The sequence below is a fragment of the Nycticebus coucang genome, chromosome 22, assembly GCF_027406575.1.
Source record: "Nycticebus coucang isolate mNycCou1 chromosome 22, mNycCou1.pri, whole genome shotgun sequence".
NCBI classification, from domain to species: Eukaryota; Metazoa; Chordata; class Mammalia; order Primates; family Lorisidae; genus Nycticebus; species Nycticebus coucang.
In genome coordinates this window covers 32,474,175-32,589,737 of record NC_069801.1, presented here as the reverse complement: position 1 = coordinate 32,589,737, position 115,563 = coordinate 32,474,175, and the positions used below count along the sequence as shown (strand labels likewise).

At 42.6% G+C, this 115,563-nt stretch overlaps 3 protein-coding genes and 1 pseudogene across 3 annotated transcripts; all 4 read left to right on the top strand.

Annotated features, from left to right (window-relative positions):
- The first annotated feature begins 35,232 nt into the window (after positions 1-35,232).
- RHBDL2 (rhomboid like 2) lies at positions 35,233-94,048 on the top strand. The gene is made up of 9 exons (XM_053575616.1): positions 35,233-35,473; positions 41,440-41,508; positions 58,151-58,417; positions 62,087-62,235; positions 66,011-66,123; positions 81,703-81,803; positions 85,263-85,323; positions 92,663-92,724; positions 93,485-94,048. Exons 3-9 carry the CDS (start codon positions 58,172-58,174, stop codon positions 93,662-93,664), a joined length of 912 nt encoding a protein of 303 aa, XP_053431591.1. The 5' UTR covers positions 35,233-35,473; positions 41,440-41,508; positions 58,151-58,171; the 3' UTR covers positions 93,665-94,048.
- Positions 90,761-91,378, top strand: LOC128574774 (DNA-directed RNA polymerase III subunit RPC10-like; annotated as a pseudogene).
- A 6,284-nt stretch (positions 94,049-100,332) lies between the features above and the next one.
- On the top strand, positions 100,333-103,112 carry GJA9 (gap junction protein alpha 9). Its single transcript, XM_053575612.1, has one exon. The coding sequence runs from the start codon at positions 100,624-100,626 to the stop codon at positions 102,163-102,165; it is 1,542 nt and encodes a 513-aa protein (XP_053431587.1). The 5' UTR covers positions 100,333-100,623; the 3' UTR covers positions 102,166-103,112.
- Positions 103,113-103,291: 179 nt separating this feature from the next.
- MYCBP (MYC binding protein) lies at positions 103,292-111,876 on the top strand. The gene is made up of 5 exons (XM_053575618.1): positions 103,292-103,469; positions 103,666-103,738; positions 108,341-108,389; positions 109,182-109,311; positions 110,652-111,876. Exons 1-5 carry the CDS (start codon positions 103,386-103,388, stop codon positions 110,694-110,696), a joined length of 381 nt encoding a protein of 126 aa, XP_053431593.1. The 5' UTR covers positions 103,292-103,385; the 3' UTR covers positions 110,697-111,876.
- The last annotated feature ends 3,687 nt before the right edge of the window (positions 111,877-115,563 follow it).

The window sequence follows — 115,563 nt, the reverse complement described above, 5'->3', positions numbered from 1 at the left end:
GGAAGAGGAAAAATGAGGCATCAGCAAAGTAAAATAGTCAACATGGAATAAGTTGGCAGAACTAAGGCATTATCAATTACTACTAAATGTATCAGTAAATAAATGAAATTATCCCACTGAAAGACAGTTAAAAAAAACCCCAGCTATATACTGTATACAAGAAACAAATTTAGGCTGGGTGCCTTGGCTCTTGCTTGCAATCCTAGAATTCTGGGAGGTCCAAGTGGGTAGATTGCTTGAGCTCAGGAGTTCAAGACTAGCCTGAACAAGAACAAGACCCTGTCTCTTGTTCTGCACTCTTGCAAGTGCCTGTAGTCCCAGCTACTTGGGAAGCTGAGGCAAGAAAATCTCTTGAGCCCAAGAGTTTGAGGTTGCTGTGAGCTACAGTGATGCCATGGCGCTCTACCCAGGATGACAGAGTGAGGCGCTCTACCCAGGATGACAGAGTGAGACTCTGTCTCAAAAAAAAAAAGGGGGAGGGGGTCACGCTCATAGCTCAGTGGCTTGGGCACTTGCCGCCTACACCAAGGCTGGCGGATTTTAGCTGGCCTGGGCCTGCTAAAACAACAACTGGAACAACAACAACAAAAAATAGCCGGGTGGTGGGCGCCTATAGTCCCAGCCAGCTACTTGGGAGGCTGAGGCAAGAGAATCGCTTAAGCCCAAGAGTTTGAGGTTGCCGTGAGCTGTGATGCCCAGGGCGACAGCTTGAGGTTAACCCTAACCCTAACCCTAACCCTAACCCTAACTCTAAAATGAGACTCTGTCTGAAAAAAAAAGAAAAAGAAAAGAAATAAACAAATTAAAAATACGGTTATTAAAAAAAGTGAAAATTAAAGGGTGAGCAAGGCATACATCTCAGATGCAAATGAAGGGGAAGTAGGAGAAACAATGTGAATATCAGAAGGAATCTACAATGAAAGAACTAAACTGGATAAATGAGTAATAACCATAATTTAAGAAGTTTTAATAATCATAAGCTAAACAACATGGCAGCTAAATATACAAAGTAAAAACTATTAAAAAGGTAAGGAGAACTTGGTAGTAATTCAATCACACTGTGATGAAACAGGCTTTTTTTTTTGAGGCTGAGTCAAATTGTCACACTGGATAGAGTGCCTTGGTGTCATAGCTCATAGCAGCCTCCAACTCTTGAGTTCAAGCGATCCTCTTGCCTCAGTTTTTCCATTTTTAGTAGAGTCGGGGGGTCTCGATTTTTGCTCAGGCTGGTTTTGAACTTGTGATCTCAAGATATCCACCCACCTCAGCCTCCTAGAGTGCTGGGATTACAGGCATGAGCCACCACGCCTGGCCTTAGCAAACTTAGTACTGACTAATAGGGAAGACGATAGAGGAAATGAAGAATTGAATAAGCAAAGTTGATTTTTCTCTTTTTTTTGGAGACAGAGTCTCATTTTGTCATCCTTGGTAGAGAGTGCCATGGTAGAGAGTGCCATGGTGTCACAGCTCACAGCAACCTCTAACTCTTGGGCTCAAGCATTCTCTTGCCTCAGCCTCTCAAGTAGCTGGGACTACAGGTGCCCGCCACACGCCTGCCTAATTTTTAGAAATAAGGTCTCGCTCAGGCTCAGGCTGGTCTTGAACCTGTGAGCTCAAGCAATCCACCTGTCTTGGCCTTCCAGAGTCTTAGGATTACAGGTATGAGCCACCACACAGGGCCTTTTTTTTTTTTTGTAGAGACAGAGTCTCACTTTATGGCCCTTGGTAGAGTGCCGTGGCCTCACATAACTCACAGCAACCTCCAACTCCTGGGCTTAAGCTATTCTCTTGCCTCAGTCTCCCGAGTAGCTGGGACTACAGGTGCCCGCCACAACGCCCGGCTATATTTTGGTTGCAGTTTGGCCGGGGCTGGGTTTGAACCCGCCACCCTCAGTATATGGGGCCGGCGCCCTACCGACTGAGCCACAGGCGCCGCCCAACTCTTTTTTTTTTTTTTTTTTTTAAAGACAGAGTCTCATTTCATTGCCCTGGATAGAGTGCCGTGGTGTCATCATAGCTCACAGCAACCTCAAACTCTTGAGTTCAAGCTGTCCTCTTGCCTCAGCCTCCTGAGTAGCTGGAACTACAGGACCCCACCACGATGCCTGGCTAAATTTTCTATTTTTAGTAGAGACAGATCTCATTCTTCCTCAGGCTGGTCTCAAACTCCTGACCTCAAGCAATCCACCAGCCTTGGCCTCCCAGAGTGCTAGGATTATAGGCGTGAACCACTGACCCCAAGAAGCAAAGTTGATTTATATTTACTTATTATTATTATTATTTTTTTTAGACAGAGTCTCAAGCTGTCACCCTGTGTAGAGTGCCATGGTGTCATAGCTCACAGCAACCTCCAACTTGGGCTCAAGTGATCCTCTTGCCTCAGTTTTTCTATTTTTAGTAGAGATGGGAGTCTCGATTTTTTGCTCAGGATGGTTTCAAACTCGTAAGCTCGAGCAATCCACCCATCTCAGCCTTCCAGAGTGCTAGGATTACAGGCATGAGCCACCGTGCCCAGCCAAACAAAGTTGGTTTAATAGTCATTTGTGAAAACTAGCATTTATTGAATGAAGAATATCCTTTTTTTCTTTTTTTTGGTTAGAGGCAGTGTCTCACTTTGTTGCCCAAGCTGGAATGGCATGATTATAGCTCACTGTAGCCTTGAACTCCTGGGCTCAAGTGACCCTCCTGCTTCAACCTTATGAATACCTGGGACTAAAGATGCACGCCATCATGCCTGGCTAATTTTAAAATATTTTGTAAGGATGAGATCTTGCTATGTTGCCCAGACTGGTCTCAAAGTCTTGGCTTCAAGGGATCCTCCCACCTTTGCCTTCCAAAAGTGCTAGGATGAGCCACCTCTCCTAGTCATCCTTTTTATTTCCATAGGCACATGAATCATTTACAAAGTTAGATCATATACTTAGGTCACACACACACACAAAAAAACCATTAACACATTTTTACAAGACACATACTTTGATCATAGTTTAATAAAATTAGAAATATGTAATAAAAAGGTGACCAGAAAACCTTTGAATACCTGGAAATGAATAAATATATTCTTATATAATATTGACATCAAAGGTGAAATAAAAACTGAAGATGTATTATCTAAAAAGCAATGAAAGGCCAGGCGCAGTGGCTCAGGCCTGTAATCCTAGCACTCTGGGAGGCTGAGACAGGTAGATTGCCTGAGCTCTCAGGTTCGAGACCAGTCTGAGCAAGAGTGAGACTTCGTCTCTAAAAATAGCCGGGCATTGTGGTGGGCGCCTGTAGGTACTTGGGAGGCTGAGGCAAAAGAATCACTTAAGCCCAAGAGTTTGAGCTTGCTGTGAGCTGTGACACCATAGCACTCTACCAAGGGTGACATAGTGAAACTCTGTCTCAAAAAAGAAAAAAAAAAGTAAAAAGCATGAATAAATCTAAAAGCTGTTTTATATGAAAAGGATAATAAAGGAGATAAACTCCTTAAAAGTCTCACTAAGCAGAGAAGAGAGAAAAACAAAATATTTAAGATTAGGAATGAGAAAGGAGACAATCATAAATAAGGCAGAGATGAAAAGAATTATAGGAAAAGACTACTTTTAACTTGACAACACATTCGAAAAGTGAGCAGAAGTGGTAATTTTCAATTTAAAATTTAAATTTCTTTTTCTTTATAAACAGAAAAAGAAAACTAAAATAGAGCAACTATCACAAAAGAGATTTGAAAGGTGATTAAATATTTTCCATTGAATAAAAAGAACAGAACCCGATGGTTTTCCATGTTCCATTTAACCCACTTTGGCTGGGAATCCCAGCACTTAAGGACCCTGAGGGCGCAGAAGAGTTTGAGGCAAGGAGTTTGAGACCAGCCTGAGGAAAATGGTGAGATCCTGTCTCTAAAAAAAAAAATAAAAAATTTAGCCTGGCATCTTGGTTTGGGCCTGTAGGCCTAACTACTTGGGCGGCTGAAGTGGAAGGATGTTTTGAGCCTTGGAGTTCAGGCATGCAGTGAGCTATGATCATGCCACTGCACTCCAGCCTGGGCAACAGATTAAGACTGTTTAAAGAAAACAAACAAAAAGAACACACAGTTCAATAGTTATTTGATCTCCTAGTTCAGCCAAGCAAGATAGAGACCCCCTGTCTCTAAAAATAGCCGGAGGGTTGTGAGAGGCACCTATAGTCCCAACTACTTGGGAGGCTGAGGCAAGAGAATCTCTTGAGCCCAAGAGTTTGAGGTTGCTTTGAGCTATGATGATGCCAAGGCACTCTACCAAGGGTGACAAAGTGAGACTCTGTGTCAAAAAAAAAAATCATAAGTGCATATAATTAAGTGTAGTACCATATGTACTATCTCCTGGTGGTGGTGTAGTGAGCTCAAGTGTTGTGAGTATTCACTTAAAAAGCTGTGTGACACTAATCATCTCTGCATGAGCAGTTAAGCCTCTCCAGTAAATTGCATATTGCAATAAAAAGTGATCTCATGATTTTTGTGTTTTTTTGTGTGTGCATTTTTTATCATCTTTGGTTCACTACCATAAAATTGAGTAACACCACAAAACCCATACAAAGTACTACTAGTGATGCTGGAAGTGCTCCCGAGAAACAGAGTCATGACATTACAAGGAAAAGTTAAATTGCTTGATATGTACCATAGATTGAGGTCTACAGCTACAATTGCTCACCATTTCAAGATAAATGAATATAGTGTAAGGAGGACTGTTTAGAAAAAAAAAAAAAAGCAACTTCTTGCAGCTGTTGCTGCAGCTACCCTGGCAGGCACTAACACCTTGCACTTTTTGAAAATATCTTTTTTATCTCATCTTGAAAATGTAGCTTTTATGTGGGTGCAGGATTGCTATAACAAAGTCATACCTGTAGACTTTTTGCAAAATATCTTTTTTTTTATTTCATCTTGAAAATGAAGCTTTTATGTGGGTGCAGGATTGCTATAAAGAAGTCACATCTATAGTCTAAATATCTACATTCAAGAAAAAGTGAAGTCATTATATGACAACTTAAAGCAGAAGTAAGGTGAAGGAGCTAAACTAAAGAATTTAATGCGAGCAAAGGGTGGTTTAATTAATTTTAGACAGAGGAAGCTGGCAGAGGTGGCTCATGCCTGTAATCCTAGTATTCTGGGAGGCTGAGGTGGATAGATTGCTTGAGCTTAGGAGCTCAAGACCAGCTTGAACAAAAGTGAGACCAGTCTCTGCTAAAAATAGAAAAACTAACCTGGTGTTGTGGTGGGCACCTGTAGTTTCAGCTACTCAGGAGGCTGAGGCAAGAGGATCACTTGAGCCCAGGAATTTGAGGTTGCTGTAAGCTGTGACACGATGGCACTCAACCCCAGTGTGACAAAGAAAAAAGTTTTAGACAGAGGTTTGTTTTTTCTTAAATGTCAAGATAGCAGAAGCAGCTTCTATTGACCCAGAGGCAGTCAACGAGTTCCCAGACGCCATTAAAAGAAAGTCATTGAGAAAAAAGGTCTTTGCAATTGTGATTTGAGCAGAAAACAGGAGAGAGAGAAGGTTATTTTCCCTAGTAAGTTTTGAATAAAGACCAAAGCATCCTGTTCTGGAAAAAATTGCCATAAAGGACATTAACTAGTTAGAAAGAGAGGGGAGCACCAGGATTTAAGGCAGAAAGGGATAGGCACTGGTTGTGCAAGTGTAACACACTCCTTCTCGGCTTACTCCATGTGAAGATGACAAAACCCTTAAGATGATCCACTTCCACATAATGTTCAGGAAATATACTTTCCCTTTTCTTCCTTATGGTTTTCTCAATACCATTTTCTGTTCTGTGGCTTATTTCATTGTGAAAATACAGTATTCAGGAGTATCAACCCATGGCCCAAGGGCTACATGCAGCCCAGGATGGTTATGAATGTGGCTATGAAACTTAAAACATTATGAGATTTTTGGCGATTTTTTTTGTGGAACTTGATTGTGCAATTCTTCAGCACAACAGATGAAAACATACATCATGTCTCAATGTCATGTAAAATAAACATACATTTGCTCTCATGGTTTGTACACAGGTGTGGCTTCCAGTGTGTCATATTCTAAGTGAAGACAGTGGAATTAACACCATCAGACATTACATGTGCTCCTGGTGCCTTGGCGAGACAAGGATTATCAATAATATTTCAACCTACCATGGCAACATAAGGCATTTAATGTTATTTAGAAGTCAGACAGGCATTCTTATTAGATTACTAAGGGTACTTCCACACCTCAGCAGCACCTCACACATTTCTGTGGCGCTTTGCAATCTGCCCTCTGCCTCGCCCTGCACTGGCAGCCAAGATGTGGCAGGGGCCAAAGCTTGCTTTCTGTTTTCCTGTCAATTTTCATAATAAAAGTGAATGTCATCATTTTTTTCTTTTCTTTTTTAATTTTTTGAGACAGAGTCTCACTATGTCGCCCTCAGTAGAGTGCTGTGGGGTCACAGTTCAGCAACCTCAAACTCTTGGGCTTCAGGCGTCCTCAAACTTTTTAAACAGGGGGTCAGTTCACTGTCCCTCAGACTGTTGGAGGGCCAGACTATAGTTAAAAAAAAAACAAACAAACTATGAACAGATTCCTATGCACACTGCACATATCTTATTTTGAAGTAAAAAAACAAAACGGGAACAAATACAATCACACCGCCGCGTGTGGCCCCCAGGCCGCAGTTTGAAGACTCCTGGGCTTAAGCGATCCTCTTGCCTCAGCCTCCTTAGTAGCTGGGACTACAGGTGCCCACCACAATGCCCAGCTGTTTTTTTGTTGCAGTTGTCATTGTTGGTTAGCTGGCCTGGGCTGGGTTCGAACCTGCCAGCCTGGGTGTATGTGGCCATTGCCCTACATGCTGAGCTATGGGCTGAAATTCACAGTCTTGATGATTTGCATGATGTTATCCATTTTTAAAGCTTTAGGACATAAATTTTCTTGATGTACTGTACGATGATACTTTATCAAATATGAATTTGGGCAGCAACTATATTGTCTTCTATTAATTTTGTTTATTAATTTTTTGAGACATTTACTATGTGGCCCTGGGTAGAGTGCCTTGGTGTCATGAGAGCTCATAGCAACCTCATACTCTTGGGCTCAAGAGATCCTCTTGCCTCAGCCTCCCCTGTGGCTGGGACTACCGGCACTCAACACAGTGCCCAGATAGATTTTCTGTTTTTATTTTTCTATTTTATTTTTATTTCTTTTATTCCATAAAATCCTTATCTTTGTTTTCCATGATATTTTTTTTTTTTTTTTATTGTTTCAGGTTAATTTGAGGGCACAAAGAATTAGGTTACAATGTTTGTATTTTTTAGGTAGAGTCCCTCTTATAATTGTTTTCCTAATTATAATAATAATTAGGTTACAATGTTTGTATTTCTTAGGTAGAGTCCCTCTTATGATTGTATAAGAGGTGTGCCATACCCCCTAATATTGTGCCCTTTAAGTGGAGCACACCTTTCCCCTTCCTTCCTCCCCTTTCCCCGCTCCGTCCTTCCCCTGCCCCCCACCTTGAACAGATTTGAGTTTTTCTCTTCTGTAGGTGTGTATTAGATTGTCTACTGGCTTCATATTAGTATTGAGTACTTTGGGTTGTGATACTTTACCTAGAAGAATATGTTTCCATCCAAGTTAATACAAAAGATATAAAGTCTACATTTTTTTTAGTGGCTGAATAGTAAAAGGAATGGAGGGCTTCAATCAAATGCTGCTTTTCTATTTTTAGTAGAGACAGCATCCCTTGCTCAGGCTGATATGTAACTCCTGAGCTCAAGCAATTCATCTGCCTCGGCTCCCAGAGTGCTAGGATTACAGGCATGAGCCACCCCACTGGGCGGACAGAAATTGTTTTAAGGACTTAACGATTCATACAGATTCCATTGTAAAATCTAGTTATGTAGCAATATATTTTATTTTATTCTATTTTATTTGTTTATTTTATTTTTTATTTTTTTGAGACAGAGTTTCACTATGTTGCCCTCAGTTGAGTGCTATGGTGTTACAGCTCACAGCAATCTCAAACTCTTGTGCTTAAGCGATTTTCTTGCCTCAGCCTCCCAAGTAGCTGGGACTACAGGAACCTGCCACAGTGCCCGGCTATTTTTTTGTTGTAGTTGTCATTGTTGTTTAGCAGGCCTGGGCTGGGTTTGAATCCGCCAGTTCTGGTATATGTGGCTGATGCTCTAAACACTGAGCGTGGGTGCTGAGCCAACATGGTAGGATTTTTTTTTTTTTTGAGACAGAGCCTCAAGCTGTCGCCCTGGGTAGAGTGCTGTGATGTGGATTTTTTTTTTTTTTTTTTTGAGACAGAGTCTCACTATGTCACCGTGGGTAGAGTGCTGTGGTGTCACAACTCACAGCAATCTCAAACTCCTGGGCTTAAGTGATTCTCTTGCCTCAGCCTCCCAAGTAGCTGGGACTACAGGCACCCACCACAATGCCTGATTATTTTTTTGTTGTAGTTGTCATTGTTGGTTAGCTGGCCCAGGGTGTGTTCAAACCCACCAACTTCGGTGTATGTGGCTGGTGCTGTAATCACTGTGCTACTGGCACCAAGCCCATGGTAGGATTTTTTTTTTTGAGACAGAGCCTCAAGCTGTTGCCCTGGGTAGAGTGCTGTGGCATCATAGCTCACAGCAACCTCCAACTCGTGGGCTCAAGTGATTCTCCTGCCTCAGCCTCCCAAGTAGCTGAGGGCACCCGCCACAACCCCTGGCTATATTTTGGTGGCAGCCGTCGTTGTTTGGCGGGCCCAGGCTGGATTCAAACCTGCCAGCTCAGGTGTATGTGGCTGGCGCCTTAGCTGCTTGAGCCACAGGCGCTGAGCCCCATGGTAGGATTTTTAAGAGAAAACTAAGATATGCAGAATTTATGTAATTCATCCAAGACCACAAGGTAATAAGGAGTAGGGCCAGGATTCAAAAAGTCTGAGTCGAGGCCAGCTGCCGAGGCTCTCACCTGTAATCCTAGTACTCTGGGAGGCCAAGGCAGGTGGATTACTTGAGCTCAGGAGTTCAAGATCAGCCTGAGCAAGAGTGAGACCCCATCTCTAAAAATAGCAGGGTGTTGTGGCAGGTGCCCATAGTCCCAGCTAGTGGGGAGGCTGGGGCAAGAGAGTTGCTTGAGCCCAAGAGTTTGAGGTTGCTAGTTTTTCTACTTTTATTTTTTGCTAGTTTTTCTATTTTTAGTAGAGATTGGGTCTTGGTCTTGCTCAGCCTGGTCTCAAACTCTTGAGCTCAGGCAATCCACCTGCCTTGGCATCCCAGAGTGCTAGGATTTTACAGGGATGAGCCAATGCACTCAGCCTACTCTACTACTTTAGACCAGCGGTTCTCAACCTGTAGGTTGCAACCCCTTTTTTCCATTTGTAACAATGCGGCAATTAGAAAGGTTGAGAACCACTGCTTTAGACGGTGAATGAGTAGAAAGTCGGTAGAGGATGACAAGTAAAAGAGAGTTATAGCTAAATTACATGAGTGCCAAAGGAGCATGGGGCAAAGGAAGAATAAAGATGGAGCAGCATCTGCTCCCCTCTTCCCTGCCCCTTCCTTATAAACCATAGTTGTACCTACCAGAACAGGACCAGACTACAGAGGCCTCCCTTTCCTTCCTAGCTCTCAACATGGTATGGGAATGGTGGCTTTTCTTAGGCCACAGAGGTCACTTCATCTTCCTTTGACACAGGTTACAGAATCTGAGCTGCAGGTATTGTAGTACCTTGGATCTTCTTGCCATCTCTCCCTGAGCTGTTCCTGAGGCTCCTCTCTGCTGGTATAACTCTGATTTCCACTGCAGTTGGTGTAACTACTACCATTCCCAGAGACGGGAGACAGGGGAATAGTTACATCACCTACAATGGCAGAAAGAGCCATACCAGCAGAAATCAACACCAGGAGTGGGGATGCAGCAAACAGATAGTCAGAGGTTGTTAGGAAGTGAATGTGGCAACCACAGCAAGATGGTGAGCAGTGAGAATCTTTCTTCCATTAGTTATAGGCTACAGGACAGCACAGCCATTAGGAGTACAGTGGCCAAGTTCATGTGAATCTTGGCTTTGTTGCAGGACTTTGGGAAAGTTTACGCACTTCTTTCGGTCTCAGTTTCATCTATAAATGGGATGTGCTCATTTCTAATGGTTGCTGTAATGTAACAAATTTGGTAGCTTAAAACAACACAAATTTGGTTTTTCACAGTTCCAAAGTCCAGATGTCTGAAATCAGTTTCCCTGGGCCAAAATCAAGATGATGGCAGGGCTGTGCTCCGTTTGAAGGCTCTAGGGTAGAGTCTGTTCTTTGCTTCTTCCAGCTTTTGGCGCCTGATAGCATTCTTCAGCAACATCATCCAGTCTCTTCCTCTGTTGTCACATTGCTTTTTCCTCTTATTTCTGTTAAATCTCCTTCTGCCCCCACTCCCATGAGGATATATGTGAATGTGTTTAGGGCCCACCTGAATAATCCAGGATGAACCACCCTTCTCAATATCTTAACTTACTTACATCTTTGCCATTCTAACACCAACTTGCATACTGCAACAAAATTCTGGTGTTAACTACATAAAGTTAGCACAGAACCCACAAATTACAAGGCATGGTTTGCAACAAGACTGCCCTATGTCAGATGTCAGCTACACTTCAGGCATCCCTATACCACACTTCTAAACAACTGGCTTCAAGTTTTGGGGTTCGCACATCCCCTCAGGTTTGATGATTCACTAAAATGACTCGCAGGACTCAAGAAAGTGATGTACTTACAAGTACAGTTTTATTATAAAGGATACAAGTCAGGGCTAGTCAAACGAGGAGACGCATAGGATGAGATCTTGGAGGGTTACAAAAGCAGACCTTCTAGAAATGCCCTTTCTCTGTGGAATCAGGGCACGTCAACCTCATGGTGCATCAAGGTGTTCATCAATCAGGAAGTTCCACCAAGATTTATTTATTTATTTTTTAGAGACAGAGTCTCACTTTGTCACCCTCAATAGAGTGCTGTGGCATCTCAGCTCAACAGCAACCTCCAACTCTTGGAGGTTTTCTTGCCTCCAAGAGGAGGATTTTCTTGCCTCAGCCTCCCGAGTAGCTGGGACTGCAGGCGCCCGCCAAAACGCCCGGCTATTTTTTTTGTTGTTGCAGTTTGGCTGGGGCCGGGTTCTAACCCGCCTCCCTTGGTATATGGGGCTAGCACCCTACTCACTGAGCCACAGGTGCTGCCTCTCCACCAAGCTTTAGTGTTCAGAGTTTTTATTAGGGCTTCATTATGTAAGTATAATTGACTGAATCATTGGCCATTGCTGACTATCAATCATTGGTTGAACTCAACATCCTTTTCCCCTTTTCTTCCCCCAGAGTCAGGCTGATTTCACATGAGTGTGGTTTTGATAGGCATTTCTCTAATGATGAATGATATTGAGCATCTTTTCATGTGTTTATTGGCCATTTGTATGTCTTCTTTGGACAAATGTTTATTGAAATCCTTTGCCTAATTTTTAATTGACATATATGTCTTTGATTATTATTCTTCACATATCTGAACAAATCCCTGCTAGATGTATGATTTTCCAAATATATTCTCCCATTTTGTGGGTTGTCATTTGGTTTCTTGGTGGTATTACTTATAGAACATAATTTTCACTTTTGTACAACTTATCTTTTTTTTTTTGAGACAGAGTCTCAAGCTGTCACCCTGGGTAGAGGGCCGTGGTGTCACAGCTCATAGCAACCTCAGACTCTCTGGCTTAAGCGATTATCTTGCCTCAGCCTCCCAAGTAGCTGGGACTACAGGTGACTACCACAATGCGCAGCTATTTTTTGGTTGCAGTTGTTATTGTTGCTTAGCGGGCCTGGGCTGGGTTCGAACCAGCCACCCTAGGTGTATGTGGCTGGCATCTTGCCGATTGGGTTATGGATGCTGCTCCAAACTTATCTATTTTTTTCCCATAAAAATAGTTTTTTGCAAGTTTTCTAACATCTTTTTTTTTTTTTGGTCACTTGAGCTTTTGATTTTGTATCTAAAAAACCATTGTTGGCTGGGCACAGTGGCTGACATCTGTAATCCTAGCACTCTGGGAAGCTGATGTGGGAGGATCAGCTTGAGGTTAGGAGTAAGAGACCAGCCTGAACAAAGTGAGACCCTATCTATTAGATAATTGCCCCAAAGAAAGCCCCTCCCAACTTATGGCCTACCCCTAATGCCTCTTCTGGCCAGGGCAGTAACTCCTTATTGGTTATTCTACTCTCCCATCACCATTCTAAGACTTCCCCTAACCGAACCTATATAGCTCTCTCTCACACGCCTGCTCTCTCTCCCCCCCTCCTCTCTCTCTGTCTCTCTCTTTCCTCACTCCTCCTTGGTGTTGTCCTGCAACATCCCCCACTCACCAATAAAGACCTTTCCTACAAGCCTAGGTGGTCTATGAGATCTCTGCCGGTGAGTGCCCCCCCCTTTCATCTGGTGTCAGAAGTGGGATGTAATTAGGGAACACTCCCAAGGGTAGCTTCCACCTCTTCCACAGGATTTTAGCTCCTGGGAGCTCCCTATCCTCCTCTCACACTCCCAGGGCTCATCACCGCATTGGCTTGTGTCCATTCGCCAAAGCGCTCTAACCAGCACCCACCAGAGGCCTCATCCAGACTTGGTAAGTACCCCTATGGGAGTAAATTTTCCCTGATCACGGGCTGGGTTGCTTACATTCCTGGTGATTCACCCGTTTCTTGAGGCTTGAGTTCCCATTCCCCTTGACCTTGTGTGGCTTAGCGCAGAGCTTCCATGCCTTCGCACGAAAATTCCTGGTGCCAGGTCTCAAGCTCTCCATGGCCTCAAGGGGCAGACACTGCTGTAGTGCATAGTGTTGAACGGCCTAGACTTCTCATTTTCTCGGCCAGCAACAAAGTAATGAAGACTTTCGTTTTTTTGTCCTGGTCCTCTGTGATTCTACTCATGCTTTATTTCTGGGAGGAATCGACATGAGTGCAAGCCATGCTAGCCCACCTAACTCCCCCTGGAGTGCTCCTTACGCCACCTGGTAAAATTAAGAAACTCTCTACCCATGGGCGGCGCCTGTGACTCAGTCGGTAAGGTGCCGGTCCCATTTACCGAGAGTGGTGGGTTCAAACCTGGCCCCGGCCAAACTGCAACCAAAAAATAGCCGGGCGTTGTGGCGGGTGCCTGTAGTCCCAGCTACTCGGGAGGCTGAGGCAAGAGAATTGCTTGAGCCCAGGAGTTGGAGGTTGCTGTGAGCTGTGTGAGGCCACGGCACTCTACTGAGGGCCATAAAGTGAGACTCTGTCTCTACAAAAAAAAAAAAAAAGAACCTCTCTACCCACGTTTAACCACTTTATTTAATTTTTCTTTAATTCAAAACTTATATAACTATTGTAAGCGCCTTGGCAAATGGAGCGAGGTCCTCTACGTTCAGAACTTCTTATATCTTAAAACCAAGCCTAATTTATGTTCGGATAATTCCAAAACTCTCATAACAAAAGACTCTCCTACTCTATCTCCCTAAACCAAACCTATTTGACCCGGCAAATAAACCTCCACCATGCAGAGGAGTGGCCATTGGTTCCTAATCAGGAGTAATTTTTGTTCTGGCCCGCCATATTTGACTCCTCCCTCGGCCACACAGTTATCTCCACCCTCTGTCCCTCCTACTTCCCCGTCAACCAATCTGAGCTCATCTCCAACTCCTCCCCTCCAACTGGCACTCAGTTCTTCCTTATGGTCTCTCAGTCCACTTCCGACTGCTCCAAGAAACTCTTCCTGACTTCTTTATTCCTTTCTCCGTCCAGCTCCTCCATATAATAATCCTACAGTACCACCGTATAACAATGTATTACTATATCCTATCAACTTACCTAGCGTAATGTTTTTATTATTTTAACCAATACCCTAACCTCTAATGAGTGCAAACGAGTGTGGGAGAGAGCGAAATAGGCAGCAAATCAATTTCATATCTCAAACAATAAGCATCCTACAGATGACACTACAGTCCCTAACTCCCAGCCAGATTAGAATTATAATAATAATACTAAGAAAAAAATAAAAATATTTTTATCACCAACATTCTTTGCGGACTTAAAGCTTCTGCCAAAAAATTATCAATTATAATAAATTACAAGAAATCATACAAGTCTAAAAATCCTTCCGCTTTCCTCCAATGCCTTACCAAGGCTTTTATTAAATATACTAACTTAAATCCTGAAACAATAGATGGGAAAAACATTCTCATAACTTATTCCTTTAACCAAAATTACCCCGACATGAAACTTAAGCTAAAGCACTTGGAGCATGGACCCCTGACACCCCATGCTGTAATTTTAAACATAGCCTTTAAAGTTTACATGGGACGAGATGATATTTTCCGAAGGGAAAATAAAAAATCTCAAACCTCAAATTATCAAATACTAGCTCAAAACATCACAGTATCTCTAAGGCCATCATTCCTAACCTACCTAAGTAATCAGGGGCAAAAGACGGCTTCTTGACTCAACTACCTGAATCATACTACGAATGCGATGGAGAAGGCCACTGGGTAATACATTGCCCAATCCCAAACCTCCGCTACGGCCATTCCCTCTCTGCAGAAAAAGGGTCACTGAAAGGCTGACTGCCCCTTGGCTCAGAGAGGACATGGGGCCAGCCAACCTACAGCACCTACAAGCAGACTTGGGAGTTGCCTCTTCTGAAGACTAAAGGGACCCTGGCTTCTCTCACCCAATGAAGATTACCTCTACGGAGCCAAGAGTAACCCTGATGGTGGCGGGTAGGATGATCGCCTTTCTATTAAACACAGAAACTAGCATCTCAGTTCTTAAAGAGTTCAGCAGTCCTACCTCCCTGTCGCCCACCTCTATTGTTGGAGTAAAGGGTTTTTCCCACTGTCTACATCAAACTCCTTTTTACTCTGCATAATTGACAATTTCTCATTTATACATTCCTTTTTAATATTACCTTCCAGTTCCCCTTCTGGAACGTGACATACTTTCCAAATTAAGTACCACCCTAAATTTTGATCTTAAATTGATAAATGCTGACCCATCTCCCTCTACCTCACCCTGTTTCGTCCTTTCTCAAGCTATAAAAGACTTGTTGCCCTAGCCCATTCCACCAGAGCAAGTAAATCCTAAAATTTAGGATACTAAAACCCCCCTCAATTGCCTCCTACTCTCCAATTCTTATTAAACTAAAAGACCCCTCTATTTTTCCTTTCAACATCAATATCTACTTCCCAATGTAATCTCCTGGAACTCTGACCTATTATACAAAATCTCCAAAAGTAAGTTGAACTTCTTCTTCTTTTTTTTTTGTAGAGACAGAGTCTCACTTTATGGCCCTCAGTAGAGTGCCATGGCCTCACACAGCTCACAGCAACCTCCAACTCCTGGGCTTAAGCGATTCTCTTGCCTCAGCCTCCCGAGTAGCTGGGACTATAGGCGCCCGCCACAACACCCGGCTATTTTTTGGTTGCAGTTTGGCCAGGGCCAGGTTTGAACCCACCACCCTCGGTATATGGGGTCGGCGCCTTACCAACTGAGCCACAGGCGCCACCTGTAAGTCCCAACTTACTTAAACTATACTCCCCCAGGAATTTCGTAACAGTCCCCACTTATTTGGCCAAACATTAGCACGAGACCTTCAATACTATAACCCCCCTCCTTCAACCTTAATTCAATATGTTGGTAACCTCCTACTCTATAATCCTACCTTACGTGACTTTAAGCAAAACACCTATTCCCTCCTTAATTTCCTTGCAAATAGGAGATATCAGATTGCTCCCTCAAAAGTTCAATTATTCCAACAGAAAATCACGTACCTTAATATCCTTTTATCCCCAAACTTCAAAACTATTACCATAGACAAAAAAAGAAAGAAAAAAAAAGCCTTCTTCACAACTTTCCTCTACTGACCACAAAACAAGAACTCCTCTCCTTTTTAGGATTAGCTGGATACCTCAGAACATGGATTCCCAACTTTTCTCTCCTAACTGCTCCTTTATATAATACGACTTGAAATAACCCTCACAAGCCTCTCCTAACCTCCATTTCCACTTCTTTTAAATCTCTACAGTGTGCTTTATTAAAAGCTCCACCCCTCCACCTTTCTAATCTTTCTCACCACTTCCTCCTATATATATTACAAAAAAACATATATTTTCTCTCGATGTACTTAAACATCAACTAGGCCCCACCTTTACTCCAATTACTTAGCTCTCAAAACAGATCACACTATTCAAAGTTGAACCCTTTAGCTCAAGACATTGGCAGCCACAATCACTCTAATATAAGAATCAAAAAACCTCACTTTTAATTCCCCTACTACTGTCTCATCCCCTCATTCTCTATCTAATCTTTTAACATACAGAAATCTTCAAACCCTCCCACCATGCCACATTCTTAACTTTCAAACTTCTCTTATCTGATCCATCATTATCTTTTAACACATATCCACACTAAATCCTACATCCCACTTACCTACTCCCTCTGACTTGTCACCCACTCATGATTACCTTCAAACACTAGACACTCTTCTCCCTTACCTCTCCAACATACAAGAAAGACCTCTGAGGGCGGCGCCTGTGGCTCAACGGGTAGGGCGCCGGTCCCATATGCCGGAGGTAGTGGGTTCAAGCCCAGCCCCGGCCAAAAAAAAAAAAGAAAGACCTCTGAACATCAATCTAACCACTCACCTTTATCAAAGGGTAATAACCGAGCCGACCGTGCAGCATGTACAGCTACTCTCCAACGCTCATCTCCTAACACCTCCTCTCACCTCCTACTTATTTCTACTCCTATTACTACTACAGTAGAAGACACAAATCAACCTCCCACTCATGACCTCCTCATCTATCTCCACAAGTTATTTCACCCCAACTCTCAAACTTTACTACAATTTCTTAAAACTTTCTTTCCGCTCTCACAAATAGATTCAGAGTTTCTGAATCAACTTACATCATCCTATGAAATCTATCAGCACTCTGACCCACAAACAAAGTCTCGCCTCCCACACTTTCCAACTCACCAGGCTAGGAAACTTCTTCCTGGAACAGACTGGCAACTTGATTTTACACACATACCTAAAATCAAACATTATAAATACCTCTTAGTATTAATAAATACCTTCTCAGGTTAGATTAAAGCCTTTCCTACTACAAACAAACCACTGTTGCCTCTATCATACTCCAGGACATTATTCCCGACTTTGGAATCCCCTGTTCTTTACAGTCTGACAATGAACTTGAATTCACCTCCACCATTTCTCAAACCTTAACCAAAGCCTTAGCTATCCCCTGACATTTCCATATTCCTTTCCATCCTCAATCTTCAGGGAAGGTCGAAAGGTCTAACAGATCCCTAAAATCTATATTAACCAAACTTTCCCTTAAGCTTCACTTAAACTGAATCACTCTTCTACCCCTGGCACTTCTACGCCTACATTCCCTTCCAAAAAAACCCTCCAACCTCCCTCCTTTTGAATTAATGTTTGGTAGACCCATTCTTCCTCCAGGACTTACACCCTCAGATAGGCCATTATCTCCCTCCATCTTATCCTCTCTTCTTCAGTATATCCGATCCCTTTTATAGAAACAAACAGACACGCTTCTTCCTATCCCAACACCTTCATTACCCACCTCCTTTCACCCAGGAGATCAAGTTCTAGTAGCTCCTTCTAATCATCCCAAAAAACCACTTGAGCCAAAATGCCAAGGACGTCATAGAGTAATTTTATCAACACCCACTGCAGTAAAATTAGCCTCATTTCCTGGATGGTTTCATATATCTCGCATTAAGCCTTTCCTTAATCCAACTATTACTACAGGTCAACAGATGACACCTAAAAATCTTCCCTCATACTCAGCTCAAGAAATAGGACCCCTAAAGCTTAAACTCACTTGGATTCAGAGGTCCAGGAATCCGAAATTCATCTTTCACCTAAGGTCTAAAAGATACGTCTCATAAAATTTCAATTACCTCCCTTAATGCTCACCAATAGACATCTTCATAGTAATAATAACTATACTCCTAATATTACTCTTTAAGATTAATCCAATCACAATTACTCCACTATAATCACAAAACAAAATACTCTCTATCCCTTTACTCCATATTCATAAAGTATTCTCTTACCTTCCTAAAATGCCTCTCATAATTTTCTTATTCCTAATAACTTCTCCTAATACTTACAGGTCTCAATTACAAAACCCTCAACTTCTCTCACTCTCTGGCCACTGAGAAAAAAACATGACAATTACATATCAACTTGTGGTCTAACACCTAAAAATCATATCACACCTCTATTAACAAAACATTGATTAAGAAATCAAATCACTCTAATATATTATTTAATGTCACCTTATATAAATTATTTAAAGATAATTCATATACCTCTAAATGCAGAATACAAATGCCTGCATACAGTAACTAAGAAAATGCCATGAAGGCTATGTTGAACAGTTTGATGAGAATATTTCAGATTGTATATGAAACCCGCACATTGTACCCCTTGATTGCACTAATGTACACAGCTATGATTTAACAATAAAAATAAATAAATTTTAAAAAAGTAAATAAAATCTTACAAAAAAATAATTCACATACCTTAATCTCTTTAGACAAACATTGTTATCTAAACTACACCCTCAAATATATACTTACAGTACTCAAAATCCTAACTCAAAATATAAAAAAGGATGTGCCTATTGAGACTGTGAATCCATAGCCCCCTGGAAGGTCACTGACACCTATATACAACTATTAACAACTACTTCTCCACGCCCTTGGCCATACTTTTATGAACTCACCATAGCAATATTAAAACAAAAATTTATCTCCTCTCCTTTAACAGATATTATCAAAATCATTAAAACTTATTCTCAAATTTTAAAAGAAGAAATTAGCCAAAATCAAATCCAAAATTTCAATCTCTTCGCCCTCACACCCCAACTAAATCTTAATCTAACCTATAATTCCATCTTATGAACATACTCACTTTTAAAACATCACCCTAAATATAAACTGGACTACTAAATTAGATTAAATCTTCAAGGTCTCTTACACACTAAACTTCAAACCACCCCAGTCATATTCCTAACATTTTATCTCTCAACCTTTCAAACCCCACATCTCTTAATTTAACAACTTACACACATAAAACTAAACCTTTTATACCCTCATTCAATCAAGTCATCCAGTCATCCCCTCTTTACTTCAACTTTACCGGCACCACTCCCCTATCGGGCCTAAACCCATCAAAGTGCTCTAATATAGTCACTTTCCCTTTCAAACCAAAAAAGAAGTTACACAGAAAGTGCCATCTTTCCTTCCAGTTTCTCTGCAGGAAAAAATTATACCGAATTCCCCCTATCCACATTCAAAGTCTCTGTTCCGTAGTTATATTACTACCTGATTTTAAAATTATTGCAGGAGATGAACCTGTTCCAGTGCCTCCTCTTTCTCTCTATCCAACAACACGTATGAAACGGGCTGCCCAAGTTGCCATACTTCCCTTACTGGCAGCGGTAGGAATCACGGCTAACATAGACACAGGCACAGCTAACATTTCCTACTCAATAACTCATTTTATTCAAACTCAACTCTCAAAGTTATCTCAACAGGTACTCAATTAGTACTCCAAACCTACAAGAGAAACTGTTCTTCGTGAATGAACTATACTACTCTGAACCACAAGACTTTCCTAAACACCACTTCTAAACAACCACAGCTCAAAGAACAGTCTGAAAAGCAAAAACTTACATCCTCCCAATGGAAAAAAAATCATAATCGTCCTCTAGTTGGCCAATTGAAACTATGAGCCCCTCTCAGCAGGAAGGAACTACAGAAGAGAGAACTCTATGTCCCCTATCCCAAGGCCAACTCCCTATTTTTAATAAATCAAGAAGGGAGGAATGTTAGATAATTGCCCCAAAGAAAGCCCCTCCCAACTTATGGCCTACCCCTAATGCCTCTTCCGGCCAGGGCAGTAACTCCTTATTGGCTATTCTATCCTCCCATCACCATTCTAAGACTTCCCCTAACCGAACCTACATAGCTTGCTCTTGCACGTGTGCTCTCTCTCTCTTCTCTCTCTGTCTCTCTCGGTCTTCATCTCTCCCCCCCTTTCCTCTCTCTCTCTTTTCTTCCCCCTCTCTCTTTCTTTCCTTACTCCTTCTTGGTGTTGTCCTGCAACATCCCCCCCTCACCAATAAAGACCTTTCGTACAAGCCTTGGTGGTCTATGAGATCTCTGCCGGTCGAGTGCCCCCCCCTTTCACTATCTCTACAAAAAAATGGAAAAATTAGCTGGGTATGGTGGTCCATGCCTGTAGTCCCAGCTACTCCAGAGCCTGAGAAAGGAAGATCGCTTGAGTCCAGGAGTTTGAGGTTGCAGTGAGGTAGGCTGATGCCACAGCATGCTAGTTTGGGCAACAGATTGAGACTCTGTCTCAAAAATAAAAACAAATAAATGAAAAAAAACTATTATATAACCCAAGGTCATGAAAATATATTCCTACATTTTCTTCTAGGAGTTTTACAATTTTAGTTCTTCCATTTAAGTCAATGATCAATTTTGAGTTAATTTTTGTATGTGGTGTCAGGTAGAGGGTCCAACTTCATTCTTTTGTATGTGGATATTCCACGGCCCCTGCACCATTTGTTGAAATCAATTACATTTTGAATCAGGTGTTCAATAGGCTCAGAATGTTGGATACAGGCAGAAGAGCTTTTCACCACATTTCACAATGGTTCTGAATTTTAAAATTTTCTTTAAAATTTTAACTGGGAAATCGAAACAGAATTTTTCACTTCTCGTTGTAGGTGACATAACACAATTGATTAACTCTATCTTTCATACGTTGACAATGCCATGAAATTGTTCTAATCAAGTCCTCCAAGTCTCGCCCTTCAGGGGCACATCATCCAGAAGCCAAACAATCATGGTTAATTAATAGCTACAGACATCAGACCATGAGAATTCCAACAAATTGCCAATCAGGGTTGTTGGCTGCAACAATAGCAGCCAAAAGTGGATTACTTAGGCAGAAGAGGAATGTATCAGAAGGAGATTACATAGCTTATTGAATGGAAGGGAAGAAGGGTGAAACAGCATTGGAAAATGAACAGGAAGCCATTTGTCTAGCCAAAAGAAGCTAGACAGCCTGGATCATATCTTACCATGGGAAAAGCATGACCACAACATCTCCACTGAACACTTGTTGACATCATTGCTGCAGCTCTTAATCATCTCAATGTGAATCTTTATAAGACACTCCACTATGAAACTAATTTATGGCTTTCATATGAAAGCTATAACCCAATTATAACCTAAAAATATGAGGAAGGGGGAGAAGGAGGGGAGGGGAGGGGAGAGGATGTAGAGAGGGAAGGTGATTGGTGGATCACACCTACTGTGCATCTTACAAGGGTACATGTGAAACTTACTAAATGTAGAATATAAATGTCTTAACACAATAACTAAGAAAATGCCAGGAGGGCTATGTTAACCAGTGTGATGAAAATATGTCAAATGGTCTATAAAACCAGTGTATGGTGTCCCATGATTGCATTCATGTACACAGCTATGATTTAATTTAAAAAAAAAAAAAAAGCCAAGCCTTGGTTATTGGTAATGGCCTAGGTTACAGGACAGGGAAGGAGAATACTTGTTTCCTTTCAAATTCTGTAATACTACTGGGCTTCTGCATCTCACTGAGATTCAGAAGAAGAACTTCCCTAAAAATAAAAAGGGATTCCTGGCACTGTAATCCTGGCATTTTAGGAGGCTGAGGACTGTTTGAGGCCAGGAGTTTGAGACCAGCCAGAGCAAGAGTGAGACTCTCTCTACAAAAAACAAATAGAGGGGCGGCACCTGTGGCTCAAAGGAATAGGGCGCCAGCTCCATATCCTGGAGGTGGTGAGTTCAAACCCAGCCCCGGCCAAAAACTGCAAAAACAAATAGAAAGAATTAGCCAGGTATGGTGGCACACACCTGTAACAGCTATGCAGGAAGCTGAGACTGGAGGATCTCTTGAACTCAGGCGTTTGAGTTTGCATTGAGGTATAAAGATGCCACTGCACTCCATCCTCTAGTCCCAGCAACTTTTAGCCCCTGTCACAAAAAAAAAAAAAAGGAAAAATATAAAAATGAAGGGTAATCTGACTTCACTATGGAGGTGCATCTGTAGCTACCAGCAGTTCTGAACTCAATCACTAACCACAATTTATTTATTTATTTTTATTTTTTTTAGACAGAGTCTCAATATGTCAACCTCAGTAGAGTGATGTGGTGTCACGGCTCATAGCAACCTCAAACTCTTGGGCGTAAGCCATTCTCTTGCCTCAGCCTCCCAAGCAGCTGGGATTACAGGTGCCTGCTACCATGCCCAGCTATTTTTTTACTGCAGTTGTCATTGCTGTTTAGCAGGCCCAGGCCGGATTCAAACCTGCCAGCCTGGGTGTATGTGGATGGCACCCTAACCACTGAGCTATGGGTGCTGAGCCAAATCACAATTTTTTTAACCAGAAAGGAAAAGAGAAGCTTCTCTCAACTCTGCTTTGAAAGGTCCCAGGGAAAATGTTGATTAACCTGCCTTGACTTATGCTCTCATTCCTGAGTCCCTGGGAGATCACAGGTCTATGATCAGAAAAGAGGAAGGAGTCTGGAAGGACAAAAAACAAAGGGAATGCCTTAGGGAATACATGCAGAGTAAATTGCAGAAATAGCTTAGAGAATTTTGGCAGAATCTAAGAGGGAATATAGGAGCTTGAATTCTAAAAGTCCACTATCAATGAGTGGCAATGGAGTTAGATCTGGCATATTTATTTGCTTTGAGGAGTCTCAGTGGAGTTGCAAAGTATAAGAGATTAATTAAGGCTGGGACCTTGGCACAAGACAAATTCAAACCCAACCAAGAACTTGGAAAGATGTAGAGAAAGGAATTCTAAAGCCATAAAAACTGTGCATATGCATAATACAAATGGTTACAGATTATAGATATGCAAACTATTCACAGTAGAAACTTTCCAGAAATGGACTTGAGGGACACTTTCACTTTTTACTTTCTGTATGTTTGTGCTATGTAAATATTTTATAATATTTTACAACTAAAGAAAATAAAGATTTTCTGAAAACAAAGTCTCTGTGAAAAAGAAATGGATTTCTGGCTTGGCCTCCATAGCGCGTACATGGAGGCTGGTGGGTTCCAACACGGCCCGGGCCAGCTAAACAGCAATGACATCTGCTACAAAAAATAGCCAGGTGTTGTGGTGGGTGCCTATAGTCCCAGCTACTTGGGAGGCTGAGGCAAGAGAATCGCTTAAGCCCAAGAGTTGGAGGTTGCTGTGAGCTGTGATGTCACAGCATTCTACCCAGGGTGACAGTGAGACTCTCTCTCCAAAAAAAAAAAGAATTTTTCATTGTTGTCAGACTGTCCTGGTGTTCTCTAGGACTCTTGTCTCTCACTGGCTATTGGAAGTATAATAGATTAGGACTGGGTGAGACAGCTCACACCTGTAATCCCATCCCGTACTTTGGTAGGTGGGAGGATCCCTTGAGGCCAGGAGTTCAAGACCTGCCTGGGCAAGAGTGAGATTCTGACTCTACAAAAAATTAAAAAAATTTAGTTAGGTGTGATGGAATGTACCTGCAGTTCCAGTTATTCAGGACTGAGGTGGGAGGATCCCCTTTAGCCCAGGAGTTTGAGGTTATAGTGAGGTATAATGATACCACTGCCCTCTAGCCAGGAGACAGAAGAAGACCCTGCCCGGCCCCGCCAAAAAAAAAAGAAAAAAAGAAAAAAATAGAGTGGTGTAAATAGTGTGCATTTTATGTTCCATATAAGTAAAGAAAAGGTAGGGATACACAGACACATCTGTATAGTTTATTTTGGAAGAATAAACAAGGCTGGGGGCAGTGGCTCATGCCTGTAATCCTAGCACTCTGGGAGGCCCGGGTGGGTGGAGTGCTTGAGCTCACAGGTTCAAGACCAGCCTGAGCAAGAGTGAGACTCTGTCTCTAAAAATAGCTGGGCATTTTGGCTAGCACCTATAGTCCCAGCTACTTGGGAGGCTGAGGCAACAGAATCTCTTGAGCCCAGGAATTTGAGGTTGCTGTGAGCTGTGCTGCCACAGCACTCTACTGAGGGCGACAAAGTGACACACTTGTCTCAAAACAAAAATAAAAAAACAAAAACAAACAAAAAATATGATAAAAGTCAATGATTCTTGGGGAGAAAACTGGGGGATTAGAGAAGAGATAAATTTACTTTTCATTTTATACTGTTGCTAGTTGTTTGAATCTTTTATCACGTAATGTTTTTTATAAATGATTTTTTGACCCAGGTAGGTGGATCATTTGAGCTCAGGAGTTCAAGACCACCCTGAGCAAAAATAAGACTCTGTCTCTACTACTAATAGAAAAACTAGCCTGGCATTGTGGTGGGCACTGTAGTCCCAGCTACTCAGGATGGCGTCTGTGGCTCAGTCGGTAAGGCGCCAGCCCCATATACCGAGGGTGGCGGGTTCAAACCCCGCCCCGGCTCCAAAAGAGGATTGCTTGAGCCTCAGAACTTGAGGTTGCAGTTAACTATGATGATACTACGGCACTGAGGGCACCAAAGTGAGACTCTGTCTCAAAAAAAATAAAAAATAAAAAAAAAAAATGAAAAACATGATTTTTAACTATTTTTTTTTGTTTTGTAGAGACAGAGTCTCACTTTATGGCCCTCGGTAGAGTGCTGTGGCCTCACACAGCTCACAGCAACCTCCAACTCCTGGGCTTAAGTGATTCTCTTGCCTCAGCCTCCCGAGTAGCTGGGACTACAGGCGCCCGCCACAATGCCCGGCTATTTTTTGGTTGCAGTTCAGCCGGGGCAGGGTTTGAACCCGCCACCCTCAGTATATGGGGCTGGCGCCTTACCGACTGAGCCACAGACGCCACCCCTGAGTTTTAACTATTAAAAATAACTTTTTTTTTTTTTTTTTAGAGACAAAGTCTCACTCTGTCACCCTTGGTAGGGTGCCGTGGTGTCACACAGCTCACAGCAACCTCCAACTCCTGGGCTTAGGCGATTCTCTTGCCTCAGTCTCCCGAGTAGCTGGGACTACAGGCGCCCACCACAACACCCGGCTATTTTTTTGTTGCAATTTGGCTGGGGCTGGGTTTGAACCCACCACCCTCGGCATATGGGGCTGGCACCCTACCCACTGAGCCACAGGTGCCGCCCTAAAAATAACTTTTAAGAACATCAGTATTCAGAGATGAAAGAAAGGTGAATGGTAAGAGCTGAGGCAGACAGGGTAGATGGCCTGCTTACCGTCTACTCCAATGCCCCAGGTATGCTTCCAGGCAGTGCAGAGGCTGGAAGATCAAATTACACTTTCTAGATTTCCTTGAATGTGTTTTAAGTTCTCAAATCAGATAAATGCCTATGGGGCTTGAATCAGAACTGAGGTAAAGTGGAGAAGAAAATGAAGTGGAATGTGAGGCAGTGGCCTCTGGTTCTCCAGATCCCACCGAAGGTAGGGTGCTCCTGAAGCCAATGGTTGGAAGAGTGGCTTCCCAATTTTCTGTTTTTCCAATGTGGCAGAGGCAACAGTTTTTGTTGTTGTTGTTTTGAGACAGAGTTTTACTTTGTCGCTTTTGTAGAGTGCTGTAGCATCTTAGCGCACAGCAACCTCAGACTCTTGGGCTCAAGTGATCATCTTGCCTCAGCCTCCCCAGTAGCTCCCACCACAATACCCGGCTATTTTTAGAAGGGGGGGGTCTTGCTCTTGTTCAGGCTGGTCTTGAACTCCTGAGCTCACCAAGTCCACCCACCTTGGCCTCCCAGAGTGTTAGGATTATAGGCATGAGCCACTGGGCCTAGCCCATGAGGCAACACTTTTCTTTTCTTTCCTTTTTTTTTTTCTTTTTGAGACAGAGTCTCTCTGTGTTGTCTCAGGCTAGAGTGGTGTGATGTCATAGCTCACAGCAACCTCAACCTTCTGGGTTTAAGCCATCCTCTTGCCAGAGACTCGCAAGTAGCTGGGACTACAGGTGTGCACCATCGTGGCTGGTTAGTTTTTCTATTTTTAGTAGAGGCAGAGGTCTTGCGCTTGCTCGGGCTGGTCTCAAACTCTTTTTTATTTTTTTGAGACAGAGGTTTCACTGTCGCCCTTGGTAGAATGCCGTGGTGTCATAGCTCACAGCAACCTCCAACTCTTGGGCTTAAGTGATTCTCTTGCCTCAGCCTCCCAAGTAGGTGGGACTACTAGTGCCCACCACAACGCCCGGATATTTTTTTGTTGCAGTTGTCATTGTTGTTTACCTGGCCTGGGCCGAGTTTGAGCCCAACATCCTCGATGTATGTGGCTGGAGCCGTAACCACTGTGCTACGGGAGCTGAGCCTGGTCTCAAACTCTTGAGTCAAGCAATTCATCTTCCTTGGCCTCCCACAGTGCTAGGATTACAGGTCTGAGCCACTGTGCCTGGTCAGATTAAGTTTCCAACACGTTTTGGGGGGAACACATTCAAACTATAGCACATATCATATGTATGACTGTAGAACAAAAACAAGATGATGTTGTCATGGGCTGACGTCAACCAACTCTCACTCAATAACCAGATCTAAGTACAAATGGATATATTGAAGTATTAATCCCAGTACCTCAGAATGTGACTATATTCGGAGATAGGGTCTTTAAAGAGGCAATTAAGTTAAAACGAGTTCATTAGAATGGGTCCTAATTTGATATGACTAGTTACCTTACAAGAAGAGGAAATTTAGACACAGACACATGCAGTCACATGCATACACACACAGGAAGAAGTTGGTCTTCTGTAAGCCAAGGAGGGAAACCACAGAAGAAAATATCCCTGCCAACACCTTGATCTTGGTCTTTTAGCCTTCATATTGGTGAGAAAATAAATTTCTATTGTTTAAATGACTCTGGTCAGTGGTACTTTGTTATGGCAACCTTAGCAAGTGAATACAGACCTCAACAAAAACTGTCGTTTACAAAACAAGGCACTCTGAGAGGCTGAGGTGGGTGGATTGCTTGAACTCACCAGTTCAAGACCAGCCTGAGCAAGAGTGAGACCCCATCTCTACTAAAAATATAAACAAACAAAGGAACAAAAAAACCCCAACTGAGGCAGAACCCAAGAGTTTGAGTTTGGGGTGAGCTATGATGACGCCATGGCACTCTAGCCAGAGTGACAGCTTGAGAATCTGTCTCAAAATAAATAAATAAAGAAATAAAATTAAATAATAAATAGAAAAAGGAGAAAAAATGTACAATGTGCAGATATACTCCATGCTCTGCTGGTTAGAGGGAGTATAATAAAGCTGGCAAACTATATAGACATGGTTTCCTGACCAGGGTCACCGTGGTTACAACTCTATAGGATATCATTCACATGATAGTCATGGTGCCTCCTGTGGTTGTGATCTAAATAACCCGTGCAGCCCCAGGTAGCAGCAGTTCCTTCCAGTTGGTGGGTGAATTTCTTGGTTAGGGAATCTGGTCATCCTGGGTTATGACCAGCAGGAGATTCTCCTTGTACAGGGTTCCTTAGAGCTACTCCTTGAGAAGACTGGAGAGAGACATTCTTAGGGAACTGTCCCACCTTAGCATCATTCCTCCTGCTGGGACTTGAGACTGCAGGTTGCCTGAGGGGTTGCACAATGGATGACCCCCATGTTTTTCATCCTGGAAGTACAATTCTCTTAAGCCATTGTTTTTCAACCTTTTAAACTCACAGCACATTTAAATTATATTGATTTAAAAAAGAGTAAAAAAATATATTTACTGTGCTTTGAACTTCTTTCAAAAACAATTTAATGATCTTTAAAAATTTTCATGGCAGCTGGGCACGGTGGCTCATGCTTGTAATCCCAGCACTACAGAGGCCGAGGAGGGTAGATTGCCTGAACTCAGGGGTTCAAGACCAGCCTGAGCTAGACCAAGACCCCAGTCTCTAAAAAAATAGCTGGGCATTGTGGTGGGTGCCTATAATCCCAGTTACTCAAGAGGCTGAGGCAAGAGAATCACTTGAATCCAGGAGGCTGAGGTTGTTGTGAGCTATGATGCCACAGCACTCTACTAGGGGTGACAAAGTGAGACTCTGTCTCAAAAAAAAGAAAGAAAGAAAAAGAAAATCACTGCTTTAAACAAGTTGAGTGTCTTTTTTTTTTTTAAACAAAGTCTCATTTTGTCACCCTTGGTAGAGTGCTGTGGCGTTATGTCACAGCTCACAGCAGCCTCAAACTCTTGGGCTCACACGATTCTCTTGCCTCAGACTCCCAAGTAGCTGGGATTACAGGCACTCACCACAATGCCTGACTACTTTTTTAGAGACTAGGTCTTGCTTTTGCTCAGGCTGGTTTCGAACTCCTGAGCTCAGGCAATCCACCAGCCTTGACCTTCCAAGTGCTGCGAATACAGGCATGAGCCACCTTGCCTGGCCCAGCTGACTGCCTTTTAATTTAATTTTAGGTAATTCTGTTATCAGCAATTGTTTTGTTACCTATTACTACAAAAATGCTTCTAAAATGCAGTGACTTAAAACCACCACATGGGACATCCAAAGATGAAGATGGCTGGCTCACTCACCTGACTGGGAGTGGGTGCTGGCAGGTGGCTGGGAGCTTAGCTGGGGCCGTTGACCCCAGTGATGCTTCACATGTCCTCAACACATGGCATGGTCTTTTCTCTCATGGCAGCTGGCTTCTAAGAGGGAGTGTTCCAAGAACACAATAGCAAATGCTGCATCTCTCTTGAGACCCACCGTCAAAGTTATACAACATCAATACCCTCATATTCTTTTAGTGGAAGCAAGTCACAGGCCAGCCCTGTGACTGGGGAGAGAAAAAAGAATCATCTCTCAATGGAAACAGTGGCAAAGAAGCTGAATCCATCTTTAATTTGCCATGGCATCCAATGCTTCTTTTGTAAACATGATCTGGAAATTCTAAATAATACTCGCGCTCAGCAGAGGGAACATCTGGTACCAGATTACCAGATTTCAAAGCTATGCTCTACCACCCATCAGCTAAAACTACTTAATGTCTATGTACTTTAAGATGAATGAATTAATGTATATGTAGAACACTTTGTACAGTGCCTGGAACAAAATATAATTCTATATAGATGTTTGCTAATGTTAAGGAGAAAACTAAATGACCTTTAGTTGGAATAAGCATCAGTTAAATAGGTCAATGGTCTGGAGCAAGAAATTGTTCCTCTTTTTGAAGGTGAGATTTATTAACTTTCAAATCCATTCAGACAAGAGGAAAATCTATGAAAAAAAAGCAAATAAGTGGGTTCAGTGCCTGTAGCTCAGCAGCTAGGGTGCCAGCCACATACACTGGTGGGTTCAAATCCAGCCCAGGCCTGCCGAACAAAGACAACTACAACCAAAAAATAGCTGGGCATTGTGGCGGGCTCCTACAGTCCCAGCTACTTGGGAGGCTGAGGCAAGAGAATCACTTAAGCCCCAAGAGTTCAAGGTTGCTGTGAGCTATGACACCACGACATCTACCCAGGGTGACAGAGTGAGACTGTCTCAAAAAAAAAAAAAAATAAATTCACTGCAATTGAACTTGACCTACATTCTTTTTTTAAACACAAAATTCAGAGCCTCCTGGAAGGAAAGATTATGAGCCTTAATTTATTTGGGAACATTAAGATGCTGATAAGTTTTAAATCCTGGGTGGCTTCTTCTGTGTTCTATTTCGTATGTAACTTGTGTGCAGTGACTCTAGTAGAGTTCCTTTTTGTTGTTGTTTGGTTTGGGTTTTGCTTCTTCAACCACAAGCTTGAAAGACATGGTTCACATTTGCCCAAATGTAGACTAGACAGAACCCACCTAGGCGCTGTGGCTCTTGCATGTAATTCTAGCAGTTTGGGAGACTGAGCTGGGAGGATTACTTGAGGTCCAGACTTTTTTTTTTTGAGACAGAGTCTCACTTATTAAACTTCAGTAGAGTGCTGTGGCATCACAGGTCACAGCAACCCCCAACTCTTGGACTTAAGAGATTCTCTTGCCTCAGCCTCCCAAGTAGCTGGGACTACAGGCACCTGCCACAATGCCCAGCTATTTTTTGTTGCAGTTGTCATTGTTGTTTAGCTGGCTCGGGCCGAGTTTGAACCTGCCACCCTTGGTGTATGTGGCTGGTGCCATAACCACTGTGCTACGGGCGCTGAGCTTCTGTAGATATTTTTCATCATGAGTGTAAGCTTTCTCCAGTCTTGGAAGCTGAACAGCTGTTGGTGGCATCGGCCTCAGGTCTCACCCATGTTGTGCTGATCTTACTAACATAGCACTCAGGACAGGACCTGGTTTCCCTCATTTCTCACTCCTCAAGGGCCCCTCTTCTCACCTCCTGGTTGATCTGTCCTGGCATCTCTCTCTGAGCCTTTATTTTGCTTTGGTCACTTTTCTGTCCTCTCAACTGATTTTTCTTTTCTTTTCCGCAGTTGACAATTTCCTTTGATCTTTCACCCAACTTCTCTCCTCTAACACCTAGCAGGTAACTGTGAACTTGATACCCACTTCAGCTAGAAAAGGGGGTGGGGTGCAGCTCCTGCAGCTGTTAGGTATGAGCTCCCTATAAAAAGCCTCAGCTGCCTGTCTCTGTGCCCCAGGGCACTGCCCAGCCTCCCCCTCCAGCCTGCCACTCTGTCCCCCGCAGTACCTGACTCCCCGCTCCCTCCCCACAGTGCACCCATACGCTTGCTTTCAGTTCCGGCCTTCCCTCTTACTTTCCCTTGCTTCATCCTCTGCCCCTTGTTGGTGTTAAAGGAAACCAGAAATATGCCACCCTAAAATAAACTTCTTTGACATATTTTGAGATGGCTATTCAGATGGCTGCAGACAGGAATAGCCCTGGAAAGCTGTCTTTTGTGGAGGTGATTTACACCTGTGGAGAAAAATCTACATGAGGCCCCCTCTCCTGTGCCATCTGGGAAAGACGAACTCAGCCACAGGCCTCTGTTCTTCCTGAGGGGAGCTCTGAGATTACCTGAGATTTGTTTTTTTTTCTGAGACTGTCTCAAGCTGTCACCCTGGGTAGAGTGCTGTGGCGTCACAGCAACCTCCAACTCTTGGGATTAAGTGATTCTCTTGCCTCAGACTCCCAAGTAGCTGGGACTACAGGCGCCCGCCACAACGCTGGCTATTTTTTGGTTGGAGTTGTCATTGTTGTTTGGCAGGCCCAGGCTAGGTTTGAACCTGCCAACTCCAGTGTATGTGGCTGGCGCCCTAGCTGCTTGAGCGGCTTGAGTTGTAGGTGCCGAGCCTACCTGAGATATTTTCATCTGCTAGCAAGACAGTCTTTGCTTGGCAGATTTCCTCTCTTCGCATGCCCACAACCTATGCCATCATCTCGCCCAGAGTCCGGGTCCTGAGTTCTTTGGGCTCATCCATTTCCTCTGAAAATCATTAACTCTTACAATTCCACTGGTGTGGTGGCTCATGCCTGCAATCCTAGCACTTTAGGAGGCCGAGGCAGGAGGATCACTTGAGATCAGGAGTTTGAGAACGGACTAACCAAGAGCAGGACTCTGTCTCTACTAAAAATAGAAAAATTAGCCAGCCATTGTGGTGGGTGCATACAGTCCCAGCTACTAGGGAGGCTGAGGCAGGACAACTGCTTGAGCGCAGGAGTTTGAGGTTGCAGTGAGTTATGATGGTGCATGGCACTGAGTGACAGAGTGAGACTCTGTCTAAAAAAGAAACCCAGAAATCAAGAAAACAAAAAAATCTCCTGCAATCCCCATCTCCTCTTTCCCCAATGAAGAAGGTAATTCAGTGCCAACCATCTGCCCTTCTTTGGGTTCCTATTCTCTATGACTCCCGTGCACATGTGTGCAGGTAATAAATCTGTTGTATTTTTCTATTTTGTTATAGAGGTCCTGGCTGTGACCCTTTTTAACAGGAAGGGAAGGGCTCACCCCTTTTTGCCCCTGCAGTATGCCCTAGAGTGCTTTTAGATCCTCTCTTTTTCTTTCTCTAATTTCTCTCCCTCATCTAGTCCCACAGCTTCAGTTGCCATTTTTGTGTGACTCCTAAATCTCTTTTTTCTAGCTGTTTGTGTGTGCCTGGGAGCACTGACCCCTGTGTACTACACTGACCTTGCCCTCTTTCTCTAGTCGAGCTTAGCCAAGGAGAGGAATCAGGAAATAGGAAGGAGGGAGAAGACAGTGGTGCGTATTTTTTCCCCTGTTCATTTTCTGCGCTGGTGGCAGCTGCTTCCCTGTACAGCTGCAGCTCTGTCTGGGCCCCTTGTCTGCAGCACCAGCTCCCACTGCTTTCCATGAATACTATTTCTTCTTCTTGCCCTTTCAAGCTGTGAACTTAAATGTGATCTTAAGACCCTTGGCTGACTGAATGAACCTGGTCTTGGCCAGGGGGACCCCAGAAATATTCCAAAGATGAATTGCTGGTCATGAGAAGGCATGCTGGACATAAATCCTGGGGCTTGTCTATAATTAAGACTTTTTTTGTTTGTTTTTTTGAGACAGAGTCTCACTGTGTTATCCTTGGTAGAGTGCCTTGGCATCATAGCTCGCAGCAACCTCAAACTCTTGGGCTTAAGTGATTCTCTTGCCTCAGCCTCCCATGCAGCTGGGACTACAGGTGCCTACCACAACACCTGGCTATTTTTAGAGATGAGGTCTTGCTCTGGCTCAGGCTGGTCTCAAACTCATGAGCTCAGGCAATCCATCTACGTCGGCATGAGTCACTGAGCCCGGCCCATAAGACTTCTTTTTTTTTTTGTAAGAATTATTTATTGATATAACATATTATTTACATTGAGTTCAAAATTATTTTTCTTCACTATGGTGGGTGGCATTCACTGACTACCTCTTATAGATCAGGCATGTCACATATGTTATAAATAATCCTTAAAATTACATTGTGGAGCAGGTAGTAATAATCACGGTCTCTGTTTATGGAATGTTCGCAAAGTATCAGGCACTGTGCTAAAAGTTTTACATAAAGTACTGTTGACTAAAAGCAAAAAACTAGTACAAATAGAGAGTTCATTTGCGTCAAGTTCCAGGACTGCAACCCAGAGATGGTTAATAGACTTATTTATCTTTTTTTTTTTTTTTTTTTTTTGAGATAGAGTCCTACTCTGTTGTTCTGGCTAAAGTGTCATGGCATTGTCATAGCTCACAGCAACCTCAAACTTCTAGGTTCAAGCAATCCTCTTGCCTCAGCCTCTCCAATAGTTGGAACTAAAGGCACCTGCCACACCCCTGGCTGAGTTTTCTATTTTTAGTAGAGATGAGGTCTCCCTCTTGCTCAGGCTAGTCCCAAACTCCTAAGCTCAAACAATCCTCTTGCCTCAGCCACTCAAGAGTGTTAGGATTACAGGCCTGAGCCACCACACATGGCTGAGACCTCTTTATCTTAACTTAAAACTCTTACAAGCTTTTAGACGTTCATTTCTGTAACCAATCACAAATCAGAGAATCTTTAAAACCACCTACAATGCCATGTAGAAAGCCAAAGAATCTTTAAAACCATGTAATGCCCTGCTTAAAGATATCCTGCCTTTTGGGGCCAAACCAATGGCTTCTTTTATGTTTCTTGGATATTTGTAAAATTTTCTTTCATTTTTTTTTTTATTGTTGAGGATCCATTGAGGATTCATTCATTCATCCAGAACCAGGTTACACTGATTGCATTTACTAGGTGTTAAAATTTTCTTCACATCTAGCTGAATATGCCTCCTTCTTCCCACTGGTACTCTGGTACAAAACTCACATCTTTCCCTGGAGTAACAACTCCCTGGACATCTCTACATGTGCCCCAGTCTCAACAAGTCCAGAATAGAATTCATTTTTCCCTAAATTTCTTTTCCTCCTGATTTCCCCATCTTGCTTGTGGGCGTCCGTCAACCTAATTAGATACTCAGCTTAAAAACCTCAGATTTATCCAAGGCTCTTCCCTTTCTCATTAAGTCCCATCAGTGCTGCCCCCTTAACATCTCTTGAATCTGTCCCTTCACTCTGGCACCCGGGCCAGTGCTCTGATAAAGCCACATTACTGATTACATCGACTCTTGCAGCAGCCTGACCAATCTTCTTGCCCACTTCAACCGCTCTTTACATTGCAGGCCCCTGTGCTCTATTTTAAAAGCAATCCGAGACTTTGTGTTCTTTGTTTAAGACCTATCTGTGAGCTGCGTATAGTGGTTCTGGCCTGTAATCCTAGCACTCTGGGAGGCCGAGGTGGGTGGATCGCTTGAGGTTAGGAATTTAAGACCAGCCGGAGCAAGAGTGAGACCCCATCTCTACTAAAAGTAGCAAACTAGCTGGGCTTTGTGGTAGGCGCCTGTAGTCCCAGCTGCTTGGGAGGCCGAGGCAAGAGGATCGCTTGAATCCAGGAGTTTGAGGTTGTTGTGAGCTAGGCTGATACCACAGCACTCTATCCAGGATGACAGAGTGAGATTCTCTCTCTTAAAATAAAATAAAATAAAATAAAACCTTTTTGTGGTTTTATAAAATAAAATAAAATAAAACCTTACCCACATAGGGTAAAGTTCAAGTCCTTTAACATGTCACACAGGCCCTTCCTGATCTGACACTCCTCACTCACAATTCTGAACTTCTAGTAGTTCTGGCCAAATCCTGTTCCTTTGTGTCAGCTTGTGCTCCCCTCCCCCCTTTACAACTTTGGAGAATTCCTGTTCATCCTTTAAAACCCATCTTGTAAGTCATTTCCTTTAAGAGCTTTCCTGGACCCGTTCCACACAGGGAGAGTCTTCTCTGGTCCCTGCTGCCCCCAATCTTGGGCAGACATCTACTGTAGTAGGAGAGTGGGAGGGCAGAGACCATGTTAACCCACCTCTTCATTCTCAGGGCCTGGCACAAGGCCAGTTATTGTGCTGAACTGGCAATCCTATTTCACCAGGGACCAAGGTATAACCACTTTGGTGGAAAGAGCCCAGTAGGCTTGTGAGTAAAGCTGAAGGTCATCAAGTCACCCCACCCTAGTGCCAAGTACCAGGCCTGGCTCCAGGCCTGGCTCCATGCCACAGCACAATCAAATCCAGAGTGACAGAGACCACCCTGCTGAGGCCTCTCCCCAGAGAGCTGAGAGTGGGGGGCAGGGAACCCGGACATGAAGCAGGAGGGTAGGACTTGGAGGAATGGAGTTCAGAGCCTTGGAGAAAGAGCAGAGAGTCTGTCACAGGCTCCCTGGCTCAGAGCCAGCAATGGCGTGGGAGGACTCATTCATCCAGGGCCAGCCCAGGAGCAAGATTGCCAAGTAGGTTGTCCGGGCTGGCTGGCAGGCCAAGAGCTGGGAGGGGATTTCCTTGGGCTCCCTCCCCTGGGGCCAGGCAGGTTAGGAACCTGTCTGGACAATTTTAGATTGGGGAGAGTTGGAGGAGTGTCTGGTAGGGCGGGAGCTTCAGGGCAGCAGGCAGCCCCTTGGCGCAGGACGCCTGGAACACGGGCACCAGTCTGTGCTGCCTGGGACACCCCTGCTTCAACCTCCCCAGGTAAGATGTGGACACTGGGAGCGGGTGGAGGGAGTCCAGGGTCAGCAGGAAGCATCTGGTAATAGATGTGGGAGGTCTGGGGCTGGCACGGGAAGGAGGCAGGAGTGTAGGGTGCTCCTTGGTAACTTCCTGGAGTGGCCATTTTTGTGTCCTGCAACTATGATTCATTCAGGGGCTGTCTCCTACAGCTTTCTGCCCTGGTCAATCACTGGCGTTCTCTCCCTCCCTCACATTCTCCTGGGCACTCCTATACCACCCACCCCCAGGTACTTTCTAACTCGACCAAGTCAGTTCCTAGCCCACCTGCTTTGCCCACCCAGGCACTGGAGACCACAACTGGGAGCCAGTCTCTGCTGCTTCCTGAAAGGCGGCTCCCTCAGGGTTGTTTCCTCCTTCCTGGTATGAGTATCAGAGGGATTTTACTCATTCATCCAATTATTATTCATTTGTTCATTTATCATTGTTGAAGCATGTACCTGAGTTAGGGGGCAGATCTGCACAATTTCTTCCTCTCTTAGGAATAAGAAAACTGAAGTTTATTCCACAAGCATTTAATGATCATCTACAAGCTGGTAGGCAGCATAGCATAGTGGAAAATTATTTTGGAGTCACAGACTTGGATTCATATCCCACATCTCCTGTTTAATTCTTGAGCCTTAGTTTCCTCATCTATAAAATGGGGTCACACTGTGTTGCCCAAGCTGGCTATTCACAGGTTCGAAAGCACACTGCAACTCAAACTCCTGGGCTCATGTGAGCTGCCTGCCTCAAGCCTCCCGAGGGACTATAGGTGTCTAACAGGTGCGTGCTATCTTGCCTGGCTTAAAGTGGCCTTTTTTTTTTTTTTTTTTTTGAGACAGAGTCTCACTTTGTCACCCTTTATAAAGTGCTGTCGCATCATAGCTCACAGCCACTTCAACCTCTTGGGCTCAAGCAATCCTCTTGTCTCAGCCTCCCAAGTAGCTGAGACTACAAGCGTCTGCCACAATGCCCAGCTATTTTTAGAGACAGAGTCTCATTCTGACTCAGGCTGGTTGTGGACTTCTGAGCTCAGGCAATCCGCCTGCCTCAGCCTCCCAGAGTGTTAGGATTACAGGCATAAGCCACTGTGCCCAGCCTAAAGTGTCATTTTTGGGAAAATGACAAGAAACAATGTAAGCAAGTCAAGCACCAAGCTGGGTGCCAGGCTCATAGTGGGATCTCACTAAACACCTGCACTCTTCCCTTCCTCTTTGGCCCCCTTCTTGCCAAGCCCCTCCCTAGCTGGCACCTCCCTCACTTTAGGCTTGTAAAGATATATAAGGCAATCCTGGCCTTGAAAGCACTTAGGCAGACTTGTGGACACAGAGCTGGGTGGTGAAGGGGACATGGGGAAGAGAGAGGGAGGGCAGGAGGAAGTGGAAAAGGGCTGAATAGAAAAGGCCCGCCTTCTGGTTTGAGGTTAAAAACACTGGACCAAGGCTGAGTCCAGACTCTCCTGTTGTGTTTCTGAATTTGGACAATCAACACTGAACAAGTAGTGGGAAGTACTATTTTCCAAAACCAACTCCACGTGGCCTCAGGCTAAGGGTTTTTAAATGTATAGGGCTGGACACTGTGACCTGTAATGCTAGCACTCTGAGAGGCTGAGGTGGAAGGATTCCTTGAGCTCAGGAGTTGAAGACCAGCCTGAGCAAGAACCAACCCTGTCCCTACTATAATTAGAAAGACTAGTGGGGCTGTGGCGGGCACCTGTAGTCCCAGCTACTTGGAAGGCTGAGGTAAGAAGATCGCTTGAGCCCACGAGTTTGAGGTTGCTGTGAGCTGTGATGCTATTGCATTCCACCTAGGGGTGACAGAAAAAGATAAAAATAAAAAATGCATCAGCTCATTCAATCATAATTCTATTCCTATTATTATTGTCCTCATTTTTTTTTTTTTTTTAGAGACAGAGTCTCACTTTTCTTTTCTTTCTTTTTTTTTTTTTTGGAGACAGAGCCTCAAGCTGTCGCCCTGGGTAGAGTGCTGTGGCTTCACAGCTCACAGCAACCTCCAACTCCTGGGCTCAAGCAATTCTCCTGCCTCTGCCTCCCAGGTGGCTGGGACTATAGGTGCCCGCCACAATGCCCGGCTATTTTTTGGTTGCAGTTTGGCCAGAGCCGGGTTCGAACCTGCCACCTTTGGTATATGGGGCTGGTGCCCTACTCACTGAGCCACTGAGCCACCCTACTTACTGCGCTGCCCTATTGTCCTCATTTTTATAGATGAGAAAATGGAGATACAGCAGGTTAAGGGATTTGTCTAAGGTCACACGGCTAATGAGCAATGCATCCAGAATTTAAATCTAGGTCAGACTCTAAACTCCTTGCTTTTTGCTGGACTCCTTGATGTCTTTCAAGTTTCTCTGTCCTGAAAAGGCCAAGATCATCATTCTCCCCACTACCCAGACCTTCTCTGTTTGTCCCATGAGATGGGAAGGTTTTAAGAGGGTAGGGATCATGGCTGTTAGTTCATAATTCTAAAAACAGCACCTGTACCTCCTAGTACAAAAATGTTTGGTGACTCCTTCGTGAGTGAATGAATTTCACTAGTATTTATTGATGTATTCCATGGACTGGGTAATAGAGATTTGAAATGAATAAAACAGAAGGTTTGGCCTCAGGATGCTCACAGCCTTGTAGAGGGGAGAGTTGTCATACAAAGAAGACAGTGATACCCTAGACATGAGCTAAGGTTGCTGATGGGACTAAGAGAGGCATTTTATTCCACCACGTCTTCTTTGCTGTCTCCATGTTTTTTGAGTACTAGCAAAATGCCAGTCACAAGGCAGATGATCAGCAAGGCTTTGCAGAGGAGGTGGAAAGGACAGAGGTTTTGTTTTGTTTCTTGAGACACAGCCTCACTCTGCTGCCCTGGGTAGAGTACCATACCAGGGGTCCTCAAACTTTTTAAACAGGGGGTTAGTTCACTGTCCCTCAGACCGTTGGAGGGCTGGACTATAGTTAAAAAAAACAAAACAAAACTATGAACAAATTCCTATGCACACTGCACATACCTTATTTTGAAGTAAAAAAACAAAACAAAAACAAATACAATCACACCGCCTCATGTGGCCCGCGGGCCGTAGTTTGAGGACCCTTGCAGCTCCCAGGAAGCTCAAACTCTTGGGTTCAAGCAATCCCTTGCCTCATCCTCCCAAGTAGCTGGAACTACAGGTGGCTGCTATAATGCCTGGCTAAGGTTTCTATTTTTAGTAGAGATGCGGTCTTGCTCTTATGCAGGCTGGTCTTGAAATCCTGAGTGATCCTCCTGCTTCAGCCTCCCCCAGATCTAGGATTACGGGCGTGAGCCACCTTGCCTGGCAAAGGACAGAGTTTTAAAGGAGGTGTTAGACCTCCTTGTGATGACAATTTAGGGAGGAAAGTGGTTTTAGTGGAGGGAGGAGCTCGTGAAAATCTAGAGAATAGGAGCTGGAACTGCTGGGGATTCAGTGTGGCTGGAAGGTAGGGTGCATTTGGGGGAAGGGAATGAAATGAATGTGGATAAATAGGGTTCAGGTCACGAGGCCCTTGTGTGTCTTGTTAAGGAACCTATACTTGATACCAAGGGCATCCACTGAAGTGTGGCTGGTACATAGGGCCCTAGCTAGGGGTCCCCATCTAGCTGAAGAAATGAGCCTTCCTTAAAGGACTTCATGATGGATTATTCATGAAGGGCCTCTTGAGTTGCCCTGTGCCCTGGTTACTGGTACTTTGCTCCAGCTGTACACTGGGTCATAGCTAGGCTGTTTCTCCTAATGAAAGTTTCGAATTTTTTTTTCTTTTTTGAGACAGAGTCCCACTATGTCACCTTCAGTGGAGTGCTATGGTGTCATAGCTCACAGTAACCTCAAACTGTTAGGCTTAAGCAATTCTCTTGCCTCAGCCTCCTGAGTAGCTGGGACTACAGGCACCCGCCACAACACCCAGCTCTTCTTTGTTGCAATTGTCATTGTTGTTTTAACTGGCCTGGTCTGGGTTCAAACCCACCAACTTCGGCGTATGTGGCTGGTACTGTAACCACCGTGCTACAGGCGCCGAGCCAAAGTTTTGAAATTTTGAGTGAATGGGAGAGTGAGGCGGGAGGGACAAGGCAGCCTGAGCAGCATTTAAAAAAAATGTTTTGCAGCACTTGGGAGGCTGAGGCGGGTGGATTGCCTGAGCTCATGGTTCAAGTCCAGCCTGAGCCAGAGTGAGACCCTCCTCACCCCGTCTCTAAAAAATAGCTGGCATTGTGGTGGGCACCTTTAGTCCCAGCTACTTGGAAGCTTGAGACAAGAGGATCACTTGAACTCATGAATTTGAGGTTGCTGTGAGCTAAGATGCCATGGCACTCGACCAAGGGTGACCAAGTGAGACTCTGTCTCCAAAAAAAAAAAAAAAAGTTTTGAAATTTATGAATATTTTACATTTGTATAAATTAGAGCAAATTTAACCATATTCTGCTTGCTAACTTGCTATCTCTTATGCTTTCTTTTTCTTCATTTTTTATTTCTTATTTATTTATTTGTTTATTTTGAGACAGAGTCTCACTCTGTTGCCCTGGGTTTGAATGCTATGGCAATATCATAGCTCACAACAACCTCAGACTCCTGGGTTCTATCGATCTTCCTGCCTCTGTCTCTTGAGTAGCTGGGACAACAGGCTCCCGCCACAGCCCAGCTAGTTTTTCTATCTTTAGTAGAGACGAGGTTCTGCTCTTGCTTAGGGTGTTCTCAAATAATCTACATGCCTCATCCTTTCAGCATGCTGAGATTACAGGCACAAGCCACTGTACTGGGCCTCTTTTTTATTTTTATTTTATTTTATTTTTTGTAGAGACAGAGTCTCACTTTATGGCCCTCGGTAGAGTGCCGTGGCCTCACACAGCTCACAGCAACCTCCAACTCCTGGGCTTAAGCGATTCTCTTGCCTCAGCCTCCCGAGCAGCTGGGACTACAGGCGCCCGCCACAACGCTCGGCTATTTTTTGGTTGCAGTTTGGCCAGGCCGGGTTTGAACCCGCCACCCTCAGTATATGGGGCCGGCGCCTTACCGACTGAGCCACAGGTGCCGCCCTATTTTTATTTTTTGAGACAGAGTCTCACCCTGTTCTCCTGGGGTTGAGTGCTATGGCATCATCATAGTTCACTCACCCTGTTCTCCTAGGGTTGAGTGCTATGGCATCATCATAGTTCACAACAACCTCAAACTCTCGAGCTCAAGGGATCCTCTTGCCTCAGCCTCTCAAGTAGCTGGGACTACAGGTGCCCGCCACCATGCCCAGCTAGTTTTTTTCTATTTTTAGTAGTGATGGGGGTCTCATTTTTTTTTTTTTTTTTTTTTTGTAGAGACAGAGTCTCACTTTATGGCCCTCGGTAGAGTGCCGTGGCATCACACAGCCTCCCAAGTAGCTGAGACTACAGGCGCCCGCCAAAATGCCCAGCTATTTTTTTGTTGCAGTTTAGCCAGGGCCGGGTTTGAACCCGCCACCCTCGGTATATGGGGCTGGCGCCTTACTGACTGAGCCACAGGCGTCGCCCGTGATAGGGTCTCATTATTGATCAGGCTGGTCTTGCTCCTGAGGTCAAGCCATCCTCCTGCCTTAGCCTCCCAGAGAGCTAGGATTACAGGCGTGAGCCAGTGCACCAAGCCTGTGCTTTTTTCTTTTCTTTTTGTTAACATATATTAATTTATTATTATTTTTTCAGAATGTTTCAGAATATTAGGGGACCCTTGTGCTTTTTTTGCATCAGACAGATAGAGGTGGAGTTGTAGACGGGGTACCAGGAATTATACCTCACTGTGAACATGCCCAGTGAGGGGGTGTCAAATCTCCCAGAGGGTGTCCTGGGGTGGGCACAGACAGTATTAAAGGAATCAGTTTCCAGACCCTCACTTCCACTGGTGCTCGATCTTGCCTAAATTATTTCCCTTCTTTCACACCTCTGTTCATCCTGTGTCTTTCTAGGTTGTGTTCCCCAAAAGGATGGTTGGAGAATGCTCTGATCTTGAGAGATAGCAAGCAAAGAGAAATCAGGTAAGATGAACTGAAGGGGACTGGGCCTCTATATGGATTCACAATATTTATTTATTTATTTAATTTTATTTTTTTTCTTGAGACAGAGTCTCACTTTATCGCCCCCGGTAGAGTGCTATGGTGTCACAACTCACAGCAACCTCCAACTCCTGGGCTTAGGCAATTCTCTTGCCTCAGCCTCCCAGGTAGCTGGGACTACACGTGCCTGCCACAACGCCTGGTTATTTTTTGTTGTGGTTTGGTTGGGACCGGGTTTGAACCCACCACCCTAGTATATGGGGCTGGCACCCTACCCACTGAGCCACAGGCACTGCCCCACAGTATTTATTTTATTTAAAAATACTTGTTAGGGCTGAGTGTGGTGGCTCATGTGTGTAATCCCAGCACTTTGGGAGGGTGAAGTGGGAGGATCACTTGAGGCCAACTGTTTGAGACCAGCCTGGGCAACATATCAAGATCTTGTCACTACAAAAACTAAAAAAAAAAAAAAAAAAAAATTAACCAGGTGAGGTGGTGAGCTCCTGTAGTCCTTGCTATTGGGGAAGCCAAGATGGAAGTATTGCTTGAGGCCAGGAGTTGAAGACCAGCTTGGGCAATGTAGTCAGACCCCGTCTTAACAAAAAATGATAATAAAAAAATTAGCTGTGTGTGGTGGCATGTGCGTGCAGTCCTAGATACTGGGGAGGCTGAGGCAGGAGAAGGGAAATTGCTTGAACCCACAAGTTCTAGGTTACATGAGCAACGATTATGCCACTGCATTTCAGTTTGGGTGACAGAGTGAAAACTTGTCCCTAAAAATAAATAATAAAATAAAAAAAATAAAAATACTTGTTTAATGCTAATTATGTGCCCAATACTATTCTAAGGATTTTACAAATCATAAACTAATTTAACACTCATACCAAATACAATAAAGCAGATACGTACCTATCCCCCTTTTACAGATGAGGTTTCCAAATCACCAAGAGGTTTAATAATTTTGGGCAAGGTCACAGAGGTATTAAGTGGTAGAATCTGAATTTGAACTCAGATGCCTTTGAATTCTTCTAGACCTTGTACTCTTAGGCATTATGCTACCCTACATTGAACTTGGGTGCTGTAGCTCTTTATCTAAGCACTGTAAAATTAAAATTGAGTCATGAGCCAATTGTTGTGGGGATGCAAATTAACACATGCATAGAACTTTTTAAAAACGAAGATGGATTTTCTTATTGGCAGCAAATCAGTCTGACTTGGCTGATTGGTTTGACAGTGAGGACTGGCTTTGCTAAGTGGATTATATGGTAGACATTTTCCATCAACTGAACAAGCTAAATCTGTAGCTCCAAGGTTTGGGTGAAAATATATTTAAAGCACGTCTGTATCAAAGACTATGCCAGGAAATTTGGTCTCGGAATCAATTTTAACTTGTAAAAAATAATTTCAGTTATTAACTTAAAGATGTGAGAGAGGAGACATAGCTTCTTCGAAATTCTTTTAGGGGTTTATGAACAACAACAACAACAAAAATGTGAAGACTCGTGATGTACGGTACATGTAAATATCACCGGCCGTGTGTTTCCTATTGGGGATGAGATTACTGATTAGGTGAAGGTAAGCAGGGGCAGAACTCCCGAACCTTTCTGACTCCTGTAATATCAGAGCTCTTTCCATTATTTCTGCCTTCCTGTCTTCCTTCCTTCTTCATTCATTTGATGGTTCATTCAGCAAACACTGAGCCCCTGTTCTCTGCTAGGCACTATGGTAGCTGTTGAGGTCAGAAGGAATATAAAATAAACATTTCCTACTTTTCTGGAGCTTGTGGTCTAGTAGAAAGAGACAGAAAATAAACAAACTAGATATTTTTAGGTAGTGGTAAGTGCTGGGAACAAATAAGCAAGGAAATGTGGTAGATTATAAGGGTGTGGGAGAAGGCGTGGGCGGGGAAGACATCCCTGGGCCAAAGTGGTGACGAAGGAGCCAGCCTCCTGTGTATATGTTGGAGTTGGGGTCGGGGAAGACCAGGTAGAAGGATCAACATGTGCAGAAACCTGGAGGTAGGAGAGAGAGTTTGGTGTGTTCCAGGAACAGAAAGAAGTCCCCGAGGCTGCAGCACAGAGTCGTTGAGGGAGAGCAGTAGAAGCTGAATTCCACAGAGGGCAGGAGCTAGGTCACACAGGATCTTCTTAGCAGATGTGATAAGGATCTTGTACTTATTCCAAAGATAATGGGAAACCATTGCAGGACTTTAAACAGAGAGTTGATGTATTCTGACTTGAGGTTTTGTTTTGTTTTGGAGGGAGGCGAGAGTGGAAACAGAGCTGGGGACCAGTTTGGGAGGTTATTTGGGGTGAGACCTCTGTGATCTACTCTATGGAAGGACACAAAGATGAGCAGGATTAATGGAAAGGAGGAATGGTGTGAGATGTTATTTTTGTCTTCTGCAGATGAGGTGTGTTGGTAGCTATTGATGTTTAATAAGACACTCCAAAATTTATTGACTCAAAAGGACATTTTATTTTGTCATGATTCTGTGGGTCAGGAATTGGGGAGGGTTCAGCTAAGCAGTTCTCCAGCTCCATGTAATAGTATCAGCTGGGCTCATTAAGTTGGCTGTATATATATATTTTTTGGAGACAGAGTCTCACTATGTCACCCTGTAGAGCACTGTAGTATCACAGCTTACAGCAGCCTCAAACTCTTGGGCTTAAGCGATTCTCTTGCCTCAGCCTCTCAAGTAGCTGGGACTACAGGTGCCTGAAACAACATGAGGCTATTTGTTTTTTTGTTGTTGTTGCAGTTGTCATTGTTGTTTAGCTGGCCCAGGCGGGGTTCTAACATGCCACCCTCGGTGCATGTGGCTGGCACTGTAACCACTGTGCTACAGGTGCCGAGCCTCAGTTGGCTGGATCTGGCTGGTGGATGATCTAGGCTGGAAGGTCAAGAAAGTTTCTGAGAGGTCAAAGACAGAAAATAAAGGATTATTCTGAAACATGAAATGAAAAGAAACGGAGTCCAGGTTCTATGTGGGCTCTATTCCCACCGGGGTGCGGATGAGCTGTGTTCTAGAAGGAAGTCAGCATGTGGGTTAAGGTGGATGGAAATTTAAAGGGTCAGGGGCGGTGCCTATGGCTCAAAGGGGTAGGTGCTGGCCCCATGTGCTGGAGGTGGTGGGTTCAAACCCAGCCCTGGCCAAAAACTACAAAAAAAGAAAAAAAAAAGAAAAGAAAAGAAAAGAAATTTAAAGGGTCGGAAGGGTGGGGATTGGCACATTCCCTTTTTCCTGGGTGCGACATTCTATTTGGGTGGGTTGGTTCTATTTGGGCAGGTCCCTCCATTTGATTCTATCAGTTTCATTCACAGGTCTGGCGCCTTGGAGGTCTTCTACATGGCCTCTCTCTCCATGTGGGTTCCTCATAGCATGGTGGCCTCCAGATAGTCAACCTTCTCATACGATGTCAGGCTTCAAAGAGGGAACATTCCCAAAGGAGCCAAAGTGAGGGCTGCATATCTCTAAAGTGCTGACCTTGGAAAGTACCCGGCACTACTATTGCCACGTCATGTAGGTCAAAACCAGTCACGGGGCTGGCCCAGATGTAAGGAGAAGGGAAACAAACTCTGTCTCTCAGAGGGAGGAATGGCAAATTATACACTCCATCTTTAGTCTACCACACTAGGCTTCTGGAAACTGAATAGCCATAACCACCCTGATGGTGTTGACCCACTTTTCAATCTAAATCACAGTATACTATGTCAGGACAATTTATAGGTCTTCATTGCCTCCTGAATAGAAGGGCTTGGAACAGAAGGTGGTTTCTTTCCCCTGTGTGTTTCCAGAGCCTAACACACATAAGGCATTCAGGGAATGCTTACATACGAATGCACACATCACATTAGTATTCACTGGTTATAAAACATGTTTGTTTTTTTTAATAACCAGAAGAATCCCCCAGGGGAGCTATTAAAAATTCATGCAGATTCCTGGGCAAAACCTGAGCTCAGATCCTCTGCATTTAAATCTCTAGGGCAGAAATTTTTAGTTTTGGCTGCACATTAAAAGACATCAGTGTTAGGACCCCCACCCCTTTTTAAAAATTTCAGATTTGGGCAGTGCCTGTGGCTCAAAGGGGTAGGGCACTGGCCCCATATGCTGGAGGTGGCGGGTTCAAACCCAGCCTCAGCCAAAAGCTACAAAATTTTTTTTTTTCAGATTAATATGTGGGTACAAATAATTAGGTTACATTATTTTCATTTGTTGGGGAAAGTCCAAATTGTAGTTGAGCCCTTTACCCAGGCAGTGTGCCATATACTCCAAAATTGTATCTATTAGGTGGAATTTACCAAATTTCCTCCCTCCTCTTCCCTGCCCTTCTCCCCACTCCCTCACATTAACTTTTTAATCTCCTTAGGTGATTCTGATGTGTGGCTGGGGTAAAGAACCACTGCCCTAGGATTAGAACCAGCATTGTTGGTTCACCAATCATCTGAATCACCCAGATGATTCTGTTGGAGGTGGTCCATAATAGGGTAACCAACTGTCCTTGGCTTGCCCTCATTTTAGCACTAAAGTCTTACATCCCAAGAAACTCCTAGTCCTGGACAAACTAGGACAGTTGGTCATTATCAATTTCAACAGTCATTTTTCAATGACTATTGAAAAAATACTCTCAATGAGGCAGTGAAAACCTTTTTGGAAAAATACCCACAAATATCTAATGAAAGCAATGATTTTGACTCCTTGCATAAGGGACTGAGCCAACTCTCCTTTGATTAAGGAGGAAGTGGCTCAGGGTCAGAGTTTCCTTCAGCTCTAGGCTCTGGGGTACTGGGTCTGTTAATTCACTTCAACAGTGTGTTTGTCAGGGGCAGTGCCCATAACACAGTGGTTATGGTGCTGACCACATGCACAGAGAGTGGCAGGTTCAAACCCAGCCTGGGCCAGCTAAACATCAATGACAACTGCAACAAAAAAATAGCTGGGTGTTGTGGTGGGCGCCTGTAGTCCCAGCTACTTGGGAGGCTGAGGCAAGAGAATCGTTTAAGCCCCAAAGAGTTTGAGGTTGCTGTGAGCTGTGACGCCACAGCACTCTACCGAGGGCAACATAATAAGAAGCTGTCTCAAAAAAACAAAACAAAAACAAAAAACAAAACAAAACACACAGCATGTTTGTCTTTGGGAATTCTTTCAGGCTATATTCCTTAGTATATACAACACAGCTTTGGGTAACAGAGACCCTGTCTCACCCCCCCCCCAAAAGATCCAGAATAGAGTTCCTATGTCTTCTACTAGAGTATACGTTATCACTATTATAATACGGTGCATAGGTATACATAATATGTTAAATGGCTCTGTGGGGAGGCAATTTTGGCATAGTGGACAGGCCCAGGATCTAGTCTCAGATTACTGAGTTTGTGCCCTGGTTCTGTTGGCACTAGGTATGAGATCAGGGATGCCCCTTTTGCCTTAATTGTTCATCTGTGAAATGGGAACAATAATGGTGTCTTCTTCACAGGGCATATAGGACGATCTACCAAAATAATATAAGTGAAAGTCATTCTATAGATTGGAAAGGGTGGGGTATTGTGACTGGTGTTCGATGGGAAGGAACCAGAGAAACTATTCTGCTGAGAGGCCCCCTATCCTGAACCACAGCCCATCTGTGAGGTTCCAAGGAAGAAGATTTCTATACAGTGGGCCACGGTGAGACCTAGGAAACACGGTGCCCTTACCTTAACTGTCCCCAGTATTGAGGACAAACGTGCTTTGCTTTAGGAAAAAGGAAAACTTCTGGAAATGAGGGTTTGTGAAGGTATTTTTTGTTTTCAGAATCTTTCGCCTATTTATTCCAAGTGTGTCCTCAGAGATGCAGCAAAAAAAGAAAACAACCACAACCACAAACCCATCATATTGAAAAGCCAGTTCTTAATTTTTGTAGCTAAAAAAGCATCCTTTCAGTCTATAACCACAAAGGGCTTGCTGCAGACTTCTGGAACTGGGCATAATGACGGTCTGCATTATGTGATAAAGGAGGCTGTTAATCTCTCTGGCCCAGAAGCCCAATCTCCGGTCTCTCTGAGTATCCAGGTTGCCTAGCAACACCACCAATGCTCCCCCCACCCCCCCCCACTGGGCCCAGCTGGGCAGCAATTGGCCTCACCCAGCACAGCCTGCCGCCCAGCCTCCCCTGGGCTCCTCGGCCACATCAAGGCTGGACTTGGTCCTGCAGGGGCCGGCCTGGTACCGATGAATGGGTGGGGCCAGCTGTTTAAAAAAAGCATTCAGATATTCAACACTGACTTGTTTGGATGCAGCTAGGAAAGCAGCGCAAGCTAATGACGAAAAGTTTCTTCAAGGAGTTGTTCCAAGAGTGTTGGCCTTGTGAGTGTCCTCCTGGGTAAGGAGCAAAAGGGAAGGTGAACCTGAGGATTCTCTGGGTTCTCAGAGGCAAGTCCTTTCCTGTCCTGGATACTTGCCTCCATCTGGACTCCTTGTGGGAGCGATGGAGATGGTGGGAATTCCCAGATTTATCTTCCCCCAGGCGTAACAACCTGCCAATTCTTCTGTAGCTTCCGTTTGGGAATTTCCAGGGTTTGGGTTTGCTGTGGGCAGCTGGAGGAAGCAGAGGGACATAAGGGGGTGGAAAGGATGGATGAAGATAACCCAAAAGAAGACAAACATTTCTGTAATGCTTGGTGCTTAGAAATCACAGGGGCAGCGGAACACACAGGGGTTTTGGTGTCAGGCACCTGGGGCTTTTCTCCCAGCCCTCTCTTCACCAGCTATAGGACCTTGAACAAGTTACTCTGGGAGCCTGAGTTTCTTTGTCCATATAATGGGGATGTTATTAGCCTATCTTGGAAAGTTGTTATGAAAATTAACAAAGAGCATGCTCACGGAGTGCTTAGCATGGAAGCTGGAGCACAGTAAGTGTACTTATTATGATAGATCGTATTTTACTTGATTCTTTTTTTTTTCTTTTTTTGGTGGTGAGCACAGTTAATTCCACTTCATGCAGACATGGACCCTCATGCTCATGGAGTTTAAAAATAATAACTTGAGCCACATGTTATCTGTCCTGTTTCCCCACTTCCCTGAAAGGTTCTTGGCTGAGTAGGGTTGAGGTCCCAGGGTCCAGAATCCTCCATCCTGGCTCAGTGTCAGTGCTCAGTGGTTGGAGTGCTAGCCACATACACCAGGGCTGACAGGTTCGAACCTGACCCGGGCCTGCTAAACAATAGTGATGACAACTACAACAAAAAAATAGCCGGGCTTTGTGACGGACACTTGTAGTTCCAGCTACTTGGGAGGCTGAGGCAGGAGAATCGCTTAAGCCCAAGAGTTTGAGGTCGCTGTGGGCTTGATGCCATGGCACTCTACTGAGGACGACCAAGTGAGACTCTGTCTCAAAACAAACAAACAAACAAAATCCTCTGTCCTATGAAAAGAAACCAGTGTTGGCCCAGGTAGGTGGGAGGTGTGGGCCCATTCAATTCTTTTTTTTGAGGCAGAGTTTCACTTTGTCTCTCTGGGTAGAGTGCTGTGCCATCACAGCTCACAGCAACCTCAAACTCTTGGTATTAAGCCATCCTCTTGCCTCAGCCTCCAGAGTAGCTGGGACTACTACTTTGTGCCTGCCACAAAGCCCGGCTATTGTTTTTTTTAGAGATGGGGTCTTGCTCTTGCTGAGGCTGGTCTTGAACTCCTGAGCTCAGGCAATCCACTTGCCTGGGCCTCCCGAGTGCTGGGATTACAGGCCTGAGCCACTGTGCCCGGCTCCCATTTAATTCTTAAAACAATTCTGTAAGATACGCAGGGTAGGAGTGAGCTCTATTTGACAGCTGAGGAAACTGAGACCCAGTGAAATTAAATGTGGATGCTGGCTTTATGCTCGAGTCTTTACAGTGCCAAATATAATGAATGGCACTCCTTGTAGGCAGGTGACAAGCCTTTTTTTGGTTGAATTACAACATGGTGACTCCACAGTTCTCTTCTGACAACTCACTGATGGTGGAATGATAACTGGCAGGGTGCAGATGTGCAGAGGAAAAGGTTGGTAGGAGGTGTTTTTCTTTTTTTTATTTTTATTTTTATTTTTTTGTAGAGACAGAGTTTCACTTTATTGCCCTCGGTAGAGTGTCGTGGCGTCACAAGCTCACAGCAACCTCCAACTCCTGGGCTTAGGCGATTCTCCTGCCTCAGCCTCGCGAGTAGCTGGGACTACAGGCGCCCGCCACAACACCCGGCTATTTTTTTATTGCAGTTTGGCCGGGGCAGGGCTTGAACCCGCCACCCTTGGCATATGGGGCCGGCGCCCTACTCACTGAGCCACAGGCGCCGCCCAGGAGGTGCTTTTCTTTCTTTCTTTTTTTTTTTTTTGTCGAGACAGAGTTCTATTCTATGCCCTGAGCAGAGTGTGAAGGCATTGTACCTCACTGCAACCTCAACTCCGGCTGTGGGCATCTGGCTGCCTCAGCTTCCAAAGCCACTAGGATTATAGGCGCTTGCTGAGGCGCCTGGCTGGGTTTTTCATTTTTTTAAGAGTTGGGGTCTCACTCTCACTCAGACAAGCCTTGAACTCCTGAGCTCAAGCAATCCTCCCGCCTCAGCCTCCCACAAGGCTGGGATTACAGGTGTGATCCTGGCAGGAGGTGCTTTTCAACATAAAGTGATAGGAAGATTTAGTCTATGTGGTGTGGTGAGAATTCTTCTCTCCCTCCCTTCCTTCCTTCATCTTTTAAAATAACTTTATTTTGGAATAATTTTAGATTTATAGAAAAGCTGTACAGCTAGAGCAGAGAGTTTCCATACACCCTTTACTCAGATGCAAGTTTTTTTTTTTGTTTGTTTTTTTAACACTTCCTATGTGTCAGAACGGTTCTGGGCACAAAGAATATGGCAGTGGAACGGTCTCTGCCCTCGGGTCACAGAGCATGTGAACTGGACCAAAGCTTGGAGATCCTTAGGTTGTGCTTCTCAGAGGTGCTGCTGCCTCTCCGCCATTTGGTCTCCTTGTCAGAGAGCTCCTAACCCTGCTCAATTAGGATCTTAGGGAGCAAGGCCTGGGAATCTATATGAATACCAATGTTGAGAAACAGATGCCTCCAGGATGCTACAGCATAGCCAGTTAGGATAATTCCTGGTATGATGAAGACGCTCACTGTCAGGTGAGAGAACTGTGGCTCAGAGCTGGGAAGGGACCTGCCTCTGGTCACATAGCCAGGAAGTGGCAGTCTAGACCAGCAGACAGACTCCCTGGTTTTGTGCCCCTTCCCTGTGTCTCCCAAAGCATTATGAGAAATGAGGGTTTTTTTTTGAGACAGAGTCTCACTTTGTCACCCTTGATGACATAGCTTACAGTAACCCCAAACTCTTGGGCTCAAGTGATTCTCTTGTCTCAGCCTCCCGAGTAGCTGGGACTACAGGTGCCTGCCACAACACCCAGCTATTTTTAGAGACAGGATCTTGCTCTAGCTTAGACTGGTCTTGAACCTGTAAGCTCAGGCGATCCACCCACCTCAGCCTCCCAGAGTTCTGGGATTACACGTGTGAGCCACCACATCCAGCCTTGAGAAATGAGTTTAACTTGCGACAGAAAGACTCCAGAGAAAATTCAGAAGCATTTCTTGGCTTTTTAGGTGTATCTGTCAGGTTCCTGGTCACAAGGTATGAAAACTGATTCTGGCTTATTCAACCAGGCAGTGAATTTCACTGAAAGCACATTGGGTAGGTTACAGAATCACTGGGTGCTGCAGAAATAAAGCTTGGGAAATGAACAGAAACCAAGGGAGACCAGGCATGTAGAGCTACACCAAGATCCCATCACAGGGGCAGGTAGGGGAGGGCAGCCCCAGTGGGCCGCCGCATGCTTTGGGCTACGGCCTTTGTCACAGATACAGCTGGAGTCAGCCGCTGGATGCCACACTGACACCAGTGGCAAGGCTGCCTGGACACCAGATACTGCTGCCAACACTGCAACCACGCCAAAGAATGTTCCCCATCCCCAGCTGTGTCCTCAAAAACCCTAAGCAAATTACAGCTGATTGGGTAAGCAAAGGTCACATTCCTGAGCCCTAGCTGTCTAGAGACCTGGAAATGGGAGTTTGGGGCATTTTTAGCGTCTGGAGTGGGAGATGTTCCCTGCTGCCTGCCAAGAGGAGATGAGGAATTCCCCAAGAAAACTGACACATGATCACAACGCGAGTGTCAAAAGAATACACCAGTGACATTTGCAGATTCAACACTTACAATTTTGATATTTTATTAGCTACCCTCAAAGGCCCATTGTGAAGAAATGAGAATTCAGTGATTGGGTTGCCTGTCAGGAAGCCAGGGCTCTACCTGGACATCTCACGTGACTTTATTACTCTCGACTAGTTCTAGCTTTTATGTAATTTGCAAGCAGTGATTAAAATCTTTGTTTTGGCTTGGCGCCTGTAGCTTAGTGGTTAGGGCACCAGCCACATACACTGGAGCTGGTGGGTTAGAATCCAGCCCGGGCCTGCCAAACGACAATGACAACTACAACCAAAAAATAGCCGGGTGTTGTGGTGGGTGCCTGTAGTTCCAGCTTGGGAGGCTGAGGCAAGAGAATCGCTTAAGCCCAAGAGTTTGAGGTTGCTGTGAGCTGTGATGCCCAGGGCAACAGCTTGGGACTCTGTCTCAAAAAAAAAAATCTTGGTTTTTTATTTGAGGAGTAGAAAAGACCCTTAAAATAAAGAAGGTGATGGTGCTGGTGATAGAAAGGAAGAGAAAGTGAAGAGGCCTGCGAAAGTCACTTTGTGTGTGTGTGTGTGTGCCAAAAATAGGAGCTATGGATAAATTGGCATGGAATGTCAAGTTCAGGGGTATCTAAGACCTCTGATATCAATAGAGTCACAATGGGTTTACAGAGACACAAGGAAAAGAGCTTCAGGAAGTTGTTTTAGTGAGAGTCAGCCAGCACAGAGGCTACTCTTCAAGAGAGATTAAATGTTAACTAAAAGATAAATAGAGACACAATTAACCAACCAAGTTTTCTTTTTCTTTCCTTCTTTGGGACATCAGGTGCAAATTATTGACTATGGTTAATCTTCTCAAATAACTAATGTTATAAATAACTATATTTATGTATTTATAGAATCATTTAAGGACTGAAGAGGAATCATTTAGAATTTTCTGGCTACAGTTTACAACATAATTTTGGGAGATATCATGTGGTATATAGTGGATTAAGACATCTGAAAAGTCTTTGGAAAGAACCCTTGCCAATGTGAAAGGTCTCCCGTGTAATCTCTACTTCTACAGATTTTTTTTTTTTTTTAAAGTAATCAACCGTTCTGGGTGAATGAGCACAGTCCTGCCCTGGCCAGTCTTTGGCCAACACACTGGCTCTGTGATTCATCACACAAGCAATGCTTCTACCAGGCAAGGCAAAGAAGCAGGGAGTTCTTTCTGTTATCTTCCTCTTAAGAATGCTCGTCAAATGTAAAGGGAAGGTTTTGGTGTGCGCGAGGGACAAGTCCATTTTTAACCATCCTTCTAATGATCTTCCTCAGTTGTTCCCTACTGCGGGGTGAGAATGTTTCCCAGCAGCACCGCTCAGTTTTGATCTAAGTATGTTGTGGCCTTTCAACAGAGTTGGCAGCAACTTGCTGCAGATAAGCGGTAGGCTTGGGCTGGGCATGGTGGCTCATGCCTGTAATCCCAGCACTCTGGGAGGCTGAGGCAGGTGAATTGCTTGAGCTCACAAGTTTGAGACCAGCCTGAGCAAAAGCAAGACCCTGTCTCTGCTTAAAATAGAAAACAAACAAACAAAAAACTGAGGCAAGAGGATAGCTTGAGCCCAAGAGTTGGAGGTTGCTGTGAACTATGATGCCCCAGCCCTATACCCAGGGTGACAGCTTGAGACTCTGTCTAAAAAAAAACGGTAGGCTTGCTCAGTAAGAGCAGAGTCAGTGTAGTAAAAATCCACTCTGAGTGTAAGCAAGAGTGATCAAGTAAATAATATCTGTGGATGCTTTTATATCTCTGTGAGACTATAATGTGTTGTAATCACTGCCAATTGTTTTGTTTTGAAACTCTTGCTCTATTCAATTGGGTCTCTAAAAATTCATTTTTTGTTTTTTTTTGAGACGGAGTCTCACTATGTCGCCCTTGGTAGAGTGCCGTGGCGTCACAGCTCACAGCACCCTCAAACTCTTGGGCTTAAGCGATTCTTTTGCCTCAGCCTCCCAACTAGCTGGGACTACAGGTGCCCACCACAATGCCCTGGTATTTTTTGGTTGTAGTGGTCATTGTTGTTTGGCAGGCCCAGGCTGGATTTGAACGTGCCAGATTTGGTCTGTGTGGCTGGTGCCCTAGCTGTTGAGCTATAGATACTGAGCACCCCCCACCCCCACTTTTTTTTTGAGTCAGAGTCTTATTCTGTTGCCCAGGCTAGAGTGCCATGCTGTTAGCCTAGCTCACAGCAGCTTCAAACTTTTGGGCTCAATTGATCCTCTTGCCTCAACCTCCCTAGTAGCTGGGACTATAGGCACCCACCACAGTGCTCGGCTAGTTTTTCTTGAACTCCTGAGCTCAGGCAATCCACCAGCCTCAGCCTCCCAGAACGCTAGGATTACAGGTGTGAGCCACCACACCTGACCACAAAAATTCTAAAGCTTACTTCCAGACATTGTATCCCAGTATTGAACTACAGAGTTTTTATACAAGCCACACTCAAGCAAGGACAAAATTAATGATAATATAACCTTAGATTAGACTTGCTTTGTGAAGCCCTGGGAAGGGAAGCCTTTCACCTAGGAGCAGAAGTGTTGGTAAGCAGATTTCAGCACAGTGTAAGAATGTGAACTGTCAGGAAATATAAGAATCCCATTGGAGTACATTAGGTTGCTTATAATTTTTCACTGCTGTAAGTAGTTCCACAGGAACATCTTTGTAATGTAGCCTGTGTGCTTGCTCGATAGATTTTTAGGATAGATTTCTAGAAGTGGGATGGTTCTATTGAAAGGTGTGTGCTTTTTGTATTTTATAGACACTGCCCAATTGCCTTCCAAAAGGCTGCATCAGGCTTGGTGCCCATAGCACAGTGATTACAGCGCCAGCCACATACACCGAGGCTGGCAGGTTTGAGCTGGGCCCGGGCCTGCTAAACAACAATGAGAACTGCAACAAAGAAAATAGCTAGGCGTTGTGGCAGGCGCCTGTAATCCCAACTACTTGGAAGGCTGAGGCAAGAGAATCGCTTAAGCCCAAGAGTTTGATGTTGCTGTGAGCTGTGATGTCATGGCATTCTACCTAGAGCAACATAGTGAGACTCTGTCTCAAAAAAAAAAAAAGGTTGTGTCAGTTCACACCTGACACGTGGCACTCATTTCCACACAGCCTCCTAAGTATGGGATACTGTAAGTCATCATCACTGTTGCTAATCTGATCAGTAGTATCCAAGGTGGTAAACTGCACTCAGAAATTCGGGAGTGACACAGAAGATAAACTGGAGAGACTGGAAGGAGGTCTGTGGGCAGCACTGCCTAGGTGCTTCAGATGAGATGACAGAGCTAGCCCCCTGTCCTCAGGGATCAGGGCAAACAGACAGGTGCGGGAGTCGGAGTGTGATGGACTGAAAAGAGAATTCAAAACAAAATGCGGCACTTCACTGCCGATGTGCTCATCTGTGGCTAGAGTCTAAAGTGGCTGGAGCTACCTGCCTACTGCACATGCCCAGACAGAAAGCAGACACGCGACCTTCACAAGGGAAGGAGAGTGTTTTGTGGACCATTTTGGGTTTTTTGTATGTGTGGCAGTTTTAAGTTAATAATTGTTAAAATGAATACTTTTTTTTTTGAGACAGGGTCTTGCTCTGTTGCCTGGGCAACAGTCCTCATTGTCCACTGCAGCCTTGAACTTGTGGGCTCAAGTGATACTCCTGCCTTAGCCTTCTGAGTAGCTGGGACTATAGGAGTAGTCACGCCTGCTAAATTTTTATTTATTTATTTATTTATTTTTATTATTTTATTTGTTTGAGACAGAGTTTCTTTTTTTTTTTTTTTTTTTGGTTTTTGGCCGGGGCTAGGTTTGAACCCGCCACCTCCGGCATATGGGACCGGCACCCTACTCCTTGAGCCACAGGTGCCGCCCTGAGACAGAGTTTCATTCAGTTGGCTGGGGTTGAGGGCTGTGGCATCACAGCTCACAGAAACCTCAGACTCTTGGGTTCAAGTGATCCTCTTGTCTCAGCCTCCTGAGTAGCGGGGATAATAGGTATGTACCATTATACTTGGCTAATTTTTCTATTTTTAGTAGAGATAGGATCTTGCTCTTGCTCAGGTTGGTCTCAAACTCCTGAGCTCAAGTAATCTACTCACCTTGGCCTCCCAGAGTGCCAGGAGTATAGGTGTGAGCCACCACGTCCAGCCATGAAGTTGTATTTTAAATGTTTTAATATTTGCAGTTTATAGCAGCTGATCTTAAATCCATATTGTAGTTTCATCAATTTTGAGAAAAAAAATCAATATTCAAGGACAATGAATAAAATAGTTATGTCTATGAACTTAATGTCTGACCATGGAGGGGAGGCTGGACTGGTGAGTGGGGAGCAGAAGATGCGGGAGAGGGAAGAAGCCTTGGTTTTCAGAAGAGTCGCTGGGGAAAAGAAAAAAAAGTAAAAGGAGAAGTCTCATCTTCAGCTTATTGAATTTAACCTATTGCAATGTGAAAACTTGTGCAGTGAGTTTCATTTGAAAATAAATCGAATTTGGGCGCTCCTGTGGTTCAGTGGGTAGGGTGCTGGCCCCATATACCGAGGGTAGCAGGTTCAAAGCTGGCCCCAAACAGCAACAAAAAATAGCCGGGCGTTGTGGTGGGCACCTGTAGTCCCAGCTACTCAGGAGGCTGAGGCAAGAAAATGGCCTAAGCCCAGGAGTTGGAGGCTGCTGTGAGCTGTGATGTCACAGTACTCTATAGAGGGTGACGCCACAGCACTGTACAGAGGGTGACGAAGTGAGACTCTGTCTCTAAAAAAAAAAATAAATTGAATTTGATCTGATTCCTAGTAACTTGCAGGGTGAAAGTAGGCCTAGACTCAGCTTTAGCCCTCCCTTCTACTCATCCGTCCAGCTATGATGGACACATAGTAGCCACTAATAATAATTACGGAGTGTTTACTGTGTGCCACGTAGTCTTGGAAGTGCTTTACATACATTATCTCATACAATCTTCCCAGCAGTGCTATGGCGTAAGTGGGATTATTATCCCTTCCTAAAATGGAATCTGAGTGTTTCTGAATGAGTTAAGCATAGAATTACCATATGTCTCAGCAATTCCACTCCGAGGTATATGCCCCAAAGAATAGAAAACAGATGTTCAAACAAAAACTTGTATGGGGATATTCACAGAAGCTCATTCATAATAGACACAAGGTAGAAACAACACAAATGTCCATCGTATCTATGCCACTCAATATTATTGGAATATCTATGCAAGCCAGTATTATTCAGCCATTATAAGGAAAGAAATTCTCACCCTTGTTACAACATGGACAAAACTTGAAGGAAAGAAGCCAGGCACAAAAGGCCACCTATTGTACAGAACATACATACACCTTACATCACTCCATTTACATGAAATATCCAGAACAGGTAAATCCACAGAGACAGAAAGGAGATTGGCGGTTTGCCAGGGGCTGGGGTGAGTTGTGTGGCAGGGAGGGGATGGAGATTAACTGCTTAATGGGTTTGAGGTTTTTGTTTGTGGTGAAGAAAAATGTTTTGGAACTAGAAAGTGGTGATGGTTGCACAATGTTGTAAATGTCCTCAATGCCACTGAATGGTACAGCTTACATGGATTAAATGGTAAATTTCACATTAATGTTCACCATGATTTAGGAAATATGTAATTGAGGGTTGGAGAATTTAAGTAACTTACCTAGGGCTACCTTACAGCTGATATGTGGTAGAGCTATTTTTTCTTTTTCAGACAGTCTCACTCTGTCCTCCTGGATAGAGTACCCTGGTAACCTCAAACTCTTGGGTTTGAGAAATCCTCTTCCCTCAGCCTCCCAATTAGCTGGGACTAAAGAGGAGTGCTATTATGCTTGCCTAGTTTTTCTATTTTTAGTAGAGACAGGGTCTTGCTCTTACTCAGGCTGGTCTCCAGCTCCTGAGCTCAGGCAATCCACTTGCCTTGGCCTCCCAGAGTGCTAGGATTACAGGTGTGAGCCACCACACCTAGCCTACAGCTGTGTTTTTATCCAAGTCATCTGGCTCTGTAGTTCATGTTTCTTAAAATAACTACAGTGACAACTTTATTTTGAACCATTTAGGAATTTTTTTTTTTGAGACGGAGTTTCACTTTGTCCCCCCAGGTAGAGTGCTGTGGCATCACAGCTCACAGCAACCTCAAACAGGTGCCCAGCACAATAACTCGCCTATTTTTTCTGTTTTAGTAGAGACAGGGGTCTCACTCTTGCTCAGGCTGGTCTTGAACTTGTGAGCTCCAGTAATCCACCCGCCTCGGTCTCCCAGAGTGCTAGGATTACAGGTGTGAGCCACTGTGCCCCACTTCAGCTACCTTCTATTAACACATAGGAAAGGCCTGGGAAACCAACAGTTATGCCAGATGGTCCAGGAAAGACCCATGGCCTGGAGACCATAGGGTCACCTGTCTACTGGTTCATGTCCCTCTCAGGTGGAGGGAGGACCCAGGACAATGGCTGCTGCTCATGATCTGGAGATGGAGAGTATGAATCTGAATATGGGGAGAGAGAGGAAAGAAGAGCTGGAAGAAGAGGAGAAAACGAGAGAGGACTGGAGAAGTAAAGATTCTGCCAAGAATAAAAAGGTCCACAGGTTTGTCTCCAAGTGGATGCTTCCCGAAGAGTCCCGGATAACATACTTGGAGAGAGCCAACTGCTGCCCCCCACCGGTGTTCATCATCTCCATCAGCCTGGCTGAAGTGAGTACAGTTAAGTGGTGGGCACTGGTGTGTGTGGCACTGGGGGGTTGCAAATAAACTGGGGGTTAGATCTAGGTATAGAGAAGAGACTGAGAACACATAAGAAGTGAGCTCGGCGGGGATGGGGGAGGCCATTTACTGACGTGCACTTCAGTCTTCTCCAGCACTGCCTCCACAGGCTTTTCTTGTGCCCCTGGTCACTCTCAACCCAGGGTTGAGTTTCATTTATCAGACAAGCCCCTGCCCAACGTGGCTGTGGTTTTAGTGGCTTCCTTTCATTTTAGCTGGTGGGATCTTTTCAAAGCCAAATAATCTTGGGGTTACAAATGGGCTTTATCTTAGGAACCAATTTAGACTGTTGGGAAGGTCTGTCTAGGCTGTGTGTTAGAAGAGTTAAAGGCTGCCTCTGAATTTCAGTATGAAAAAAAGGGGATCCTCAATGATGTCTGCTTTGGGCAGCGTGTGGTGTGTTTTCAGACTCTGATCTAGTCAGGCTTCCGGAAGAGAATCAGGGCTCTGAGAGGTGAGGTGACTTGCCTAAGGTCACATCTTAGTGACTGGACCAGGATGGGGTTCTTCCTGGGCTTTATGACACTCAGCCTTTTTTTCCACATTGGGTGTCTCGGGAGGGGACTAGCAGAGCATGGGTACCTGTGTGGTGTGACTCTGGGGCATGGGGAAGTCCCTAATTAACCTTCTTAATTTCCATTCATCCCTCAGCCTCCTTATCAGGGACTGTATTAGTGGGGTTTCTCCAGAAAAAGAGAATCAATAGGGCATGTGTGGGAGATGGGGGGAGAAATAGAGATATTAAGGTTTGTTTTATATTAAGATATTGAATTGGTTCAAACAATTATGGAGGCTTGGCAAGTCCAAAACCTGTAGGGCGGCTGGAGGCCCATGAAAGAGTTGCAGTTTGAGCCCTGGTGCTGGCAGAATTCCCTTTTCCTAATGGAGGACAGTCCTTTTTTCTAGTAAGGCCTTCAACTGATTACATGAGGCTCACCCCATTATGGAGAGAAATCTGCTTTACTTAAGTCTACCAATCTCATCTAAAAAATACCCTCACAGAAACATCTAGAATAATGTTGAGCAAATTCCTGGGTACCATAGTTGCCACATAAAATTAACCTGTCATAGGACCAAGCCTCTTAGGGCTCAGATAAGAGATATAAGCATACCAGGAGATGCTTTTGTTAAGACCTTTTTGATAGAAGAAACAGTTTTTTTATTTTTATTTTTATTTTTTTTGAGATGGAGTCCCTCGGTATGTCACCCTTGGTAGAGTGCCATGGCATCACAGCCCACAGCAACCTTAAACTCTTGGGCTTAAGAAGCAATTCTCTTGCCTCAGCTATCCAAGTAGATGGGACTACAGGCGCCCGCCACAATGCCCGGCTATTTTTTTTTTTTCATAGTTGTCATCATTGTTGTTTAGCAGGCCCAGGTCGGGCTCAAACCCACCAGCCTCAGTGTATGTGGCCAGCACCTTCCACTGTGCTATGGGCACTGAGGTTGTTTTTGTTTTTGAGACGGTCTCTCTATTGCTTTGGGTAGAGTGCCATGGCGTCATCATCACTCACAGCAACCTCAAACTCCTGGGCTCAAGTGATCCTCTTGCCTCAGCCTCCTGAGTAGCTGGGACTACAGATGCCCACAACAATGCCCAGTTAGTTTTTCTTTCTTTCTTTCTTTTTTTTTTTTTTGCAGTTTTTGGCCAGGGCTGGGTTTGAACTCGCCACCTCCAGCATACGAAGCTGGAGCCAGAGCTCCTTTGAGCCACAGGCCCCGTTTTTCTATTTTTTAGTAGAGACAAGGTCTTGCTCTTGCTCAGGCTGGTCTCCAACTCCTTAACTCAAACAATCCACCTGCCTTTGCCTCCTAGAGTGTTAGGATTACAGGCATGAGCTACCATGCCCAGCCAGAAACAGTTCTAAATTTTCTCAAGGGATTTTATTGTAAGATCATCTGTAAATCGGGAAGTCATGAGGATGTGGATTATTCCTGCTTCTCTGTGATATCCTTTTAGCCTATGGGTTGACTGGTGTGCCCTTGTTCCAATCAACTCTTTCTGTGTGCGTGTGTACTGAAGAAGAATGGGATAAAGTCACATAGCACAAGCCGCGACTGCCCAGACAGTGAGTGCTAGGGAGAGGACAGCTTTCCACAGAAGGGTTGTGGAGCAGGTGCTGAGAGATCTGCCTCTCACAGAAAGACGGATTTACTTATTACATTTTTCTTAAATGACCTTTTTATTTAGGAATAATTTTAGCATTATAGAAAAGTTGCAAAGATAGCACAGAGAATTCCTGTATATGCCTCCTTCGCCCAATTTCCCCTATTGTTAGTATTGAACATTCCCGTAGTTATTTGTCAAAAAAAGGGAAACCAGTGCTGGCATATTACTACTAATTGAACTCCAGACTTTATTTGGAGTTTGCCAGTTTCTCCATTAGTGTCTTTTCTCAGTTTCTTTTTTCTTTTCTTTTCCTTTCTTTCTTTCTTTCTTTCTTTCTTTCTTTCTTTCTTTCTTTCTTTCTTTCTTTCTTTCTTTCTTTCTTTCTTTCTTTCTTTCTTTCTTTCTTTCTTTCTTTCTATTTTTTTTTTTTTTTGAGACAGAGTCTTAGTTTGTTGCCCTTGGTAGAGTGCTGTGGCATCACAGCTCACAGCATCAAACTCTTGATTCTCTTGCCTCAGCCTCCTAAGTAGCTGGGACTATAGGCGCCCGCCACAGTGCCCCGCCTTTTTTTTTTTTTTTTTAAGAGATGAGGTCTCAGTCTGGCTTTGGTTGGTGTGGCACCTGTGAGCTCAGGCAACCCACCTGCCTCCGTCTCGCAGAGTGCTAGGATTACAGGCATGGGCCACCACACCTGGCCTTTTTTTTGTTTCTCTGGTACCCTCCAATCCAGGGTATTACACTGCACTTGGCCTTAGCTGTGTGTCTCCCAGGCTCCTTGGATCTGTGACAGTTTCTCAGTTTTTCTTTTTCATGACTTTGATAGTCTTGTGGAAGACTAACCAGGCATCCCATAGACTGTCCCCTAGGCTGGGATTTGTCTGATTTTTTTTTATGACTAGCCTGCAGTCATGGGTTTGGGGGAAGAATGCCACAGAGGTGAAGTGCCCTTCCCATCACATGGCATGACATCGCTGGGACATTGCTCTTCATCACTTGGTTAAGGCAGTGTTTGCCACATCTCTTTTATTTACTTTTTCCTTTCCCTACTCTACTCTTTGGAAGCCAGCATTAACTTACTTTCATATTAAGTTAGAAATGAAAGATCAAATGGCGGGGGTGGGCAGATGAGGGGAGTGGGTATTTAAGAGGGGGAGGGTGATAGAGAACGTCACGCCAGAGAGTGGGGTGTCTAAGACCAGGGAAAAGGGAGTTCAGGAAGAATCTTCTCTACAATGTGGCTTAGTGCTGCTCCTAACCATTGGAGGAAGTAAGATGTGACCACAGTGGTGAGGGGGTAAGGGACCACAGTGGGGGAAGTGACTACGGAAGGGAAGGTGGAGAATTTAATCCTGTCATTTTCTGAGCCTGTGCTATGGTGTGAGCCACTTGAGAGTGGAACCATTTGGAACAAAGCCACTGCCCACGGGCTAGAGTGGGGCCACTCTCTGGAGAAGGTATGGTTAACACTCAGGTCCGTTCCTCCCTGTCAGCTGGCAGTGTTTGTTTATTATGCTGTATGGAAGCCTCAGAAACAGTGGATCACCCTCGACACTGGCATCTTGGAGAGTCCCTTTATCTACTGTCCCGACAAGAGGGAGGAAGTCTGGAGGTTTATCTCATACATGCTGGTACATGCTGGGTAAGGAATGACAGTTGAGTCACCGATGTCAGAGGTGATTATAAGTCACTGTAACCTTTAACTTGTTTGGTGCTTTGTTATTGCTCAGGCACTTTTATGTCCATTACCATGTTTGAGCATCATGGCAACCTTATGAGGCTGGTATTACTCCTGCTGTGTTAGGGTTGAGGCTTGGAGGATGTGGTCACTTCCTCTAAGTCACAAAGCTAGGTTGCAGAGCTAGGACCTCAACCCACCAGTGCTAACTCTAAGGCCAGTGTACTTTCCCTTGCATTGTACACATAACTGCCTAATATTGGTATTTATATAGATATATTAATGAGAAGAGACCCAGTCACTACCAAACCAAAAGTATGTTTCCCTAGTTATCTGATGTTGTTAAATGTTCCCTTTGGGTTATGAAATGGTAGAGCTGAATCAGCAGTCCCCTCTCCCCAGTCACACAGTTAAATTAATTCATGAACATATTAATGAGTAGGTAATACTGTTTTCCATCTGGAATACTGGCAATAGGAGATAGTTTTATTTATAGTTTTAAAAATGCTGATAGCCTTTCTGTCTCTCTCTCTCTCTCTTCCTTTCTTTTAGACAGTCTCTCTCTATTGCTTGGACTAGAGACTAGAGTGTAATGGCATCATCATAGCTCATTGCAAACTTCAACTCCTGGCTCAAGTGATCCTCTTGCCTCAACCTCCCAAGTAGCTGGGAATACAAGTGCGAGCTACCACATCTGATTAACTTTTCTATTTTTTGTAGCGATAAGGTCTCATTCTTGCTCAAGCTGGTCTCAAATTCCTGACAGCAAATGATCATCCAACTACCAAAACCCCCGAGAATCATCCTATACAATCCTAAGACATCACTGGGCCATTTCTCTTCAGCGCTTGGTTAAGGCAGTGATTGCCAGGTCTCTTTCATTGTCCTCTGGGGAGGCTAAGGATTACAAGCTTGAGCCACTTCCCAGCCTAAATGCTGATGGCCTTTCAGGACCTCACTTAGCATCTGTGATCCACAATGCCCACTGCAGGTGGTGAGAAGCTCATTGCTGGCCCCACCTCTCTGGTGGGCACTTGTGGTTTCAGCAGAGGCCAACGATGTCTGCATAATCTACTCATATGTAGACTTGAAAGGATGACTCTTAGCCAGTGGCTAAATAGGCATTCCTGGTGGGATAGCTCAGAGGCTTGACAAGTCAGGGACAAAATCGGCAGCTGCTCAGTTTCTATAGAGACTTCCACACTTTGGTTTTCCATTTAACAGGTATGTTCTGAGCAAACATGGCTCCTGCATACAAGGACTTTAAATTATAAGGAGGAATAGCCAGTTAAATAGTAATGTATGACAGTACAGTATTATAGTATACACTAGTTACTTAACCTGTTTGTGCCTGAGCTTCCTCATCTATAAAATGGAGTGGTAATACCCACCTCATAAAATCGTTGTGATTAAATGAGACTATTATTTTCATAGTTAATGCTTCATAGGTAGTAAGGCACTGAAAAAGAATTTGCAAGGCTGTGTGTGACATGCTACAGGTGGGGTTATAGTAGTTAGGGATGCTCTTGGATACAAGTAACAACAACAAAAAAATCTAACAGGGGCTTAAATGAATAGAGGTTATTTTTTTCCTCTGTAAGAATCCGAGAGGTAGGGGGTTGATTCATCAGTTTAAGGAAGCCAGGACTCTTGGCCCTGTGCTGGCATCTCTGCTATTCCCTTGGCCATTCTCTCATGGTTGCAAGTTGGCTGCTGTAACTCCACATTCAAAGCAAAAAGAAGGGGAAGAGGTGGTCCTGGGTACTGCTACATCCATCTCTTTTGTCAAGATAAAAGCTATCTTATCAGTCTTCTAAAAGTGCTCTTATTTGCATCTCACTGGCCAGAACCTTGTGCCATGGCTATCCCTGGCTCAGAGGGGTCCCAAAAGACAATACTAGTGCTTCCAGCCTCGCTAGAGGAGGGAGACGAGGGATCAGGGAAACAGGTGCTGGCTTAGAATAGTGATATAGACAGAGGGAGTCATGGATGACTTAGATTCAAGTTGGACTTTGAAGGGTGGATAAAATTTGGCTGGGAACAATTAGTATTTCTATTTGGAGTATATGACAGGATCTCATCTTTGTGCCACTTCTAGTCTTGCTGTTGACAGCAGAAAGGATTGTATAGGATGATTCTCGGGGGGTTTGGTTGTATTGGTCACCTAGTCCTCAAGGTGTTTTCAGAGGTCAGGATGGCTTTCTTTGACCTTCTTATTTAAATTCAGGAGAAGGTAATTTTAATTCACTTTATGTCTGAGGTCTCCACACTAGTATCACTGTCTGTACTGGAATACTCTGTGCTGAATCACATATCACCTCTCATATGTCTTTGAAGCTGCCTTGGATAGTGATGGTCAAGGCTAGGTGTACATACCTCCTTAAAGGTAAGTAAAGAATCTGTTTGGTGGGGTATCCCCAGAGGGCCTCTTTATCATCTGCTGGGTATTTGTTAAGCAAAAACACAATCCCTAAAACTAATATGAAAGCTGCCATGTGGCGGAAGATCCAATACCTGTTTTATTTTTGAACTTTCTGGTTAAATCTGAAATTTTCTCAAAAAAAAAAAAAGGCATTATGCTACAACAGAAACTAAATTAAGGATTACTCTACTGTGGGCATTTTAAAAATTATTTTCAGAGATTCTGCAGAGATGCTTGTGGAGTTTGATAAGCAAGATAACACAAATTTCATTTAAAATTTAAAAGTTGTAATGAAAACATCTGCACTCAAGTATGTTAATACCAAATTATAGTACATGGGAGATACCAACTTTAGCTGGTGTTAATATGTAAACTTTTTAATGTAGAACTGAGAATTAAGTTTCTCTTGTTGTCTCTGTTTTATTAAAGAATATCCTGGCTTGGCGTCCGTAGGGCACTGGCCACATTCACCAAGGCTGACGGGTTCGAGCCCTGCCCTGGCCTGCTAAACAACAATGACAACTGCAACCCCAAAATAGCCAAGTTGGGGGCAGCACCTGTGGCTCAAAGGAGTAGGGTGCCGGCCCCACATATAAGAGGTGGTGGGTTCAAACCCGGCCCCAGACAAAAACTGCAAAAAAAAAAAATAGCTGGGCGTTGTGGTGGATGCCTATAGTCCCAGCTACTTGGGAGGCTCAGGCAAGAGAATTGTTTAAGCCCAAGAGTTAGAGGTTGCTGTGAGCTGTGACGCCACAGCATTCTACCCAGGGTGACATAGTGAGTGAGACTCTGTCTCAAAAGAAAAAAAGAATATCCTGAGATTGCAAGACAAGGTGTTTAAAAATCTATTGAAATTTAAGTTCAATATGAGTGAGTGAGAATTTTCACAAAATTGTGCAATGGAAACAAAATCAGACAGTGAGGCTGACATTATGATGGTAATTGTCATCCAAACTCCTAGTTTCAAGGTGATGTTTTTTAAATCTGCCTCACTGATCTCTGTTCAATGTTATAAGCAATTGTTACAAACTAGAATAAAAATAAATTTATACTTTTTTTTCATGTCAAGCAGTAAAATTTACTTTATACCTTAAAAGGTACATAAAATGCCCTTTTACCTGTTTTGAATATTGAAGCTCCATGCAAGATTTTATTAAAAAAAAAGAAAAAAGAGGTTTCTGCTAAAAAACCTCAGAAAATGGAATTCTAGTTAATCCAGTCCTTAATTTAAAACAATACATCAGAGTCTGTTAGTCTACCAAGGAAATGAGTGCTTGATTTAATCATAATATTTGACAACTGTGTTTGTCTCTGCAGAGTTCAGCACATCTTGGGGAATCTTTTCATGCAGCTCATTTTGGGTATTCCCTTGGAAATGGTCCACAAAGGCCTCCGAGTGGGGCTAGTGTATCTGGCAGGAGTGATTGCAGGTTAGTGTTCTGAGGGTAACACAGAACTAATATTTTGGGCTCTTAGGATTGTAAGCAAAAGTAATAAACATTTACAGTGGATTTATTGCATTCTCTATTTTTTTCTTCTTTTGTTTTTTTTTTTTTTAGAAACTGGGTCTAACTCTGTTGCCTGGGCTGGAGTGCAGTGGCATGATCACAGATCAAAGCAACCTCAAACTCTTGGGCTTAAGTGATCCTCCTGCCTCAGCCTCCCCAGTACTAGCTATGACTGTAGGTGCACACTATTAGCCCATGCTGGGCTAATTTTTTAAAAAAGTTTTTGTGTACAGATGGGGTCTTCTTACATTGGCCAGGCTGGTCTTTAACTCCTGATCTCAAGCAATCATCCTGCCTCAGCCTCTGAAAGTACTAGGATTATAGGTGTGAGCCACCATACCTAGTCTATTGCATTCCTAAAATGTGCTTGCGAACACACTAAGCAGTAGAGATACTTTAATCAGAGATAATATAAGCACATAAAGACAAATTATTCTGCCTATTCTCAGGTATCTTGCACAGAAGCTGCAAATGTTTCAGTGTACGGGGGCATGTATTGGGTAAAGGCTTAAAGCTAGATCTCGAAAGCCCTTATGTGTCAGTCTAATGATTTTGAGAAGTAGCATGATCAGATTTTCATGTAAGAAAGACAACTTTAGAAGAACATAGAGAATAAAGGAGTTCAAAGACTGAGTAGGGACTAGCATTATATGGGAATGATTACTAAGATTGGTTGTGCCTAAAATGATTTATTATGGTGTGGGAAGGAAATATTAGAATTCCATCCATCCATTTGCTTATTTATTGGAAACATTTTTTAAAAAACCAAAGCTTTTTATGGTGTGGTGACTTACATCTGCAATCCTAGCATTCTGGGAGGCTGAGGTGGGTAGATTGCCTGAGCTCACGAGTTGGAGACCAGCCTGAGCCACAGCGAGACCCCATTTCTAAAAATAGCTGGGCGTTGTGGTGGGTGACCATAGTCCCAGCTACTTGGAAGGCTAGGCAAAAGGATCACTTTAGCCCAAGAGTTTGAGGTTGCTGTGAGCTGTGACGCCCGGCACTCTACTGAGGGCAACATAGCTTCTTGAGTAGATAGGACTACAGGCACCCACCACAATGCCTAGCTATTTTTAGAGACAAGGTCTTTCTCTTGCTCGGGCTAGTCTCAAACTCTTGAGCTCAAGTGATCCCTCCTGCCTTGGTCTCCCAGAGTGCTAGGATTACAGGTGTGAGCCATTGCACCCAGCCTCATATTTCATTTTTAAAGAAAATTCCAGAATGTTTTCTAGAATATCTGTTCCATTTTACATTCCTCCTAGTAATGTATAAGTGATTCAGATTCAGTTTCTCTATGTCTTCACCAGCATTTGGTCTTGCACTGTTTTTTATTTCACCTGTGCTCATAAGTGTATAGTGATACATCATCATGGCCTTAATTTGCATTTCCCTAAGGCAGGGAGGGACATTCTAAGATGCTTTGTTGAATATCTTTTCATGTGCTTATTTGCCACTATCTATCTACCTTCTTTAGTGAAATGTCTGTTCATATTTTTTGCCCATTTTATAATTGGACTTTATTTTTACTATTGAGTTTTGAGAGTTCGTTGAAATTTACAAATATTTCCCCCCACTCTATAGTTTATCTGTTCATCCTCTTAAGTCTTTCACAGAGCACAAAATTTTAATTTTGATGAAGTCCATTTATCAATTTTTTCTTTTATGAATTGTGCTTTTGGGGCTATATCTAAAAACTCTTCAGTGAGCTCTAAGTGCTGAAGGTTTTCTCCTGTGATATCTTCTAAAAGCTATGGCTTTACACTTTACATTTAAACATGTGATACATTTTGAGTTAGTTAATTTTTATATTAAGTGTAAAGTTCAGATTGAGATTCTGTTTGCTTGTTTGTCTATGAATATCCAATTATGCCAGAACAATTTTTTGAAAAGACTGTTCCTCCTTCATTGAATTTGCTTTTGCACCTTTGTATAAAATTGTTTCCCTGTAGTTGTGTGGGGGCTATTCTGGATTCTTTTCATTCCCTTGATCCTTATACCATACCACACAGTCTTCATTATTGTAGCTATACAATAAGTCTTGAAATCAGTGGCAGTGATTCCTCTCATTTTATTTTCATTTTCAAAATCATTTTAGCTTCTCCAATTCCTTTGCCTACCCATAAATAAATTTTATAATAATCTTGTCTATATCTGTAGAAATTCTTGGTGAGATTTTGATAGGAGTTGCTTTGCATCCTTTCATCAATTTGTTGAGAACTGACATCTTTACTATGTTGTGTCTTTTAATTCATGAGCACAGTATGCCTTTTATTTAGATCTCCTAAATGGTATTCTATTTTAAATTTTAGCATCTATATAGTCATTGCTAGTATATAGAAATACAATTGTTTTGGGCGGCGCCTGTGGCTCAGCGGGTAGGGCGCTGGCCCCATATGCCGAGGGTGGTGGGTTCAAATCTGGCCCCTGCCAAACTGCAACAACAACGAAAAATAGCTGGGCGTTGTGGCGGGCGCATGTAGTCCCAGCTACTCGGGAGGCTGAGGCAAGAAAATCGCCTAAGCCCAGGACTTGGAGGTTGCTGTGAGCTGTGTGACGCCACGGCACTCTACCGAGGGCGATAAAGTGAGACTCTGTCTCTACAAAAAAAAAAAAGAAATACAATTGTTTTTTTCTTTTAGACATGGGGTTTTGGTATGTTGTCCAGGCTAGAGTCAAACTCCTGGGCTCTGGCGATCCTCCTGCCTCAGCCTCCTGAGTAGCTGGGACTACAGGTGTGCACCACCCAACCTGGCTGATTTTTATATGTTGGTCTTATTATATAATCTTGCAACTTTGCTGAACTTGCTTATTAACTCTAGGGTTCTAAGGGTTTTTTTTAGGTTTTTTATTTTGTTTTAGATTCCCTAGGGTTTACCAAGTCATTAGCAAATTTTCACATCACCTTCAAATGGGGGTTTTATTTCTTCCTTTCCAAACTGTGTGGCTTTTGTTCCCTTTTCTTGCCTTCTTGTGCTGGCTAGCATTTCCGCACTATGTTGGATAAGAGTGGGGAGAACGGATCTCCTTGCCTTGTTTCTGATGTTAGTCTTTCGCCACTAAGTATATAATGTAAGGGTTTTTGTAGATGCTGTTTATCAATCCATTTATTTCTAAAAATGAGAAAAATCAAGCATAACTACTATGTAATACACAGATTGACACAGGACCCTCTTTCACCTTTTTGTGTCACTTAAATTTGTGCAGTTTCCTGGGGGACGGTGGCAGTTCCACAACACACAGGCACCACAAGCCCTCATTGGCTTGTTTCTTTTCTTTTTCTTTTTCTTTTTTTTTGAGACAGAGTCTCACTATGTCATGCTTAGTAGAGTGCTGTGGTGTCAATGCCCAGCAGCTATTTTTTGGTTGCAGTTGTCATTGTTGTTTAGCAGGCCTGGGCTGGGTTTGAACCTGCCAGCCTCGGTGTACGTGGCCAGCACCCTACTTATTGAGCTACGGGCACTGAGCCATGGCTTGTTCCTTTTTGTGTAATAGGATTTGTTGCAGTTTTTGTGTGCCTGCTTAAATAAATAAGGTAATCTTTACAAGAAATAAGGGACATCCTCAGTAAGGGAGTTATCACAAAAATCTTTTGTACCTCCCAGAGATTTGCTGATCATTTTATGGCAAATTACTTAGAAGAGTTGTTCACTTAAATTTTTTATGCATTTTTCTTTTACAAAATATTTTTCTTTTATAAGGGTGTTGAATTTGCTAACTATTTCTGTGATAACAAAAAGTTATCAGCAGTATGCTACCTAACAGATGTTGTTGAGAAAAACAAAGACAAAATATGTCCCTTTGAGAACATGATAACATTTTTTCTCTCAAGGAATAAGACAATAGCCAGGTGCCGTGGCTCATACCTGTAATCCCAGAACTCTGGGAGGTCAAGGCAGGTGGATTGCTTGAGCTCAGGAATTTGAGACCAGCCTGAGCCAGAGTGAGACCCTGTCTCTAAAAATAGCTTGGTGTTGTGGCTGGCACCTATAGTCCTAGCTACTTGGGAGGCTAAGGCAAGAAGATCACTTGAGCTCAAGAGTTTGAGGTTGCTATGAGTTGTGACACCTTTCCACCTACTGAGGGTGACAAAGTGAGACTGTCTCAAAAAAAAAAAAAAAGAAGAAGAAGTGAGAAAATAACTGCTTTTCCAAAAGTACTCATGCTATGGAAAGGGCGTTTTCAAAACTGGAATTGGAAATTGTTCCATCATTATATGATTTTGCTCCTGAAAATAATGCAATATGTCTTATAATATTCACATTTAAAAAGCTGGGAAGGCCGTACACAGTGGTTCATGCCTATAATCCTAGCACTCTGGGAGGCGGAGGCAGGAGGATGGCTTGAGCTCAGGAGTTTGAAACCAGTTTGAGACCATAAGCCAGACCCTGTCTCTACAAAAAACAGAAAAATTAGCCAGGCACTGTGGTGCCTATAGTCCCAGCTACTTGGGAAGCTGAGGCAGAGGACTGCTTGAGCCCAGGAATATGAACTATGATGATGCCACTGCACTCTAGCCCAGGCAACAAAGTAAGACTCTGTTTGAAAAACAAAAAAAAAAAAAAAGGAAGCTAGGAAACTAATTTTTAATCTGTTTAAAAGTTTTTCGGTGAAGGGTTTTAGTGAGTTTTAAACTTTATTGTAGTACTTTCTGATAGTTTGTGAGAACAAATGACTGTAATTGGGAAAGGTGGGAATTAATAGCCAAATTACAACAAAAATTTTGCTTGGTCAATGATGTTCTTCCATTTGATACCACATATTGTTTAAAAATTTTATGTGTGGCTATGACAGCCATTAAGAGTGAATTTTCTATAGAAAATAACTAAATTTAGGATTACATCTTTATATTTCTGTGTCATGATTTTCAAAAATAGCAAAGCTTACTTAATGACACTGCTCATTGAAAGGTTTTTAAAAATATTATTAATGAGGTAAAAATAATTGTTTTTGAGACAGGATCTCACTCCATTGCCCAGGATAGAGTACAGTGGTGCTGTCCTAGCTCACTGCAACCTCAAACTCCTGGCTTCAGCCTCCTAAGTAGGTGGGACTACAGGAGCAAAACCCCATGCCCAGCTAATTAAAAAATAACTTTTTTTTTTTGGTAAAGACCAGGTCTCACCATGTTGCCCAGGCTGGTCTCACATTGCTAGCTTCAAGAGATCCTCCTGCCTCAGCCTCCCAAAGTGCTGGAATTATAGGCATGAGCCACTGTGCCTGGATAAAAATAATTTAAAATTCACAGCTATGATTCAATAAAAAAAAATTAAAAATTATTATTTAATCAATAGGTCTCATCCTTTAAAGATTGTACCATATGTTTCCAGGGAACATAATTCAACCAATGAATTATGTGCTTTATTGATCAAAAATTTGCCAGCATCTCAGAGCTGAGGGGTCCCTTGAGGACCTGTGATCTTGCAGGGCCAGTAGCTGTGGGTATGGGGAGCAGGAAGCAGTCAGCAGACATGTTAAAGAGATAGAATTGGCGAGGCTCAGAGAAGCAGCCCCCCATCCTACTTCCCTCCTGCCTTTTTTGGGTCCTGTTTTTCTGCTGTTTCTTGTTTGTGCACACATTTGCTTTTTCCTGTCCTTGAAAACCTTTTTCAGTGGTCAGGCCTTGCCTGACTTCAGCATTTACAGCTCTGTTTCCCTCCCAACTCAATTTCAACCTATGGACTCAGCCTTGCCCCAGTTTCAGAGCAGAGAACGTGACTAACCTGTTCCCCTCCTCTGCTTGTTTTTGTAATAGCTTCTTGGTGGGTTATCTCTGCCATTCGGGTCTATCCTTCACACCACTGCCTAGGTCACCTTCCTCAAACACAGCTTAGAACATACATATTATATCCTTCCTAACAAATTTACAATGGCCAAAAGAAAGGCAAAGTGTGCCCGGATGCTCTTCATTACCCTCTACTATCTGACCTCATTGCTTTTCTTTTCCCTTTTTTTTTGAGATAGGGTCTTGCTTTGTTTCCCAGGCTAGAATGCAAAAGTGCCATCATAGCTCATTGCAGCCTCCAACTCCTGGGCTCAAGTGATCCTCCTGTTTCAGCCTCCTGAGTAGCTGGGACTAGAGACGTGCACCACCATGCCTGGCTAATTTTTCTATTTTTGACTTTAATAGAATTGGAGTTCTCATTATTCCTTAAATGAGAGGAATTCCTGCCATAATGCCCAGCTAATTTCTCTATTTTTTAGTAGAGAAAAGGGTCTCATTCTTGCTCAGGCTGATTTCAAAGTCCTGAGCTCCAGGGATCCTCCTGCTTCAGCCTCCCAGAGGGCTAGAGTTACAGGCCAGAGCTACTGTGCCCAGCCAGAGTAATACTCTATTACTTGGCTTCTTTTACTCAATATAATTATTTTGAGATTTATCCATGTTGTTATGTGTATCAGCAGTTGATTCTATTTACACTATTTGTTTATCTATTCTGTTGGTGGATGTTTGGGTTATTTCCAGTTTGAGGCTATTGGAAGTGAAGCTGCTGTAAACACTTGTGTACAAGTCTGTCTGTGGACAAAATTTCTTGGTAAATATCTAGGAATGGAATAGCTTGATCCAATGGTAGGATATGTTTAACTTTTATGAAACTGACAAACTTTTTTTTTTCTTTTTTGCAGTTTTTGGCTAGGGCTGGGTTTGAACCCACCACCTCCAGCATATGGGGCCAGTGCCCTACTCCGTTGAGCCACAGGAGCCACCCAGACTGCAAACTTTTTTTTAACAGCTTCACTGCGATACAATTCACATACCATAAAATTCACCCATTTAAAGTGTGCAATTCAATAGAATGCTTTTTTTTTTTTTGGTTAATATCATTTATTATCTTTTAGCCTCTGGTGAATATGTAGTGATATCACTTCTCTCATTCCTGATGTTGGCATTTTGTATCTTTTCTCTTTTTTCCTGATTAGTTTGATTAGAGGTTTATCATGTTTATTGATTTTCTCTAAGAATATTGATTTTTTCTATTGATTTTCTGTTTTTTATTTCATTGATTTTTACTCTGATCTTTGGTTTCATTGATTTTTTTCCTATTGATTTTTTCCTATTGATTGTCTGTTTTTATTTCATTGATTTCTGCTCTATTATTTCCTTTCTTCTATTTACTTTGTGTTTCATTTGCTATTTCTGGTTTCTTAAGGTGGACAGTTAAGGTCACTGACTTTGGAACTTTCTTCTTTTTTGCGCAGTTTTTGGCCGGGGCTGGGTTTGAACCCGCCACTTTCGGCATACGGGACTGGCACTCTACCCCTTTGAGCCACAGGCGCCGCCTGAAACTTTCTTCTTTTTTAACATAAGCGTTTAATGACTACATTTCCCCCGAAGTATTGCTTTAGCAGGATCCCTCAAATCGTGACATCTTGTGTGATTCATTTTCATTTAGTTCGAAATACAGTAGTTACTCCTTATCCATGGTTTTGCTTTCCATTGTTTCAGTTACCTGTGGTCTAGAAAGATCCAAAAATGTTATGGAAAATTCCAGAAATAAATAATTCATAAGTTTAAAACTGTGAACTCTTCTGAGTACATAATGATGAAATCTCATGCCATCCCGCTGTCCTGCCCAGGATGTGAATCGTCCCTTTGTCAGGCATATCTCTGTTGTATACCACACCCACCTGTTGGTCACTTAGTAGCCGTCTTGATTATCACATCAAAAAACAGAGTATACGGGCAGCGCCTGTGGCTCAGTAAGCAGGGCGCCGGCCCCATGTACTGAGGGTGGCGGGTTCAGGCCCAGCCCCAGCCAAACTGCAACAAAAAAATAGCCGGGCGTTGTGGGGGGCGCCTGTAGTCCCAGCTGCTCGGGAGGCTGAGGCAGGAGAATCGCCTAAGCCCAGGAGTTGGAGGTTGCTGTGAGCTGTGTGACGCCACGGCACTCTACCGAGGGCCATAAAGTGAAACTCTGTCTCTACAAAAAAAAAAAAAAAAAAAAAAATTTAACTCAAAAACGGAGTAAAGAAAAAAAAAAACAGAGTATACATAGGCTTTGATAATATGTATGGTTTCAGGTATCCACTGGGGATCCTGGAATATATTCCTGCTGATAGGAGGGGACTTACTGTACTTGCTAATTTCCCTTTTGATTTCTTCTTTGATAGATGGGTAGGTTAAAGTGTGTCATTTAGCTTCCAAATGTTTGTAGATTTTTCAAAGAGATGTTCTGTTGTTGATGTCTAGTTTAATTTAATTGTGGTTCGAGAACAAACTTTGTATGACTTGAATCCTTTTAAATGTATTAAGATTTGTTTTATAATCCAGAATATGGCCTATATTGATAAGTGCTTCTATGTGTATTTGAAAAGAATGTGTGTTCTGCTTTTATTGGGTAGAGTATTGTGTGAACATCAATTCAGTCAATTTGGTTGATGATGTTGTTAGTCTTCATATCCTTATGATTTGCTGTCTACTTTCTCTATAAATTATAAAAAGGGGATATTGAGGCTCGGTGTCTATAGCTCAGAGGTTAGGGCACCAGCCATATACACCAGAGCTGATGGGTTTGAATCCAGCCTGGGCCTGCCAAACAACAATGACAATTACAATCAAAAAATAGCCCGGCGTAGCTCAGTGCCTATGGCTCAAGCGGCTAAGGCACTAGCCACATACACCTGAGCTGGTGGGTTCGAATCCAGCCCGGGCCCGCCAAACAACAATGACGGTTGCAACCAAAAAAAAAATAGCCTGGCGTTGTGGCAGGTGCCTGTAGTCCCAGCTACTTGGGAGGCTGAGACAAGAGAATCGCTTAAGCCCAAGAGTTTGAGGTTGCTGTGAGCTGCGATGCGACAGCACTCTAACAAGGGCGATGTAGTGAGACTCTGTCTCAAAAAAAAAAAAAAGAAGAGGGGATATTGAATCTATAAATGTAATCATGAACCTGTCTGTTTTTCTTGTGGTTCTATAAGTTTTTGCTTCTTTTTTTTTTTGAGACAGAGTCTCAAGCTGTTGCCCTGGGTAGAGTGCCGTGACGTCACAGCTCACAGCAACCTCCAACTCTTGGGCTCAAGCAATTCTCTTGCCTCAGTTTTTTGTGTTTTTTTTTTTTTTTGTAGAGACAGAGTCTCACTTTATGGCCCTCGGTAGAGTGCCGTGGCCTCACACAGCTCACAGCAACCTCCAACTCCTGGGCTTAAGCGATTCTCTTGCCTCAGCCTCCCGAGTAGCTGGGACTACAGGCGCCCGCCACAACGCCCGGCTATTTTTTGGTTGCAGTTTGGCCGGGGCCGGGTTTGAACCCGCCACCCTCAGTATATGGGGCCGGCGCCTTACCGACTGAGCCACAGGCGCCGCCCAGTTTTTTGTGTTTTTAGTAGAGACGGGGTCTTGTTCTGGCTCAGGCCAGTCTCAAACCTGTGAGCTCAAGCAATCCACCCTCCCAGATGTGAGCCACCTCACTGGCCTGTTTTTGAGATAAGGTTATACTATGTTGCTGGCCTAGAGGGCAGTGATGTTATGATACTCACTGTAACCTCAAACTCCTGAGCTCATGTGATTGATTCTCTGGCTTGGCCTCATGAGTAGCTGGGACTACAAGTGTGTGTCACTGTGCTCATCTGACTTTTCTTTTTTTTTTTTGAGACAGAGTCTCAAACTGTTGTCCTGGGTAGAGTGCCATAGCATCATAGCTCATAGCAATCTCAAACTCTTGGGGTCAAGCAATCCTCTTGCCTCAGTTATTTTTTTTTTTTTTGTAGAGACAGAGTCTCACTGTACGGCCCGCGGTAGAGTGCCGTGGCGTTACACGGCTCACAGCAACCTCTAACTCTTGGGCTTACGCGATTCTCTTGCCTCAGCCTCCCGAGCAGCTGGGACTACAGGCGCCCGCCACAACGCCCGGCTATTTTTTTGTTGCAATTTGGCCGGGGCTGGGTTTGAACCCGCCACCCTCGGCATATGGGGCCGGTACCCTACTCACTGAGCCACAGGCGCCGCCCTTTTTTTTCTATTTTTAGTAGAGATGGGAGTCTTGCTTTTGCTCAGGCTGGTCTCAAACTCATGAGCTCAATCTATCCACTTGCCGCAGCCTCTCAGAGTGCTAGGATTATAGGTGTGAGCCACTGTGTCAGGCCTTTCTTTTCTTTTCTTTCTTTCTTTTTTTTTTTACCACTACAGGCGCCCACCACAACACCAAGCTATTTTTTTTTTTTTTTTTTTTGGTTGTAGTTGTCATTGTTGTTTGGCTGGCCCGGGCCGGGTTCGAACCCACCAGCTCCGTTATATGTGGTTGGTGCCTTAGCCACTGAGCTGCAGGTGTCAAGCCCTTTTCCATTTTCTGTACAGGCAGCATCTTGTCATGTTGTTCAGGCTGACAGATCAACACCCTGTTTCTAGGGGGAAAAAAGCATGTTTCTGGTAGGCATTGTGTGGGTAGGTGAGTCTTACTTTTTTATCCAGTCTCACAGTTGCTACCTTTTAATTTGGGTGTTTGGACCATTTGCATTTGATGTGATTACTGACATGGTTAGGTTTGAACTTACTATCCTACTAGACATATGTGTTCCATCTGTTCTGTGTTCCTTATTCATCTGTGTTTTTCCCTTTTTGTCTTCCTTTGGATTGTGTATTTTTATTGTTCTATTTTACCTCCTTAGTTGGTTTATGAGCTGTAATACTTTGTTTTGACATTTTAGTGTTGTGTATGTCTAACCCTTTGACAGCGGAGAGCTGAGAAGCAAAATGTTCCAGCTGAGGCTTGTATTGATAGCAACAACCATCGGAATACACAGCACTCTGCTGGATGCTCTTTGTTTCCTAATCAAAATAATTCACCCATGTTGGTTTTAGTTTCCACTATTCATACAAATTATTTCAGGCACAGCTGTAAAAACTATTGAGAACAAAGCATAGGATGCTTATAGGCTCAAGTCAGGTAACATAACAGAAACATATGTCAAGTTTTTGTTTGCAAAATGAAAAACGCCTATAGGCATCACTTCCAACAAACGCACATCTTGTTTGAACGCCTATAGGCATTGATCCCAGTCAAAAAGTTAACTCACCACCATCTCCCTTCAGGTAATATTATAATTATTTCACATATAGTATAATAACCTTATAATGATACACTTCTATTTTGCCTCTTGGTCCTGTTGTTACCATATGTTTTACTTTTACATGTTATAAATCCCACATTACGTTGATATTATTTTTGTTTATATAGTTAATTATCTTCTAAAGAGATTTAAATAATAAGAAAAATATCTTTTTTATTTTTTTAGAGACAGAATCGCACCCTATGACCCTTAGTAGAGTTCTGTGGTCTCACACAGCTCACAGCAACCTCCAACTCCAGGGTTCAGGTGATTCTCCTGCCTCAGCCTCCCAAGTAGCTGGGACTACACGTGCCCGCCACAACACCCGGCTATTTTTTTGTTGCAATTTGGCCAGGGCTGGGTTTGAACCCGCCACCCTCGGTATATGGGGCCAGTGCCCTACCCACTGAGCCACGTGTGCTGCCCAATATAAAAATCTTATATATTTCCTCATGTTCTCACCATTTCCAATGCTCTTCTTTTCTTTGTATATTTCCACATTTCCATCTGATATCCTTTTCATTTTCCTGAGGATTTTCTCTAACATTTTTTGTTGAATGGGTCTGCAGGTCATCAATTTTTTTTATCCCTTTTGCATCTGAAAAAAAAAAAATCTTTATTTTGCTTTCATATTTAAAAGATATTTTAACTAGGTATAATTCAAGCTTATGCTGGGCACTGTGGCTCAAGCCTGTAATTTTAGCACTCTGAGAGGCTGAGGTGGGTAGATTGCCTGAGCTCAGGAGTTTGAGACTAGCCTGAGCAGGAACGGAACCCTATCTCCAAAAATAGCCAGGTGTTTTGGCAGGTGCCTGTAGTCTCAGCTACTAGGGAGGCTGAGGCAAGAGCATAGCATAAGTCCAAGAGGTTGCTATGAGCTAAGATGCCACAGCATTCTACCAGGGTGACAAAGTAAGACTCTGTCTCAAAAAAAAAAAAAAAAAAGAATTCAAGCTTAAGTAGAGATAGGTAAGATATAAAACAGACTCAATTTAAACTTGTAAAGATGAGAACTGTAATGTCTAAAATGAAAAAAAATACTATGAGTATTTTTCTTGCTATATTTTATGTTCCCCTACTGTTTTCTCACTTGTATTGTTTTCAGTGAGAAATCTGTTATCATCCTTATTATTGTTCCTCAGTGTGAAACATGTCTTTTTACTCTGGCTGCTTTTAAGATTCTTATGGATCTTGAGCAATTTGATTTTGTTGTACCTTGGTATACAATTCTTCACATTTCTTATGCTTGGAGTGCTGGGGGTGTTTTTTTTATTTGTGAGTTTATAGCTTTCATCAAACTTTGGAAAAAATTCATTCATAATTTCTTTACATATTTTTTTCTGTACTTGCATTCTTTCCTTTTCATTGGAGACTCCAATTTTGTATTTATTAGGCTGTTTGAAACTGTCCAGAGCTCACTGGTGCTGTATTTATTTTAAAAAATATTCTCTGTGTATTTTATTTTGGATAGTTTTTATTAGGTTCACTTATCTTTTCTTCTGCAATGAATAATCTACCATTAAACCCATTTGGTTTATTTTTTCATTTTAGACATTGTAGTTCTCATCTTTACAAGTTTAATTTGAGTTCTGTTTTATATCTTACCTGTCTTTACTTGACTTTTGAACATATAGAGAACAGGTGTAATAATTATTTAATGCCTTTGTCTGTTACTATACATTTACCACCTGAGTCGGTTCTGGGTAGGTGTTTGATTATTCTCTTTATTATAGGTCCTATTTTTCTACTTCTTTGCATGCCTGATAATTTTTTTTCTTTTTCAAAAACTGGTGCCATATTAGCCTGATAATTTTTTATTGGATGCTAGACATTTTACTTAACTGGATAAAGGATATTTTTGTATTATAAATACAATGTTCTTTCCTATAAATATTCTTTAGATTTGTTCTGTAACTCTGTTAATTTACCTGGAAACAGTTTGATCTTTTCTGGTAAGATGCTAGTTATTCCCACTACTGGTGCAGGAACCTTTTCTGTGCTCTAATCAATGCCCCATGAATTATGAAGTTTAGAAAGTTACTTAGCCTCCCTAAAGCTGTGCGAACGGTAATCTCCCCACCTTAGTTTTTGTGGTTCTTTCCTTGGCTCAGGTAATTTTTTTACATGCTCCTTTCTGGAGTTTTCTCTATGTGCAATTCTCTGCCCTCTGGTACCCTGTCTTGCAAAATCTAGTGGTCCAGGAGTATCTGAACTCTAAACTCCATCTTGTTGACTTGAAGTTTGCTGGGATCTGCCTGGGTTCCCTCATCATGCAGTCTGCTATCTTGCGTAAGACACTATCTAAGCAATCAGACAACTCATCTATTTCCTGTCTCTCAAAGTTCACCTTTTTTTGTTGTCCAATGTGCAGTATCTTGAAGATCATTTTTTTTTTTTTTTTTTGTAGAGACAGAGTTTCACTTTATTGCACTCCGTAGAGTACTGTGGTGGCACACGGCTCACAGCAACCTCCAACTCCTGGGCTTAGGCGATTCTCCTGCCTCAGCCTCCTGAGTAGCTGGGATTACAGGTGCCCACCACAACGCCCGGCTATTTTTTTTTTTTTTTTTGGTTGCAGTTGGGTAGGGGCTGGGTTTGAACCCGCCACCCTTGGCATATGGGGCCGGCGCCCTGCTCACTGAGCCACAGGCACGGCCCTGAAGATCATTGTTTCATATAATATATTTTATCCAGTGCTATGGGATTTTTCGTATGGGAAGGTAAATCCCATTTTTGTTACTCCATTATGGGCAGAAATAGACATTTCTATCTGTATTTTAAAAATAAGTTCCTAGGGCGGTGCCTGTGGCTCAACAGAGTAGGGCACCGGCCCCATATGCCGGAGGTGATGGGTTCAAACCCAGCCCTGGCCAAAAACTACAAAATAAATAAATAAATAAATAAATTCTTCATATGATTATGATACAACAACTCAAGCCCTAGTCTCCAGGTAACAGTTGTAGTCCTATCAGACTATTTCCCACTGATCTACATTCATCCATATAACTCTGATTCTATGTCTTTGCTTTTTCAATTCCTTAACTCTTGAATACCTTCTTTTCCTTTGTTTACCTTATCCAAATCTTAAAGATTCTTCAAAGTTTAATCAGCATGCTATTAAACTTTGCTATCTCCTCCTCCTCAGAGCAGGAGGGTCTCCACTCTTTTGCAGAGAAAGTCACTCCTTCCTAAGTGCTTCTATAGCAAATGTATTATGTTTTAGTCATAGTAGTGGTTATATTCTCCATTTTATAATACTTATTTGCTCAACTTTTTGTAAGATTTCTAAGAATACACACTTTGTCCTCCTTGCACAAAGTGGGGTTTTCTTTGTTGGTTTTTTTTTTTTTTGAGACAGGAGTTTTACTTTGTTGCCCTCGGTAGAGTGCTGTAGCATCACAGCTCGCAGCAACCTTAAACTCTTGGGCTTAGTGATTCTCTTGCCTCAGCCTCCCAAGTAGCTGGGACTACAGGTGCCCGCCACAATGCCCAGCTATTTTTCTGTTGCAGTTGTCATTGTTGCTTAGCTGGCCTGGGCTGGTTTCGAATCGGCCAGCCTCAATGTATGTGGCTGGCACTGTGCAATCTTCTTGCCTGGGCCTTCCAAGTAGTGGGGACTAGAGGTGCCTGCCACAATGTCTGGCTAGTTTTTCTATTTTTAGTTGAGATGGGGTCTTGCTCTTTCTCAGGCTGAACTTGAACTCCTGAGCTCAAGCAATCCACCTGCTTGGCCTCCCAGAGTGCTAGAATTACAGGCATGAGCCACAGTGCCCAGCCCACAAAGTAGGTATTTTATCATATTGTAATCTAAGGAAGGAAGGCCTTGAAAGGAAGAAAACAAGTAACAACGGAACTAACCTTACAGAGAGAACATCATAGCGTTTGTATATGGTGGTTTGTAATCTTGCTTGGGGAATCTGATTGAGTGGTATGTTGAGGAGGATTAGGAGGCCACATTGTGGCTCATGGAGAAGAGTAGCCATTATATAATAACATGTTGGAATGTGTTTTGTTAGCTTTGACTAACACATTGGATATTTTGAAATAACTAACAAGTATATACTACATGTCAGGCAGTACGCTAAGCATGATATTGCTATTGATTTATTTACTTCTGATAATGCATTGAGGTAAGTTCTATTAATAGTTCTATTTTGTAGGTAGGGAAACTGAGGCATAAAGAGGTTAAATAGCTTCCTCAAGTCACACAGCTGGTAATTTTGGCTCCAAAGCCTGTGCTCTTGTTATTGTTAAATTGCTTTCTAGTGAACATTTAATGTTTTAGACAAATTGTGACAGTTAGCCTACACAGCTATATTTCTACAATATGAAAGTGATAAAATAAATTTAGTGTTTGTTAACATGATAATGGACCAAACCTCCCAAACCTTTATCTTAGATTGGAAAAAGTTTTCTTTCATATTCCTACAGTCATGTCTGATTCTTTGTGTTTTATTTCTTTAGGATCCCTTGCCAGCTCCATATTTGACCCACTCAGATCTCTTGTGGGTGCTTCAGGAGGCGTCTATGCTCTGATGGGAGGCTATTTTATGAATGTTCTAGTGGTAAGACCTTTGGGGATGAAATATACAGGCCTTTTACTTAAAAAGAGAAAATAAACAGGCTTGGCACCTGTAGCTCAGTAGTTAGGGTGCCGGCCACATATACCAGGGCTGGTGGGTTTGAATCTGGCCTGCGCCTGCTAACCAACAATGACAACGACAACAACAACAACAACAACAAAAAATAGCCAGGTGTTGTGGTGGGCACCTGTAGTCCCAGCTACTTGGGAGGCTGAGGCAAGAGAATCGCTTAAGCCCAAGAGTTTGAGATTGTTGTGAGCTATGATGCCATAGCACTATACCAAGGGTGACATAGTGAAACTCTGTCTTCAAAAAAAAAAAAAGAGAATATAAACAGTAACTTATTTAGCTTGGGAAATTGTCATTTATCAATATTTGCTGAAAGCCAGGCATGTTGGGGTGCAACTGTAGTCTCAGCCACTTGGGAGGCTGAGGAGGAGGATCACTTGAGGTCAGTAGTTTGAGGCTGCAGTACAGTATGATTGTTCCTGTGAATAGCCACTGTACTCCAGCCTGAGCAACACAGTGAGATGCTGTGTCTTTTGTTTTTGAGACAGAGTCTCACTATTTCGCCCTTGGTAGAGTGCTGTGGTGTCACAGCTCACAGCAACTTCAAACTCTTGGGCTTAAGTGATTCTCTTGCCTCAGCCTCCCAAGTAGCTGGGAGCCCACCACAATGCCTTTATTTTTTTGTTGCTGTTGTTTAGCTGCCCTGGGTCGGGTTCAAACCTGCCACTGTTGGTGTATGTGGCTGGCACTGTAACCACTGTACTACGGGCACCGAGCTGAGATGCTCTTAAAAAATAAAACTTTAGAGGCAAGAGAATCGCTTAAGCCCAGGAGTTGGAGGTTGCTGTGAGCTGTGTGAGGCCACGGCACTCTACCGAGGGCCATAAAGTGAGACTCTGTCTCTACAAAAAAAAAAAAAAAAAAAAAAAAAAAAATAAAACTTTATTGAGCATTTATTTTCTTTCTTAGAATTGTATGCCCACCAGAATTTTCATTTCATATGTTTTATTTTCTGATCTTAAAAGTAACGAGCATTAAATAAATTTTTAAATAAAACTCCAGATATTCAAGGTCCCCAATATAGCCTATGTTAATAGTTTGGTGGTGGGAGTAGGTAGGAGAGGTTGATGATAGTTTTTTATATATATATCCTTTCAGACCTTTTTATACATGTATTCAAAATCCTACCAACACTAACATTACAAGAACAGAAACACTCTTATATTGTTCTGCATTTTAGCACAGGGTATCCTGACCATCTACCTATGTCAGGGCACAGAGAGCCCCCTCGGGTGCTCCTTAGACTCCTCCATGTAGCTGCATCATGAGTTATTTAATGACTCTCTCATTGAAGGGATGACCTTGCTTTTCACATTTATAAATAACATTGTAAGAGATGCTATTTTTTTAACATTTTTTTCCTTTGTGTGATTTTTTTGTTTGTTTGTTTTGGGTGGGATAGATTTCTGGAGGTGGAGGTACTGGATAAAGTCTTTAAGTTGGTTGGAAGTGGTGGCTCACACTTGTAGTCTCAGCACTTTAGGAGGCCAAGGCAGGAAAATCACCTCAGGCCAGGAGTTCAAGGCCAACCTGAACAACATAGTAAGAACCCATCTCTACAAAATATAAAAAAATTAGCTGGGTGTGGGGCATGTGCTTGAAGTCCTAGCTTCTTGGAAGGCTAAGCCAGGGGAATTGCTCAAGCCCAGGTGTTGGAGGTTGCAATGAGCTGTGATCATGCCCTTGTCCTCACTGTATTTAAGACAGAGTAAAACCCTGACTAAAATTAAAAAAGGGCTTTAAATTTTTATATATATATGCCAAATTGTCCTCTAAAGGTGGCATTTCATTTTACACTCCCATGATAGTATGTGAGAATGTCAACCACTTTTTGAAACAGGCTAAAATCCCGACTAGTTTTTAACCCTTTAACCTTTTAGGCATACTTCTAAAAATACTGTAGCAAGAAAAATAACAAGCAATTATAAAATTCTTCCAAACATAGGAGTTACTTAGAAAAATGGTTTTTAAACTTTGCATGGTAACCTGTGAAGGGAAATAAATTTGGTTGAAAGGATTGCTGCCAAAAATTAAGCAAAATTTACAAAAATCAGTGTGTATCTGTATCACATGTAATAAGGGTAAATACGAGTTGATTTATGTGTGTACAGGGTTATTATGCAAATTATTTCTTATGCACACAGGAATTTGAAAATAATTGATGTAGAATAAATATGCCTATTTCAGCATTTTTACTCCTTGGGAAGAGAGTTTATAATTTGAAAAAGAAGGGAGAAGTAACGTAATAAGTTAGAAATGTCTGACCCAGCAGTTCTCTAGTGACACACAGCAATATACTGCAAGCTGGACTGAAATTTTTCAAAGCTAAAACCAAATAATGGCTTCAAGGTAATACTTAAAATTTTAGTTAAGTCTTTGTTAACTACTAGTGGGAAAGATGATGAAGAGGTATCAAATGAATATTTAAAAAGCTTAGAAATATTTCATCAGACTTGGTTTGACAGCTTTTATTAATCTCCTTATTTATCTATATTTATTTTTCTTTTCTTTTTTTTTTGAGACAGAGTCTTACTGTCACCCTCGGTAGAGTGCTGTGGCGTCACAGGTCAAAGCAACCACCAACTCTTGGGCTTAAGAGAGTCTCTTGCCTCAGCCTCCCGAGTAGCAGGGACTACAGGTGCCCACCACCGTGCCCGGCTAGTTTTTGGTTGCAGTTGTCATTGTTGTTTAGCAGGCCCAGGCCAGGCTCAAACCCACCAGCTTCAGTGCATGTGGCTAGCGCCCTACTCACTGAGCTATAGGTGCCAAGCCTATTTATTTTTCTTTTAAAGACAGGGTCTTGCTCTGTTGCTCAAGCTGGAGTGCAGTGGCATAATCATAGCTCACTGCAACCTCTAAATCCTGAACTCAAGACCATCCTCCTTCCTCAGCTTCCCAAGTAGGTAGGACTATAGTCACATGCCTGGCTAATTTTTAAATTTTTTTTTTATAGAGACAAGATCTCAGCTATGTTGTCCAGGCTGGTCTTGGCCTCAAGTGATCTTCCCACCTTGGCCTTCTGAAGTGCTGGAATTACAATCATGAGCTACCATGCGCAGCTTTATCTGTTTATTTATTGACATATTAAGTGTTGATTTTATATTATTTATATTTAGATTATTTCCATGTAATAAATTGTTGTCTAGTTTATACCGGGAAATTAAATATCATGTTTCATTTTGTTCTCCAAAGTGTACCAGCATCATACTTTCCAAATACATCTGGAAGCTTGGCTCTTACACTCATGCTTTGGTTTGTAAATCCTGTACACTCAAACATTATGTTAAATGAAAAGCAGTTGAAGAGGGAATAGTAACGGGGTTTCACTTGCCAATAGATAGCTTATATGATTATTATTTATCTCTTTGCAAGAATTTTCGAGAAATGATTCCTGCCTTTGGAATTTTCAGACTACTGATCATCATCCTTATAAGTAAGTATGTTTTGGGAACACTGTTTACATTGTTGAAGTAAAAATAAAATATAGAGACAAATCTCTAAATTAAATATTTTATTTGGAATCACTGAATTGAAATTCAGGGCATAAACAGACTTGGGTGGTCTTTGATATTTTCAAAGAAGGAAGAAAAGGCTGGGAGCTTTATTAGCAAGAGAAATGTTCCGTGTTGTTTTGAAAGAAAACCTATCAGCACTAGTGAAGCCTCTGAGACGCAGCAAGCTTTAAGTAGGATTAGTCTTTTTTTTTAATTTAATTTTTTTTTTTATTGTTAGATCATAGCTGTGTACATTAGTGCGATCAAGGGGTACAATGTGCTGGTTTCATATACAAGTAGGACTAGTCTTAAAGTTGTGGCAGGTTGTTTCAGCAGCTCTTAGATAAAACTGGTCTTAAGGTTATAACAGGTAGTTTCAGCAGCTGGGCTTGTACAGAATTCAATTCTTGGAGCAATGCTTTGTGACCCGAATTCTTTTGTCTCCTGGTCTCTCAACTCTGATTTATTTGGTTATGACAAGAATGATCCATTTCACATATCAACTGTCACAATACCTTCAGTTTTATTGGTTCAGCCCTTGGAAGGTCTTTCCACCTTTCCCAAACACTAACATGGAGGATGGCTGCCAGCCTAGTGTCAGAAAAATTGCCCACTTCATCTCCTTAGGAAGACAGAGGTAAAAGGAGGAATTTTCACAGACCTTCATGGGTTGTTCGAGATGGTTTTGCTTTTTGTGTCCTTCTGAAGTGAGGGAAGCCAAGGGAATAGAGCTCTAGGTCCTCCCTCTACTACAGCCACAGCATCTTCACTTATGTTTTCTATACTAGACTTTCTCTGTCATATATTGGAATTTATGTATTTTTTTTTCCTGCAAAGGGAAAACTTGGAAACCCCTGATATGATCTATCTTCTTCCTCAATTACTGAGTTTTCAGAAGAAGAAGACAATACTGATATAACTGTGGCATATAAACACGGAGTGTTGATTGAGGAATGAGAGAAGAAGGTCTGGGAACTGAGGGGCCCACACTAGTGTGCTTACGAAATCTCGGGAATTCTAGCATTACAAGCTAAAGGAGTTCAGGAAGAATGCTCAATCTGGAGAGAGGGGTGGAAGTTTAGCTGAGTCTGAATGTCAGGGATGACAGCAGGCCATACAAGGTAAAAGAAAACAAGAGCAAAGGTGGGACAGTGTTTAATAAGGACCTGCTCCAGTTGAAGCTGTCCCCACACAAGGGCTGTGGGGAGAAGGTCAGACTTCAAAGCCAAGACAGAGGTGATAAAGCCTAAGATTCTGGCTGTCCACATAGGAAGAAAAAATGACTTTGCTAATTGGTATCAAGAGTTCAAATCATCCATGTTATGGGAACAGGCTATTTCTGTGAAAGAGCCTAAATTTAGTTTATGAACAGTTTAACCGTATAAACACCAGTATTTCATCCTGAGACAAAAAGCTCACTTGTTTATAGCTTATAGCACACTTATGCTTTCTCCTCCCTCCCCGCAAGAAACCCAAACCAGAAGGGAAAACTGTCAGCAGAGCAAGGAGGGCGAGTATCCGGGAGACAGCACTGCACCTTGGAGCAGAGCTGCCTCCGATTTAAGTCACCACCAGGACCAAGGGATCAATCATTTGACAAACAGTGTTGTGGTACAAGTTACCTGGCTCTCTAGTCAATCTGCTTCTTTGAGATAATTATCAATGGCTTTTGTAAAATAAGCCCTATCCAGTGATTTTTAACCAGTGTGCCATGAAAAATTTTAAAGATCAATAATTAAATTATTTTTGAAAGAAGTTAAAAGCACAGTAAGTATATTCTTTATTTTTTATTTATTTTTTTTTTTTTGTAGAGACAGAGTCTCACTTTATGGCCCTCGGTAGAGTGCCGTGGCCTCACACAGCTCACAGCAACCTCCAACTCCTGGGCTTAAGCGATTCTCTTGCCTCAGCCTCCCGAGTAGCTGGGACCACAGGCGCCCGCCACAACGCCCGGCTATTTTTTGGTTGCAGTTTGGCCGGGGCTGGGTTTGAACCCGCCACCCTCGGTATATGGGGCCGGCGCCCTACCGACTGAGCCACAGGCGCCGCCCTATTCTTTATTTTTTTAATTTTTAAAGTATATTCTTTATTTTTACTCTTTTGGATCAATATAATTTAAGTGTGCCATAGAGTTTAACTATAGGTTCAAGTGTGCTGTGAGATAAAAAAGGTTGAAAACCACTGCCCTATACTCGGAATACTCTTCAGTGTTGGAGTAAAACCCTTCCCTTATGCACGGGGTATCTCAAAAGATAGTCTGAGTAATATTTCATTCTTGAGGTAAATAATAAAATCATTGATGTGCTTTCAATATATCCTACAAACAAATATCTTACTGAGAGGCAGGACACGCTAGGGTTAACTTTGCTCAATTTCTGGCACATGTCATTACTAAAAATTCTTTGGACTGGTTCTTTCTTTCTTTTTTTTTGAGACAGAGTCTCACTCTGTTACCCCAGGTAGAGTGCTGTGGTGTCACAGCTCACAGCAACCTCAAACTCCTGGGCTTAAGCGATCCTCTTGCTTCAACCTCCTAAGTAGCTGGAACTATAGGCAGGCTCCACCACAGCTGGTTAATTTTGTCTATTTTTAGTAGAGACAGAGTGTCATTCTTACTCAGGCTGGTCTCCAACTCCTGAGCTCAAGCAATCCACCTGCCTCAGTCTCCCAGAGTGCTAAGATTATAAGTGTGAGCCACCTTGCTTGGCCTCGAATGCATTTTTATTTGAAACACATTTCCTTTGAAACACATATAAAGTTTAGTTTTAAATGGCAAATATTCCTCTTATTTTTGAAGGATGTTGGCCTTAATGATCTTTCTTCATTATGCATTGTTTGAGGGACGTATTTTCTTTCTTTTTCTTTTCTTTTTTTTTTTTTTGGTAGAGTGCTGTGGCATCTTAGCTCACAGCAATCTAAAACTCTTAGGCTCAAGCAGTTCTCTTACTTCAGTCTCCCAAGGAGCTGGGACTACAGGCACCCGTGACAACGCCCAGCTAATTTTAGAGATGTGGTCTCACTCTGGCTCAGGCTGGTCTCGAACCTGTGAGCTCAGTCAATCCACCTGCCTTGGCCTCCCAGAGTGCTAAGATTCAGGTATGAGCCACCTTGCCCAGCCTGAGGGATGTATTTCTTTTCTTTTCTTTCTTTTTTTTTTTGTGAGACAGAGTCTCAAGCTGTCACCCTGGGTAGAGTGCCGTGGCATCACAGCTCATAGCAACCTCCAACTCCTGGGCTTAAGCAATTCTCTTGCCTCAGCCTCCCAAGTAGCTGGGACTACAGGCAACTGCCACAGCACCTGGCTATTTTTTGTTGTTGTTGTTGCCATTGTTGTTTTAGCTGGCCTGGGCCAGGTTTGAACCTGCCAGTCTCAGTATATGTGGCCAGCGCCCTACCCACTGAGCTATGGGCACCACCAAGGGGGATGTATTTTCTAACTAAGCAACAGAGCTTTTCTTTGGGAAAAGTTAAAGAAATCTCATATTTTCATCCTTTACAAAATCCATGTAATGGCAACTCTTTGGAATCAGGGCTTCTTTTGGGGTGGGGAAGATATGTCTCAGTTTAGAGGCTGCAGCAACCCAGAAGCAAACTCCCCTAAAGAAGCAGAAAGAAGAAAAAGCCAGGCGAGATGTAGGAAGGGGAAAGATAAACCAGATAGTCACATGCTAACTTTCACATAGATTTTTTTTTTGAGAGGAGGCCTCTGATTATGGAAGACCAGACCAAAGTAATAGTTTCCAGGGAAGTCTGCCATTGTTTGCCAGTGGTTTTCTCATACTTTCACAGTCTTCTCTGTGTGTTATTTATACTGGAACAGGAAACACAATTGATTGAAAATATGATACAGCCTCATTTATCCAGCACTTTGTGTAATAGTCAATTACAATGAAATTAATATTGAGCACTTCCTCGACCTCAATTTCTGCCCAGTGACTTCAACATCAATACAATATTGAAAGAGGAACTAACCAGAACTCATGGTCCTGATGCTATTTTCCCAAAGGCAAGGACTAGGTCTTTCCATCTCCTGGGACACAGTAGCTCACTAAGTAGAGCACAGGGAATTGAGAGATGGGTGTGGAATGTGATATCTCGAAGAGATGTTTCTAAGCATCCTACATGTAGAGCAGAGTTTTTCTAGGCCAAAAAATTGGAAGATTCTTTTGCGGCACAGATCTGGCTTAAAGAATGTCTAAGTTTCACAGTTCTATTGGAGAAGGTCCTTTCATGGCCTGTCTTCAGTAGTCCTGATGGTAAAGAGAGGGAATTGGCATGATGGATGAGAGTGGAGCCTCAGTGTCTTGGTTTCTTTCTTTTTACTTTGTCTTTCTTTCTTTCTGTTTGAGACAGAGTCTTAATCTGTCACCCTGAGTAGAGTGCCATGGTGTCATAGCTCACAGCAACCTCAAATTCTTGGGTTCAAGTAATCCTCTTGCCTCAGTCCCAAGTAGCTGAAACTATAAGCGCCTGCCACAATGCTGGGCTGTTTTTAAAGACAGGATCTCGCCCTAGCTCAGGTTGGTCTTGAACTCCTAAGGTCAGGCATTCTACCCACCTTGGCCTCCCAAAGTGTTAGGATTACTGGCATAAGCCACCGGGACAGATCTTTGTTCCTGTACATAGAAAACGCCACCGTCGTTCCTCATTTGGATTGCCACAATGGTGTTCTTCTACCTGGTCTCCCTGTTCTGGTTCCTGCTCCCCTATGGGAGTATCCAGAGTGATTTTTTTTTTTTTGAGACAGTCTCATTATGTTGCCCTCCATAGAGTACTATGGCATCACAGCTCACAGTAACCTCAAACTCTTGGGCTTAAGCGATTCTCTTGCCTCAGCTTCCCAAGTAGCTGGGACTACAGGTGCCTGCCACAATGCCCAGCATTTTTTTTTTGTTGCTATTGCAGTTGTCATTGTTGTTTAGCTGGCCCAGGCTGGGCTTGAACTTGCCACCCTCGGTGTATGTGGCTGGCGCTTTAACCACTGTGCTATGGGCATCAAGCCCTGAGTGATCTTTTTAAAACAGACATCAAATCATGTCATTCCTGTGCTCAAAAGCTTTCAAAGTCTTATCACTCCATGTCAAGTGCTCACAATGGCCCATGAGGCCCCTACGCGACCTGTGCCCTGCTACTTCCCCAATCTTACCACTTACTTCATTCCTAACCGTAGTCCAGAGTCACCTGAAGGTCTTGCTAAAACACAGAACGCCGTGTTTTCTACCTAAGCATTAGTTAGAAATGCTGAGCCCTTCCCTCAGGGTTTCTAGTTCAGTAGACCTAGGGTGGGTCTAAGAATTTTAGTTTCCAGTAGGTTCCCAGATGCTGCTGGCCTTTGAAAACCGTTGTTCCGGAATCCTGAGGGGTGTAGAGGCTACGATGCTGCTGTTCTGCCCGGGCTGCGGGAATGGGCTGATCGTGGAGGAGGGACAGCGTTCCTACCGCTTCGCCTGCAACACCTGCCCCTACGTGCACAACATCACCCGCAAGTGACAAATCGAAAGTATCCAAAGCTGAAAGAAGTGGATGATGTACTTGGAGGAGCAGCTGCCTGGGAGAATGTTGACTCTACTGCAGAGCCGTGTCCCAAATGTGAACATCCTCGTGCTTACTTCATGCAGCTTCAGACCCGCTCTGCAGATGAGCCAATGACCACCTTCTACAAGTGCTGCAATGCTCAGTGTGGACACCGCTGGAGGGACTAGGGCCAGGGTGGCCCGGCTGCCTGAGGGTCTGCTTAACCTGTCCCTCAGTGTGCATTCTCAGCTGGGAGTATGAATTTTGTGTCCTGAGGGTCTTCACTTGGTCTGACAGAAAACTAACCCTTTTCAGTGTCAAGAAAAGTAGCCTATTTGCCCATCAGAATGAATGGATGAAGTTATTAATGTCCAGGGAGTTTTTGTGTGTGGAGGAGACTGATAACTAAGTATTCTCTGTTTAAGGTCCTGTTTAGTCATCTTTTACATTTATTGGGCAGTTGACATTCCCTTACCACCAACTGATGCTGTTAAATATTTATGTTTGTACAACTTAGTACGTTAAATGTCTCTAAATATTTAATTGTTAATTATAAACTTAATCAGGATTTATTCTGATTATTCATTAAAATGTAAAGTCTAAAAAAAAAAAAGAAAACCGTTGTTCCAGCAAGATCAATTGCCTTAGTGTTCATCAAATGCACCAGGCACATTCCTGCCTGAAGGGACTTGCACATGCTCTTTTGCCTGGAAGAAATATCAGCTTGGCTTACTCCTTTATTTCTTTCCAATGTCATATTCTCAAAGAGATCCTTCCTGACCTTCCCATTAAAAAGAAAAAATCATGGCCGGGCATAGTGGCTCATGCCTGTAATCCCAGCACTCTAGGAGGCTGAGGTGGTGGATTGCTTGAGCTTGCGAGGAGTTTGAGGTTGCTGTGAGCTACAGTGATGCCATAGCACTCTACCTAGGGTGACAGAGTGAGACTTGGTTCCCCCCAAAAGAAAACCACATCCTACACCAGGCACTGTTAGTTCTTTTTCCTCTCTTCGTATTTTCTCCAGAGCACTCAGCACCATTTGACATAACGTATGTTTTACTTACTCATCTCTGTGTCCCCACTGGACTGTTAGCTCCATGAGGAATGCTGTCTGATCCGTCCATGGCTGTATTTCACCACCTAGAATCATGCCTGGCACATAGAAGATGATCAATGAATACCTGGATGAACATATCAAATGGGATAATAATAGTATCTCCTTCACAGGGTTGGCATGAAGATCAATTAGTGACATATGTAGAGCTCTTTTTTTTTTTATTATGAAATCATAGCTGTATACATTACTGCAATCATGGGGCACCATACACTGGTTTTATAGACCATTTGACATATTTTCATCACACTGGTTAACATAGCCTTCCTGGCATTTTCTTAGTTATTGTGTTAAGACATTTATATTCTACATTTACTAAGTTTCACATGTACCCTTGTAAGATGCACCATAGGTGTAATCCCACCAATCACCCTCCCTCTGCCCATCCTCCGCCCTCCCTTCCCTCCCTCTCCCTCATATTTTTAGGTTATAACTGGGTTATAGCTTTCATATGAAAGCCATAAATTAGTTTCATAGTAGGGCTGAGTACATTGGATACTTTTTCTTCCATTCATATGTAGAGCTCTTGGAGTAGCACCTGGCACAGGCTAAGTCTCAATAAATGTTAGCTGTTATTATTATGGGAACCAAAAACATTTGGTGCATTATTGTTGAGATCCTGGGCTTCATTGGGGTGTTTTTCCTTCTAGTTCTGTCAGACATGGGATTTGCTCTCTACAGAAGGTTCTTTGCCCCTGCAAATGGGTCTCCGGTGAGTTTGTTTTCTTCTTCTTTTAATTTACCCATCAAAAAGGGTCATTAAATGGGGGAGTTGGCACTCTGTGATTTAGGGCAGTCAAACTTTCATTTGAAGTTAAGAAAATTCCTGAGGAAATCATATCATTTAACTCCCTCATATCTCTGATCAAGAGACTCAACTTCACTGCACCTGCCATGTTACCAGCTATTCTATAAGAGGCGAGAAGCCCTGTTCACAGAGAAGAAAAAGCTGACTGGGAAACAGCAGTGAAAATTTGGGTCCATATGCATTCATAACAAAAACTGACAAAGACTTCCAGTTTTGCTGGGATTAGTCCTTGAATTTGGTAGTTTCTGTTTGAGTATGTGTGTGTATGTTACTACTTGCATTTTAATTCCAACATCCCATTTATGTGGGATCAGATGATGTTTCTATAGAAATTCCTTATGGCAACTCAACTCCTATTCTCTTGGTTGCAATAATACGGAACAATCCCAAATGCAATAATGATCAAAGAAGAACGAGAAACCATGGCTCTGCCTTGTGTACTCAGAGAATGGGTGAAAATGACTTTTAGCTTTGCACGTTCTAGAACATCTCTTTCTGAGCACTTGGAGTTTTGTGTCTCTTTTGCTTAACCCCTAGTTCTCCAGACTTGTAGGACTCTTGTTTAACTTGTGATGGTTTCTGTGTTTGACTAAGAGAGGTGCAACCTAAATACGCAATTAGCATTTTCTTCATTTATTTCCACTTTCTCCCTTTTTCTCCAAAGGTGTCTTTTGCAGCTCACATTGCTGGTGGATTTGCTGGAATGTCCATAGGTTACACCGTGTTTAGCTGCTTTGATAAAGCTCTCCTGAAAGACCCAAGGTTTTGGATCGCAATTGCTGCTTACCTGGCTTGTGTCTTGTTTGCTGTGTTTTTCAACATTTTCTTATCTCCAGCCAACTGAGCTGCCCCTAAAACAAGTCAATTAATAAAAAGAGCCACGTGGAGGGGAAAAAATGGAAAACCTCTACGAAGAAACAGAGAAGACCTAGAAAAGTTTAATAATTTTATAAAGAGGAAAATACAGCACTCAACTGATTAGTTGTAAGGACTGTTTACAAAAAGAACTTAGGATGTAAAGAAGTAGCTTCCAAATGTAAAGAGGAAGATGAGAAGGAGAGAAAAGAGAAGGGCAGTAAAAACCAGAGATTAGGTCTTCCTAGGCATGGTACACATGTATGTATCCCATAAAAAAGACTTGGGTCTCCTTGGAGGAAATATACTTTGTAGATTGCTTGATAAAACCCTGAATACTATACTATGCTGATAATAAAAACTTTTCATACCAGTGTCAGACTCTTGATAATCATTAAAATATAGCGCTGTTTGAGTAGCTAGAGCACTACCCTTTGAGATGTTTTATATTCTTTACTGCTAATCTTTTCAATAATCCACAAAGGGAGATATAACTCTGTATCTTAGAGATTAGAGGTGAATATCTGTAAACTCTTTCTAAAAATCAAGTACTTGTCTGAGGGGGGCAGAATTTAAACCCAAGTAATGACCTGAGAACCCATTCTCTTCCCTACTGGTCTAACAACACTGTGTTCCCCAAATTCTGAAAGAGTATCATAGGATGGGAACAGATATCTATGTGGATAACACCATGAATGGTTGAAATACAGAATAAGACGGAGAATTTTTTGAATGGCTAGTTTAAGATTCTTTTCCTTTTCTTTTGTTTGAGACGGTCTCCCTCTGTCACCCTGAATAGAGTGCCATGGCATCATAGATCACAGCAACCTCAAACTCTTGGCTCAAGAGATCCTCTTGCCTCAACCTCCCAAGTGGCTGGGGCTACAGGCGCCCACCATAATGCCCGGCTAGTGTTTTTTTTTTCGATTTTTAGTAGAGATAAGGTCTCGCTCTTGCTCAGGCTGGTCTCAAACTTCTGAGCTCAAGCCATCCACCTGCCTCAGCCTTCCAGAGTGCTAGGATTACAGCTGTGAGCCACGGTGCCCAGCCTTAGTTTAACATTCTAACAGTGCATCTAAGATCCTAACAACTGCAAGTGGCTTTCTCCTGCACACTATGTACCTTGACTCTTTGCATTCTCATCTGTGATCAGATTCTCATCCTTCATTCGGTTAGTGGCTGCCCTAGAAGTGGGTAGGATGTATTTATAATCGGTGAAGTGTCATGTCTGAAAGCTGAAAAGTCTGTGTCCTTTTCCTATACAGAAGCCGGGTTGCAATTTGTTTTGTTTTCTGAAATGGTAGTTTTGGGTCACCTGAACACAGGAAATAGAATTTTTCATCAACATATTTCATTTATTAAACATCCCATCTAAACATGTTAATGTATTTTGAAAGGACACATATACATAATTAGACACAATGAGCAAAGCTAGTGTAGTATTTTGAGAAAAACTGACCTGGGTTTGTTAAAAAAAAAAAATTAAGTATGAGCATGAGAATATGAGTATGTTCTCGGTTAAACAAAGATTCAAACAGGAACTTACAAGACAAAAGATCCTTTTCCCCTAGCTAGGACCCCTGTCAGAGGTCATGGCAGTAGGGTGTGTACCCTTCCCGGCTTTCTTCTAGGTGGGATGAGCAGAAAGGGAGATGGACTTTAGTTGACAACGGACTCATCCATTGCATTGAGTGACATAGAATCTGCTCTACCCCCACAAAGGGACAACCTCAGAGAACAAGCTAAAGGTGTCCATGGAAAAACTCCTCGGAGGCATGATTTGCTTCTCAGATTTACCTAAACTAAGTGAAGACTGTGTTACTCCATCGACATTTAAATTGTTGCTGACTCTATACAATTACCAACGATGCTATGTGAACATCCTGGCAGATGCAGTGTACCTTTGAGTATGTTTGGTGAATGAATATTTCATGCACCCAGAAGCAGAAATGTTAATTTTGATAGATTTAAACTGCCTTTCAAATAGCTGTATCTGTTTATATTTTTACCTATAGTATATGAGAGTAACAGTTTCCCTCTACTTTTCCAAAAGAAGGTATTATAAATCTTGACAATTTTGCATTTTGATAGTTAAAAAATAATACTACGTGTAAATTTGTATTTCTCTGACTACTGAGATTGAGCATTTTTCACATTAATTAAATTTACATGTTACTCATGTGTAATTTATATAATACATCGTATAGAAACATAAATCTATGTGTGTATATAAACACATACATAAAATTTTCCCTGATGAAACGTTTGCATTTAATCCACAGAGTAGCTATTATTTGGCAAAGAGGCTCACAGAAGAAATATCTATCATAGCCATCCCACCAGGTCATTTGTTCTGATGATACATTTAATGATCTAAAGTACAATGTAATTGTTAGTAACAGAAAACTAGACAGAGAAACAGGATTTATCTAACTATGAAATTGGACATGACCCATTGATTACTAAGGCTGATGACTAAGAAATTATTACCTAATAAGAAGGACTTTTTGGTGCTAGAGACATGGCTCACTTTACCAAAACAATGACATTTTAATGGGTTCCATCAATAGCAAAAATTACAGTTAAAAAAGCACACATACACACACACAAAAAAAGCACACAAATATCTCCCAGTATTTTAAATTTGACAACTCTGAATTATAGAACAATCATTTACTCAGCTTAATTTGGGGCTCATCAGTTTAGTCTTGTAGACTGCATTGTGTTATTAGGAATATTAGAAACCTTATCCAATAAAGCAGCTACTAGGTACATATAGCTCTTTATTTATTTTTTGAGACAGAGTCTCAAGCTGTCACCCTGGGTACAGAGCTATGGTGTCACAGCTCACAGCAACCTCAAACTCTTGGGTTTAAGCGATTGTCTTGCCTTAGCCTCCCAAGCAGCTGGGACCTCAGGCACCTGCCACAATGCCCAGCCATTTTTTTTTGTTGTTGTTGCAGTTGTCATTGTTGTTGCAGCAGGCCTGGGCCAGGTTCGAACCCACCAACCTTGGTGTATGTGGCTGGTGCCCTACCCACTGAACTACGGGTGCTGCCCACGTGTAGTTCTTTAAATTTTTTTTTTGAGACAGTCTCACTCTGTCACCAGCAACCTCAAATCCTTGGGCTTGAGCAATCCTCTTGCCTCAGCCTCCCAAGTAGCTGAGACTACAGGCACCCATCATTGTACTCCATTAGCTTTTCTATTTTTAGTAGAGATGGGGGGTCTCACTCGTGCTCAGGCTGGTCTCAAACTCGGGAGCTCAAGCAATCCACCTGCCTCATCACCCTTCCAGACTGCTAAGATTACAGGTGTGAACCACTGTGCCTGGCCTAAATTTTTATTAAAATGAGATAAAATTAAAAATTCAATTGCTCTGATACACAAACCATATTGCAAGTACTCGACAGCTACATGTAGCACATGGCTACCTTATTGGACAGCACAGATAGAGAATATTTCCATTGTTGCAGAAAGTTCTATTGGACAGCGCTGTAGCAGAAGGATGGGCACAAAAGGAAATGGATTTTAGTTGATGGCTAACTCACTGCACTGAGCTGCACCGACTCTGCTCTACAAATACAGAGAATAAGCTGGAGATGGCCATAGTGTAACTTCTAAGCATGATTTGCTCCTTAGATTTACCTGAGCTTTGAAAGGTTTGTGTCAATTTCTCTGTTTTAGCTAAATAAGAAAGAGTTGTTTGAAATGTTTTTATCTTTTGTTTTTGAATTCTATGGTACTGTTCCTGTGTATATAAGTTTCATGTCATTTGCTATGAAAGCTTTAATTTGTAGCTAAATAATACTGTTCCTAGGAAATTTTATGTTCTTGCTCTTTAAGGAAAGATAAACCTATTTTCTTTTCATGATTATAAAAGTTAAATGCTCATTGTAAAAAAATTAGAATACATATAATTACAAAAAATTAAGTCATTTGTAATCTTACCACAGTTTTAATATTTTGATGAATACCCATCTAGACATTTTGGTATGCACCTCTACATGTAACAATATTTGCAATGGGCCATACTACTATAACCTGAATTGCAGGGAAATAATATAACATATTAGTATATAGTTATCATTTCTACTGGTAGCATAGTATCACACTGTGGATGTATCATTGTTTAGTTAATCTTTCTTGTACTGATAATTATTTGGGGATTTTTAATTTATGACTATTAAAAACAATAACATGAATAACGTCCTTGCTTACATTTTAAAGCTTTGGATTATTGCTTATACTATTCTTAACAGAATAAAGTCAGTAGAAATTTTCTCTATCTCAGGAAGACAACCAAATTTTAGAAGGCTGATGCTTTTCCAAGTCTTATTAATAATATCAAGCTTTAAGAAAGTAAAGACTGTAAACCCAGTTATTTAAAAAGCCAAATCTATTACTATTTGACATTCCTAAAATGTTAACAGAAACAGATCATCTCAATGTTCCTTTCTTGTAAATTTCAAGTTTTCTCAAAGAGGAAAAATAGTTGTGTGAAATAAGAGCTGACTCTAGAGCTACATTGATTGGATCTGACTATCAGCTCCAGCTGTCTGACCTTTGGTAAATTAAGGCGTGCCTGGGTTTCCTCTGTAAAATGGGGGAAACGACATGCCCTATAGGATTTTTGTGATGAACACATGTTGTATCATAGCATTTTGTTTAATTATGTAACATTTCCTTTCATACAAGGGGAGAGGAATACATTTATATTTTAAACAAAAGAGAATGAAACAATCACTTTTAAAATCTTTCCTTGGGGATGTATTTCCTCTGACATCCTAGGATGTCCAAGTTATTATAAGACCCATGGGCAGATAATCGAAGCAGCTAAATTGTAACTTGTCCCATTATTCTTTTCAAAAAAGCAAGCTACATATCTTAAATAGGTCAAAGCTTGTTACAATGAAAATGTCTATAATACCAATACTATACCATTGATCAGTTAATTTCAAGTAATATCTACTAACATTCTGGTACCATAAAATACTGCAGTTGAGAATGTTTAAAAGTTCATTTTACCATGGTATTTACGTTTTTCATAGCAAAACCTAAGAATTTTATAAATATTCATAAATATTACTGAAATGAATTTTTGAAAATGCTCACCAACTGCCAGAAAAAAACAGAACTTATTTAAATTTGTATTGAAAAACTAATCTAAATTCCTATAATAGAGCCAGATCTATTTCCTCTGGTTTCATTAAATGCTGTATCTTACCGAATTACCAAATGAAGCATGTTTTCCTTTGTGTATAAATGAGACTTAAAAATCACTGACTCTGGTTAAAACTTTTATATAAAATAATTTTCATAAATAAGGTTTGAAAGATCAAGTCTGTAGTTTCAGAAACTTCCCCCAAAGTTTTTAGTTTAAAAAAAATAACAAATTTCATTCAGCTAAGTAAAATGACTCCTTTCTGATAGGGTCCTCTCCAATGATATATATATATATTTTTTTGTAGAGACAGAGTCTCATCCTATGGTCCTCGGTAGAGTGCCGTGGCCTCACACAGCTCACAGCAACCTCCAACTCCTGGGCTTAGGCGATTCTCTTGCCTCAGCCTCCCGAGTAGCTGGGACTACAGTATTCTTTTTTTTTTCTTTTTTTTAATTTTATTGAGACAGAGTCTCACTTTGTTCCCCTTGGTAGAGTGCCATGGCATCACAGCTCACAGCAACCTCAAACTCTTTGGCTCAAGCGATTCTCTTGCCTTAGCCTCCCAGGTAGCTGGGACTACAGGCGCCCGCCACAACGCCTGGCTATTTTTTTGTTTGTTTGTTTGAGCAGGTCCAGCTAAAACAGCTGGTAGGTTTGAATCCACCAGCTGTGGTGCATGTGGCTGGTGCCCTACCCACTGAGCTATGGGTGCCACCCCAATTATATTCTTTTTTTTTTTGAGACAGAGTTTCACTATGTCACCCTTAGTAGAGTGCCATGGTGTCACAGCTCACAGTAACCTCACACTCTTGGGCTTAAGTGATTCTCTTGCCTCAGCCTCCCAGGTAGCTGAGACTACAGGTGCCTGCCACAACGCCTGGCTATTTTTTTTTGTTGTTGTTGCAGCTGTCATTGTTGTTTAGCTGGCCAGGGTCGGGTTCAAACCCACCAGCCTCGGTGCATGTGGCTGGCACCATAACCACTGTGCTACAGGTGCCAAGCCCCCAATTATATTCTTTTTTTTTGAGACAGTCTCAAGCTGTCACTCTGGGGAGAGTGCAGTGACATCACAGCAACTTTCAACTTGGGCTCAAGTGATCCTCTTGCCTCAGTTTTTCTATTTTTTAGTAGAGACGGGTCTCACTTTTGCTCAGTCTGGTCTCAAACTTGTGAGCTCAAGCAATCCACCTGCCTCGGCCTCCCAGAGCAATTATCTTCTTTTTTTTTTTTTGTAGAGGCAGAGTCTTACTGTACCGCCCTCGGGTAGAGTGCCGTGGTGTCACACAGCTCACAGCAACCTCTAACTCTTGGGCTTAAGCGATTCTCTTGCCTCAGCCTCCTGAGCAGCTGGGACTACAGGTGCGCGCCACAATGCCCGGCTATTTTTCTGTTGTGGTTTGGCCGGGGCTGGGTTTGAACCCGCCACCCTCGGCATATGGGGCCGGCGCCCTACTCACTGAGCCACAGGCGCTGCCCGCAATTATCTTCTTAATAGGGATACATATACTTCTCCACCTCCTCCTCCTCCAGGCGTCGTCTTCTCCCATTGCATTATGATGTCTAAACATCAGTGATTTTATATTCCTGACATCTAAAATATATTCTTGGTAACAGATTAACACCGCTATCTAGGTAAAGCAACTAGTACATGGAAAGAGTGATGCTTTGTTCATATTTTGTCCACAGGTTCGCTTTAAGAAACAGCACTCCCTTCAGAATAGAAGACTTTATCTGTCTCCTATTTGATGGGGTTCAGAGCTCAGATGGCTGACTAAATAAACATGGGGGATTGGAATCTCCTTGGAGATACTCTGGAGGAAGTTCATATCCACTCCACCATGATTGGAAAGATCTGGCTCACCATCCTGTTCATATTTCGAATGCTTGTTCTGGGTGTAGCAGCTGAAGATGTCTGGAATGATGAGCAGTCTGGCTTCATTTGCAATACTGAACAACCTGGCTGCAGAAACGTATGCTACGACCAGGCCTTTCCCATCTCCCTCATTAGATACTGGGTTCTGCAGGTGATATTTGTGTCTTCACCATCTCTGGTCTACATGGGCCATGCTTTGTACAGACTGAGAGTTCTAGAGGAAGAAAGGCAGAGGATGAAAGCTCAATTAAGAGGAGAATTGGAGGGAGTAGAATTTGAAATGCCCGGGGATCGGAGGAGACTGGAGCAAGAGCTTTGTCAGCTAGAGAAAAGGAAACTAAATAAAGCTCCGCTCAGAGGAACCTTGCTTTGCACTTATGTGACACACATTTTCACTCGATCTGTGGTTGAAGTTGGGTTCATGATTGGACAGTATCTTTTATATGGATTTCACTTAGAGCCTTTATTTAAATGTCATGGCCACCCGTGTCCAAACATAATAGATTGTTTTGTTTCAAGACCAACAGAGAAGACAATATTCCTATTATTTATGCAATCTATAGCCACTATTTCACTTTTTTTGAACATTTTAGAAATTTTCCACCTAGGTTTTAAAAAGATTAAAAGAGGGCTTTGGGGAAAATATAAATTGAAGGATGATCATAAATTCTATGCAAACAAGTCAGAACAAAATCTAGCCAAATATCAGAACACATCTGCAAATTCACTGAAGCAACTTCCTTCTGCACCCAATTATAATCTTTTAGTGGAAAAGCAAACACACACAGCAGAGTACCCTAGTTTAAATTCACCTTCTGCATGTCAGGCAAATCCTGACAATCACAATGCAAATGAGAAATACAGTTTGGATGAACAGGAAACTGAACTTTCTAATGGGATTTGCACACTTAGCACTACCTATAGTCATCTTCAACCCATTGGCTCAAATAATAATAAAAATACTCATAAAATTTTTGCAAAAGAAGTTAATGGTAGCCAGGTAAGGGAAAAAAGAGAAATTGATGGCAAAGACAGTAAAAGGAACTCTAGAGGTCACTGTTCTATTCCAGGTGTTGCTATAGATTTGGACGGCCACATAGGTCAATCGCCCCAAACAGCTTTCTCAATGTCAGCTAGCAGCACTTGGAAACGAAGGTGGCTTAGTACTGCCTGGGGTCCCTCTACAGAAGATGAAAACCGGGAGTCATCTTCTAAAGGTAACCTAAAGGGCCAGTTTGGAGAGGGCACAATTGGAACCCTTCCTCCTTCACAAGGAGACTTCTGTCAATCACTTGACATTCAAAACACTCCTGATTCTTTGGGAGTGTTGCCCTTTGAGCCTGAGTTTGTCAGAGCCTGCAATAATCCTACTGTTTGTTCTTCAAATCATATAGCATCCCTGATGAACAATTTCAATGGTAGGCGGGTTCCCACAGATCTTCAGATCTGAACAGCTGTTGGCTTTTAAATATTTTGTGTATTATTATATATTATCAAGAAGTGGCCTAGAGGTGGTGGAACACAGACAAAATGGGTAAGGGTAGCTCTAAAAACCAGCTGCTAGGAGGGACAACTGTAACATCATTCCAGAAAGGGAAGAACAGCTCTAATTTTGGATTGTGAAGGAATAGCTTGAAATTCAAAGGCAGATTTTACGACTCTCTTCAGAATGTGCAAAACTGATCTTCAGAAAATCACATGTTCAGAATCTAGTCTAAATGGTTTGACCAGGTTTTTTTCTCTGAAGGGACCACAGCCTTAGGAAATTGTTCTTCATCTATATAATCCTCCTTTACTAATACTTTACCTTTGGACACTGGGTTAATTTTGTTTGCCTGCGGAATTTAATAACTTAGTTTCCTTCTATACTGTAACCTAATGTATCTTCAGTATAACCATATGTTGTTACCTAGTAAATAAAATCTTAAAAAGATCTGTGGCTTTCCTTCACCAATTAGAATGACCACCATGATTCACTGCCAGTTTGGAGTCTGCTCCTCCCTGGTCATCTAACCTCACCACTTTACGGACAGTACCGATCCTACAAGGATGCTGTGAAGGTTAAAATGAAAAGTATCTGTATTGGTATACAATACAGTAAGCGCTTCAAAATGCTAGCTCCTGGCTAGCATATTACTCCTCACCCTTTAGAGGCCCTCATCCAATCAGCCACAAATCAAGGAAACACCAAAAGTAAAGAAGCTGAAGCCCAAACGTGCGATTCTCAATTCTCCTCTAAGTTGTCAGGAAGTCGTGCGCGTTTTCAGAATGAGAGCGAAGAAGCCCAGCACTTAGGAGTGGCCACAGCTTCCGAGGTCTCAGTTGAGAAAGACGCACCCAGTGCCACCGTCCGGCAATCCTCTCTCCCGCAGCAGTCCCAGTGCTCCGGAGCCCCGCCTCCGGTCGCCGTGCCCATCTAAGTCCCCACCTGAGACACTTATCCCGAGTAACCAAAACCTCGCTTGTCCCTAAGCAACAGAATCGTCACGAGGACCGGAAGAGGAAGAAGAGGTGCTGCCCCGACAGCCGGAGGGGCGGGCCTACGCAGTCTCCCTCGACTTAGCCTGTTACGGGGGATGCAGAGCGTCTTGGTCGCTATGAAAACAGGCCACACCCCGGAGATCCCGGCCCGTGGTTTGCAGATGCGCAGGCGCGCACCCCCTTCCGCGCATGAGCAGTGCCGCTTCGAGCCCGCCAGTCACGGTCCGGGGCGCCAGCTACGCCGCTGCCGCTGTCACTATGGCCCATTACAAAGTGAGGGGGGCGCGGCGTGGCTGGGGGCGTGCGGGCGGTAACCAGCCGCTGGGCGGCTGCGGGTGGGAGTAGGGGCGCGCGCGCAGGTTTGGGGAGGGGGCCGAGGTAGCGAGGCGGAGGCGGGGTTGCGGCACTTGCAGTCATTTTCCTGCTCCGGCCCCTGGGCTTTGGCTACTGACCAGCGCTATCTTCTCAGGCCGCCGACTCGAAGCGTGAGCAGTTCCGGAGATACTTAGAGAAGTCCGGGGTGCTGGACACGCTGACCAAAGGTGAGCATGGGCGAGGACAGGGCTTCTGGTGCCCTCGTCGTGCTTCTCGACGCCGCGCCCGAGTAGAGAAGGGGAACAGGTGTGACCTGTCCGGGTCCAGACAGGTGGGCCTCGGGGTTCGGCGGGGACCGGCGCACGTTGGCTGCCCAGCGCTGGCCGGGGTGGGGTAGCCTAGCTCACGCTACCACTCACCGCGCTGGGAGTGAAACTCTTGCAGCTGTTGCAAAGTCTCTCCAACTTCCGTTGCTTTGCCTGAGCAGTCGCAGGGGTCGTGTTTGCTAAAGACCTTGAGCTCCCAATTCCTCCCGCCTTCTCCTCGGAATCTTAATATTTTCCCTCTAACAAGGGGCAACTGGGAGAAACCAGATTTTAAAGGAGGCTGTGAAGTAGTTGAGCCTAATCTCCATGTAGGCAATTCATAGCCAATTTGGCTGTGGCTTTTCAATCCCCATTTCTTAGTCTGTATCAATTCCTACTTTGTGTAGATTTCATAATTCAAGTAGAATTACAGTTTAAGGTGCTTGTAGGCACATCAAAATGGTTATATTGTATTCACTTTTGAAATGGTAGTTTACTGTTACACTGTGTCTCTTCCTTCGTGGCTTCAATATTTAAGTAGATGAGTAAAGTCCTGAAACAGAAGGATTCCAACAGGTAGGATACAGCTTATTTCAGTATTTTAGCAATAATCTGGATGCCTGCTTTGTGTCACTCTACTCACTAACTGGGATATCCAAGGGCGTAGAATGAACTGCTGGCAGGGACAAGAACCTGAATCATGTAAGAATAGCAAGTGTCTGGAGAATTATTTGGTAACTGCTTTTTGGATCAAAGACTAGGGGAAAATTTTGGGAGGAGGATAACTCTGGGGTTTAAGTAGAAAGCAGACTTTTAATTCCTATGCATGGTTTGGTAATTGTGAATTGCTGTGTACTCTGGGTTTAGATACTACAGGTAGTTTTCTGTTTGCAAATAAATTTCAGCAAGTATTACAGGACTATTCTGGAAGAGCCGGGCTGTGTTGTCTCTAAGTATGAGAAATGCTTGGAACGTCATCTCTTCTAAACCCCCCTACAAGTTCATTTACTTATTAATTTTATTCAGGTCTCTGTTCTAGACGCTGGGAATATAGCAGTGGGAAGAAAAAAGTCTTTGCCCTCATGCGCTTATTAAAGTCTAATTGAGGGGAGACAGATAATGTACGTAAGTCAGCTAGTGATAAGTCTCCTTAGATTTCTAGGCTCCTAAATAACATCTGACAATTTGTTATTTAGGAGCCTAGAAACTTAAGGAGACTAATTTAATAATTAGACTTGCTATTATTTATTTAAAATTTGATTTTTCAGCTTCAAACATAGGTACTTTACACAAATACTTACTGTGAATAAAAACATAGCAAGGTTAGGGGATAGAGAGCAATGTGTGGGATTTTTGTGCCAGAAATATGGTGTGTAGGGGGAGGCCTTTATAAAGTAACTTTTGAGTAGAGATCTGAATGAAACAGTATATGATGTCAATACTTCCAGGAAGTATAAGGAGGCCAGCATGGGCTGGATGGAGTGAGGGAAAGATAGAATGGTAAAAGGCAGAAAAGTGACAGTTGGAGGAGGTAACTGACTACCCAAAGGTGTACAGCCTGTGGCTGTGTAAAGGATTTTCCTTCATTAGAGATTGGAAATTTATGGAGGCTTCTTATCCCTTGCTCACATACACTGGAGTCTTAATCTCTCAGTCTCTTTAGATTTCTAGGCTCCTAAATAACATCAGACAATCAACACAGTATGTATTGCTATGATTTATTTAAAATTTGATTTTCAGCTTCACACATAGATACTTTACACAAATTTAATTTATATTTTTTTATCCAGTTTATTTCCAAGAAGATTTGAAACTGTAACATTAAAACACATAAGAGGATGGCTAAAGATGATCTATCATTTGGAAGAAGTATGTTAGCTATTTTGAGCACTATGACAACCTCTAAAACACTGGCTGCTAATGCAAAAAAGGGAACAAGATAGAGTTCTTGTCTGACTAAAAGGAAATGTATTTCATCTATAGAAAAAGCAAAGAAAATTTAGCATTTATGTTATATTCTGCAATTATCAAGTACTCCTTGTAAGTACCATTGGCAGAAACTGAGAAACTGAAAGAACTGGGCTGGGGGAAGAGGAGGAAAGGGTACAAGTATTAATATATATGTCTTATAAAATTAGGATTCAGTAGAGATCAGGGGAAATTAATGGAAGAAGAAATGAAGATTTGAGCATATAATTGAAAGAAAAAGGCAATAAAAAGAAGGATTAAAGTTCTGTATCATACTGAGAGAGGAGCAGAGAGGGCATATACCTATCAATTTCTCAAAAAATAGTGCTGTTGGTGGGTGCAATAGCTCATGGCTGTAATCCTAGCACTCTGGGAGGCCAAGGCAGATGGATTGCTTGAGTTCAGGAGTTCTGAGACCAGCCTGAGCAAGAGTGAGACTCTGTCTCTAAAAATAGAAAAACTAGCTGAGTATTGTCACACAAGCCTGTAGTCCCAGCTCCAGAGGCTGAGATGACATAGTGAGACTCTGTCTCAAAAAAAAAAAAAAAAAGTGTTCTAAGTGTATTCAGAGATGAAGAGTAACTATCAAAACTCAATGTAAAAGTTGTCAAAAGTAGTTGCCCATTTGATTTTTTCATATTGTCTATATTATTTTGGTAAGTTATTAAAATTCTATTTTTAGTTTTAATCCATCATCCTGAGTAGAGTGCCTTCACATCATAGCTCACAGCAACCTCAAACTCTTGGGCTTGAGCAATCCTCTAGCTTCAGCCTCCCAAGCAGCTGGGACTACAGGTGCCACCACAGTGCCTGGCTGTTTTTCTGTTTTTAATAGAGACTGGGTCTCACTCTTGGTCAGGCTGGCCTCAAACTCTTAAGCTCAAGCAATCCTCCTGCTTCAGCCTTCAGAGTGTTAAGATTTATTAAAATTCTATAAGAACAAAAGGGAAGCATGTAAATTGGTTTACAAACAGGTCTGCTTGGTCTAGATAGGCATAGTTTTTTGCATGTGGTTACTCTCCCCCCACCCAGATTTTTCAAAGGGTTCTATGCACAAAAAGGTTAACCACTGGTTTAGAGATATTTTTATCTGTAGTCAATTATAGGAGGGTTTTGTTCAAGAGAAGGTAAGCAAGATGGTTCTTATATGAACTATATAGAAGTGCTGATTTGAAAATGATTACTAGTTTTTGTTAGTGATTATTTAGCATGTTGTATATGAAACTTCGTTCTTGGAGCTTTTTTTTTTTTAAAGACAGAGTGTCACTCTGTCACCCTGGGCAAGGTGCCATGGTGTCATCATAGCTCAACTCAAACTCTTGGGCTCAAGCAATCCTGTTGCCTCAGCCTTCCAAATAGCTACACGTGTATGTCACCACATCTGGCTAGTTTCTCTATTTTTTTTATTTATTTTTTTTGTAGAGACAGAGTCTCACTTTATGCCCCTTGGTAGAGTGCCGTGGCCTCACACAGCTCACAGCAACCTCCAGCTCCTGGGCTTAAGCGATTCTCTTGCCTCAGCCTCCCGAGTAGCTGGGACTACAGGTGCCCGCCACAGCACCCGGCTATTTTTTTGTTGCAGTTTGGCCGGGGCTGGGTTTGAACCCAGCACCCTCGGCATATGGGGCCGGTGCCCTACTCACTGAGCCACAGGCGCCGCCCTAGTTTCTCTATTTTTAATAGAGATGGGGTCTCCCTCTTGCTCAGGCTGTTCTCAAACTCCTGAGCTCGTGCAATTCCCTGGCCTTGGCCTCTTAGAGTGCTAAGATTACAGGCGTGAGCCAGTGAGCCACGATGCCTGGCCCTTGAAAAACATTTTGAATTCAAGCTTCTTCCAGTAATTACTATAGCCCTGTTGATTTCTCTAATTTTTTTTCAGATTTCTTTTTTCCCACTTCTCTGTCACTCTAGCACAGCTTGCTGTCTTTTTTAAACTGGATTGCCACGTCAGCCTCTTAACTTTTCTTACTTCCTTTATCCTTGTCTCTAGTTGGTCTTCCACATGACAGTGAAAAGTGAGCCTGTCACTTTCCTCCTTAAAAATATTATGTCTGTTGTTTTTAGGATCAAAGTCTAACCAAACTTGCAGGACCCTCCATAATCTGACCCCTGACCACCTTTCCTGCCACATCACTCACAATTTGATCCAGCCATACTTGAATTTTCAGTTCTTTGATATTTTGTTTTCTTGCTCCCGGTCCTTTCTGTTTTATCTGACACTTTCATCACTATGTCTCAGTCTTTCCCTTCCATTAGGAAGCTGTCCCTGATGTCCTAGGCTGAGCAGTGTTCTTCCAGTGTGCTTTTATAGCCCATTATCCAGTATTGCTTCTTGATACTGGATACCTTTGTCTAGTTCCTTGCTTATCTTTTGTACTTGATTGTAAATTTGTTGAGAGGAGGGACCTTGTCTTTCCTGTCTGCCATTTTTCAGACAGGCTTAACAATGTACTTGGCATATAGTTGGCACCTAATATTTACTAGGTTGTGGAATGTAATTTTAGCCATTCATAGTTTAGCCTTTAATTGTTTCTTTCTCTGCTTTTTGATTTGCAGTGTTGGTAGCCTTATACGAAGAACCAGAGAAACCTAATAGTGCTTTGGAGTATCCTTTTCATCTTTGAAGTCAGAAAAAGGCCTTATTATTACTATTATTTTTTTTTTTTTTGTAGAGACAGAGTCTCACTTTATGGCCCTCAGTAGAGTGCCGTGGCATCACACAGCTCACAGCAACCTCCAACTCCCGGGCTTAAGCGATTCTCTTGCCTCAGCCTCCCAAGTAGCTGGGACTACAGGCGCCCGCCACAACGCCCGGCTATATTTTTTGGTTGCAGTTCAGCCAGGGCCAGGTTTGAACCTGCCACCCTTGGTATATGGTGCCGGCGCCTTACTGACTGAGCCACAGGCGCTGCCCTATTATTATTTTTTTGAGACAGAATTTTATCATGTCGCCCTCGATACAGCTATGGCATCATAGCGTACAGCAATCTCAAACTCCTGGGCTCAAGTGATCCTCTTGTCTCAGCCTCCTGAGAATCTGGGACTACAGGGGCCCACCACACTGCCCGGCTATTTTTAGAGATGGGGTCTGACTCTTGATCAGGCTGGGCTTGAACTCCGAAGCTCAAGCAGTCCAGCCTCTCAGAGTGCATGAACCACCGTGCCCTAAAAGGCCTTGTTTTTGAAACTATTTTTTTTCATATAGATAACCTTTAAAATACTTTTGCTTATTGACAAAGTTATTTCCTTTTGAGTTTTTAGATGGTGATTTCTGGGTAAATATTGGTGGTAGGGTGGATGACTCTGGTCGGTAGGTAGGTGGAATATTGATGCTATTCTGGGCTACTTCATTAGTTTCATTCACCTCTACGAAGTAAATTCTTAACAATGAAAATAGTTTTTTAAAGCATCACTTAGGAGCTGCTACCCCAGAAAATCCAGAAATAGAACTGCTACGTCTAGAATTGGCAGAAATGAAAGAGAAATATGAAGCTATTGTAGAAGAAAATAAAAAACTGAAAGCAAAGGTAAATTTTTTTTATTCCACTGACATTTGAAGAGGTAAATTTTTTTTTCTTTTTTTTTTATTGTTGGGGATTCATTGAGGGTACAGTAAGCCAGGTTACACTGATTGCAATTGTTAGGTAAAGTCCCTCGAAGAGGTAAATTTTTTTAAAAGAATTCATATTAAAAATAATTTTACTTTTAATCATTATATGATCAAAACCTCACTAAGATGGATAGGAGGGGAGGGAAGAGGGTGAATACCAATCTGAATCAATTGCAAGGCCAGACTTACCGCCCTCTCTAGAAAACCAGGAGATGTATTGTAAGTAGAACAAGCAAAGAGTGGTCAAGAAGAGGTTAGTGGGAACCTGCATGAACAAAACAATGGGAATATTGGTTACTGCTGCTTATAAGTAAGGGGATAGTTCTGAGATTTTTAAGCAGTTGATTTAAGGTCAGTAAGGGACCTGTGCTGTGTGAATAGCACCTCTGAAGAGTTGTGCAGTTCACAATCTGCATGGTTTTATGTGGTGGCCGTGTGTTAACAAATTTACCTTTGTACATACAAATTGCACTTAATTTATTTAGTGCCACAGTTTTTTCTCTTCAAACTTCTACAAGAATTATCATAAACTTCAAATTAGTGAATTCTAAGTCTTTCAGATCACATAATATATTTTACATTATTCTAAGTATTTCTCAAATCTTTTCAACAACTTTGTGGATAAATGAAACAAGTATACATGCCATTGTGTAGGTGAGGAAACTAAAGCCTAGTGAGATCTAATAAGCTGCTCAAATCCAGCAGCTAATTGGAAGAACCCAATTCTTAGCTTAGGGTTCTTGTAAGGAACCAGAGTTTAGGATAAAAGAAAATGCAGTATCTTAAATTATCTAACATTCCACAATGTTGTGACTCTTTGGCACCTTTTAGGGCAAAGACTTTAGTTATTCTTTATTGACTGGCTAGATTAATGCTACATAACTCATCTGCTTTTTAAGGGGAATTTCAGTAAACTTTTGGCGGGGAGGAAGAGAGTATGTAAGGCACAGCATCTTTGGGAAAAGAGAGATTATTCCATATCAAGTATTTGGACAGTGCAGTCATGAATTGAAATTTTAGTTTCCTGGTAATTTTAAAGGTTTATATGAAAAAGGCTTTCATTAGGTTTGATTGTATTAAATCTTAAATCATTTAAAGATCTAAAATGGATAGTTATAGAGACTTGTATTTAATACAAACTTACTAATTCAGTAGCTAAATTGAATATAATAGTTAACTCATTTTGTTTTGTTACTAAGTATTTTTTACCCAATTTAGAATAAAATTCACCTAAACTCATCTGTCTTTGCCCCATAGCTTGCTCAGTATGAACCACCTCAGGAGGAGAAGCGTGCTGAATAGGATTCTTCTCAGTTGAAAAGACACTGAAAAATGGTTTTGTATGACTTGAATAGTTTGTATAGTATATAGTCTTTTCTGAAAAGATGCTATAGAACTCTTTTAATATGTTAAATTCACCTATCACACTGTTATCAACACATATACTTAGAATCACCAATAAAAACTCACTATGACTTTTTTTGGGTCTTAAAGCAGGAGAATCCAAAGTAAATCCTGAAAAAAATGTAAACACAGACATCTAATTCATTACCTTAAAAGACATTTTGTTTAATAGTCTGATTAGGAATGATGGTACTGGATATATTTTAACCAAGCAAATTTATCATGGAGCTATTCCTTGGTGTAGTTCAGGATACGAACATAGGTACAGTCATTTTTGAAAATGAAGATGACACTGTTGTTTATATTCCCTTTAGGCAGCTGGGGAGATCTGTGTGACATAAGATGCTTTTATATGGGTTCCCATGAATCTTCTGCTTTTGTTTATATAACGCAGAACAAATAACTCTTCTTTGCCACCACTTTGCCTTAGATAACTGTGTGGTGCCAGTCTGGACTCTGACACCACATTTTCCTTCTATGCAATCATGCCCTGTCTGATAATCTTGCCTTGCTTTGCTCTGTGCTTAGTGAGTCCTAGTTGCACATTGGCCTTTCTGTACTGATTTTCAATTTGCTTAGTAACAGCAGTTACCCTGATTGTAATTTATATAACTTTAAACAGGATCATACTATTATCCTGCCTTACTTGCTAAGTTGAGCACAGAATTGAGGCAACATAATGCTATGGGTTCGTGCACAAGCTGGGATGAGAAGGGGAATGAGCCATGTATTGTGGAAAATTATAGTTTGTGGGTATAATTATGTAGTGCTTTTTTCCCTCCAAGTATTTTTCTAGACTTGAATTCATTTTATCTTCATTATCCCTGTGAAGTAGGTAGGGCAAGTAATGAAGAGATGTTGGGTGCTGAATTTTTAGGCCAAACACTGATGACAATACAGATTATTCACTAACTGTACAGCTTTGGGCATATCAGTTCACTGCTCTGAGATTCACCTTCCTCATCTGTTAAATGAGAAGAATATCTGTGCTGCCTACCTCACAGGGTTGTTGTGAGGGTCAAAGGAGAATCTATGTGAAAGATTTGTAAATGGTAAAGTGCTATATTCTTGTTTGTTAGTCCTTTTTCCTTTCTTTTGGAAGCACTACAGTCAGATGTTTTGATTTACTATTTTTTTCTTTCCTTGTTAATAGGCTAACATTTGCAAGTATTCTTATTTCACATATTCTGTCCCTGTTATTGGAGAACCTATCTTTACTTTTTGGTCAAAACACACATAGAAAACAAAATGACCCAATGAAAACTGGCTTTAACTAGCGAAAGCCATGGCATCTGCTGGAGATTGTGATCAAGCCAATTACAAGGGCATTTCAGTCACATTAGCATGAATGCAGCAGCGTCTGTGCTGCGTTTCTTCTAGTCACAACTTTGTTTTCAGGGCGGGGGAGGGGAGGAGACATTATTAGAAGATTCATTTGAGTAGATTTCTTTTATCAGTTTGAGTGCTTCCTACATGGACACAATGGACCAAGTGCTGAGTGTGATAATGATGAATGAGTTGAAGTTGGTTATGAGACACTTCTGTAAACAATGTGGGTTAGGATGTGCTAAGAACCCTAAGAGTAAAACATGGTACCAAGAGGGTTTTGGAAGAGGGAGACTTCGCTTCTTTAAGCAGCTGGTAAGACCACTCTGTGAATATAGACTAGTAGCAGCTTTTTTTTTTTTTCTGGCAGACAACCATCAGTTGCTTTTTTCTCATGGAACTAGTATTAATATTTATGTCAGTAAGTCAGATGACTCTCTTGTGCCACCATTTTGGATAGAATGGCAACATGTAATTTGGATTATCACAATTTTAGGTGAAACTGATCGGCTTAAACTCCTATGCAAGTTAGTGCTATTTAACGGTCGGCCTGGTTTCTGGAGGTCCGCTTCAATATTTCTATCAAGGATCTGGATGAAGATACTATACAAGAAGATGGTCAGTAGAATAGGAAGTGGGTCCCATCAGTTAAGTTCCTGTCAGGCTTTAGCTGCAGACAGATTTCACATCTTGCCTATCTCACAAGGTTGCTGTAAGGATCAAGTTGAATATGATGGATGTAAAAGTACCTTGAAAACCATAAAGGTCTGCATACAGACCAGATGGTAGTAATGCCAAATCTTTTTTTTTTTTTTTTGAGACAGAGTCTCAAGCTGTCACCTGGTTAGAGTGCCGTGGTGTCATAGCTTACAGCAACCTTCAACTTGGGTGCAAATGATCTTCTTGCCTCAGTTTTTCTTTTCTTTTCTTTTTTTTGTAGAGACATAGTCTCACTCTATCATCCTTGGTAGACTGCTGTGGTGTCACACAGCTCACAGCAACCTATAACTCCTCAGCTTAGGTGATTCTCTTGCCTCAGCTTCCTGAGTAGTGGGACTACAAGCACCCACCACAACACTGGCTATTAGTTTTTCTATTTTTAGCAGAGATGAGGGTCTCTCTTTTGCTCAGGCTGGTCTGAAACTTGTGAGCTTAAGCTATCCACCAGCCTTGGACTCCTAGAGTGCTAGGATTACAAGCATGCGCCACCATGCCCAGCCAAAGATGCTTCTTTCTTTCTTTTTTTGAGACAGAGTCTCAATTTGTTGCCCTTGGGAGAGTGCCCTGGCATCATAGCTCACAACAACCTCCACCTCTTGGGCTCAAGCGATTCTCTTGCCTCAGCCTCCTGAGTAGCTGGGACTATAGACGCCTGCCACAATGCCCGGCTATTTTTAGACATGGGGTCTCTAGCTCGGGCTGGTCTTGAACTTATTAGCTCAGGCGATCCACCCATCTCGGCCTCCCAAAGTACTAGGATTATAGGCATGAACCACCTTGACCGGTAATGCCATATCTTTAAACAACACAAATTGGAAGGGCTGGTTGGCAAACTTATTAAAACACTTTAGGGCAGTGCCTGTGGCTCAAAGGGGTAGGGTGGTGGCCCCATATGCTGGAGGTGGCGGGTTCAAGCCCAGCCCTGGCCAAAAACTGCAAAAAAAAAGCTTTAAAATGGTTAGCTACCTGGAGTATCCAAAGTGCTGGGCCCAAACCAAAAATTGGCCTATCAAGTCTTATATTAAGGTTAAAAAAATACAGTTTAGGCCCTAGGATTGCTGACACAGTATTAATTCCAGTGATTCTTAATATGAACCACTGGTACTCTATGGCTACTTAAAAAATAGTTCTACTCTGGAAAGGATTAATAGAAGTGTTGTTCAGGTGCTAACCAGTTATCCTCAAAGCTGTATTTTAGTATTGGTTGGTAGGTGCCAGACATCTGATGGATGTTAACAAGCCTGAATACATATAAAGAAAAGTAACCAATAGGGAGATGGGTTTTGACTATATATGGCTGTGCTGTCCAATATGGTAGCCACTAGCCATACGTGGCAATTGCTCAATCCACTTGTGGCTAATGGTTATTGATTGAACAGTGCAACTACGGAACATTTTCTGTCATCACAGAAAGTTTGTATTGACCAGCACCAAAGAAGGAATGGCTGAAGGAAGTGAGGATGTTTAACATGGAACAAAGAACATTTAGTGGGTAATTAAGACTGTAATTTTCTATTTGAAGTACTGTTCACAAAAAAGATGAAGACTACTCCAATTTTCTAACATAGGCTTCAGGGAAGGTGATTTGTGGCTGGAATAAGACATTTTCAACAACTCTCTACCAAAGTGGAATTGACTGCCTTTTGAGATTGTGAGCTTTTTTCCCTTGGAATTATTTAAGCACACTCTGCATCAGTAACAGACACTGTAGAGTTTTTTTTTTTTTTTTGAGACATAGTCTCATTTTGTCACCCACCATACTAAAGTACTGTGACGTCTTAGCTCACAACAACCTCAAACTCTTGGGCTTACTCGATTCTCTTGCCTTAGCCTCCCAAGTAGCTGGGACTACAGGTGCCTGCCACAACACCTGGCTATTTTTAAAGATGAGGTCTGGCTCTGGCTACAAGGTATCAAACCTGTGAGCTCAGGCAATTCACCAGCCTCAGCCTCCCAAAGTGCTAGGATTACAGGCGTGAGCCACTGCGCCCAGCCTAGAGTCGATTCTTTTTAGGTGAGAGGTTGGGCCAGATGACTTCTAAGGGTGTGCCCCACCATTAACTTTTAGGTGCAGAGTCCCAGACCTGCATGAGCGTGTATTCCCTTCGTACTCAAAAACTCAGTCTCCTCGGAACACCAGGACCTCCCACCTCTGCATTTTAAAAAAAAGAACAGAGCTGTGCTTTAAAGGGGACCGCTTACCAAATTTCCAATTCTAGAGCCTGACCGTCTAAAAAGAAAATTCTTCTAGCTTTCGCAAAACATTTGGTGGCAAGCATTTGTTTTGGTTTGCTTACATTATTTATTCCTTTGGTCGCTAATCTGGAAATAATAGAAATGCACTGTTCTGGGTGTGGGGGGTGGAATTACTGCAGGAGTAGACTGTGACCAGAAGGAAATTGAGTCCAGAGTTTGAAGTGGCAGTAGTATCTACTGTCAACGATTTGCTAATAAAAAAAAAAAAAAAGGCAGATGCTTGGGTCATCTGCTTTTCTGTCAGAGTCCAGCAGTTACCTGCTAGTACAAACTAACACCGACCCATGACTCTGCCTGGCTGAGGCTTTGCCCTCTGCCCGGTTCCTCCTCCATGCCTTTGCACACCCCAACCATGTCTATCCATCTATACTTGTTTATAGATTTCCTCATCCTCCGAACTCCCAAGCATTATCTGTGCTTATGACCTTCCCCATATAGTATCTCGTACCTAGGCTACTTACGC

What these genes read in the sequence shown, in the direction of transcription:
- RHBDL2 (XM_053575616.1), top strand. Translation starts at nt 58,172, where the DNA reads ATGGCTGCTGCTCATGATCTGGAGATGGAGAGTATGAATCTGAATATG. An exon ending in TACATGCTGGTACATGCTGG is followed by an intron (nt 62,236 to 66,010) that starts GTAAGGAATGAC and finishes TTGTCTCTGCAG; the next exon opens with AGTTCAGCACATCTTGGGGA. An exon ending in ACTGATCATCATCCTTATAA is followed by an intron (nt 85,324 to 92,662) that starts GTAAGTATGTTT and finishes TTTTCCTTCTAG; the next exon opens with TTCTGTCAGACATGGGATTT.
- GJA9 (XM_053575612.1), top strand. Translation starts at nt 100,624, where the DNA reads ATGGGGGATTGGAATCTCCTTGGAGATACTCTGGAGGAAGTTCATATC.
- MYCBP (XM_053575618.1), top strand. Translation starts at nt 103,386, where the DNA reads ATGAGCAGTGCCGCTTCGAGCCCGCCAGTCACGGTCCGGGGCGCCAGC. An exon ending in GCTGGACACGCTGACCAAAG is followed by an intron (nt 103,739 to 108,340) that starts GTGAGCATGGGC and finishes TTTGATTTGCAG; the next exon opens with TGTTGGTAGCCTTATACGAA. An exon ending in ATAAAAAACTGAAAGCAAAG is followed by an intron (nt 109,312 to 110,651) that starts GTAAATTTTTTT and finishes TTTGCCCCATAG; the next exon opens with CTTGCTCAGTATGAACCACC.